Below are 125556 nucleotides of genomic sequence, written 5' to 3'. Positions count from 1 at the left end.
TCGAGGGTCGAGATCGATCATGGCGACCGCATTCTCCGTTGGCCGCACATCTCTTCTTCGGGGAGACCTTCCTCGTCCAGGCATCTTACGCTTGGGTGATCGACTGCCAATCACCTTCTGACGAGTGGGTTCCATTCTCAGGCTCTCTGCGTAGCACTTCCTTGCAATCTTCTGATCCACATGAATCGTCAAGATGTCGCCCAATAGGTGGCATCCTTGGCCGTGGCCACATAATTGACCTGGTGCACCGTGCGCAAATGCTTCTTCTTGGCGTTGTTTGAGCTATCTCCTTCAGCAAATCCACCAACTATGGTGTTTATCACTTTGCGACCCCTCCTTCGGTCATCCTTTGGAGGGTCGTCCCTCCTCGTGCGTCGTTCCTGTCGCTAATCGTCCCCCCTCGCCCTTAGGGGTGTGTGGTCTTTTTTCCTTAATGTTTCTTCCCTACGCAGGGAACACCTCATAGTGCGACAACCTTGTACGAAGCGACGCAAGTGCCCGACCTGTATCAGCTTTTCTATCTTGTCTTTCAGGGCCTGACACTCCTTGGTTGAATGACCGGTATTCTGATGATACCGACATTTCTTGATGCGGTCAGCATTATCGGCACTTAGGGCCCTTTTGGGTGGTGGCATCAGTTATGCGCTAAGGGCTTCTTGCAGAATTTTCCTTCGATTGGCATTGAGGGGTGTATACCGTAAGAACCGGGGGTCACGATTATCCCGCCTGGGGTCTCCTCGTCCAGACCCAGACTTCCCTTGCCGCTCCTTATCATCCTTTTTCTCACCACTTGGCTCTGCCCGAGCCTGGTTTCTGAATTCGTGCAACTCTTTCAGTTGCATGAACTTAGCGACTCGGCGCATAAGTTCATCCAAGCTTGCAACAGGTTGCATGCACAAGCTATCTACAAAAGGACCCGGTCGGAGGGTCGTGAGCATGTGGTGCATCGCCACATCAGGACTGAAATTTCGTATGCTCATAGTGACCTTCCCGAACCACTCAATGAATTTCCTCAACGATTCTCCCTTCTCTTGGCGGATGCTGACCAGGGCGATGAACGTCAGGTGATGGGGCTGACTGGTAGCGAATTGGACGTCGAACTTAGCCACCAGCGTCTCGAAATTGTTAATAGAATTAGGAGGGGACTTCGTGAACCAACTCAACGCACCTCCTTTCAGAGAAGTGGGAAAGACCCGACATAGGACCGCATCATCAAAGACTCATGTGAGTGGTATCCGCATCCATGTGCTCATTCGGGTCGGTCGTTCCATCGTAACGGTCCCTGTTGAACCCCTTCCACTTGTCCGGTAGGGGGGCTTCCATGACAAAGTCAGTGAAAGGGTGGCGAGGACTGGTCATTGCAATTCCGGTTTTGTTCAACGACTTGTTGGGGTGAGACTCACCATCCATCTCCAAGGTAAGGACCTTGTTCTTTGGTTCCCTCTCGGTCTGAGGACCGACAATAGTGGCGAAAGACCTACCGACCTGATTGGTCGGGTCCACAGACGATCCTCCCTCTACAAGCTTCTTCATTTCCTGGTTCTCTTTTCTGAGGTTCTTGATCTTATCCTCATTTCTCTTGGTGGTTTCTTCATGCGTTCTCTTCATCTCGACTAACTCTCTCTGCAAAGCCATCTGCATTGCCGCTTGATCCGCCTCTGACATCCTCTCGCTTGCCATGCTTCGGGTTAATACCATCTACCAATGTTTCTTCACACCTATCCTCTCGGCCTCACGGTGGGCACCAATTGTTCTCGAACGGGTGTTGGGGCCTAGAGAACGATTGCCTTGCTCCTCCACTGGGTCGGTCGTTGCCTCTCTTAGCTTTTTGCTTCTCATTCCTCCTCTCGGTCGTCTGTAGCACAGGCTGGGATGGTACCTGTAGAAGGCACTTCGACGATCAAATCAGTAAGGGTATCGACACTCGGTTGTCAGAGTACTGTAGATCATGACGTACCTGATTCTTGAAATCTGCACTATTTATATTACCTTTATGAGCCTTTGTTGGTGGGCTGGATTAGGAGGTTGGTTCCTTTTTAGGGTTGTGCTAAACAACTTTTAACTATGGATTAACCTTGCTGACTTGGTCAACCCATGGCTCGTCGTTATGGTCGATCGGCCACATGTCGTCGCATAACCTTTTATCGTGGTCAAGTGGTCAGATGGTTCAGGATTCTGACCGAATCAGTGAGTCGTCCGGTCGTGCCAGTACTCTGAAAATATTTTAGAAAAAATAATTCACAAGTTATTTTTAGGGGAGTAAACAGTCTTTTCCGAAAATGGTGGGATGCAGGGAGAATTTTATTGGGAGCCCAGGGATAGAAATTACTATGGTATGTTGAGTCACATGCTTAATTGAAATTCCAGACGAACCACATAATGAAGGAGAAGGCAGAAGAAAGAAGAAACGGATTTCTTATGGGCACTATTGAAGACCCCATCTAAATTTCAAATCAAATTTCATGCGTCTAACAAATATGTATGTATGCCACTGTCTTCAAATGTAGTTGCTAAACAAGCTATACGAAATTTGTAACTGTTATTTTATTATCTAATCTTGGATTGGATGTTGCTCTGCATCTATTCGAAACAATTTTACCTCTTAAATTAAATAATTTGACAATATCATAAGGGAAGTACTATTTACAGATTTCTTGGAAAAGTTTTTAATATTAGGCAACTACAATCAAAGTTGCTTAAAGGCAGTGAATTACAAATTCTAATTTATTTATTTCACTAATCTTCTGAAATTAAAAAAGTTCCTTAACTTTACTAAATAAGCAGCGGCATTGAAATTACTATTTGAAGTTGAGAAGATCAGAAAATTATTCTTTCAACTTATTGTTTACAACCTTAAAGAAACATCAACAAATGACAACTTTTTTTTCTTTCATTAATATGATATAATTTGATACTGGCTAAAATTTAAGGAAAAAACATATTTGATGTCCACAATCTCGCATCATGTTGAGGAGGGTTTTTCGGACTCAAATTGTAATGAATTGTGTGTGAGTGTGTATGGGTACGTGTTTGTTAAAGATATAAAAAAAAGCTCACACATATATTGTGTTTAAAGGTAATTTATATAATTCACAATAATTCCTTCTTATTATATAACATTTTTAAAATGTATTATTTAAATTATTTAAAAGTTTTTTATTTATTTATAGAAGAAATAGTTTGTTTTGTTTTATGTAATCGTGTTTTAAAACTTTATCTTTGAAATGTTGAAAAGATTTATAGCATTGAAATACATTCTATAAATTCCAACGTGCTTAATTAAACATTATTCACAAATAATAACTATTAGCGAAGCAAATATTTTAGTATTTATAAAGAAAAACTTAATGATTATTATCTTGTCTTAAAATATATTATCTTTTCTACATAAAAAAATTATATATATATATATATATATATATATATATATAAATAATGATTGCCAATAATTTTTCATTATTATTATCTGTATAGTTAATTGATAGTATTTTTAAATATATTTTATGCGTAAATATGTATTGTGGATTTCTATTTTTTTTTTCTTTGCAATAATGTCGAAGAATTCTCATATTCAACAAGTTATATTTATCTTGATTTTATTAAGGCAATAAGTAGTTTGATTTATTAAGATAATATCATACTTAAATTTATTAAGATAATAAGTGACTTTGATCACCTTAAAATTATTAAAGTAATAGGTTATTTAACATTGAAAGTTTGATTGTCATACATGTGTTACGAGTATAGTTTACAATGGTTCAAGATTTTATGCGAGGCTCTTGGCATCATTGATTAAAGGTTGAAGGGTTTATCTTGCTATACAACCTTTATGTTACCTCATTCATTCTCTTTAGACTAAGTGACTATGTACTCTTAAAGAAATTGGGTCAATATACACAATGATGCTAAATAAACTAAATGCTCAATTCCTATATATTTCAGAAAACAAACTTAATTAAATAATATATTCAAACTAATTTCTAATAAATCCAACTTCGTGGATCATCTTAAGAAATACACAACCTGATTTTTTTTTATTATGAAATTAAGACTACTGCAGTTTAAATAGGTAGTTACCTTGATCACATAATAAGTTTAATAGAGATAAATTTTAAATAAAATAAATAATAAAAAGTTACTAAACTAACACGCATTCCAGAAATTACCAAGAAATATGGCCAAAGGTTTAAATGTACTGGTATAGTAAAATCCACCCTTATTATGAATATTATTATTATTTAAATAGGAAAGTTAATAAAAACAGTAAAGAAGAGAAAGAGAGTACATAAAAGATAATTCGCATTAAGAAAAACACATTAGAAATTGAAGAGAATTTTTGAGAAAGTTTGTAAGTGATTTGGGGAATATAATAAATTTAAAAGAAATTATAAAATAATAAAGTTATAAAATGATCAAATTATGCTTATTATTATATATTCATTTTATGATTAAATAATAAATATTATTATTATTATTATTGTTTTTATCGAAAATGAATTCGGAAAGTGTAACTTCACGAGGACAAAGTGTTTATCTGGGAACGAGTTTTCAGCTGGTCTCCAATTAGATGGGAAAGTTCAGCTAAAAAGACTCTCTCGTGCTTAAGTTAGTATAAGCATAAAAATGATAAGTTTTCAATTAAGAGTATGAGGAAGATAGATTATACTTGTACTTCCTACTTCTTGCTGGAGAGTGGGTATTTATAAATTGATTGGTGGTATCCAATGAGTGAATTGTCATGAGTCATTTGAAGTAGCCGCTTATCATTTCAGGCTCATTGATTAGACTGTTTTATTCATGACAATAAAGACTTACTTAGGGAAGATATGTAGTTGCTCCGAACTCTTTGACATTCTCGACCTTAAGGTGGGTAGGTACAATTACTATTTTTTTTTTTAAATTTTATTATTATTATTGTTTATTATTTATATTATTTTATGTCTATAAGTATCTTATTATTATTAGTATTTTATAAATTTATTATATGTTTATTTTTTTATTAATATATCATTATTATTTTATATAATTGTATATTCTTATTTTAATTATAATAAGTATTTATGTTGTATTATATTATATTATATAATTAATTATATTTATTTCATTATAGTAAAATTATAAATATTATTCAATTAGTAATAGGAATTAATTATATAAAAAATACTATATATATTTAAATTAATGATTATATAATAAAATATTTATTATATAATTAATTATTATTTCCATAATCGATTGGATGATAAATATCATAATCAATTATGTAGTACATATTTTATTATATATACTTATATAACTGATTATAAGTTCTGCTTTTACTTAATTAAATTTCTTTTTTTTTTCTAGATTTTTGCAATTATAGAAAGAAAATTAATCACAAAAATTTAGTCTCACTTCTATTTTTTTTTTTCTATGCTTTCTTCACTTTTCTCTCTTTGCAAATCCGTGGAAACAAAATAGTTTCACCCTTTAATTAAATTTATTATGAGAATGTTTTCCATGAGCTAGCTCGTTTACCCATTGGATCAAATTTGTCCTTTTAATTTCTTACTTTTATTTTTATAAAGTTCCAATATAAATTTATTATACATATATAATAAAGTAAAAAAATAGTTTTATATTTATTTTTTAATATTTTATTATTTCATTAAGCCATTACACTAATTTATCATAAACTAAACTGAGTTAGATTTTAATCTTTACAAAATTATCTAACTTGTTTTATGTTTTATTAATATGCCTAAGATGATTGATAGTACAAGACTTGTATTCAATAAATTTATTTTATATATTTATTATATTTCTTGTTGAGTGTGTGTAATGAACAAGAAAAGATAAATATATAACTTTTTTTATCAAAATAAATAAATAATGAGTATTTTAGGATTTTTCAACATTTTTACAATAGACATAAAAAATAAGAAAACCAATAAAAGTGGTGTGTACCACCCACCTTTTAGCTAACATTCTCCCATCCCAACTAAATGTATGATACTGGTTTTATAATCACGGGAAATTTAACTGCACAGTGTTACTTATTTCTTAAATTGAAAAATGAATTATTTTTTAAAATTAAAAATTTGATATATTCGGCAAAAAGGTATTAATTGTTAATTTATATAAAAAAGATAATTAATTAAATTAAATTTGAACTAATTTATAGGAGATGTTTCTAAATTTAATTGGCATGTATAATATGAATTACAAAGAAAAATAGATAAAAGTACCAAGCAAGTGTGAATATAAAAGAAATAAATATAAATCATATACAAATAAGTAAATCAAACATACAGCAATAAAAAAAGACATATAAACGACAGTTAGAAAATATATAAATACAATTTTCAAATCGTTGTTATTTGAGATGATATTATAAATAAATCATTTATAACGACGGTCAGAATCGTCATTATAAATGAATTATAAGGATACATGTAACTAACCATCTCACTCTAGTTAGTAAATAACTAAATTTAAAAAAAAATATTTTTAAAGATGGTTCCAAACCATCGTTATAAGTGTATCACTTTTTTTTAAAAAAAATAGGATTTTTAAAGACGGTTCCAAATGTTTTTTTTCTTAAAGATTTTTAGATATGTGATTTTTTTTAAAATATTTTATTTGATATATATAGACCTTAAATTTGCATAAAATATTCAATTTTCAGAAAATAAAAACATTTAAGATCATAATTTAAATATGAAAAATACATACAACAAATTATAATATTCTACAAAAAGTTTTGCTAATATATGAATTTTTTTTATGTCATTCTAATAATTTATCTATCGTAAGGTGTTATATATGGTTACAAAATACTTTGATCATGTTGTCCTCACTTACTCCAATGCTTCCGAATGTAGCGGCCGTTGGTCATTGAAAAACTGTGACATTTGATCTTTTTTTGAATTAGTGCAGGAATAATAAATCCTGAATTTTAAAGTGTTTTTTGTATTGAGGTATTACCTGATCCCAACTTCTATAAATTTCAGCTCGCACAATAGTCGACATTCACTGCATAACATAATAATCGCACTCATAACTTTCAGATTGCCTGTTGCGCATGTGAAAATAAATGAATGAATGAGACACATTAAAGTGAGTGAACAAATATACTTTAAATACCTTAAGATACATCAAAGTGAGTCTTTTTGCGTTTGTACTTCCCCTCCCACTTAAAATGTTATATCCAGAGTAAGCACTAAAATAATAAGATTTCATGTTCGAATACATAACATTATATAATGTATAAGTAATAATAAATTTTAAATGAAATTGTCGTACCTATCTATAATATGTTTAAAATAGGTAAGGGGTTTCTTATGCAAGGAGCAAAACCATGCAGCGGTATGATCTTGAACAAATATGATCAATATATAACAAATCAGTTAGTTTATCTTATTTCAATAATTTAGTATAACTTATTTAATAAATATGGATTAACTCATGGATATATGGAGCAAAATAAATTCGTTTTCCTCTATTCTTTAAGGCAGTGGTGGATTAACTCATCAATATTGTGACGTAAAAGTTGAGTTTTCCAATATGGCAACCTCCAATTATGTTTAATACCATATTCAGGAATATTTTGTTGTTCTTGTAATTCAGTGCAAACTGGTAAGTGTGCAACCCTATACCAAATGTCAAGACTAGACAAACGTGGAGGAGGGGGATCAGTCTCAACAAACTTCTTCTTGAATGCCTTTTTATTCTTCCTAAATTGATGATCAGGTGAAAGAAACTGACGATGACAGTCAAAAAAGGATATCTTATGGCTATGACTAAGATAAAAAGCCTTTGTTCTTTCCATGCATATAGGGAAAGAAAGTCTACCAGAAGTCATCCAACCCGATAACATGCCATAAGCTGGAAAGTCATTAATTGTCCACATCAAAGCAACTTTCATCATAAAATTTTGCCTTAGTGACACGTCATAAGTCAATATCCCTTCAGTCCACAAGGTGCATAAGTCATCTATAAGTGGTTGCAAGAACACATCAATCTTATGCTTTGGATTTGAAGGACCTGGAACTAAGATTGTCAAAAACATAAACTCTCTCTTCATGCACATGGAAGGCGGAAGGTTGTATGGGGTTAGGATAACTGGCCAACAAGAATAACTTTTTCCATATTGACCAAAAAGATTAAACCCATCTGCACATAAACCTAATCTGACATTTCTTGGGTCTTGACTAAAATCTGGATGCATTCTATCAAAATGCTTCCAAGCTTCTCCATCAGATGGATGAGACAAAATAGACGGGTCCCTTTGATTCTCACTATGCCATCTCATGTGAGGTGCAGTTGCCATTGAAGAGTATAACCTTTTAAGTCTAGGAATGATGGGAAAGTACCACATTTTCTTAACAACAATTTTCTTTTCAACATAGGTTTCTGCCAATTAAAAATGTAATTAGAACTAACCTTTGTGACCCAATTTGTGGCACAAGACAGATTTCCTATGTAGCATATATAGAAAGAAACGAAATTAAACTTCAGGGTGCAACCTATCCTGAGCTGATTATCTAGTTACCAAGCGTCCTACATATTTTTCAAACTCGTACTTTAACAATTATGCAACAGTAAAAAAATTAAACTTAATGCAAAACATAAATAGTTGAGGTCATTGACCAGCCATCCCACATAAATAGAAAATTCCTGCATTCAATCAGTATTAAGACAAATATTGTTAATTATCCAAGTCCTGTGGACATTCCTGCCAGAGAAAACTAGATATGTAAATGTCCTCAATTAGGCTAACTAAGAAACAAGCAATGGAAACCAGAAACAATCAGATGTTACATCTAATGATAGAGTCAACTTGTAAAATTAAGGAACTAAATAGAAAAGTATAAAAAGCCTGCTTCAAGAAGGAGTCCAATAAAGGACAGCCAATAACACTTAAAACAGGAAACTGCAAACCTTAATCTTTTCAAGATAGGTATTGAGCTCACAGCCAATGCTATCCCTCGTCGAGCTATTTTCAGAAGAAAAAAGTTGCTCTTCACCTGAAGCCTCGCCAACCAAAGCTTGTTGCAGAAATATACAACAATTATGTAAAATACAACAATAGACCAAATTCATCAAAAGTGGGAAGAAGCACCACTCCACTACATTACAACTAAGCCATTTCCCCCTCCAACCAAAATGAGCTTTATTTTAAAATGAATGAGAAAAAACTAATAAACCATCTGAACATAACCTCATATGTATACCAGTCAACTCCTCCACTATATTTATCATTGTTTCATCCAACAACCAAAGATATTAGAACACTTTTGAATCAAAATTATTCAAAACGTTACAAAGATCACATTTTCACACATCATAACTTTATTCCCTCAAAACATAAGGTCCTTGTCAAAAATTAATTCAGATAAATTCTAAACACAGGTGAATCGTATATTTTTCAAATTTTCAATTCCTCCTATCAACATAGGTGAAGTCCTTTAGATGAAGAATCCAGTGATATTGACGATCTCTTCCTTGATGAGCTTCAAAGCCCATGAACAAAAGATGAACAAAAGTACAACAATGGAGGAGCAATCATTTAAAGCTACAAATACTCATCCAAACAATTTTAAAGAACATATGGAGGTAGAGGTAAATACTTGCAGACCTTCGTTCGCGCCTCTGTTCACGCCTCTGCTCACACCTCTGCTCGCCTCCGTTCGCGTCTCTGTTCGCCTCCGCTCGCGCCTCCGTTCGCACCTCTGTTCATCTCCGTTTGCGGCGACGCCTTCCACCTGCAGCTTCCTCCTCCTTCTCCAATGGTTCTTCAATGCCCTAAAAGCCAACACCAATTCTCTACTGAAACTTGAAGAAGAATAAGAAAACTTTTTAAAAATAATAATAATAATATTCAAGAATTTATGACACACAAATTCAGTTTTTTAAATAAATTTGAATTTGAATTTTTCATATATAATTTCAAATTTCAGTTTTATAAATTAACAAAAATAATTAAAAAAATTGATTAAAAGTAGTAAGTTGTGTATGAAAAATAAAATTAATTTTATAAATATAAATTATTAATTTTACAATAAGTTTTAATAAATTAATTTAACTTTGTTTATGTGACATAAATAATAAAGGAGAAATTACAGTGTCGGAAGGGGAATTTAGGATATACCCTACTGCCATTTAAGTTAAGAAAATTTCCTTGTATATTTAATACAAACTATTATATTTAATCATATATTTCTAATTTTATTTTTAATATACTTATACTTTTATATAAGTATATTGGTATTACTAATTTATAGATACTAATAAAATACTAACTAAATTTAAAATAATATTATAAATATATTGATTAATTAATGGCAGTTTATACTTATTAATTTATTAATGTATATTTGATCATATACCCAACATATTAATGAACCTAAATTAATAATTATGAATAATATTAATTAATAGTGTTAAATAATATATATATATATATATATATTAATGTTGAAATTATATAGTATTAACGATCACAAAACGGATGAGAAGTATATAATATTAAGATCACAAAAACTGATGAGTCCAATTTTGACAATATATGTAAAAATGAAATATGGGTTATCGAAATTACGTGGAATAAAAAAATTATAATGCTGAAATAAAAAGATGTTTTAATATCTAATTATTTTCTAAACACCTGTTTTTTTAATAATAAGATATTAAATTAGATTATTGTAAATTTTGAAAATAATAAAGTAAAATATTTGGTATGATGTGAAGGCACATAATGTCGAAACGGTAAGAAGACAAATTTGTAATTTTATTAATAATAATTTTTTGTTATCTAATTTTATTCATAATTTTTATTTGAGTTGATATTTTAAAAATAATATAACATTAATTTTATTTAAATTTAAGAAATTACAAATTTATGATCACTCATGAATATATAAAGTGTTATCCTTGTATATTTTTTTAAAATAAAAATGAATTATTATTATTAGTAGTAATAAAATAAATAATTATATTTAGCGACCAAAAGAATTTAGTGGCTAAAAAATATATTTATTTGGTGGCTAAAAACTAAATAAATTTGGTGACTGATTCTGTGGCAAAAATAAACAATTATATTTAGCGACCAAAGAAAAATCGGTGGCTAAATAATAAACATTTTCGGTGACTAATTCGGTGGCAAAAAATAAACAATAATATTTAGCAACCGAATTAAAATCGGTGGCTAAAAAAGAAACATAATCGATGGCTAATGCAATCGCAAATATATTTTTCCAATTTATTCAAAACAGCCACCACTTTAGCGACCAGTTATTTTGTCACTCTCAACTTCGATCGCAGATTTGACACTACAAATATTCGGTTACAAATTACGACCACTTATTTTCGGTCGCTGAATTCGATGACTAAATTGTTATTTTCTTGTAGTGAGTATAGGTAAGATGCTATAGGATGTGAAACATAAAAAAACATAATTAAAAGTTAGTCCATGCGGATTAGATGTGGAATAAATTGAGTGCAGCTTAAAGAATGTTTTACCCAGTGATACACTTAGTTCTTTGGTCAAAGTTGGAAGTACAAATGTAGGCATAAACCAAGTGAAACATTTGAACAAGCTGATTCAAAGAAGTTTAAAGAGTCAAGGATATTGTTTTTTTCCTCTGCTAGCAACAACAATGAAAAACTCCCATATACAGATATACAACAAAAAAAACCACCAAAGACTATGGAATATGCTTTGAAGGGAATGTCCCTTATGTGAGAATATTTTAAAGCTTTTAGTAAAACCATATAGGTAGTCAGAGGTTATCTACATATATTTTAGGACGTAGTTAAAGGACATGATTATGATTTTTTTAAGCTTTCACACCCTTCTTTATACTGGTTGGAACAGTTCAAATATTCTCTTGATTTATATATATTTTTTATTATTGATAAAAAATAAAATTTTAAATTATTTTAAATTTTATAAAATATTATAAATTATTGATTTTTTCAATAAGAATTTTTAAGTAAAGGGTCACATAATAGGAATTAGAGGGAATTACTTTACTAAGAGTTATTAATTAGATATTAGTTTATGTATAATGTAATGATGCACATTTACTTACATTTTATATGACATGTTATTCTTTAAAATAAAATATTTAGATAAGTTACCAAATAATTTTTTATTTGCATACAAATTTATAAATTTAATCTATTTATAAGACATTTCAATTCAATAATTAACTGGTTAATTTTATATTATAAAAAATAGTCTTAAATGATATAAGTAAAATGTACTTTGACGTAAATGTAAAAAAAAAAAATATGTACATGTATATATGTGTATAAATTAATGATAAGAGAATACATGATGCAAGATTTTATTTCTCAAAAGCTCAAATGCAGTGTGCACGCATGAGATCTTGTCACTGGAAACTCTAACACTCATATCTTATACCATGCGCTCAATATTACCCACTATATATAATTAGATAAAAATATTGTTAAATGAAACAAAAATGAAAATTCAAATTTGGAGAGTTTAAATAACAATAGATTAGCATTCAACAAATTGGAATGAAGAACTAGTTCTTTTCTTCTTATCTTGAAGGAATACTCAACATGGTTTTTTTTTATCAATAAAAATAAATAAAATACTAGAGGTGTTCCAAAACTTTTACACTATTATCCAACATATATTTGTGTACAAGACTGCACAACAAACAAAACAATATTTCATTAATATCGTAGTACAAAATATCTATTACCTGTTTTTACATTTGAGTGATCATACATCTCATCAATAAACAATAAAACCAAAACATTTATCAATCTGTCCAAATATAAAAACAACCTTCTTCATGAAAGGTCTCAACAATTCAGAAAGAAATGCATCCCATTATAGGTATATTTCATTTGTTCCATAGGTACTTGCTATTGGAACTTAACAGGAAAAAAAAAATCATATAACTTTGTCAATCTAATAAAAATAGAATTAGGCTTGTATGTTTGATATGATTAACTTAAAGATTGAATACATGTGATACGACTTAAACACCAATCGGAGTAAGAAAAGAATTTTTGAAAATTTTGTATTTATCTATGTTTTTATGTGTGTACCATCATGAATACTTATTGGTGATATATGGTATATGATTATTAAAGATGATATTATTTCTGAATCCAAATATCTTTATATCTTAACTATCCATACAATTTTTAAAATACTATTTTTCTCTTTGTTAAAATCTTTAAACTCAACCACAAAAATGTAACATAGCTATGTCATGATGTACTGAAACTAAATCCAAAATTCCATATTTTCATAGTTATATTACATGTAAAAAAATTAAATAATATGTATTCCTGTCTCTTGTCATGACACATTTAATCCTTTAGAGTATGATATTTCTACATAGAAGGTTATGCATAGTTGCATTTTTATCATGAAACACTCTCCAACAAAAACTCAACATGCACTATAAAATCTTAATATCATCATACTTTTTTTTTTTCACAGCACCATATGAAAGGGTGAAGTTATTACATGATCTGATATTTCTTTGTCTGAATCAAATAAAAGTTTAACTCATGGTTAGCTTCAACATTAATTGAGATTGATTATTCATATTTTGTTTCTATTTAAAAAAGAGAAAAAGAATGGATAAAATTTGGTAAGTGTTGTCCATGGATAATAAATTTAGAAGAGAGTAAGATATGAACGGAGTAAAGATTTGTATTGATTTAGAATTGGTAGTTGAGTAACTCGAAAAGCCAATTATGTTAATAATAAATGAATCAATGGTTGTCTTTAACAAAATAAAATAATAGAATGTTGTTATCATAAGTAGGACAGGTGAGAGTGGTCCAAAGTAGGAGAATTTGAAATATTATCATGCTCCACCCATCCATCAAAGTCTTTGAGTAGTTCTAAGTCATCTTCTCTTAGGGTTTACATCAACCAAAGTAAAAGTGCCAACCACTCAGTTTATGGGGGGACCATTTTAATGGCTTCCTACAAATGCAACACAAAAGAAATGTAGTATCTCAACATAACACAGAGCCATGTTGGGAAGAGGAAAAAAAAAAAAAAAAGAAGTAATTTTTCTATCGCATCCATCATTCATTGCATTGATTGGTCTTAACATTCATTTTCACTCGCATAGTTAAACAAGTGCTAATTGTTCCAACGGAAACAAAAAAAAAAATGAACTAATGGCACACTTTGTAAGTTTTATTTGACTCAAGACATCATTACACTGTCCAAGGTGAAAATTGGAGAAGGGATAAACTTTTCCCTGCCATAGAAACAGTGTTTGGGGACAAAAACAAATTTATATTAAACAAATAATGACTTCCTCTTCAATCTACCCTTCTATTTGGTGTTCAAGGCACATCAAAATTTAAAAATAGTGATTGGGAGTCATGTCTAATCTCCCAGACAAACGGGGTGGAACAACTTTTAACAAAGCGAGAAGGTATGAACCTGATTGGGAAACCAAACATGTTAAGATGTATTGATTTTGATAAAGTTTGTTTTGATTTGGACATCCTGTATTGTTCATTTTTGGTTCTATTTCTTTGGTAGGTCAGACCAAGTGGAAAACACAACTTTTTCTCAAAGGGATTTTCTTTTTCTTGTTTTTCAATTTTTTTTTCTTCATTTTTAATTAGCTTCTTTAAAAAATATTTTATACTTATTATACCAACTAAAACGGAAAACATGTATATTAGGGTAAACAGAATAATAAAAACAGATTTGATAGCAACCAAAACCCAAATAAATTATTACGAATTACATATTGGAGTAAAAAACATATCTTAAAATAATATGACTTGATATTATATAGAAAAATGTAATTCACTTTTAATCTAAAAAAGTTTTACATAAACCACATGACAATTAAACTATTAAAATAACAGGTAATTAATAATTAATACCTAAAACGCAATACAATTTTTGTGTCTAGAATACCCAGTTGCCCAATAAAATTTATGTGAATGGTTAATTTCTTGAAATTTCTTCTTAAACTTTACATTATTTTGGTCAATATTATTGTAAAAATTTGACATCATTTACATAGGATCCAGAATCTTGCTCCTGACTGTGCACCTGGACTACTTGGATAAATAGAAAATCCTAAAGTATATTCATCTGAGACTTGTCTAGGGACTTTTAAGCAATCATAAAGTTTGCATGGAGGGTGTAATTTGATGGAGCATACTTAACTTGACCATGTCCTTCATCTCCAACACCTTATATTCACTCACAAATCAAACTTTTTATTATAAAAAACCTTATCATCGTGTTCATGTTGTGGTCGCATTCAACCACACCCTCATACAACACGTTCTAAGGTTTTGTTAGTAGAAAGGGTCTTGACGGAGAGAACAAGGTGTGCCTAGACAAATATGACAAGCAATACAAGAATATATAAGACAAAACCATATAGGCCACTCATTCTAATCAATCCTAAATGTTCACGTGACTCAATTTACCATTCATTATGCCCTAGAAAATACCTTTGTGAGCAACACCTTGTCCACCCCACCACCACCATGACCCTATCTTCCCCAATTGTCATCGTATTTTACTGAACACAGCTTCCCCAGTTGTCCTATATGCTTAACTCATCCGCCAAGAACTTTTTCTTAACTGTAGATTCATATTCTTTTATTTTTTGTCTGAGTAAAATTTCAAAAAGACTTGTAACACCTTAACATCTCATCTCTTCTCTTCTATCTCTTTTCTTTCCACTTCATTCCATTTACTTATTTTGTCTAATTTCTTCATTTTGAAAAAGGGATGATGTTTTAAACAACTTGCCACCTATCATCCTTGCCCAGTTGACCAAAGGGAGGCCAAATCCCCTTTACAACTAAGACAAATTAATAGAAGCTAATATCCATTTTCAAATTAGTTTAGTCAGAAAACGAATTTTTATTTAACAAATTGGTTTATATTGAACACTTTATCACTATATGTGTCCCTATTCAAAGAAAAATACAAACGGTACGATCATTTAGTTGAAGAACGAGAGATATACTCAAAGAAGAAAAAAAAAAATAGATTAAAGTTTTAAATTTAAAAGCATTCTTGTTGAAATATTCAAGAGAAGTGGTTATGACATAAAGCTTCCGCTAAATTAGTAATTTCATAATCCCATATGTATGACCATTTGCTTATCAAAAGATCACTAAAATTCATATTTAACTAATACTGTAGACAGCCAAAAATAAAATAAAAACAGCAGTAATGAGGTCTATGGAATGATTATTATCCAATTCAAATATTCACATATGATGACTTCTAATAATTAGATGATGATATAAAAATACTACATTAGAAATGGATACACTTTTTCCTCATTTGAAACTGTTCTGATTTAGAACAATGTCACAAAAATGACCAAAATAATACATAACAGACTTACATACTTCCTTCCTTTGCCGCTATAATAGCTTGCATGTGTATGCAAATTTCACAGCAGAAGGTAGTGAAAGATAAAAATACATGAAGTAAAATAACTTATACAAAATTACATTCATACTTTTTCTTGTCCCAAATAATCTAGTCCACTACTTATCTCTTTGACGATGTCTTCAAGATAGGACTTTTTATAGGGTCTGGATTAGCTACTCAACACAAGAATTCGCCTTAATCCGGATGTGAAAAAACATTTGTTTAACATAAACAGTCGTACCAGCAATATATAACAAAATGTAAAACCCCATAATATAAAAGCAAATCCAGCATATTAAGTAACCAGAATCTTCAGAACCTGCTTTCAAAAATTATAGTTAAAATCAGTTAAATAAGTAGCTGAGAAAAAGCAATGGCTAGATGTAAATACAGAATCAGACCTAAAGAAAAAGAGTGTTCCTCTGGCTCAGCATCACAGCTTTCGACCTCAACCTCGTCTTAGAATAGATTTCAGTATTTGATGCAGCTAAGAACTTGAACCAACATAGCATTGCGGTCACAACAAGAAACATGCCTTCTATATATGCTGCATAAACTATGACTCTACAGCATCGCATAACACTCATACAGACCAACTTTAAGACCAAAGTAATATGCAGCTAGGGTTTTGAAATAATGCCAATGTAAACGCAATCAATGAAATGGAGACTTAAATGACACTAGCAATATTCATCCTTGGGTTCTAGGAACCCTAATTAAGTAAAGATAAGGTGCAATCTGCAGCCATGAAATTAAAAGTTAGGTCCACAAGACACAGTGAAACAGTTGCGTGAAAGAAGTAGCAAGACAAAAGAAAAAGACAAAGCAAGAAAAAGGAAAAATTTAATAACGCACGCCTGCCAGAACAGAAACTCAGAAAAAGGAATATACGATGCAAACAGTGATTTTCTCTTGCTCTATCTATCTACCTTTTGCTTTTAAGCCTTGTGTGTCTTTCAGATGTTGAAGAATCTACTGGGTCCCCAAACAGGAAGGAGTGAGGCTGTCACAGCATGACCTAGTCAGGGTTAGCACTCTTCTGCTCTCTCTAACCAAAGCTAGATCATGCTGGCAGCTTCACTTTTTCCTTTGCGAACTTCTAATCCCAACTGTGTGTATGTAACGGCTCAACTCCACTCTCTGCGGGTGCATATATGAGAAACACTTAAAAGAAGAGATAAAAACATCACAATACTCTTCTGGAACCACAAAAAGATATATAGACCACCACCTAAAAGGACTGATTTGATGACACACTTGCATATACAAAAGCAAGTGGACACAACAAAAATTCTGAAGAGTATAGATGAATGAGAAGAAGTTAACTTGATGCATTAACTAAGTTATATAGCAAGATAGTTAGAGTAGGAGGGTAGAGGAGGAAAAGGGTTGGAAAAACTTAGATTCAGAGGTAGAAAGAAAAAGGAAGAAGGTGCATGGTATGTGGATACCATTTACACACTTGTAAGAAGGAAGGATGATTCTAAGTGGGGCTGGAGGGTGAAGGCTGAAAGGAAAACAAGAGTAGAATATATAGAGTGGAGAAAGGAATGGGAGAGATGAGAGATTTATGGTAGGTAGATAGAAAATAAAAAGAGAGGAGGGTTTAATAAATATCATAAAGACATATCCCACCTTGTCTAACAGTGAATTAAAGGAAGGTTCATACATGTACAGTAGAGTAAAGAAGAGGGAATTCAAAGGCTCACAGCTAAGAAGGCTAAAAAGGAAGAAGGAGCAGACTCATGATGTTTGATGAGGAGTTGTCTTAGCTAGCTATATAGGGTCAGAGATGAGAGTGTAGCTACCTAGGGCCAAATGGCAGGGGATCCTTTCTCTACTTTCATAGTTTCAATTCATGTATCCATGAATAACCATCTTTTCAAGAAAAATTATATATGAAGACCTAAAATGTAAATCACATTCAGCAAAAAAATTATAGTAATAAGGAGAGAGATAAAAAGAAGTTTATATTATTTATATACTTAAAATAAATATTTATATTAAAACAATAATTTTACAAATTTTGAAAAATATTCAAATTCGTGCAAAATTAATTTCTAAAAGTAAAAAAATATAAAATAATTTCATATATAGTTTAACTCTTTAAAATATATTAATATTGTCATTTAAATAATACAATACTTTAAATTTTGAATTTAAATAAATAAATTAAATTATAATATTAATTTTATCACGTTCAAATAAATAAATATTAAGTTCACTTTACCTCACACTTTCAAGAAGTATTTAAGTATTAATCTTTATAGTTAAAAACCAAATTAATTGAATGAAATCATTCAAAAAGGAGTCGTTAGAATTTTTTTGTGAACTTTTTACAAAAATTGAAAGGAAATGAATTTTGTATAGATTTCTTTTGTCGGTTTCGTAGAATCTGGCTCTGATAGGCTGTAATAGTGAATATTTTGTTTAAAATTTAGATGAATTTGAAACCGTTAGTCTAAATATTGACATTTTATTTATAATTAAAATAAGAAAAAAAAATATTAAGTGTGTGGTAAAGAGGTGAGAAAAAGAGAGGAAGGAAGTGTTGGTCTCACAGCGAGAGGGACAAAAAGTGACAGGGCCTACAATTATTGGGTTTCGGAGCAAAAGAAAAAGAAGGGACTTCTTTACAATACAATTTCCATGCGTATGTTCCTATTTCTTCTCTCTCTCTTTCTCTCTGTGTGCTGTGTTCATTGCACAAGCACAACATCATCCTAAACTCGTCAATTCAATGTTACTTCTCAGTTCCCAGCCATCAACAATAAACAACACATCCATTTCCTCTTCTACCCTCATCCTTAGGGTCAACCACCCTTCCTTATGCTGTTTTTTTCTTTCAAAACATAACACAGATAAATATATTTAATTTACCATCCATATAAAAACATCACCCATGCATTCATATTGCACACATATTTATAAAAATTCTGAAGTTTTATAGTATCACATGTTGTCATATTTTAAAGATTGTGTTGTCCTTACTTGTATTACCTTTACTTATTATTAACAAAATAAAAAAAAACACAGTAGTTGTGTTGTTATCTGTCTATATGTAATAAAAAAAAAAACAGTTACGAGATTAAAATAAAATTATACAAAAATGGTGTATATAAAACCGATATGAAAAAGTAGAATTGTCTGTATTATATATATTATTTAAATATTTGGAGAGATTATATGTGAGGAGTAGAAAAGATGCATTGATGTAACAAGATATGGATGATTGATTATTTATCGGTAATTGGTTAGAGTGTATTCCTCTGATGATTCTCAGTGACCCTTTGCATGCGTTGTAAAGGTTAGTGATTTTTTGTGACAGCTAAGTTCTGTAGTGTCTGATTCAGGCTAAGTTGTTAGTGTAGCCTGCTTCCTAGCCCTGTAACATATGGACAATCCAATTAATTTTATTAAGCTTCAATAAATTATTAAATCTCACACATCATCACGAGATGTAAAACTATATATAATATTTATTTTTTATTTATTTCTCATTACAGAAAGATTCCAACCATCTTTAATCTCACAAGCACGTTTCAGTAACACCGCAGAAGCACATTGCATCGATAGTCCCAGTAATAATGAGACCAACAACAAAATTTTAATAGTAGCTTGTTACTTAAATCCACCATGTTCCATTTTTACCAAGATTCGATCCATAATTATTTTTTTAAAATATTTATATGTCCTTTGATTTTCTTAATTATTAAAATTGGATAGGTCAAAATGGTAATGTAAATTAAGAATGATATCTTTTAATTAAACTTCTGTTATATTTTTACTGGAAAAGCTCTGTGTGTTATGATTGTAGTAATAATTATATTAGAAATATATATAGTCATAACTGTAAGGATATAATTTGTCAGAAGAAACAAAATGTTATTATGATTTATAATATCTCTTGTACAAATGCTTGGCCTAATTTTTTGCATCATGTCACATGTAATTTTACAGTCATCATCTAGCCAAGTAATATGAAGTAGTTTTTTTTATCATTTATCGTAGGTTCTATTTGTAAGTAGCCTTCAAAATCTATAAGAAGAACACGCCAAGTAATAAAGTTACGTACTTTTAAAAAAAGGACATTGCACACTAATTAGAAAAATGCTCAAAATTGTTACACTTTATTTAGAATCCTTTAACACACATAAAAAACAGTTAACTCAATTTCTAATATTTAATTGTCATAATGTATCCTTATACATAGAGAACTGGGTAGAAACATTATAATGTTACTGTGTCAATACTTAAATGAAGAATCAATGATATATTATGGAAGGTACAAAGATAATTGAAAAGAATAAAAAAATGAGAAGGGTTCTATTATGATTCATTATATGTAACCCTATACTCGGTTGTAAGCAAATGATTTGCTGAAGAGACGTCGAATGTATACCACTTGTGATATGCTTGTTGCAGCAAACAAGACATACTCCAAGATTGTGTAGAGGACCACACGTTTTCTGGTGCTTTCGTTTGCTGCAATTACAAAATTAATGCAGTAAATTAGTTAAACAATTACAATCACCTACATGCATCAAATTAAATTTTGCTGGATTTTGTCTTCAAATCAAATAAAGATGTCTAAAAGTTGTTTAAATAGAACCCTAATATTAATTAAAGCTCATAAGATGAAACTTCTTACCTACTCTGATTAGAAAATTTGATTGAAATATTTTCTCACCATGAAAATGTTACCATCAACACAGTTGATTCAACTTTCTGATAACCTTTGTCAGATATGACAAAATTAGTAACTATTAACTATCGAGATTAACTTACTGTGTCGATGTCTAGTATCACGTGCTTTCAAGTACTTCTGTTCTATTATAATAGACTCCAGTGCTTCTCTCAACTCAGCAATCTTCACATTAACGGGGTCCAAATGTTCTGAACCCAAAAGCAAAAGCAAAACTGAGTCAAATATTGAATCAGAAACATACATATATATCCATGCATGCTAATAATAATACTTATTTTTAAACAGTGCTGGTAAAATACTTCAAATTACAATGAGTTGAGATATTTGAGTCAGTTCAACCTTGCAATTACAACATGACATGGGAACTTATTTGAGTCTAGAAACAGGTTGGTACTGACCATCTTTGGCTAAGTCATGTTCGTTTGGAATGTGACCAACATGAATGTAGAAAGACACAGTTTCTGGTGTTGAAGCAGGGTTTTGAAAGCAAAACTTATATATTCCATGTAATGCTGCTTTGAATTGAAATTTGTCCCCCGATGTTCCTTTCAAAGAGTACACCAAACTCCCTCCTGGAGATGTCACCTGCATAATGTGTTACAATGAGAGAAACCACCACATTATGCATCTACATATACAAGTCTTCAGAGACATCTAATTTGTTGGCACATTATTGAAACTATAAAAACTGGAAGCATATAGCTAGCTTACACTGAAATCGATTCCTGGATGGTCGGAGTTCCAAAAAATATCATAGTCAATGACTACAAAATTCCCAGAAACAGTGTCACCATCATGTAGAACATGTTCAGAGACGCATTCAACGTCATATAAACTGATCGAGAGAGCACAGCCATGACAAATAATGAAACCAAGGAAAGAGATCACAACAGTGTAAATCTTTGAAAACCAACCCATTTTTTCACTATTCTTTGAGTGAATTATGCATCTAGTTGTGTTTCTTGATGCCTTTAATTTTGGTTAAGTCGTTTAACGGGTCATTACTTCTACCTATAGAGTCGCGTTTCTCATCTATATATACATATATCTATTTATAAAATGAACTTTATGAAAGTGAGGTTGACCACACATTTAAATCACGGAATATAATAACGGAAGTCCATTTTTAGATATTTTATGAAATATACTTATGATTTAACTGCTCTTATTATTTTGTGCATTTTTTTTTATTTTTTTATAAAAAAAATAATTTTAAAAATACTTCAATCCTTATACATCACATTCTAATCTATTACTATTTACTTTTACTTAGTTAATTTAATAAAACATTATAATGCATTTTACACTTTTGGCCTTTGAATTTCAACAAGGTTTTTTTTTTCTTTCTAGTTACTCTTTTCACCTAATAGACAACCCAAGACACCCTGCTAAATTTTCTCCTTAGTTTTCAATTTTTCTAAATTTTATCACTCATTTTTTTTCTCTCACACATTTCAGTAGATTTTTTTTACAGTCTTATTGATAACAAAACTATACTGCTTTTCCCAAACAAAATTTTGGTAAAATATTTTATAATAATACAGAGCACATTGATACTCAGTAACATATTGGTAAATGTTAAAAATTTGAACAATATAATGTAAAAGATGTGTGGAAAAAAGTTAGAAGGTAAGATTTACAAAATATTAATGACAATAATTGAGTGGTAAAATATTCTTATATATATATATATAAAAGAAATTTATGAGATTTTTTTATTTATTTCCAAAACAATGAAAAGAGTTTATTTTATATTACATTTTCCCGGGAATATAAATTATAATTATCAAATTGTCCTTATTTATTATTATTTTATTTTTTTTATTTTTTTTATAAAAGAATGCATCATTAGGAATAAATTTAGATGTTCTCAAAATTATAATAGAACTTATTAATATTTATGTAGGCCCAGTTAATTTAAACTTTCGGACTAATTTTAGTTTTTTTCTTATAATTTCCTAAGTGAGTATTTTTGATTCCTCAACTTTCATTGAGATACCCAACAACACTACATTTGCACACAATCCATACGCACTAAACACTGTATGAACCATTGAGCTTGTTGCACGGTAGTAGCAACGGAGAGGAAGATGACTGCGTAGAGAGAAGGACCCGTCACTGGAGGAGAAGTGGAAATCCTATGTGGGCCAAGGAAATGTTATAAAGGGGCTCAAGGAAAAGTTCAAACTTTTGAAAGCGAACTTAAAAACTTGGAATAGGGAAGATTTTGAGAATCTGAACTCTATCAAGAAATCCATCTTGCAGGATATTGAGAACCTTGACTGCCAAGATAGCCACGGATCACCAGTGGAGAGTGAAAGGCATCTTAGAACTGACCTGGTAAGGAGGCTTTGGGAGACTGATGCAAAGATTGAATCTCTATACCGGCAAAAGGCTAGACCCAACTAGCTCAAATATGGTGACATTTGTTCTAGGTTCTTCCACTCATCTCTAAGGTGGAGGAGACTAAGGAACGAAGTGAAGGGTGTTGAGGTTGGAGGTATTTGGTGTGAGGAACCTAGTACGGTCCGTCTTGAAGCAAAGAAATTGTTTGAAACCAGATTCAATGCAACAAAAGACTTTGGAGTTAGACTTGACGCGATTGAGTCTAAATCTTTATCAACAGAAGCAAGTTTGCATTTGATTGAGGCCTTTAGTGAGGAAGAAGTTAAGGAAGTTGTATGGTACTGTGAGGGATCAAAAAGCCTAGGCTCGGACGGGTTCAATGTTAACTTCATTAAGAAGAGTTGGAATAGCCTTAAAGCTGATTTTATAGCAGCGTTGAAGGCCTTCCATGAAACAGACTTTATCCTGAAGGGGTGTAATGCGTCATTCATAACATTAGTGCCTAAAGTAAGGGACCCTTGTAAGCTTGATCAGTTTAGACCAATCTCGTTAGTGGGTGCCATTTACAAAGTAATATCAAAAGTGTTGGCTGGTAGAATAAACAAAGTGTTACCTGCTATTATAGATGGAAGTCAATTAGCTTTTATAAAGGATAGAGGCCTGGCAGATAGTGTACTTTTGGAAAATGAGGTGGTTGAGGACATCAGAAGGAAGGGGAAAAGCGGTCTGTGTCTGAAGGTAGATTTTGAAAAAGCATATGATTTAGTTAGATGGGATTTCTTGTATGATATGCTTAGTAGGTTGGGTTTCAATAACACATGGATAAAATGGATTAGAGGATGCAAGGAGTTAGCCACAGTATCGGTGCTAGTCAACGGGAGTCCCACAGAGGAATTTAAACCATCAAGAGGGTTGAGGCAGGGAGATCCCTTAGCACCATTTCTATTCATTGTGGTGGTTGAAGGCCTTGCTGGACTTGTAAGACAACCAGTGAAAGCTAAACTCTTGTCCGGGGTTAAGATTGGAAGTAAGGAGGTAGATGTGACTTTTCTTCAATTTGCAGATGACACTCTCTTCTTCTGTGAGGAATCATGGAGTAATGTGGTTGTCATGAAGTCCATCTTTAGGGGCTTCGAGCTAGCCTCAGGCTTGAAGATAAACTTTCATAAATCAAACCTAGTAGGGGTTAATTTTCAAAGCAATAATCTTCTTTGCTACTCGAAGTTGTTGAACTGCAATCAGATGGGAACACCGTTCAAATGCTTGGGTCTTGAAGTGGGAGGAAATCCAAGGAAGAAGTTGTTCTGGGATCTTGTGCTAAGTAAAATAAGAACAAGGCTAAGTGTGTGGAAGGGGAGGTTCTTATCAATGGCAGGAAGGAAATGTGTAATTAAATTTGTATTCACTGCAATACCTCTTTTCTATTTGTCAGTTTTCAAAGCACCAGAGTCTGTTTATAAAAGTATTATAAGTATCCAAAGGAGGTTCCTGTGGGGGTGGGGTAAGGACAAAGTTCGATATCATGGGTAAGCTGGGAAGAATTATGTAAACCGAAAGATGAGGGAGGGCTGGGGTTCAAAGACATCAAAAAGTTCAACTTTGCCCTTATAGCCAAATGGAAATGGTGGTTTATCTTTCAAGAGAAAGGGAAGTGGAAGGAGGTGTTAGAATCAAAGTATGGGGCGAAGCTAGAATGCCCCCGTATATTAGTGAAAAACCAGTCGTGGTGGTGGAGAGACCTAGTAAAGGTGTGTAGGGAGAGAGGTGGAGATGGATGGTTCCATGAAGAGGTACGATGGAAACTAGGTAGAGGAGATAAGGTTAGATTCTGGGAGGATGCGTGGATTGGTGACTTAAGCCTTAAATCTTCGCTTCAGAGACTGTTTTCTTTGTCGACAAACCAGGAGCAAAGGGTCGAAGATGTAGGGGTGTGGGAAGGCTCGGTTTGGAAGTGGAGGTTAGGGTGGAGACATAATAGATTTGAGTGGGAATCTGAGCTGGAAGCAAATATAATTGAATGCATAGTAAGGGCTAATGTAATGAAAAACACGAATGATATCAGAGTGTGGGGGGTGGAGGAATTGGAGAATTACTCTGTCAATTCAGCATATAAGTGCCTAACTAAACAAGCCAGAGGTACACATCATGCTGCTTTTGAGTATCTTTGGAAAGCTAAAGCGTTTCCTAATTTGTTGACAACATCCTGGAGGGCATGTCTAAATAGAATCCCAACAAGGGAGAGTCTAAGTAGAAGAGGTGTACAGATGAATTCAATAGTATGTGTGATGTGTCAAGCTAAGGAGGAATCATGCCAACATCTATTCATAGAATGCAAATATGCACAACATGTTTGGTCCTTATGCCTCAAATGGTTAAGTATCCTTTTTGTTCAACACAACGACCTAAAGGACCATTTTGTGAGTTTCCATATAGCTCAAGCCGGTGGTAAGCAAAATCTAGTCCTGAAAGGTGTTTGGGCTGCTATTATAAAGTGTATTTAGGATAAGAGAAACTCTATTCTGTTTAAGCAAGGAGTAGTAGATGATGTTGAAATTTTTCAGATGGCTCAGCTCAATTCGTGGTTGTGGATGAAGCATAGGGCATATTTTTCCATTTACTCTTTTGTGGACTGGATACTTAACCCGTATATATGTATAAAAAGTATTAAGTAGTTGGGTGTGATGTCAAGGAAGATTCTGAGGATGTGGTTTGTTTAGAGGTCTTGTGTATGAAGGTGAGGGGAGTTGGGAACAGGTTAAGAGATGTTTGGAGTTTGCTTGTTGCTGTGCTGATTGGTATAAGTGTATGCCATATCAGTAGAATAGGTATGCTGATTGGAGAGGTATTCTGGTTGTAGATGAAGATGACCATGATCTGGCGCTGGAATCTGTTGTTGACAGATAGTTAGGTGTTGTTTTGAGTTGCTGAATGTTGATGTGGGGTGGTATCTCCTGCTGGTTTGTGGTAGTCAGATGTAGAGTCTTTATAGAACAAAAGTTGTGGCTGCTCTATTTGTATTGAGAGTCATAAAATGTGTATCATTTGGTGTTGTTGGGCTGTAAATGTTGGGTGCCATATGAAGAAACATTTGATGCTGTTCATAGATACAATAGTATTCAATGGCTCTGTCTAAGAGGCGGGGTTTGATTAGGAGGCTCTGTTAGTTGATGTAATTGATCAATCCAGTAGTGGAAAAGTGAAGCCCAATCTGATTTGCAAACATAATCCTAAAAGGCAGAGGTATGGGGAGCGTTGATGCACTCTTTGAAAGTATATGTAGTTCTAGCAGCTGTTGGAACCTATACCTTGGTCTGGTTCTGTTAGGGACAACCACAGAATTCTAAGGCATCAGTGTTGCGCCATAGTCTGCTTTAGGTGTTATAAGGGTGGTGGTTGGTGTCATGATGGATAATTTGTTTAGCTGTTATGTTCTCTTTGTTTGTGTAGGAAGAAAAGGTGTTTTTGTTATGCATTCCCCATAAATCGTCAGAAACACCTAAGACCCTAAAGCAACGACACTAAAGTTTAGAGATGATTTTAGTCTTTATCAAGTTAGGTGTGATGGTGCAAGGGAGTAAGAGTATCAGTTTTAAAGGTGTAGGTACATGCATCTCTGGAGTATTTGTGGTGTGGTCAAGTGCTAAGCCACTTGTAAGCTTGCTGGTCTACAAAGATCAAAGTGGAATGCTATTACGGAGGGTATGCAAGGGAAACACTACAAAAAAACTTGTACAATGCGGCGGTTTTAATATGGCGGTTATTAATAACCGCCACAATCTGCCGTATAATACGACATTTTAGTAACCGCCACAATGATCCTTTAGAATATGGCATTTTTAACCGCCATAATTATCCTCCAAAATAAAATTCCCGCGTTTGCTTTCCCTCCTATACCATTCCTCTTTATTTTCATTTAAAAAAAAAATAAAAAATTTGTTAAAAATTAATTTTGTTTTGGACCAGCCATGTCTCCCACTCTTTGGACCAGCCTTGTCTCCCACTTTGGAAACCAACTTCTTCTCCCTCGTGTCTTCATGAAACCAGCAGCATTTTGTCTTCCTCTTCTTTGGAAACCAACATTGTCTCCCACTTTGGAAACCGTCTTGTAGTGTCTTCATGAAACCAGCACCGTTTTCTGTTCTCCTTCTCCGCTAACGCAACCTTCACGACCCACGAAACCCTCAGGCGAGCTTCACGAAACCCTCTGTCCGCCATTGCCGCTCCGCTCAAGGTTGTTCCACTGACCTTCTAGAAACCCTGAGTTCGCCATTGCCGCCTTCGCGCCAGGTTTTTCAGGTCTGTGCTCACGAAACCCTAAACCTCTGTCTTGGGAGTGTATTGTTTGAAATTGTTATAGGTTAAAATCGTTAGCAGATTTGGGATTCGTTGGTGGAAGGAATGCTCATTATCTCTCAATGAGATCTTTTTCTTCTTTAGAAACCAATAACTTCGTTGGTTTGGATTTTGTGGTTCTGTTCAGCACAAGGATCTCTTAATTCACTTTGAGAGTTTCCATATCACTCATTTGAGAGTTAAACAGAGCAGGTGCTGGCTGAAGGTGCTGCTCCAAGGGTGATCGGGTTTGCTAGGTGGCTTCCAGGTAACTCTGATGCCAGACTTGGAGCTAGAAGCCGATTGGAGGTGTAAAAGGGAGGTTTGAAGTTGCTTGATGTTAGACAAAGAATGCTGGTGTGGTTTGTGCAGGTCAAGGTAGAGTGGCGGTAGCAGCATTTGCAAGAAGCTTTAATTATGAGGTTTTGTGTGTGGAGCAGAGCAAGTGGTATGCACGATCACCTTGGGAGCTACATGGAGAAAGGATCTTGAATTTGGTTGCAGAAATTCTGTTTTAATAATTCAATTTGTTGGTGTGTATACGTTGGAATGTAGAAGTACACAAATCAAATTGTGGTCTGCTGCTGGAATGTAGAATATAGAAGAATGGAAACAAAATGGAAGTATGGTTGAAAGAATGGTAGCAAGGGTGTAGAGCGTTTGTGTTGGGTATGCAGATGAAATAAGGAATGGAACATTGTTAATGAACCCTGCAGGTGGCCATGTAAGGTATATTGGATGTCAACAACCGTTGCTGGTTCATGCTGGGTCATGGAAGATGAAGAATGTGAAGTCACTACATATCAGTAAACTAGCGTGTGGAAGGGAGGTTCGACTTTGGATTCAAATTCTTAGACGCTGCCACCATCATTTTTATTATACTTGGTTTTACTGCACAAGTAACATAATGAGTGCTGAATTGTGGTATTGAGGGGACCTTAAACAATAGTTTCTTTAGACCATATGTGTAGGTTTTTGGGTTGGTAATGATCGGGGTAAAAGGAAGAGGCCCGTAATATTCCTGTGGAAGAATCAATCAGTTTTATGCTTTGATAAAAGTATATGCCCATCAAATGCTCCATCAAATAAATTTATGAATAAACTAGATGTAAACAACTTGGAAGCAATGACTTTTTTTCTGTGCATGTGATAAGTTGCTTCACGAGAATTTGGTTAAACAGTGACAGTGATCCATTGGTTTTTTTTGTGTTGGGTTTGGTCCCAAAGCAGTATAGGAACATGAAGGGAACATGAATGTGAGTTATGGATTATTGATTGGATCCTTTAAGATAGAATTTGGGTGAAGAAAAGCTAAGAAAGTGGGAAAATAGGACAAATGAGAAGCCATGCATGGTCCTAACTAAGTGGCTTGCTTTCCACGATGAAAAGCTAAGAAAGTGGGACAATAGGATAAATGAGAAGCCATGCATGGTCCTAACTAAGTGGCTTGCAGCGTAATTGGGATTAGATAAGATGCTGCAGCGTAATTGGGATTGGAGCTTCAAATTTGGTCTTTAGATAAGATGAATAAACAACATTGAACAAAAAAACATTTACGTTACAAAAAGTATTTTATTTGGATCAATTGACACCATTGAACTCTATAAAATGAATTATCTCAACTTGTTCTTGTATGTCTGCATTGTTTAAAAATTATATCTTAAAGGTTATTTTTATGTATTTTTCAATGTGTAACGTGTTATTTTTTTTTTGTTTTCTTGCAGGTCTATTTTATTTCTTACACCATACTGTTCCCGGATAATATTGCAAATTCAGGTTCAACCCCAGGAATTTATTACAGGTTTAGCCATTTATTTTTATTCTACTTAAGCATGAGTCGGTTTTTATATGAATGGTTAACTACAAAAAGCAAGGGTTCATGTCTTACTTCAACTTTTATTATATATTAGCCTTTACAGACTTAGTTTCATTAATTTGAAGATGACCTGCACGTACTTAAATTTTGATTGCATTGTGTTAGCTTATAGAATGATAATGGTTATTTATAATGGTTATTTGATAATGATTATTTATAGAATGATTAAGAAATTCATAGAGACAACAATTGATCCAAACCAAACTTGCAAATTGGTTTGGATCTAACTTTATATTCAACCATCCAGATCTGTTTTGAAGCGTATAGATTGGTTGTATAATTAAAATTTTGTTTGTGTGACCCATAAAATTTACCAAAAGCTAGTTTGGTAAATGTAGGTTCTGATTAACTATTTTATGTAGTTAACACATTTATGTAAGTAATTTTTTGTTATGGTGTTTTGTTTTGTAGTCATGCCAATTGATAAAAGTTGGATTTCTAAACCACGAAACACCATTGAATATGCAAATGGTTTGAATGAATTTTTGGAATTTGCATTTGGACATGCTAATGGTCTTGTCATAAAGTGTCCGTGTTCAAAGTGTGGTTTCAATAAGTGGCAAACAAGGGATGTAGTTCAAGAACACTTAACATGTAGCACTTTTCCTCAAAACTACCAAACTTGGTATATGCACGGTGAAGGACTAAGTGGAAATGAGTCTGTGGTTGTTCCAAGTGCGCATGTCATTGAAGATGTCATAGAATCTCATAATCCAATGGAAGACATGTTGAACGATGCATTTGGGTTTGTGGGGCACCACGATGATCACATTGATGAGGGTACTCAAGATGATGGTGTACAAGATGATATGTTGCATGGTGAAGGAAATACAAACTTTGATGCGTTGTTGAAGGACAATAATGAACCACTATATGAAGGTTGTACCAAGTATTCAAAGTTATCATTCATGTTGAAGTTGTATCATATCAAATGCATGTGTAGAATGAGTGATAAAGTAATGACCATGATTCTAAACTTGCTAAAAGACGCATTTGAACATGCTAAGTTTCCTAACTCATTTTATGAGGCCAAGAATGTGATTAACAAACTTGGTCTTAATTATGTCAAAATACCAGCTTGTCCAAAAGATTGCATGCTATATTGGGGTGAAGAGAATGAAAGCTTAGAAGAATGTAAACGGTGCAAAACGTCTAAGTGGAAAGATAAAGATAAGAAACAATATGCAAAGATCTTGCGTTACTTTCCATTGAAGTCAAGATTGCAACGATTGTTTATGAGTTCTAAGACAACTGAATCTATGACATGGCATGCATAAGAGGATAACCAGGATGGGTTGATGAGGCATCCTAGAGATTCCGAGGCTTGGAAAGCATTTGATGTATTACATCCAGAATTTGCAAATGATCCTCGAAATGTACGACTGGGCTTAGCTAGTGATGGCTTCAACCCTTTTGGAACCATGAGTACAAGCTATAGTATATGGCCAGTAGTCCTCATCCCATACAATCGTCCTCCTTGGGAGTGTATGAAGCAAACCTCTTTTATCCTATCCATGATAATTCCTGGAAAACAAATGACAGGAAACGACATTGATGTATACTTACAACCACTCATAAAAGAATTAAAGGAGCTTTGGTTCGATGGAGTGCAAACTTTTGATTATTCGAAAAAAGAAATGTTTACATTGCGAGCGGCTTTGTTGTGGACAATTAGTGACTTCCCTGGCCTAGGCAATTTATCTGGATGGAACACGCACACTGGTCTTGCTTGCCCAACTTGTAACTTTGACACTGAGTCTTCTTTGCTGTATAGGGGCAAATACAGCTTTATGGGACACCGTCGATTTTTACATAAAGAACATAGATTCAGATTGAGTCGTTCTCTTTTTGACGGAAGAACTGAACTAAGGGAAGCACCAGAACATTTGTCAGGGTCAGACATATTTAAACAAGTTGAGGGTATCAATGTTACATTTGGAAAACCATTAGAACCTACGGATACAAGTAAAAGGGGTCGGGGAAAGAATGTTCTTGAAGTTGTTGGAGCAGAACAATGGAAAAAGAGAAGTATATTTTTTGATCTTCCTTATTGGGAGACGAACTTGTTACACCATTGTCTAGATGTCATGCATATTGAAAAAAATGTTTGTGACAATGTTTTGTATACATTACTCAATGACCCTAAGAAATCAAAAGATAATTTAAAAGCCCGAAAGGTACTTAAAGAAATGGGTACAAGGAATGAACTTTGGCCAGATGAAAGAGGAAGATTTCGGCCAAGTGTGTTTTCATTGTCAAAACCAAAGAAAAAAACGTTTTTACAAACACTGAAAGATGTGAAAATGCCAGATGGATACTCGAGTAATATTTCAAGGTGTATTGATTTGAAAGCTGGAAAGATTTTTGGCCTCAAGAGTCATGATTGTCATATTCTTATGGAACATTTACAACCCATTGCCATACGTAATGTTTTACCAAACAATGTGACTGGAGTGATAGTAGAACTATGTTCATTTTTTCGATAATTATGTGGCAAAAGTTTAAGCCAAACCGAACTTGATAAACTTCAGTCCCGCATCATTGAAACTCTTTGCCACATGGAAATGTTGTTCCCTCCTACCTTTTTTACAGTTATGGTGCACTTAACTTGTCACTTAGTTGGTGAGGCCAAACTTGGAGGCCCGGTTCATTATCGTTGGATGTATCCCATAGAAAGGTAAATGTTTTTGGCACACATAGATTTTGAAGTTTTTTTAAGCTTCATATTTGATTATCCTAATTGAAAAATTATTTTATAGGTATTTGGGACATTTAAAATCATATGTTCGAAACAAGGCACAACCTGAAGGTTCCATTGCCGAAGGATACCTAGCTGAAGAGGTTCTGACCTTTACCTCTGAATATATGGAAGGGGTTGAGACAAGAAGTAATAGGCCTTCACGTGTGGATGATTCTTGTAATACAAATATGCCACAATTGAGTACCATTTTCCCACCAATTGGTAGAGTAGTAAGTGCCTCTTCAACTTTTGAGTTGTCAACCATGCAAAGAACTCAAGCACATCGATATGTGTTATTTAATTGCCCTGAAGTTACCCCTTTCATTCAGTGAGTGTTAACACAACTATAAATTTAATTATATTCAAAATGTGTCCTTAATGGAATCATTAGTAACACATTGGTTATGATTATTTTCTTAGGGAATTTAAAAGTCATTTGCGAAGGAGGTCTAGAGGGAGAAGAATTTCAAATATAGAGATAGAAAGGATTGTTAATAAGGATTTCATGAATTGGTTTCCTCAAAGGGTACGTAGAAACTGTTTTTATAATTGTTTTATTATAGTTTGTAACATATGTTCACACATTCAATCCTTATTTTTGTAGATTAATAACCCAGACATTTCAAGTACAGTGTCAAATGATCTTAAGTATCTATCTCAAGGTCCGACTCCACATGCTAGAAGATTTTCTGCCTTCAATGTAAATGGATTCAAGTTTAGGACCGAAAGTCGAGAACATGGGTTAAAAACCCAAAACAGTGGAGTTTACTTAACTTCATCAACATCATGTGTTGCAAGTATGGCTGATCAAAACATTAGGGAAGCGGATTTGGCATACTATGGAAAATTAGAAGATATAATTGAGCTTAATTACTATGGTCGTTTTAAAGTGACATTGTTCAAATGTAAATGGGCTGACACCACAAGAGATAAGGGGCTTAGAAAGGATCCGTGGGGTTTTACTTCTATTAATTTTTCAAGATTAATTCACATGGGAGATCGTGAGGAGCATGATCCATATATTGAAGCTTCACAAGCTGAAATGGTATATTATGTTAATGATGAAGTTAACAAGGATTGGAAAATTGTCGTCCACTTGAAACCACGAGACTTGTATGATATGGGAGAAGGAGATAATGAAGTTTGTGAACTGGAACCATGTCCACAACAAGATTTAAACCATTTTTTCAGCGAGTCTGAACATTTGCCATTGTTTAGGGATGATGAAGATGATGAATTATTAAACGAGGACAACAATGATCACGAACTTCATGAAAATGACTCAATGTCAGAGTAATAATAAGCTTGGTTTGTTAATAAAACTGCACATGTATGGTTATTGTTAGTGGCACATCTATTTGATTATGTACTTTGATATGCATTGTTATATCTTGTTTTTGTATTTTATTCTTTCCTTTTTATGTGCAGATATGCCTAAGCCTAAGAGGATTAAGAACTTGCTTAAGGCAATTGGTGGACATAGTTCAGACACATCTGTGAGGAACTATGTTCAACCTAATGACACGCCTCAAACTACACGTCAACAAATAACTAAATCTGGTCAACCACATATTGGATCTCCATTACCACAAGCATCTGGACATACACCACCACAAATCTCAAAATCTGCACAACCACGAGATTTACAACCTACTTTTCAATCAGCAGCACTACCACAAACTGAGTCTACTCAACCACCAATCTCACAATCTGCACAACCTGAAGGCACATCTGAGTATGCACAACCACACACATCTGACTCTGCACTACCACATACATCTGAGTCTACACTGCCACATACATCCGAGTCTACACAACCACATACCCCTCAATCTGCACAACCGCATACATTAGAATCTGAAGCAGAAAGGGTGGCACCAAAAAAAGGCAGACATTCAAACCACTATTGGTTTGTTGATACTATAGGTAAACATATGTTAATTTTGTTGTTGTGTTTTTCTTTTTCATTTAATTACTTTCATTGCAGATACCTTAATGTATTATACTTTATAGATGAGCACGGAGTTACTCAGAAAACGAAGCTCAAGGTTAGGGATGCTCATAATTTGCCCATTGGAATACGTGTGGTTGTCAACTATGATGATATCTTTCAACCCATTGGAGAAGCATGTGGTTTGCTTGCTGGAGTTTGTGGACAGCTAGCAACAAATCATATATTGTTGCCTATAAGTTTTGAAAGTTGGTCATCTGTGCCTGATACTTACAAGGATACTATATGGGAAAGTGCACTGAAGGTAATTGACCCTACATTCAATAAAACATTAAATATGTACATTCTTATTTCAGTTTTTGAATATATATGTGGACTAACAATTGTATTATTTCAAGAGTCGTTTTTGCTTCATGGTAAATGAAGATCTCGCTAAGAGAGATGTTATGTTCAAAATTGGCAAATTGTGGAGGGAGTATAGATGCAAGCTCTGGAATGAATTCTATGACCCAGTGTTAAGCAGAAATGACTTGATAAAGAATGTTCCAGATGGTCTTAACATGGAGCAGTGGGCTATATTTGTGGATTATCGTCTCAAGCCTTCCACAGTGGTACATACTTTTCATTTCATATATTTCTCACTCAACTTGATTTTAAATTTGCAAAAACTGATTTCATTTTATTGTGTAGAAACTGTGTAACAGGAATAGAGAGATAAGAAAGAAACAAACTATTCCTCACACTGGTGCAGCTATGGCATTGTCAAGAAGGAGGGATAATCTGGTATATTTACATATATGTAGCTTTGTGAATTTGGCATATATTTTGATTTATAATATATTATGTATTTTTGTAATTATATTATCCTTTTTGGAATGTATAGAAAATTGAGACTGGTAGGAACATTGGCCGAGCTGAGATGTGGAAGATCACACACAAGAGGAAGAATGACACGTATGTTAATGATGAAGCTATGGAGATTGGGGTAACTTCTAATTATATCAGTTTTGAACCTCTCATTTTCTTCTTTATGTTGAACAGAGTAATTGTTTTTTGTATATACTATTTTTGAGACATACTATTTTGGATTTGGATATTGTTTTGGACTATTTTGGACTATTTTAGATACTTTCTTAGACTGTTTTGGGTTATTTTGGACACTGTCTTGGACTGTTTTAGGAACATATTGTCTCTACCATGGGTATATATTGTTTTGGACTGTTTTGGATTGTTTTGGGAACATATTGTCTCTATCATGGCTATATATTGTTTTGGACTATTTTGGATTGTTTTGAGCTATTTTGGATACTGTCTTGAATTGTTTTCGATTGTTTTGGGAACACTTTGTCTCTACCATGAGTATATATTGTTTTGGACTGTTTTGAATTGTTTTGGGCTATTTTGGATACTGTCTTGAACTGTTTTGGATTGTTTTGGGAACATATTGTCTCTATCATGACTATATATTGTTTTGGACTATTTTGGACTGTTTTGAGCTATTTTGGATACTGTCTTGAATTGTTTTCGATTGTTTTGGGAACACTTTGTCTCTACCATGAGTATATATTGTTTTGGACTGTTTTGAATTGTTTTGGGCTATTTTGGATACTGTCTTGAACTGTTTTGGATTGTTTTGGGAACATATTGTCTCTATCATGGCTATATATTGTTTTGGACTATTTTGGACTGTTTTGAGCTATTTTGGATACTGTCTTGAATTGTTTTCGATTGTTTTGGGAACACTTTGTCTCTACCATGAGTATATATTGTTTTGGACTGTTTTGAATTGTTTTGGGCTATTTTGGATACTGTCTTGAATTGTTTTGGATTGTTTTGGGAACATATTGTCTCTATCATGGCTATATATTGTTTTGGACTATTTTGGATTGTTTTGGCCTATTTTGGATACTTCCTTGGACTGTTTTGGACACTGTTTTGGGAACATATTGTCTTTACCATGGGTATATATTGTTTTGGACTGTTTTGGATTGTTTTGGGCTATTTTGGATATTGTCTTGGACTGTTTTAGACTGTTTTGGGAACATATTGTCTCTACCATGGGTATATATTGTTTTGGACTGTTTTGGATTGTTTTGGGCTATTTTGGATACTGTCTTGGACTATTTTGGACTGTTTTGGGAAGACGAACATTAAAGTTGGTTGCTTCCATTTTTATGTAGGATAAAATTGATGAGTTAATGCTGGAAAATCCAGAAACTGCATCACATATATCTCCAAATGATCCTGTTGGTGTCATTTTTGGAAAGGAGCATCCAGGGAGGGTCAGAGGACTTTCATATGGAGCTTGTCCTAACCTTGCTTTCAGGAAATCCACAACAAGGGTAAGTAATATGAATAATGGTTCCTCTAGTGGTGGGTCTTCAACAAATGTTGAAGAAAAGGTAGAAAAGATGGCAACTGAACTTGCAGTTGTAAGGAGCCAAATGCATACTATGCTAGCCTACATTGCTTCTAGACCAGACGTGCCGGAACATTTTGCTGCAATGGCCGCAAATTTGGTACAAGCATCTATTAATGAGGTATAAATTACTATACTTAAAATTTTATTATAATATTGTTTTCATTTATTTTTTAAAAATTGTCAATTAATTTTAAACATATTTTAACTTATTCCAGGCACCGGATGTTGCTAGTGGTGCTCCATCACCAAACCAGAATATAAGATCAAGTGGAGGGAGTAAGACAAATTAGGATTGAGAATTTACTTGTAATATGTTTAGAAAATGAAACAATTTACATTTTGACAATTTAATTTACTTGTTGTTTGGATTAGTTTGACATTATCAACTTTGTTATTTCATTGAATGAATGAACTCATCTTTTGATTATTATATTTCTCAATTTTAAATATATTATGAAATTAGTTTATGTTATAACTTAATTATGTATATTATGAAACATAATATCAAATTAATTAATATTATAAAATCAAATTATAAAATAGAATTAACTAAATTATTATAAATATTAAAAATAAAATTAAAGTTTAATTATAATATCAAATTAAATAATATTATGAAATCAAATTATAAAATAGAATTAAATAAATTATTATAAATATTAAAAATAAAATTAAATATTTAATATTCGAATTATGACAGTTATAAAGTGTATTATAAATGTCATACTATACTGTATTAAGTGGCGGTTAAATCTGCCACAATTTACGTAAGAATTGGTTTACCCAGTTTTAAAATTACGACATTTATAACTGACGCCAATTGCACGCTTAAAACCGCCACATTATACAATGCATACTATGGCGTCTGCTACAACGGTTCTCATTTGACCGCCACATTAAACTTTGTGGCGGCAAGAATTCTGGCGGTACGCAATACCGCCACTGACATATAATGCGGCGGTTAAAAACGCCAGTTTTTATGAAAATAACCGCTGCATTATACACGTTTTTTTGTAGTGAAAGCTGTAACCTGAAGCTTGTATGGTGTGTTGTTATGAATGTTGTTATGTTACTATGTAGGATTGTATGCTGGAGTGGAATACCGATTGGGAACACAAGAGCCTCGGTTGTGAACAACCATGGACTGTTTGGTAAAGGTTTGGAATGCTAGAGATGGTTATAGATGGACACGGAGCAGCTGAAGGTTTGTTCGGGTTGAAGATCCAGTTCTTGAGTTGTTTTCCTTAATGGAGTCTGCAGTTGTTCAATCTCCATAGTAACTAACTCTCTGTCCCCTCAGTTGCAATGTCTTTATGATGAAATTATGATGGCAAAGGTGTCAATTATCTACCTCTTGCAGATATGAAATCTGGTCCCTGCAGGCCATCACAACTTTCATAGCTTGTTGAAGCATGTTAAGGTTTTTCTAATGCGTCAATGCCATGAAGGCCTCTGTCTTTGTTGTTATATGGGGCGGTGCTATGGTGTTGTCAAGGGGAGTCTCGGTGGTCAGTGTGGTTAAGTTGATATATTTATATAGTCCTGGTTTTTCTCTGCAGGATCGGTGGGTTTGGTGCCTCTTGTGGTTGTTTTTCTCTCTATTAGCTACCTCCTGGGATATGACTCCCCTTTGGTTTTCAAGGAAAGATTGGTGGTAGGATAGTTTTCTAGTGTTGTTACAGTTTGGTCTTGTTAAAATCCTTTAGAGCTGAGGGGAGTCATGATGCTCAATTGCTAAAGGTGTTTTAAAGAGCTACACAGAAGGCCTTGATGCTTGGAATAAGAAGGAAGATTAAGAAATCATAGGTATGCGGTTTGGGTTTGTTCTGGTGCTTGATGCTAGTTGCTGCAGTACTTATTAGATAAGTTTATAATTGTGTGGCAGCGTCTGTCTCTTGTAAGCATCATTTTATTTGTTTTAGGAATATGCGGAGCAATGTGCAATGCATCCCAGTGATGCTTTTTGAAGTTATTGGGGTACAAGATAGGAATTGTGGGTAAGTTTGCTTCTGTCCAAAGTTTCTTTTAGCTTGAGCCAAAGTAACCCCTTGTGTTGTCTATATTTTTTGGAGGGTTACATTGGTGGTGTTGGGTCATGTATAAGGGTTGGGATACCCCTAAAGTATCCCTTTTAATTTATTTATTCATTGTCGATAAAAAAAACTGGAGGAGAAGTGAGCACCATTGCCACTGTTGCAAAAAAAAATCACTACACCATTGTCACTGTTGCAACTCACTACACCATCACCACTTCCATTCAAAATGCACACGCAACACAACACTCCTCTGTAGCATTTCAAATAAGATAAGGGTTTCAAAACGTACACCACAGTAACACAACACTCCTTTATAGCATTTGAAAAAAAATAAGGGCAATGTTGGGTTTTAAAATTTATATTGGGTACATGTTTTAAATGATATGGTGCAGGGAGAAACTGCCCAAAAGGAAACAGGATTTTTTTGGGCCAGCCCATTTTTGATTTAACCTAAAAAGTAAAAACAAATAAAATAAAAATGATGCAGCACAAAATCAAAACAAATAAAAAAAAAATCTTCAACCACACACAAACGAAAAAGGCAACTGCAAACAATTGTTGCACCTGATTCTCCTTTCATAAAAAAAGAGAATACACGCACACTCACTCCATAAACTCCACCACACACACATAAGGGCATTCACCCTCACTATTATTTGAGAAAAAAGGAATTACAGATTTTTCTCTCATTTTTCTTTTTCACTTCTCCTCCACCGTCTACCCTTCCTCCTTATCACTCTCCACCACCATGCTCTCAACGTCACAACCATCATCCACAACAATCATTGATTATAGAACCACACCTTCAACGCCGCTGGCGACGCAACCAAAAGCCTTCGCTCTTTCAACACCTGCCTCATTTAGGACCTGCAAACCAGTGGGCACGTTCCTTGCTCTCTGTTAGGTCCTACGTTTTTTCTTTTTGTTACTATTTGTTCGTTTCGTAGTTTCATTTCGTTCTTTGTTGTCAGTAAGAGAACAAGTTTTGGCGTATGGACGATGTTGTTCTCCATATATTTCAGTGTTAAATTGATGAGAACGCAACTTGTTCTCCTAATGTATTTCTGTGTGATTGTGTTGGATGTATGAAGTCCACTGCCTCATTTGCAGTCTCTGGTTTGATCTACATGCAGCAATGTGGTTGGGAGTTGCGGGTTGCTATCAACATGTTTAATAGTTTTTACTGTGACTATATTCTTGATAAACATATATGAAGGTGCAGTTTGGGTGCACCTATGCACGTACCAGTTTCTGTGTTTCAACTTGTGTGTTTTCTTTTGCCGTCTCTTCTTTATTTACATGAATAACAGTTCCTTTTTTTTTCTCAGTTTTTGTGAGTGCAGTTGAGCATAGGGTATGTACCGTGCTCGTACAAGGTTGCCAATGAGCCCTATTGTTATCTCCAATCTTGTGTTTTGTTAGGGTTTTATTTAATTCATCTTAGTATTTATGAATAGGGTCTTGTAGTTTTTCTTTTGTTTTTTGTTGAATCTATGGAACTTAATAAGCGCTTGTGTCTTATTGTGGCACATGGTGCCAATCTTGAAAAGGGGAGTCAGGTCCACGCTTTTGCTTAAATTGGTGAATTAAAACTCCCATGCACTTAGAATTGAGGAATCACACAAGATCCACATATAACATATGGGGTCCACGGTTTAATATTTTGTTTTTTCTTTACCCAATCATGTGCAAGTTTGTGGGACCACTTATTTTTACAAAGGGTGATGTTAACACCATACACATAAAGATACATACACTTCTCATACCAATAATTTAATATTTTAATTATTTTTTAATTAAAAATATTATTATAATAGTTTGTAAAGTGTATGTATTTAACTCTTTTTTTTATGTTAAAGAAATATTTTCCTTTTACAAAATGTTCTTCTTTGCAATTCACGTGGGACCTCTAGTTTAGTACGTGTGAGAGCTACTTTTTTATTTTATTTTGTTTTTTCACCATGTGTATTCCAGATTATGGGCCTTTATTCATAGGCCTCTCTTTTTGTTATTTCCACCACCATTCTACTATTTTTTTAATTTAGTTCCATTTCGTATGCACCTACTTGTATGACATAATTGTGTAGCATACACTACCTCTTATATTAAAAGTCTTTTAGGTATATCTATGACCACATGTACCATTTTATACTTAGCTCTTATTTTAAAATGCGTCCTTTAATAAATAAAATAATTTTTGTTCAACGTTTATACGTTCAAAAAAATGTTAAACATCCATATGATCGCACATGACATTGGATATTTAATAAAAATTATTGTTTGAGTATTCATATGATATATACATCATCTTTTACTTAATATCCTTTTTCGATAAAAATATTCATGCAAATATTTTATAATATTGGTATATAGTTTACATTGTGTCTGTTTACTGTATGATCTAAAAAAATATTAAACATAGTTGTTTGCATTTGCATTGTCTAACACTTCTGTAAATTATAGAAAAATATAATTCTTAAAAAATTTAAAATATCAACACTAACAAATAATTTTGACCTTTTACAAATTACGTTATTCCATAAGAGTAGTGTCAACCTTGGGTTCACTTTTTCAAAAAATATATTTTTGATCTTTAAAATTATGTAATCCCTAATTTTTAATTTTTAATAAAAATACCTAGCAGCAAATTCAATTCTTGTCGGGCCCAAAACAACAACTTTAAAAAAAATCTTTGTTTTTTACATGCATTTTTGGGGGAAAATAAACATATTAAAAAACCACATTCGTTTGCACATTTAACTAAAGGATGCATAAGTTAATTGTGCAATTGTGGGTGTAGTGTTGGTTTATGTAAAATTCAATGTATAGTCAAAATTAAATATGAGATCAGAGTGTTTGTCGTCAATAAAAAAATAATATTTATAAAATTGATATGGAGGAATTGATAGCTTAAAAAAATCTTTTGTCTCATGATTGTCAAAAGAAAGACATGGAGGTGGAAAGAGATCACTTCACTTGTGTGTTTCCCTCTCATTGTATTGCAAATCTTGAAAATATAGTTTTGCAAATCTTTAAAATATTGTTGAGAAGTAAAGTTAGAAATATATTAGTAAAGCTCGGACTCTCAATATTTAGAAAATGTAATTAGTTAATATAATAAATATATTCTGTCTTTTAAGTGAATGATGAGTTTAAGACCAACTAAATAAAATTAACAAAAAAAATTATCTTCAGGAAAAATAATTAAAAAATATTAATAATAATTATATAATTTAAATTTTAGTCAAATAATAATTAAAATACAATAATATAAACATCGTATTATTGTTGACCTAGTGTTAGTTAGATTTTCCAGAGGTTGCAGTTGAAGATCAATCTTCTGCAAAGAATTCAATTCTAAAATAGGAAGAAGCCACTGAATCGAAGAGCTAATTGCTTCGCTCCAGTTTTTTCTTGTGAAATTTAATTTACTAAAAGTATCCTTCTTATACAGTGATACTACAAATTTTGTCTATTTATATCTCTCTATTATTCGGTTGGGTGATTCCTTTGGTGAAGTATTTATTTCTCTTCTTCGAAATTTGGTTAATAAGTTTGAAATGGGTTTTCTTGTCTTTCGAGATCAAGAACCAATAATTAATCTAAAAAGTTCTAACGTTCGTGTTGGGGAAGTGTGTGTATTTTGTCTACATAGTTCATATAATGTAAACTAGGGTGAAAAAGAAGTGAACAACAGTGGTTGATTACTATTCCTTATTTTTGTCCCCATTTGGTAAAACGCTGCACCTTCTGTTTTCATCGCTTTGTCAGTCTGAAAATAACCGTGGAAAATCCTCCACCACGTTCTCCCTACTGCGATGCTGTGATGTCATTTTGATAATTCACTTCAGATACCTTCTTGTTTACTAATGTTTCTCTTAGTAATTAGGCACATAACAAAGCTATTCAAACTTTGCAATTGAGTGAAAATTATCTTTAATGTTATCGATTTTGGAATTAATATAATAATGATATAGGATAGAGATGAAATTACTCTGATGTAGTATTGAAAGATTTCCTCCCAGTTGCTTATGCTGTCATCTCTGCAACCTGCTGTAACCTCAATGTAGTTAAACCCTATCAGGAATTTAATGGCTCTCAATAGTCATCATTTGGTGGAGGAAGCAATACTACATAATCTTCTGCTTTCTCCTACCTTAGTTTTTTATCTGATGTTGTAACTCTTTTTTAGATCTTTTCGGTAACTTTGTTCTGTGTATATATATAATTTACCTTATAATCTTCTGCTTTCTCCTACCTTAGTTTTTTATCTGATGTTGTAACTCTTTTTTAGATCTTTTCTGTAACTTTGTTCTGTGTATTACTTATATATAATTTACCTTTTTACCAAATATTAGATCACTCAATATCTTTAGACAGTAATGTTTTACAAATCTCATACTAAAGTTCATTTTACATTGGTTATATTTATATACAAAGTTTATATTAATATAAATTATTTGATACATGGTATATATATATATAGATCAAACTCAACATAATGTGTACCTTTTAAATATAATACAATATCAATTATTTGATCACTTTGTTATTCTTATTCATTTTTAATAAAACTTATAGTAGAGAATCCCGATAATGCATCAAATTATAAAACTTATAAGTTTCACACAATTCACTTTTTTAAATAAATTATTTATGATGTAGACTTTAGTTATATTTATATGGGTGAAATTTTATTGTTCTTCAGATATGATACATATAAATCAAATTTATTATTTTGGTATGTCAAAATGTTTTATAAATATTTTTCTCTCTTATAACCCACTTCTCTATCCTTTAGTTAAATATGTAATGGAATTATAAAATATAAGGAATAAAGATTTTGATATTACAACGTAAATTTGAGGTGGGAATATTAACACTTATAAAAAAAGGATTTAGATTAATTTTCTTCTAGTAATCTCAATCGGAGGATTTTTTTTACACATTTTTTTTTTTACATTATTTAGAAATGATAAAAAGTAAATTATAAATATTTTTCTCTTTTTACCCACCAACATACTTTTTTCAACCAAAAGATTACGACGCTACAGTACTTTAAATATTTCAGGCACATAGTTAACTAAAATTATGCAACTCCTGATTGAATCACACAAACCAACCAAACTTGAGAAAAACAAAAAAACTGACATTAAACTTTACAAAATGAATTCAGATACTTCACACTGTGAAATCGAACACACACTACTACTAATAGTTCAGAGAATCTATATGTTCATTTAGTTCTTATAAAGCTATCTAACCATAAAACATGATTAGTAAAGACAGAGGCTGATAGAATGCTTCTCATATGTGCCACATCTGAATGGAAAGACTTGTTTTATTTAAGCCTTAATATGCATGTCATCTCATATTCTATTCATTTTAGCTTCTCTTCTGCCATTTTGTGCTTCATTATGTTTCCTTTTGAACACCTAACCTTACCGTTTATGACATTCTCCTTATACATGTCCTTTTCAATTTGCATTCAAATTCTTAGTGTTATTCTGACCAAGCAAGCTGTTTATGCTTTCTTGTATATCAGCTGATTTATACAATTTTGAACCGTGGTGTTGCCTTTTTTCTGAGAGGGACAGATTACCTCAATTTATACTTTGACAATGGCATATTTTCTTTTTCAGTTTTCTCTATCATGTCATCATTTCAGTGCATGAATCTTTGCACTGGTTGCTCTGCATGTGTATCTGAGACTTTAGTCTCTCTTTCGTACATGAGAGAGAATATGCATTTGCATCGTAAGATTTTCGTAGTCCTCAGCCAAATACACCGTTATATATACACTGTATCAACCAAACTAATCAAATTGGAAAAGGAAAAAAAGCCAATCAAAGTTTAATACATTAGATATTCAATTCCCAGGGTAGTTACATTACATGCACGACTTGGAAGTGTTTGGAGATGAAAACATTCCTTTTTTCTTTGTCACGTTGGGTAAGTTAATTTAATAATGTATTGCGTATGTTATAGCACATGTGCAAAGATGAAAGTTCAGGTAAAATACAAGATGGTTAGTGGAGTGAACTTTATGGATGAATTGGCCCACCAGGTATCTCTGAAGAACAAATTGATGCAAATTTGAAATTGGAAGCTTTTCTTTGTCTGCCCCGTACTTTTCTGTTTCACTGTTAACAGTTGAGTAATATCACTGATGCATACAATGTTGTACAAAGTAAGTCAATTGGATGCACGATATCCGATTAATGCATTGAGTTGAATGTAACTTAGACAGATTCAAATTTGTCTAAGACACAAATTTGAACTGTTCGGACTTAGCTAAACTAGTTCATTGTGCCAAACTGATGGACCCTCGCTGCAAATGAAGCTTTTTTCGTTGAAATTCTTGATGTTTAACCAGAAATGAGGTAGACCAAGAAAAACAAAATGTGAGGGACAAATATAATGTCTGATTTCATGCCAGGAATAGATCGGTGACCTCACAGACCTGCATTAGTTTGGCAAGCGGAACAAAATACTTGTAGTAAAACAGGTTAATTATGAACCTTTAAGAAGAACGCTAACTACACTCCTTCTGACACACTTTTTCTAAAGCATTTTTTATAACTCACTGAAATATGTTGAAAATCATCAATTTTTGTTGGTGCTACTTCTAAATCAAGCGAAGGAGTCGTTAAATGAGAGGTGAGAATCATCAAGATTGGTGATTTCAAGAAATAATAATGTAGAAATTGTTGCAAACATTCCTCTGGTTGTCTACAACAGTTGTATTAAGTTTGATAACAATTATCTTCTGTAACTAATACATGTGATATGACCTTAAGAAATGATTGTTCTACTCAGTGAATTGAATAGAAAAGAAGTTTTGGATGTATTTGAAGATTAGTGTCTAAAGGTGCAGGACAAAAATATCACCATCGGAGCTACTACTACTACTACCTGATAGTGGCATTTCATGACAACTTGTGTTTCTGTCATATCTGTGGAGTGGATGGGATATGCATTGGAAGGAAGAAGCACACGGAAAATAAAGTATGGGAATGGTCATTATTAGGATTAGAAAAGAAAGGGAAATAAAATAGGGATAGTTGAATGAGATTTGATAGTGGAAGATGACATATGCAAGAAGAAGAAGGGGGAAGAAAAAGAAGAGGCTTTTGGTTTGTCTCTTTGTGGCGCAGAGGGATATGAAAAGAGGCAGTTTTTTTTAGCAGGCAAATGGGATGTATTGTACCTTAACCCTGCAACTTATAACTATCCTTTCTAAAAGCTTGGATTGATAGATAGATAGATATACCATAAAACCAAACTCCATCATCTCCTTTCGTTAATCCCCATGCTCTTTTCCCTTCCTCTCTTCCACTGAACATACTGAATTTTAATCACTACAAACTTTTTTCATTCTTTTTGTTACTCCAGGTTAATGCATCCAGCGTGAAACCGTTACTTTAAAGCTTTTTTTTAAGATTCTTTTGAGTTTTCTTAGTTATGTCCAACTTTCTCTTCATTTGCAAAATAGAACTCCATTTTGAGGATATTTTCAAAGATCAGCTAAGCAAAACTAGACATCCAATTAAGTGCCATTGACAATGTGGTGATCCTCTGGGAAATTATAAAAAGCAAATTTTGATAGTTTTTGGTTAAGTTGATAACTTACTGGTTCATGCAAAACATAGCAAATGCGTTTGTAAAGAGTTGCTCATCAAAGGCTGCGATGTGGGGATGTGCACAGAATTTGATAAAGGGCACACACACACACACGAAAGATGGCTGGGAATTGTGATTCAGAACTTTCAATTCAAAGCTCCATTGAGTAACCGTTGACATTTTATCTTTCCCTTTATTTATTTTTTCCTCTTCTTTTTCTTTTTTCCTTTTAATTGAGTACCCCCTATGCGTCATGGACCACCTTCACACTCTGCACAAATACACATACATATCTAGACTCTCACCTTAACTAGTTTACCTTTCCACTCACGCTTATAAATTAATGCAGGTTTTATTTGGATCCTCTTTACAAAAGGCTCCAGTTCTTCGAAACTCTCCATTTTTTTCCCTAAAGAAAAAGCAACGAGGAAAAGAATTTCTAGGAGTTTGGCTAATAATTAATACGTGCCACTATTTCCCAATTTAGCTAAGTTTGTTAAGGATTTTGCATCTCTCTACATTTTCCACCCCTAAATTAGTTCTGAAGACCCATATGTTTTTATCATATGCAATGGATGGTCATCATAACTTCTGTTTTTTTAACTAGATAGTCATATTTTAGTCGAATAAGAACATTCTAGTTAAAATATATATTCGAAACTCGAACTCAAAACTCTGAAATAGTTCTGTTAATTGGTTGGATGAAGAGCACGTCCTAAAAAACTCACGGGCGAGGATTTGAATTTTGCACAGATAACACAGCATGGCATAGATGAGTTGTTTTGCTCCTTATAATGATTCACAAAAGTAACTTTGTGAACTTCAAATCATAATGGCCAGCATGACCCTTATCGAGACAAATCTTCTTACATGGCGTAGACAGAGACAAAAGATGTGGATACGAACCTCTGGCATCCAAAACACCATCACTTTTTTAACATAAGCTGGACAATCTTCATTATTGCACCCAAATTAGTAACAAAAGTAATGTTTAAAAACCATAATCACAAGCTTCTGTACGAGAGCATCGTACTGCCAATTCTTCTCCAAACAATTGGATGAAAAAAATCTCACCATATATCATAATCATTACTGGGTTGAAATTCCACTTGGACAGCCTCGACCTAACACGATGAATGTGATAAAAGTAAGAAAAGAGAGATGAAATATGAAGGTAAATAAGACTGAGAAAATAAATAGATAGATGGCATTTTTCCAACAAAATCGAATGTAAGGAAAGAAGATCCATCATGTGATAATCTCCTCCATCCTCCTGCAATTGTCTTTCAATAATTGTCTTACTATTATTAACACAATATTACTCCATTCAAACTCAATCTATATTGAACTTCCAACTTCCAAACAAAAGATGTAACGTCCCTTCTGCAATTTCAGTGTAAAGTACTTACCCGTGATACCATGCCAGAAGTGCAAATAGTTACGTGGGTTATTGTCTACTCACTAATCTTGTCCGCAGAAAATTAAATTCATATTTATACTTTTAAAGAAAATCACATACAATTTTTATGATTACTGTTACTGATTATCTTTTATGCTCTAGCTGAAGATTATTTGTCTTGATTAGAACAACTATAAAAAAAAAAATTGCTGACTAATTAATATATTTGTGAACCTACACCGATCTATCTTCTTTTTAAAAATTACTTTTAAAATATATTTGAAGAAAATTATAGATATAACTTACTAAAATATTCGTTCTAAAAGAATGGATTTATGATTTCCCCTTATTGCCAAAAACCAGTTGAAACATTTAAACCGTACAATCAATTATTTCCTTAATTAATAACTACTTTCTTCAAAAATATTCTATAATTTGTTTGCTATCCTAAGACTAATTTAACACGCATTCCAATACCTCTATATTTACTTTATAATCCTTGGAGTTAAAACTATACAATGACAGCATTTTTTTTAACTTTTTTTGTTTAAAGCTGAGTTAAATCAGATTTAAAAAATCTTGAATATTTAACATCGTGCAAATCTGATTCAACTTATTTTAAATCATATTTGGGTAATAATATACACGATATTGTAAGTAAGTCTATCAGTGATTGTTTTCATTAAAAAAACTACAGTTCTTACCATTAAACAGTATATTCAATAAAGGGTCACTAGGATCAACACGACAACATGATAGATCAAAACACTTTGAAGAAAAATACAAATTGATTCAAATCATTGTTTGACAACAAATCTGGTCAATATTGTATAGGTCACGATTTTTTAAAACATCTGAATCGAACTAATCTACATGATTAATAACATTTTTTTATAACGCTTTAGAATTTAGGTCCTTTAGGCTTTAAATTAGTATGTCGAATTTGTTTTCATCTTTTAGTCAATTCATTAATCACATCATACAAAAAAATAGATAAAATTGTCCTTTTTTTTAAAAGAAAAATAATGTCTTTTGTTAAACACTTGTATTAACAAATGATAGATGTTCATGATTTAGTTTATATTTTTTAATTTAGTGGGTCATGAACAATGGTTGATTTAAAATCAATGTAGGGCTACAACCTTGGTAACAAAAGAGTTAAATCGTATAACAAATGCAGGGTTTTCACTGTTAATCTCAAAGTCAATGATACAAAATATATTTCATTATTGTCTTCTTTGTTGAAGCTCGACAAACAAATTTGTCTCCCAATAACCGTGACCAATCTTAATTTGTGCTCTGTATTCCTTATCCCATGCATGATCTTCCACTTTCAGTCACTGAAATTCTTCATATTATGTATTCAATCTTCTTTCTTTTATATATATACACATATACACAATCAATCAAATAGGAGTACATATAGATATATAAATAGTGTAAAGAAGAGAAAATGACATAAAGTCTCTAACATAAGTACTATCCCGACATAAGTGACATGCTCATCTGCCTCATCTACTCTCCATCATTACTGTTTCATTTTCAACGGTCTGTCAATAAAACAAGTACTAAAAATATAAAGGAATTATTATTTATATGACAAGATTTATGATAAAAAGAATGAAACATAAGATAGTTGATTATGTGACGAACTTTTAAATTTCTTTGCTTACAACTTTTGTTAATGATGTGATAGAAAGGAATTGAAGAAAGTTATTATTGTAATGAATGAGTTGTTATTTATAGGAATAAAACAACTTAATGTAAAATATTGTAACCATATAACTCATTTTCTTTTTCTTAGGTATACAAGTGTAAGAAAAGAAACATAAAAACAATAAAGAGAGAAAATTTGATAAATATAATTATATATATATATATATATATATATATATCAAGTCTCACTCTTTTTTTTCACATTTTTTGATTTTATACGTCAGAGTATTAACGTATCTCGAGTCTCATTCATTTCTTTCATATCCCTTTTCTATTGCGGACCGATGCTCCCATTCTCACTTTTTTTTTTTTTTTTCTCTTTCCTCTTTTCTGTAAATACGTACTCTCATATCTTCTTTCTATATTCTTAACATGTATTGTGTTTTTGTATATAGGGTTCAGAATCGATTCACGAGTATGACAACCGTTGGAGAACTCAAAACTCAATGCATTGAAACACAACCAGTAAGTGTGTATTGGGAAACCTTATTAGAAAGTGAAACCTAAAATTCTAGAGTAAGCAATAGTGTTGGAATGACGGCAAAACACTTTCTTCTTCTTTTTATTTTTTACCAATCTTCAATTAATTTGTTTTTTTAAATTTTTAATAGTTTGATATAAAATACATAATTGTATCGGATTAATCCATAGTTGTCATCATCAAGCGCATTAAGTTTGTCATATTTAAACTTAATGTACTTACATCTCAAAACATCAAAGTATAAAATATTAAGGAATAAAAACAAATCCTCATAAGTAATTTATCACTTTTGGAAGCTTTTATAATTATGAAAAATATATATTTTGAAATAATGTTATACCTTTTTACTTAGGATAACTAACATAGTATTGATCACTTATTTATTTGATTTTATTAAAAAAATTAACTATATTAAATGTTGATTTTTAATAGTTTTGAAACAGTGCTATGCTTGTTTTTTTATCTGCATGCTTGGCTGAGGTTACATCAGTAGATCATTTTGACCCTAGTTCACATTTTTTGCATTTTAATTTGTTTAATGCTCATGTTCAGGTAAATGTTGTTTGGGATAGTGTTTGGATTGCAATTGTTAGTGAAATTTGGAAGCACAAGAATAAACATATTTTCAAAGGTAGAATAATTGATCATTCGGAAATGCTCATCTTGGCTCAAATAAAAGTTTGGTCGTGAGTAACATCTAAATCTGTTTTAGCTCGCTTTACTTATTGGTGTTTTGATCCTTTGACATGTATGTTTTCGATTAAGTGAGATTCTGTAAGGTTTCTTCCTTTGGTTGAGTTGTTTGTTTTGTTTTAATTTTGCAGGGTTTAAGTTGTTTGGAAGAGGTATGGTGGAAATAATTGTGTTATGTCATGTATAAGAGTTGTATTACCCCTAAAGTGGTTTATATTTATTCATTTTGTACTTGTTGATAAAAAGAATAAATACTGATTTTAAAAAATTAAAAAAAAATATTAGTTACCATTTTTCAAATGTATTTATTTCTTTCTAATCTCTAATTCTGTTCTTACTATAAATAATAATAATAATAATAATAACAACTTTTGTTTTTAAAATTTCACTTCAAATTATCGTTAAAATTATCAAAATAACTAAATAACACATAAAAAATATTATAAACATAATATCACAATTTTATAATATTGAAAAATAAAATAAAACTTAAATTTTAAAAGTTTTTAACATAAATAAATATAAATAATAAAAAAATGTAAATAAGAAGGAAATAGAAGTGAAGTAGAAGAAATCTTACATGTATCTATCTATATGATATCCTATATTAAAAAGAGGATAGGTATCCTTTAATTATATATAATTAAGATTGAATAATATTTAATAAGGATTCATATTTGGTCCCAATTACTTAATTCCACGATAATACAGGTAATTAGCAAAGGGAGGTGAAAATGAAAGTAGGTAAAGGATGAAAAGGTGTGGAGATAAAGATATGACATAGGTAGCGATAACAACAAAAGACTTAACAGTAATTTTATTGCATTGGCTTGCATGTGACATTTTGGCTGTTGCATACTGACAAAGAGGGCCAGGCCACCATCAACTCAAACACATACATGCACGAACACAGACGACACACTCTGTCACTACTTTTCCAATATATCATCCACGTAACAGTACCAGGCCACTAAAGTTCATCAAACATAATTCTGATTAACATGTTGAACTAAAACAAACTTCATTCATTCTACTTCTTCCTCAACTGTCAGAAACAGATTTTATATTTGATTATGCACGCAGCCAAATTTAACTATGAAAGCGCCAAGTTTATTAAGAAAAACTGAACTAAACCATGCTGAGTTGATTTAAATTGAGAGAACACAATCAAAACAAAAGTCCCGAAGTCTAAAAGGAGGTTGAAAAAAAACGTACAAGGTGTTAAACCAAAACAGATCGATGATCGACGATTAAAGAGTCAAGGGTAAACTGTGTTGCCTATTTTACCCTCGTGACATAGAATTATTTTATTGTCTGTGTCAACAATTCCCCCACGTCTCGGGGGCAGTGGTTGTCTCAAGGAAACCGAAGCCTTGTTGGGGCTTGAGAAGCGTGTGGTGGTGATGCTGACGGAGCGGTTGTAGGTACTCCACATTCCCTGCGAACGACAGCATATCCTTCACGTTCGTGCTAACGTCAACCGCGGCTCCGTCAACTCCGCCGTTAGCTTCTCCCGTGAGTCCGAGGAAGTCCCTAGTTAGACGGTCACTCTTGAGACTCCGACCGGGGAACCCTCTCACGTAGTCCGGCACCACCACCGGGTCGAGTTGACTCACTGTTCCGAACTCGCCCGCGCCGAGCTGAGTCACGTGACCCATTGCGCGCTGAGGCCCAGCAGCAGCAGGGCTTGGGCCCGTCATGGCAGCGGCTCCGACGGTTGCAGCCTTTTGAAGCAGCGCAGTGGCTGACATGTATGCTGACGTGGCAGCAATGGAGGCTTGTGAGGGCACGTGGAGGTTCCTGAAAGGTGAGATTATCATGCCCTTGTTGGGGTGTTGCTGCTCTTGTTGTTGGAGAAGTGAAGAGAGGGTGGGGTTGTGGAAAGTTTGAGATTCTGGCTTGATGTGGAGGGAAGTGGCGATGTTACTAGGGTTAGGGTTTTCTTGAGACGAATCCCATTGGTTGAAACTGGTCATATGGTGGTTTTGGAAGTTCTGTTGTTGGGTTTGGAAGAGAAAGAGGGATTGGAATGGGTTTGTCGTGGTGGTGGCTGCAACGGCTAATTGGTTTGCTGATAGTCTTGCACTTTCTTCCGCCAATGCATCACAGAATGCCCTATGAGTTATGAAGCTGTCCTTCCTGCAGTTTCACATCATAAAACATGAAAACGCGTATTATGCTCACAACCCAATAACAAGATCAGTGTATTTTATTAATTTAGAGTTAGTTAAGCTATTATTATAACATATGTTACTTAGCAACATTGAATTAGTATTTATCAGAGTGAGCTAAGGTTGCTATGCTGCATTAACATAAAAGCATTAGAAAAATATAGAAACCGGTGAATGAAAGGCGTGAATTAGTAGGAGAACTGTTGCATTATTGGATTTGGAAGTGAGGAATGTGACTGTGAATGGTGGTGTCTATTTTAAGTTAACATTAACAAGGCTTTCTGAAAGAGTTACATTAACAAGTAAAAGAATACTGGGTGCATTTTATTTTAGGACATCTATTACGACGTCTTTGGAGTATGGAGTACTGTGTCCCGTTTGCAAAAAAGTTGTTGGATATCATGCATGGGAGAACGAGTCCACAGGAATGAAGTGTCAAAAGCTTGGACCAAAGGAGATACTATGTCGTCATTTGGTCAAAACTAAAGTAGGAGAGAGAAATGATTATATACTGACGGACACACGCTTATGCTTCGGTGAATGATGAAATAAATACATACACAAAGTATAGTTATAAGTATATATTGGCTCATAGTGCTGATGGTTATTGCTTGTTAGTGATGCATATATTGTTTTGATGTTTTTGAGCCTTTGGAAACTAGTTCTCATGCAATGCAAGACACAAAAATATGGAATTGAAGTCGATCCCATGTGTATATTATTCACTGATGAAGCAAGGATAAAGAAAGCAACTTGGCATATCTGATAATTTTGCAGATTTATCAGATTTCACAATGATGAAAATTGAGAGAAACAATGCACAGCATTCTCAATAAAACAAAATTAAGAGAAGGGGAAAGTCAGAAATCATCACCAATTGTGTCTTTCATATTGTTTGTTTAGTAGACAGAAATAAATCTTCACATCATTTTCTGAGTATGCAGCCACTTGCACACGCGCAAATGTACATAAAGAGGGAAAGAGAGATTACAAATATTCTAGAAGACAATAGAGCACTATCTGACACACTGAAAATTTTGTATAGTCTAAAAACTAAACTTTTCTATGGAGATAATAATGCGTAATATATCATCATTATCATGCCCTTCATGTATGTGCATGCATCACATTTTTTTTTTGAAAAATAATTATTAAAGGTTCAAAATTGCTGTTGAGTCACAGACTATACAGTAGACAAAACAGAAGATACGTGAATTGTGCTTTTTTTGGTCATTGCCACATAATCATTTGGCAGTTTTAGGATTCAGAGATGAGTAAGGTTTAATCTCTATTGAAATAGAAGCATGCTGTCCCACTTTCGTGCTACCTGTGAATGCCATTCTTATATTCCATGGTGAGTGCTTTCTCGTGTAAAACCAAAGATCCACTGGGAAATAAAAACATTAAAGATTTGCCTTCTGTATATTATGAAACATGTTTTTTTTAAATGTGTGATTGTATGTAGACTAATTAGTGACAAAGAAAATGGATGCCAATCCCATCAAAATTTATGAAGTCAATGAAGGAAGGGATAGACTGGATCGATTTCAATTTAAGTAAAAGATGAATACCATGATCGTTTTAAACTGTCAGAGAAATAGGATAAATGTGATTAATAGCATTTTGATTATTACCTGGAAAAAAGGGTTCCACAGTCACATCTATATTCTCTTGTACCACAGGTTTTTGAGTGAGCTTTCCAATCTGATTGAACCGCATATATCTTTGAGCACTTTTCACATTTCCACTTCTTCTCTCCATGCTTTCTGCAGTAGTGTTTCTTGATTCCTGTAAGATCCCCCAGGGCCCTAGATGGGTTGTGGTGAACGCATGAAGGTTCAGGGCAAACGTAGGCTTTCTTTTTTACCTCTTTACTGTTCCTTTGCTTCAGCTTCCAGGGGAGGTTATGTCCCCTCCTATGAAGCTGCAGGTTCTGATCTCTCTGGAAACCCTTGTGACAGATCTCACAAACAAATCTATTGGTGGCCAAAAGGGTCTTCGGAGATAAGGCTATCACTTCAGCATCTGGGTCTGAAACACACACTTACCATCATCAATTAATATTAATTTAAACTGATCATCTGAAGGATATGCAATATATGTTCAAAAGTTTTGTTATGCTAAAGAGTTGAGATGAGTTGAGTCTTGACTCACCACGGTCTCCTAGCTCAAAAAACTTATTTACAAAGTATAGACAGATCACTTACCAAAACAAGTTTTCAAATTGACAAAAAAACTCATACTCGCCTTCTTATGAAATGAGTCTTTGTCTTTGCCTACCACACCAACCTTGTTGGTAGATATGCATGGTACAGGTTTCAAAGAACTCGATTATTATAATTATGAATTGATAACGAAGTGTACCTGGATTTCCAGGAAGGCTTCTCTTTTTCTTGATCTTTTGGGGTTGCTGTTGAGGAGAAACGTTAGAGAGGCCTTGACTGAGTCCTCCCAGGTCCTGAACATTTGTACCAGAAGAAACACTGGCATCCCCGGACAAAGAAGTTGAATTGGAAATAGCCGTGGGGAACATATTGGCTTTGAAGAAAACCTCCAACAGGGTGGGAGTGTGAAAAAGAAGAAAAGCGAGATACGATGTTATATTCTCTTGTCTTGGTTTATTTGTTGGTTTTCGAAATCCTAGCTATTTGCTATATTGGTTCCACAAGAAGCCACTTTTGCACCTCGGAACAGACCAAGAAGATGATAAGCCAGCTGAGGTACAAGTGCAAAAATTGTTAAACTTATTGAGGAGGGAGCATGGTAGTGAGGTGGCAGAGAGAGATGAAGAAAGAGAAAGGAATATAAAATTGATTCTCTTTGAGGTAAAAAGAAAGGTAAATTAATCTCGTGAAGAGAGGATATATGATGATAGTGGTGGTGGTGGTGGTGTGGGGGTGGTGGGTTATTTTCCAAGTCGCTATCTATCTAAGCCATGGATTGCTTGTCTGAGCAACTCTGCACAACTATTTCAGACACATCTCTCTCTTTTCTCTCTCTTTGTAAGTGTGGAATTGATCAAGAGAATCCAGCATGCAATCAAAAGCAGAAGATATTTAATTTCCTAATACAATCTCAATTCCCAAATAGGACTTGGCATCTTTCTTCTTTTCTTTTGAAAAAAAGACACTATTTGGGTTCACAAGCTACAAAAGAGAGGGGAGAGAAGTATAAGTTGTATTATGTGTCTGGATATTGTAAATAATAGAGACGGGAAGAAAGGGTGATGATGACAGTGGCAGACTATGGAGGGAGCTCACAAAATGTAAAACCCATCCAAAATCATTTATTTGAGTTTTTACATAAAAATATAAATTAACAAAAACTTTGGTGGAAGTGCATATATATAGAGAGAGAGTTAGAGATGGATGATAGAGTGGCACTGCAGCAGCGCAAATACTGGAAAGTATCTTCACCCATGTCATTATATATTTTCTTTTTTTCTCTTGTAAAAATTATAATATTTATCTGAAATTATAGTTAAGTAATCACCATTTTCAAATAATCTTCATTCACCATATAATAAAAAAAGAGGTCTCAGTTTTGACCTATTATAAGGAGAGAGCATGTATAAATATGGAATGAAATAGAATGGGAAAAGTTATCATCACACTATTTAAATTGACCTTTTTATTAATGATGTTGTATATGCCTTGTAATACTTTCTCACATTCTATTATTTATTGTATTTTATTAAGAATAAAGGAGAGATGAAAATTCACCTTTTTCTTGTTAAAGAAGGGATGGGAAAAGTAACGGAGGAATATTATTCTGATTAAGGTTGATTTGAGTAGGGCTGTGACGTGGGCACTTTCTGGCTTTTGTTTTGTTACCCTAATAAATAACTAGTAAGACACCCAAATCCAAAAACACCTTCAGAATAAGGGAATGATTATAAAAAAGGTATACATATATTGATATTTTGGATAAAAAGAGTGGAAAATGATTTAATGTGCAAGACATAACCCCACAACTTAAATGATCTGCCCATTATCATTCTCATAGTACATGTCTAGCATCAAAAAAGGATTAAACTATAGTGCTTATTAGTTACAGTTATAGATTAATCTTGAGTTGTTGTCACGTGTTAAATATTGATGATGAACAATAATTGAGAAGTGATGAAGATAGCTAGTTTTCTGGGTCATTCGTACACTTTCCCTAAAACTATGATTTTGCTGGTGGAATTTAACAGAAAATAATTGTTCTTAAGAATTCAACGTCCCTCTGATTTTGTGTGTAGAGAAAGTGGTGAAGCGAGGAAAACCCACTAACGAAATCGAATTTGGAAATGTCCCTTTTCTTTTACTACATACTTCTTTTGGATCTCTCTTTATTCGAAACCCATATCTAAAGCTATGGAAAGGATGGGAAATAAATTGGCCATTTTACCCATTTGGCACACTAAATTGAATAAGGTTCTTACTTTATTTTAAGGGTTATAGATGAGCAACCATGCCCAAAAACCATTCCTTCCATGAACCAAACCTTATGCGTGTAGGAAATAGGACCCATCACGAATTAGACCTCTGCGACCATGCATATCCAGTTTCAGATTTGTTCTTGTATTTATCCTTTGGAATCCTATGTGGGTTCTTTTTATCCAAGCTTTTCGAATCTCCAGGAATTTCTATTATGTTTCATTTCATTTATCTCTTTAGTTTATTTCTTTCTTCGAGGCATCGCGAGATGATGCTTATGCTTGCTTAAAGGATTTACTTTAATTACTACCATCATCACTCATTTTCTCATCTCCTTTACCATTAATTCATTCAATAACTTTTTCCTAATACACTCACAATATACATGCACTATAAAACATTTTTTTTCTTAATATGAATCACTATTTAGTATATACAAAATGTTACTTAATGTAACACATCCTTAGACATATTTAGTTGTTTATCTTAACTTTATACATTTTATTTTGACATAAATTTACATATTTTACAACTTGAAATCGTTAAAGCGAATATTTAACTTTATATTTTCTAAATTTTTTTACAATTAAACTTATTAATTCTTTAAAGGTTTTTTTTATTAATTTATCTTATTTAAAACATAATTTTTTTTAAACAGTGTTGCTTGTATAAGCAACAATTTTGTTACATAGTTTACTTCATTGGTAAAATTTATTAAACAACAACACTATATAATTTCTAAGCAAACTTTACAAATAAATCTAATAAAGATTATCTTATAGTGTTTATATTAATATGTAACACTACAAGAAAATCATAAAATAGAAACCAATTTTTAGATACCAAAATAATTAGTTGCAATAGTAACTAAATTAGATACCATTTTAGAAACTAAAAAAAATGGTTTCTAAATTAGTTTTTATTATTGTTAAGTAGTTTCTAAATTGGTATCTAATTAGCAACCAAGGTTTTAGAGACCAAATTTAGAAACTAAATAATTGGTAGTTAAAACCTTGGTTGTTAATTAGATACCAATTTAGAAACTATCTAATAATAATAGAAACTAATTTAGAAACCAATTTTTTTTTAGTTTATAAAATGGTATCTAATTTAATTACTATTGCAACTAATTATTTTAATTTCTAAAAATTGATTTTTATTTCATGATTTTTTTGTAGTGTTTTAGACAACATAGTGTGTATTAAAAAAAAAAAAAACTACTAGACCTAGAAGGTTGGTGGTATGATTTTGTAAATGCTTATTTATATATTCATCAACTATCACATAAGCTATGATTGTTTGTGACATCATCTACACATATAGAAGTGTTTTTATGTTTGGCTACAGCGTTGCTTAGTTAGGGTAGGAGTATGTGTTTTGGAAAGATGTCAATTTTTTGGTTGATTTATGGAAATTACGATTGTCTTTTTGAAGTATCTTTTAAATTTAAATAATTTAATTAATTTATTATTGATATAAAAAATTATATATTAACAAATATAATGTAACCTATTTTTTTTCTATTGATATAAATGGAATTTTATTTTGATTTTGATTTTGTTAGGAGTGAAGTTTAAACTCAATTTAAAAATAATTAGATAATTTTTTTATTAATAAAAAATAATAAATAAATATGAATTATTAAAGGTGATCCAACCCTTATTTAGAAAATAAGAAAAAGAAAATAGAATTTCACTCTCCAATTAAAAAAAAACATTAAAAATATTTCATCACAATTAGCAAAATACTTAGATCATTAATATTCGTATTCAACCTTGTAGAGGGTATACAACCCTTGAATTGATCCATTAAGTATCTACAAAACATATGATTTCTCATTAAACTCAATTTAAACATGTTACACGAGACGACCCAAAAATAAAGAATAATTTACCTAACTCGTTAGTTTATCTTCTTTTTTTGACTAGTAATATGAGCCCTTTCAGAGTAGGTAGGGTGAGTTACATTAAGTTCTCCCAAAAATCTTGCAGGAAATTGAGAAATTGACATGTAAGTTAGTTAATTTAATTTGTTGAGAACTCTGAATACTGGCTTCAAGATAATGATGGCTCATGGCCATTTATTTTGACTACTCAACTTAGATCCTAATTTCAGATGGGCCCTAACTTTTATCGTTTTTTGCAGAAAGTTCCTGCTTTTAATCACTCTATAACAAGGTACCCAGATAAATATATTTTCTTTTTTTTCTTAAAAAACTTCGGTTAAGATGGTGGAATTAATGCGTAAATAAATTGGTGTAAAGTTATTTTATTTTCATTAAAAATCTTGAATTAGAGAATATTATAGTATAATAATGTATACTCTTGAAGTAAAAGTAAAAATTAAAATTATAGTGTTACATTGATGAGGCAAGTCAACCCATCAAAGTTATAGCATACATAGTCAATTCTACGAAACTGTGTGAAGCTTGTTAACTTATTTCTTATACAAAATAAAATAGAAGGGAATTTGCAGTTGAATATAAACGCATTAATTCATTCCAAATCAACGTTTAGTTCACATATGCAAAGTGACACGACACACACACATGCATGGAAAAACATATATTGACGAGAAGTGAAAATTACTCCATCGCGAAAGCATCCAAATAAATAATGTGATGTTTTTGGAAGACTAAAAGAGTGGAGTGAATCCTAATTAATTAGGATTACTTTTGCTCTGAAATCCAAGTCAAGTCACTGAAAAGATGTTAGACCCTACTTGCACCTTAATAATTGAGATATCAATGTTACTGCTGAGTTTCATCTTAATTAAATTCTCTAATAGATATATAAACCATACCTTAATTAATAATTGAGAAAGGTAATATTGGACTATCTAATTTTCCACATATATGCCTAGCTACCAAACTACTGAAAACCAGTGGAGATCTCCTCCACAAGAAACAACTAAATAGATTATAAATTCTACAGTCATATTTATTTTATAATTAATAAGAACCAAATTAAATTAAAATTAATTTATACATATACTCATTCTATTTGATGTTTTTAAATTAATTTTATCTATCAATTTTAAATAAAATGGTCCCAAGTGATACGAAAATACTTATACAAAATATATATTTTTCCTTATATACTCCATATTTATTTATTCTTTCTATTATTAATAAAAAATACAAAATATGTATTAACATTAAAAAATATGTAACCCATCATCTTAAAATCTTAATGTGTTATTTTTTCAATATTTAAATTGAATATGTTTTGGAGATGTATTAACAATGTAGGTTCTTCTATTTCTATAAGAGTTGAATGTACTTTAACGCTCCAACAAATTTTTGGTTTATTAGATTCAATTCTTACAGTTTTTTTATTTATTTTAGGAGTATCTGTTAGTAGAGCTGATTTTTGTTGTTTGAGAGTGACACATGTCTTTACTGTTTTTTTTATAGAAGTTAGAAACCCCTTAAACGCTCTAATTAATTTATTCATCTTTGTTATAAAAAAATAGGGTTCAGTCAAACTAAAACAAGTTAATTTAAATTAAATTGAATAAATTTTGATTTAGCTCATTTAGCTAACAATTAAAATAATTTGGTTTATATATTTATGGGTTCACTCTCCTTTGTAAAAAATTTGAAAAATTAAAAATATAGAATTTTATGTATATGAAATGGATTATATATATATATTATAATTTTTAATATGATCATATCCCTTACATTCTAAAGTGGTTGAAGTCAAAACTTGAAGTTAAGTCATCATTTTTTTTACCAACAATAAACAATAAATAAATATGAATTACTTAAGGGGTAACTCAACCCTTATATAAAAGAAAAAAAAAGAAAAAAGAATCTCATGTTCCAATTTAAACCAAGCTCCCAACATAAACTACCAACTAACCCTTATCCCAATCAAAACACAACCACAGGAATCCACCAATGACAACAACCAGAGTGTACCAACACAACAAATTCCAAGAAGCAAAAACAAAAACAAACCACCAAGCATAAATTGCCAACAAATAAAAGAACTTATAAAACCTCTTTACAAAGAACAGACTAGTTGTAGAACCCATTAACTCAACAAAAAAAACAAAGGTAATCATACCCTTACTCCACTAGAAGGACATACTCCTAAAGATCATTCTACAAAACACATAATGTATTCCTTCTTAAACAAGTAGTTAGAGATACAAACCAAAATAAAGGAGACAAATTTATTTCACAATTTTCATACATACTAGGGGTTCCAAGCACCAATCATAATAAGAAAATTCTACATATTTTTCTTTACTGGTCATCCAAGCCTAGGTTTTCCTTTAAGCCACCGTAAACACCTCTGATGGTCAACTTTCCCATTATTAAAAACACATTTATTCTGATGTTTCCAGATTTCACCTACAATTGCAATCCACACCACTCCCCAGATTCTGGAAATCGGGCCATTAACCTTCAAACCCAGGTAAGTAAAAAGGGCTTTCATGACATCTAAATTAAGGACAAAGGCATACCTCAAAAGTTGAACAGAACTAATACCCTCCCCTGTTGGTTTGTTTGGCAAACTGGCATTAGGTTGGGGCTACTTGATTTAGAGTAGTTTGGAAGGCTTTAGAGTAGTTTGATTGGTTTTGTGTTGGTTGGTTGTTCTGATATGCTGCACAAGTGTTGGATCACCCCTAAAGTGATCCATATTTATTTATTTTTTCTTGCTAATAAAAAAAAAACTAATACCCTCCCCTCCTACCTTACTCTTATAGAGTAATTCACTTTAAGCCCAGAGGCAAGCTCAAAACACATCAGAGTGGCCTTAACCGTCAACACACTCTGCAAATTTGCTTTACAAAAAAATAACATATCATCCACAAATTACAACATACTCACTTTGGTTTTCCTTTCTCCAATCTCGATGCTATCTAACATGCTCTTCTCTTCTACCTGTCTTACCATTCCAGCTAGACTCTCCGCAACAAAGAGAAAGATAAACGACATCAAAGGATTACCTTTTCTCAAACCCTTCTCCAGGATAAACTCATTCGTTGAACTATCATTCACCAAAATTGAAGACGTTTCTAATCAATTTTTAATCCAACCAATCCACTTATTACAGAAACGTAACCTTCCTAACATATTATAAATAAAATCTCACCTCCCTAAGTCATAAGTCTTTTCATAATCCATTTTGAAGTAAACATAACTTTCCTTCTTTCTATTTATATCCTCAATCGACTCATTAGCCACCCACACACTATCCAAAAGGCCCCTTCCTTTAAGGAAAGCTAACTACCTTTGATCAATAACCTTATTCATAACCTTTTTCAGCCTTGAGGACAAAAATTTAGTCACAATCTTAAACATACACCCAACCAATGAGATAAGTCTGAACCCATTTAGTTGTTGTGGGTTCTCGCACTTTGGAACTAAAGTAATAAAGGAAGCGTCCACCCCTTTTGGCCACCTCCCTCCTTCCTCAATTTTTTTATTGCACCTATACATCGCCTTTTAGCTCCTCGTAACAAAATTTAATAAAACCAAAGTTAAACTTGTCTAGCCTTAAACTCTTACTATTGTCACAGTTCCACACCACCTCCTTGATCTCTTCCTCTAATATTCTACCCATCAACAAAGCATTATCCACACACGAAATAGTGTTAAAAGACACATTATCCAACCTAAGGTGTACCCGTTGTTTAGCTCTAAAACTATCCATGAAGAACTCTTTCACCCTTTCTTTAATAATAGGTGGGTCCTTACACCACTGACCATTTACCCTAAGGCCATTAAGTCCACTAAGAGTAAGAGATCTTCTCTGCTTAATCATTACATGGTAGAACTTTGTATTCAAATCTTCCTGCTTAACAAATTAAACCTAGCTTTTTGCATTGCTAAAGCCTCTTTCTTAAGTGTATTCCTACTCAATTAAGCTAAAATAGTCTTCCTCTCTTCACGTCCTTCATCACTTAAATCGCTCTCATCGTCTTTCCCATCAAGCTTGGACAACCTCCTTTCTAGACACTCACCAAGATGATTCAAGTTTCCAAAAACTTCTTTATTCCATATCTTGATGTTAGATTTAAGTCTTTTCAACTTTTCTTTCATAACAAACAACCCATTACCCAAAATTTCATAGTTGTTCCACTTACATCTAATAAAATCTCTAAACCTACCATCTTTCTGTCAAATTTCAAGACTCCTAAACGATTTTGGACCCCAGTCAATACAACTTTCAGAATTAGGACACAATAATCTAACACCGATCTACCTAAGGAATATTGCTTACAATCTGGCCACTTTACTAACCAATCAGGAGAAAATAAAATTCTATCTATCCTGCTTTTGACAATCATGTTCGATTTATACCAAATTTTCTACCTACCAACAGAATATCAACCAACCCTGTATCTTCAAAAAACTTATTAAAGCACCGAACCTCCCTGTTATAATGAACATTAGAACATTGTCTTCTTCTCTTCCCTACATACGAAATAGAGTTAAAGTCATCAACCACACACCAAGCTTTTATTGTTGTATTCCTTCTAACTTCATTAATCTCATCCCACACATCTTTCTTTTCACTGAAAGAGCCAAAGCAATTACCCACCAATCTTCCGCACTCCCTCAATAATAGTAAAACTCCCTTACATTCCTAAATCTCGTCAATTCAAATGCATTCTTTTTTCCACATAGTTAATAAACTTCCCCAATTATTTACCACACTATTTTCAATCCAACCAATATCGCTAGAACCCTATGACTGGTAACCTCTTTCCTTACTAACTTTCTCACATTTTGTCTCTTGAATACATACAAAACACACATCTTCCTTTCGAACAAGATTACTTAAATATTTTTTTTTACATTACCACCTAGCCTTCTAATATTCATATTAATTATCTTCATTATCAAAAGCACCAACCTCTCCTTTTAAGACCTCCTTCCTAACAGAATTTAATTCCAATGCTGGAATAGAGTTTACTGCATCTTCATCACCACTCATACACGTAAAACCTAATTCTTTTCCTAACTTCCAAATTCTAGCCGCTCCATATATTATATTTTAAGTCAAAATAATCTATTACAATTTTTCACAGCACTATCAGAGATACAATTATTGAAAGAATTAGATTTGAATCTTAATTTTGTGCCTCCATTTGTCTCCTCAGATAATCCTCATCTAGTACATCCCGACACCCTTGAGCCACCACAACGGGAGACACCTTCATGACTTAGTGTTGCAACCGCCGTCACAGAAGCCAACTGTCACCGCCACTCCACCACATCACCTTCAGTAGAGTCCCCGCTGGCAGTAGAATCCACTCCAGCGCCGTCGCCACCTCCAATTCCGACGCCGTCAGCATCCTATATCGAACAATTCATTCATTATAAGCTGTTACCCTTTGTGGCGGGTTAATCCAAATATCATAATGGCTAACTTTTAAGAGAGTAAGGCAATCCACAATATTGTGTTAGACTTAAACATGGGAAAGATTGCATAGTGAGGCTTCAAAGATATTGGGAAGTATAGTTAGTAAGATTTGATGTGATGATAAGATCAGTGTGAAGAGTGTAATGCAATATTATTGGAGTAATGTGTATTAGAAATAAATCTGTATTGGAAGAACTTCGTGAATGATGAAAAGAACCTGTGATGAGAATGATGCAGAGATGAAGGGTAGATAAACCCTAAAAGGGTTGAAAGGTTCTGACCAGAGAAAGAGGGAAAAAAACGTAAACGTTATTATGAAATTGAATTGAGGAGAGAATTCACAATTACAAAAAGTTACCATCAGTAAAGTAAAAACTCACTAAATCTAAGATACATGGTGACAGAAAATAAAAGAAGGCCCAAGGCCCCAAGGCCCAAACAGCCCAAAATAATAATAAAATATACTAACTAACACCCCCCCTCAAGCTGGGAATAGATATTTTGCATTCCCAGCTTGGACTTGAGAGCAGTAAAGGTGGAAGCAGCCAGTGGTTTAGTGAGGATGTCAGCAGTTTGCATGGAGGAAGTGATTGGAAGCAACTTGAGAAGACCAACATTAATTTTCTCGCGGACAATATGACAGTCAATCTCTATGTGCTTCGTCCGCTCATGAAAAACCTGATTTGAGGCAATATGAATTGCTGAATGATTGTCACAGAATAAAATTGCAGGTTCAATGTAGGAGATACCAAGATCCTTAAGAATGTAAGTCAGCCACTGAATTTCACAAGTGGTTGCTGCAAGAGCTCTATACTCAGCTTCTGAAGAACTTCTTGAGATAGTAGGTTGTTTCTTGGACTTCCATGATATAAGAGACTCACCCAAGAAAATGGCAAAGCCAGTAACAGATTTTCTGGTTTCAGAACATGTGGCCCAATCAGAATCACTGTAGCCGCGAAGCTGGTTGTTACTGTTCTTGTGGAGAAAAATGCCCGAGCCAGGATTACCCTTAAGGTACCTTAGGATGCGAAAAACAGCTTGTTGATGGTGCTTTGTAGGAGAAGAGACGAACTGACTTAAGTTGTTGACACTGAAGGCTATGTTAGGCCGCGTGTTGGTGAGATAGATCAACCGTCCAATAAGTTGACGGTAGGTAGATGATTCTTCTTCATTGAGTTGAACGTTGTCCGTGGAAGAAAGGCGAGAGGAATGAGACATGGGTGTAGGCATGGGGGCACAATCCAGCATTCCCGTTTCATGAAGAAGATCTAGAGTGTACTTTCTTTGACTGATATGTAAACCAGATTTGTTGCGAGCCACTTCCAGTCCTAAGAAATATGTGAGATCCCCTAAATTTTTAATTCTGAATTGTTGATCCAGCAACTTAGTGATATGAGCGATTTCCTCAGCATCGTTTCCAGCAAGTACAATATCATCCACATACACAAGAAGAGCAGTGAGTTTAGTATGAGTGCGTTTTAAAAATAATGAATGATCAGCAAATGACAATGTGTAATTATGTGAAAGCAAGAAATTAGATAATTTGGCATACCATTGTCGGCTAGCTTGACAAAGACCATAGAGAGATCTTTGGAGTTTGCAAACATGGTTTGATGAGGGTAGAGTGAGACCGGGTGGTGGCTGCATATACACTTCCTCAAGGAGATCTCCATGTAAAAATGCGTTATTGACATCGAGTTGCTTGAGAATCCAATCATTGGAAGCAGCAACAGCAAGTAGTAGACGCAATGTTGTCAATTTTGCAACAGGGGCAAAAGTATCTATGAAGTCAAGGCCTTCTAACTGTGTGTACCATTTGGCAACTAAGCGTGCCTTGTACCGGTCAATAGACCCGTCTGATTTGTGCTTTATCTTGTAAACCCAACGACAGCCAATAGCCGTCTTCCCAAGCGAAAGTGTGGTAATCTGCCAAGTGTGATTGGCATCAAGTGCAATCAACTCCTCTTGCATAGCTTGTTTCCAGCAGGCATGTTTTGAAGCTTCCTTGTAACTGTGAGGCTCCGAATGGGAAGAGATAGAAAGAACAGTGCATTTAAAAGCAGGAGATAAAGATTTATAAGAAACAAAATTATTAATGGGATATTTAGTACTTACACTGTTTGTGGTGGTCAAATCAGTTTGAAAATCTGCAAGGTATGCTGGTGCCTTTCTTTGTCTATTTGATCTCCTCAATGGTATGTTCAGATCATCAATTTGTGTATCATCTAGGGTCTCTTCATTTTGGTTAGGATTCATGTCCACATCAATTTGTGCAGTACCCATAGTCTCATGAGGATGACAATCATTTTGAAAAATAATATCACAGCTTGAATCATAATTGTGAGGAATAGGCAAAGAAAGGTTGTTGGAATTCATACAGGAATCTTTGTTCAAATGATATGGAAAATGATTTTCATAAAAGGTAATATTCCTTGATACCTCAATACTATGATTTTTAAGATTTAGAAAAATATATCCCTTTGTGTTGGAAGAAAAACCGAGAAAGATACCATGCACAGAACGATCATCAAGTTTCTTTCTATGTGTAGTGAGCGTGCTAGAGTAACACAAACATCCAAACACGCGTAAAGAAGAAAGATCATATGGTCTACCATTCAATTTTTCGTAGGGTGCAATGTTGTGCAACAAAGGAGTAGGAGTGCAATTGATTAAAAAGACAGCATGTTGTACAGCAAAATTCCAGAATAAATGAGGTAAATTTGCTTGAAAAAGCAAGGCACGGGTAACATTTAAAATGTGTTGATGTTTTCTTTCAACAATACCATTTTGTTCAGGTGTTTCTACACATGTGGTTTGATGAACAATGCCTTTAGAAGAAAAGAAGTTTTTCATGGCAAATTCAGCACCATTGTCAGTGCGAATAGTTTTAACCGTAGTTTTAAACTGATTTTCAACGTAAGCAATGAAATTAACAATATGATTTCTAACTTCAGATTTTGTGTGTAAAGAAATAACCCAAGTAAAACGAGAAAAATCATCCACAATGGTTAAAAAATATCTAAAACCGTGCATTGAAATGACAGAACAAGGACCCCAAATGTCCATATGCAGTAATTCAAAGATGCTAGCAGTATAAGATTTACTTAAAGTAAAAGGGAGTTTCTTTTGTTTGGCACGATGACATACATCACATACATGCGATTTTTCAGCAGGAATATAAGAGTATTTAGTTCTCAAAACATTTAATCTTTCATCTGAAAGATGCCCCATTCTATAGTGCCACAGATTAATGTCTTTGACAGTACAATTGAAAGAATGAGCAATAGTGTGTGTAGCAGTATTACGAAAAAAAGAAGATTCAAAAGCATACAAGCCAGCTTTGACACTAACTATACCAATCCTCTCTTTGGTTGTATTGTCCTGTATCATACAATTATTGGAGGAGAAAATTAAACTGCAGTTCATATTTAAAGAAAGTTTAGAAGTAGATACAAGATTAAAGGAAAGCTGAGGAACATATAAGACATCAATAAGGTAAAATTTGTGATTAAAAATCACAGTTCCAGAATATTTTGCAAACACATGATGGCCATTAGGTAGACTAATAGAAATAGGTTTAATGCTTTTGTATGAAGTAAATTCAGATAAAGAAAAACACACATGATCAGTTGCTCCTGAATCTAGAATCTAATAATTTCTACCATGCTGTAAATTATTTAAGGTAAGAATGTTACCAGTTGGAGACCTCTCTGCCATTTTGTGATTGGTGTCTGCAGTGAACGAGCCCACCTGATTTACTTGAATATTGGCTGCAGTGTTATTATTGGTGCTTTGTCTAAACAAATCTGACAAAACTTGATATTGCACTGCTGTGAGGTGATATTCCCCTTTTTCCTGTTCTTTTTGGCAAGGCTCAGAAAGCACATCATCAGATATAACAATATTATTAACCTGATTGGTTTTACTACCATAAAACTTGTATCCAGGAGGATACCCGTGTTTCTTGTAACAAGTTTCTATGGTGTGACCATTTCTTCCACAGTGGGTACATATTTTCTTATTCCCATTATTTTTGAAGGACTTATTTTCTTGATTAGGAAACCCAACCTTCCGAAAACAAACGTTCTCTGTATGGCCATTTTTACCACAAAAGGTGCATATCACAGAAGAAGAGATACGATTAGAATTAGCACTATTAATATTTGAGACAGAAAAGTTGCTGGCCAGTTGACGTTCTTGTTGCACCACAAGAGAAAAAAATTTTGTTATAGGAGGTATAGGCTCCATAAGAAGTACATGAGATTTTATGTTATGATATTGTTCATTTAACCCCCTTAGAAACTGCATGGCCTGGTCTTCACATTTTCTTTGGTTGATAAGAGAAGTAAAAGCAACAGAGCAAGAGCATTTTGTCTCACAAATGCATACAGGATTAGGTCTAAAGTTTTCTAGTTCATCCCAAATTATTCTCAGCTTAGTGAAATAGTCAGTTACAGTCAATTCACCTTGATGTAAAGAAGCAACTCCCAGTTGTAAATCTGAAATTCTAGATAAATCCCCCTGAGAATATCTACTCTTCAAATCATTCCATATATCTAAAGTTATATCCATCCATACGATGCTTTGTCTAATGGGAATAGAGACAGAATGGACTAACCACGAGACGACCATATTGTTGCATCTGTGCCAAGCCGAGTAAGTGGGATGGTTCTTGAGCAGACATGGGCACGTGCCAAGAACAAACTCCACCTTATTTTTCGCGCTCAACGCCGTTATAATCGACTTACTCCAAGAGTGATGGTTTGTAGAGTCCAACGCCGACGAGACCAAAGGGACGGCAGGGTTCTCACTGGGATGGAGATAAAGGCAATTGTTCATCAAGTTCAATTGTTCCACTGATTGATTCGTTGCATTCGGCTGAGACAATTGCACTGTGGTTCCTTCAGTTCCAGCGGTTCCAGCCATATCTGAAAGAGAAACAAAAAAATTCAAGATTTGGAACAAGAAACCGTGAAAAACGAAATTCATAGAAGAAGACGAAATTCAGAGTGCACAGCAGAGCTCTTCAAAGAAGAGCTCTGATACCATATTAGAAATAAATCCTCTGTCTTGATTATGCGGAAGAACTTCGTGAATGATGAAAAGAACCTGTGATGAGAATGATGCAGAGATGAAGGGAAGATAAACCCTAAAAGGGTTGAAAGGTTCTGACCAGAGAAAGAGGGAAAAAAACGTAAACGCTATTATGAAATTGAATTGAGGAGAGAATTCACAATTACAAAAAGTTACCATCAGTAAAGTAAAAACTCACTAAATCTAAGATACATGGTGACAGAAAATAAAAGAAGGCCCAAGGCCCCAAGGCCCAAACAGCCCAAAATAATAATAAAATAGACTAACTAACGTGTTGGAGATCCCACATCGACTAGAGATTAGAGCCTTTCATTGTATATAAGTGGGTGCAAACCTCAAATCCTTTGAGCCGGTTTTATGGGGTTGAGTTAGGTTTAAAGTCCACTCTTACGTAATATGGTATCAGAGCCATTTCAAGCCTATCCTAGCGAGTGTTTGTGTTGGGCCTATCGTGCCACCCGCTATCGGGCCGCTATCGGACCACCCCATAATATATAGCACCACGCACGAGTTGGCAGTCTCGGCGTGAGGGGGGTGTGTTGGAGATCCTACATCGACTAGAGATTAGAGCCTTTCATTGTATATAAGTGGGTGCAAACCTCAATCCTATGAGCCGGTTTTATGGGGTTGAGTTAGGCTTAAAGTCCATTTCATAATACTCACGCCGAGACTGCCAACTCGTGCGTGGGACTATATATTTTGGGTGGTCCGATAGCGGCCCGATAACGGGTGGCACGATAGGCCCAACACAAACACTCGCTAAGATAGGCTCGAAATGGCTCTGATACCATATTACAAAGTGGACTTTAAGCCTAACTCAACCCCATAAAACCGGCTCATAGGATTGAGGTTTACACCCACTTATATACAATGAAAGGCTCTAATCTCTAGTCGATGTGGGATCTCCAACAGCAATATTGTGGAGAGAAAGAGAGAGAATTTTGATAAGTGGAAAGGAATAGTTGATCTCTATGCGGGCCATACATTATTCACGGGTTCCTCTATTTCAAGATTCCCGCATCATCCATCTTATATCATCAAATTTTCTACCTCCATTATTCCCTAAGGATACTGCATCCCCAACCACTAATATTTTAAATTACATTCACACACCACTATTATTCTCATAGAAGTTGTACAAACTTTCAAACAAAATCTCATAGTTAACTTGGTTTTAGAATAATGTTGAATTACTTCACTTACAAAACAATTTCATTCAAAGTCCATCGAATCATATAATTAGGCATTTAAAAGCCTTTGCAAGTGCCTCATACATTTTACTCATTTATCATATGAACATCATCATCTCCTTCAGTGGAAATGAAACCAAAGAAAGAGAATAATTGGAGATTTTTAAATATGAACTTCATTCTAATTGGAGAGAATAGTCAACTGAGTCAACGACCAATTAGCATCAGTAATGAAGTGGATGGGCTAGCCAAGTGGGCTTTACAAATCTAGGCCCATACAATCATCTTAAGGGAAAAAACAGGTAACACGGTTTCACAATTAATTCAAGGGAACTGTTATAGCTCGTGATTCTTGTGCTTGAAACTGGTAGAATAAAATTAGCTTGTAAAATAAATAGATTTTTTTTATCTTATTTCCAAAGTTCATAAACGGATCATTATGTGATTCCGTCAAACTTTTTTAATATTAAACTAAAACTATCTTTTATATTGTTAAACTAAAACTTATTAAAAGTAAAATATATAAACATTAAACTTGTTTAAATAATAAGAATATGATAGCATTTAAATTATTTGCCTCTATGCTCAATAGTCAATATTAATAATAATATTTAATATTTATATTTTTAAAAAAATTCCATTATAAATACAAGTTTCCTTATATTGAATCCTGCAATTGAATGTGTTTTTTTTTCTCTCACATGTTTTAATGTGATGAAATAATGTTGAGATTCTACTTTTTACTCCCACCACTATGTCTTTCTTATAATATGTACATTTGATACTTAATTTTTCATGAAGATATTGAACAGATTGAAAAAAAAATCCACACAATCGAAGAAAGATTTCTAGTCCTTTTAGTTGGCTTTTCAAACTCATCATTAGGTTCATCTATGTTAATCTTATTAGATGAAATATTTTTATCTACCTCCACATCAATATTTTCATTGACATATGCTACCAATCAAGTTTTAAAAGTGCTCATAGTTCAATAATTAAAACTGAATAATAATTAAACTAGTAATTAACGTGTCATAAAACTTATTATTTATAATAAAATATTTTCATTTGAAAAATAGTCAAAATTAATGTTCCATATGTCTTTGGTGTATCATGTATCATTATTATTAAATCCATAATCCAAGTTAAAGATATGCTTAAATTATTAAGTATAATCAATTATAACACATGAAATTAATGTTTTGTTGGATAATGCGATCATAGATCTTCAGTAGATAATTTTTTTTATAGGAAACTTTATTTGAAGTTTTTTAATACACATAAATAATAACTTAAAATTGTGAGTATATAAAAATATTTCAAAAATAATAATATTAATGTCAAGTTATACCAAAGTGTTTGATGATAATCTAAATGATTTGCATAATTAAGTAAATAGACATATAATTATATAAGAAGCAATATATAATTATATACAAAAACATTAGAGTTGAGTTAAACTCTTACCGTCTTTTACCACACCATTATAAGAAAATCAATAAATAAAAACTAATTTTAGAAAAAAATAATTAGTTACTATATTAATTAAATTAAATACTATTTTAAAACTTAAAAAAAATATTCGTATCTAAATTAATTCATATTATTAATAAATAGTTTCTAAATTTTTGTCCAATTAGCTATCATGATTTTCTAAATTTTTGTCCAATTAGCTATCATGATTTTAGCTACCAACTTTAGAATTTAAATAATTGGTAGCTAAAATTTTAGTAGCTAATTAGATATCAATTTATAAACTATTTATCAATAATATAAACTAATTTATATATCAATAATTTTTTTATTCTATAAAATAATATTTAATTTAGTTAATATAACAACTAATTATTTTTTTTCTCTAAAATTGTTTTCTATTTAATGATTTTCTAGTTGTGAAAATAAAAATACCGTATAAATATCTAAAAATTAATCAAATTCTACAATTTAAAATTTAATTCTTGTATCCGAAACAAATAAGACACATATAAAAATACCACCGAATTAGGTTCCAATTTCTCAAAAAGTTTAACTAATCTATTTCTTCATTTTTTTTATGCCGAAGAATGAATAAAATTAAAGGGGTATTTAAATACATTTACATATATTATTAAAAAAATAACCCAAGAGCTTACTAGTAATATTTATTATATTATAGTTTTATAATTATTTTATCACATCAATCCAATTATATATACTTCCCTACCATCTTGCAATTAAATTTACTCACTTTCTCGTACAATCAAACAACTTCACATTCTCATTATTTCCTTCCCTTTCCAACCCCAGCACATCCAAATAAAGCATAAATGACATGTTTTTTTTCTAAAAATTAATTATTGATCTTAAAATACAAGAAAATAACATTAGGTGTATATTTAAAAAAAACAATTATCGTCTTCCATTTTTATGCACAGGTATGAGATGAAAATTAACAATATACAACAAATAATTAAGCAATAACAGTCCAAATAATTTGTGTAGAAATGGATGGATGATCTATAGTTTCACAACTGGTTCGATCTAATAAGAATCCCGCAGTAGGGGACCGTAAGGGTTGCTATGTAGTATGGTAACAGAGATGAGATTTATCAGTCAACAATGAGATCACAACAGATGCATATATTTAAGATGCATGCAAAATTTTCACAACAGAGACATTGAAGGGATTTTGTAAGACAACAGCAAATTGAGCTAATTATATAAGAACAAATGCATTTCTATTCCATTGTTTGTCAGTGATACAAAACTGACACATTTGAGCAAGTTCAAGATGTAGGTGCAACACTTGATTCAAGATTAGTTTAAGCAGTTGGATGATTGAATTGTGAAGGCCATTTTGACATAGTTAGTCAGTGGATTGTAAAACAAAGGCAAGGGGTGTTTACATAGGATGCGAGACATACTATCAATCAACAACAAATATGCACCAGAAACTCCTATGATGGTACTCATTTTATGATGTGAAAATCTCACCACATGGTGCGAGAATAGCTTAATACCTGGACTTGGATGAAAAAATTAGGCAATGTACATAGGTAAAGAGGCACATTTCTTCTGATGTACATACACTGTTGTGTTTCCCTTGATTCTCTGTGTTGGTATTTGACTTCTACTTAGTCAGTTGTTTACTGTTTTGTGGAAAAGAAGAAAAGGGAGTGAGGGAAAGACTAATACACTATGGGCTCACAGTACTCATGGAAGCTTCATCCCTATATTCAGCAGACAGTCAGATGGATAACAGAGAGTGGAAGACACAAGAGAGCTTAGTATAATAGCAAATCAAGAAATGACCAACTAATCAGTGTGAAAGCTTATGGCAAAAGAACTTCGAATACATGTCTTGTATCTAATGTTCTCGTTTTTTTCTTAGTGGATGGACTCTTTTTTTTGTATAACTTTCGCTAGTGTTTATTGTACTGATTTGACAGGTTATGCAGAGAATTGTACATATGAAAGAATAAAATAAATATACATAAGAACTAATTTAATAAGAGCCCAAATTAATGGGTGTGTATAAAGTAATAAAGTGGTGCAGAAAGAAAGATCCAAATAAGATATAAGTCCAATAACAAAACCCTATAAATAGAATATCAAGGCAAGAGATAAGTAAGGATAAATTTTATCTGATGAGCATAAAACTATTTCTGATTTTGGCATTGGAGCACCTTGTAAGTACACACACTCATCTGTGAAGAGAAGAAGTCGAGAGTCCTACCTAGAGAGAAGCCGAGAGTTATACCTGGAGAGAAGCCGAGAGCCCTACCTGGAGAGAAGCCGAAAGCCCAGCCTGGAGAGAAGCCCAAAACCTAAAGATCAGTGGAAGAATGTGATATTGTCAACTTACTTGAGTGTTATCCTTGTTGTAAGAACATTTATGTTTGACTTATATTAGATTTATTATTCGAACAATTTAGTTCTTTGGATTAATGTTTATTTAAATTATATGATCCATACGGGTATATGTACTATGATATTTTTTTTTTAAATTACTATCTATAATTCTTTTCTACCGAATTGAATATCTCTTAAATACTTCATATTATTTTTTATTACAGAGTTAAAATATCTCTTAAATATTTCATACTATTTTTTATTATTCATAAAAAAGATCGAGACACTTACACCAAAAGCTAAACATACTAGTAATCTTAAAACTACAAACATATTAGAACGCATGCTCTTGTGTAAGGGAAAACCAGATTGTGTCTCTCGACTTCTCTATATATATTTTTCAGCAATTCAAACTAGGGATGACAAAGCGGGGCGGGCCGTGCGGGCCTACCCACGGCCCGCTGGTAAAAAAAGCGGGGCGGGCTGACCTTTTCAACCCGCATTAGCCCGCCCCGCATTAGCCCGTAGTCCGCGTGGGCCAGCAGCGGGGCGGGGCGGGCTGGCCCGCTAACCCACAAGAAAAAAAATTGGATGAAAGTTTTTCTAAGGCGACATCCAATGTTATTGAAATGGAAGAATATCAATAATGTTTATGTTTAATGTTTTTGAATTAATGTTTATGTTTATGTTTTAATGTTTTGGAATTAGGTATTTTTAATGTTTTGGAAGTGGAAGAATAATGATATTTGATATTTATCTTAATGTTTAATGTTTTGATGTTTGAAAAGGAAGAATTTTTTTTTTAGGTTTGATAGTAACAAATATATAGGTTTAATTTGACAATTTTTTAAGAACAAAATGTAAAAAAAAAAAAAAACGCTGACTGGCCCGCAAACCTGCGGGTCAACTCTTATGCGGGGCGGATCGGGAATTCTAGCCCACAATAACTTTGAGGGGCGGGTTGGCCCGTTCCGCATTTTTGCGGGCTAAGCGCGGGACAGGCCAATGCGGGGCGGGCTGACCCGCTTTGCCACCCCTAATTCAAACACCATAATCCAAAACAACCCACCTCAAATCCGAATAAAGTAATGATGTATAAAAGAGTTTGGAAAATGATAGTTTCACCAGGTGTTCTGTGCAATTCTTAATGTGATGAATTTAAAATATATATATATATAATAAAGAATAAATTTATAATTGAATGATATAAAAAATATTAAAATAATAGTATAGAGAGTTGTAATGTAGTTGTATAAAATATTAAGGTTGTCAATGTATCATTACTCAAAGAGTTATATATCACTACAAGAAAATTATTAAATAGAAACCAATTTTAGAGACCAAAATAATTAGTTGTTATAGTGACTAAGTTATAAACCATTTTATAGACTAAAAAAATTTTGGTTTCTAAATTACTTTCTATTATTAATAAATAGTTTCTAAATTGGTATCTAATTAGTTACCAAAGTTTTAATTACCAATTATTTAGATTCTAAATTTGATAGTAAAAAACTTTGGTCGTTAATTAGATACCAATTTAAAAACTATTTAGCAATAATAGAAACTAATTTAAAAATCAAATTTTTTTTAATCTCTAAAATAGTTTCTAATTTAGTCAATATAACAACTAATTATTTTTTTAGTTTCTAATTTAGTCAATATAACAACTAATTATTTTTTGTTTTTAAAATTGGTTTCTATTAAATAATAATAATTTTCTTGTAGCATATAAAAAACAGTGATGACCTAACAAATATTAAACAAATATTTTTTAATGATGACCTAACATGAAAGAAATGGGATGGAAAAGAGATAAAAACAGTGAGGAAAGTGGTGTAGAGAAACACAAAAATATATTCATAATACAAAATAAAAGAGATTCATTTATAGAGATTAAAAAATTAATTAAATATTTTTTTTTCTTGTGAGTAATTACAACATGCCCTTTTTGGGAGGTGGGTTGGATTGGAGCCTACTAAAATTTGGGCTTTCTTTCTTATGAAAAAGGCAGAATTAATGGGTTGAATTCTAAGGAATTTCCAATATCTTTTCTTGGTTCTTTTGTGATGGCCTAAGTAGAAAGAAATACGTTTTTCTTTTGATTTTTTTATAATGTTGTTCACAAATTATGTGGTTTTCTTTTGTCTCTGCCAGGCATGTACTTGTTCGACCCAAATGCAGAACAAAAACGACAAGAAAAGCAATCTTGAACACATACACGAAGATATAGCATCAAAAACGAAAAGCCACGTGCTTTCATACGAGTCGAAGCATAAATATATGTAATATCATCTAGTTTAGGTAAATGTTTGCATCGTTATGTGATTCCTCGGTTGTATGAATTGTGTCATTCGAACGTGTGAACCAGTCCATTCAGTATCATTACTACGTACTAACGAATCCACCACTACAGAAAATTGTGTGGTATTCATAGTAGTACAAGCCTAGATATTCATACATGTTCTTATAATATGGTCCAGTTTTTATTCTCAATTTATTTAATTCTTCTGTCACATATCACTCTGATCCACTGTTCTGCACTCTGCATATTCAATTTTCTCCACAAATGGAGAACATCATGAATACTTTACATTTTTAGTTTTATTCTCCCAGAGGGATCCAATTTCAGTGCGCAAAATTTAGATGGAGTGAGAATAATGTCAGTTTTTTTTTTATTAAAAAGTTTACTCCGTTTTTATTAAAATGGAGTTATTTAAACAAAATTAAATATTGATTAGTCATGACAACGTGTCATGACTTTAATATGAATAAACTGTATAACAATGATATAATTTTTATTATATCATACAAATCGTATTAGACACAAGTTTAATGTTAATATAAATTCGTGACAATCTAACATAATTTTGATTAATAATTTTTTTTATTAAAAGTAAAGTTATATAAATGTAACATGATTTATGTGTAAATTCATGTTTTTATTTTATTTATATAGTATTTTAAATAAAAAATATTAATATATAATATTAATTAATATAAATAGTAGATAAATTTGGTGTAAAAGTATTATTTTCATAATTGAAGAAAAAAGATAATTTTAATAAAATTATAAAGATAATAAAATGTGTTTAGAAAAATTGTTATGAAGAGGGTGATTACATTCAACATACAAATTAGAAATAGGTTTTAGTTTTATGGAGTTATATGCAATAATTTTTGTTTGTTAATTTATGTTGCATTTTATCATAAAATAAAGGTATAAATATATAGGTAAAAAAATATATGAGGAAATTAATAAGAAAAGTTGGAACTAAATTTTATTATGAAGTTTGTCTCTGTGAACAACTGTTACGTCACATTTACTTTCATAATATCAACATTTTTTTGGAATTAGATCATCCATTTGGTTACTTCTTATTTGTGTCAATAAATTATCGGATTAGGTACCAAATTTTGACTTATATAAGTAGACTAATAATCTTCATTTTGGGTCTCTTGCATCGATAATGACGGAGATACTGATGATGATCAATTTCCAACTCCACCTCCGTCCAACGCTCACCCTCCATAGAGACCTCAAAGACCAATAAGAAGACCACCTTGTGACATATTTTCTCATAGGATGCTGATATGTTGACAGTAAAAACATACCGTTCACATTTCAATAAATTAATATTTTATTCATTTTTATTTTTTATTTTACTTTTTAATTCAAAATATTATTCTATTATTATAAGTGTTTGTTAAAAAAAAAAAAATTCCCATAAATAAACTACAATGCAAATCTTTCTTTCATTTTATATTTTGTAATGAATTTTACTACTTTATCTATTTATAATAAATCTCTTCTTATCATCATTTCTAAAACATATCCTATCTACTCCTACTTATTTTCAAAATGCACAATTTTTTTTCACAATTACAATTTTTCTACATAAAATTAGTAACCCTAAATATGAAACACTATACAATATTAAACAATATTCTTTATAAAACAAAACTCCTACATACTTATAAAAATAAACAAATCAAATTATTACATAACTTATTACCATTCAATACACAATTTCAATTTATTTAAATTAGAATTAAATAATTAATTAAATATTACTATTTACACCAAATTTATCTACTATCTACATTAACTATAAGATTATATATATTTTATATTTTATATTCATGAATGTAAATAAAATAAAAATATATTTATAAAGAAATTATATTTTTTTTTATAAAAAACTTTTATGTTAGACATAGCTACTTGACATATCAATTAAAAAAACATATTAAAAAAACAAAATTTTACTAAAAAAAAATCATTAATAAAACCGTGTTAAATTGCCAAAATTGCCACAAGTTCATCTTTAAAATTAAAGTGGTGTTACCTTCAACTTAACTATGATATAACAAAAAATTATATCACCATCATACGACTTCTTCGTATTAAAGTAGACACATATACAATATTAACTCTAATCCATATTTTTTTTTAAATAATCGCATTTAAGTAAAAATAATATAAAATTGATCCACTTTAAATAAAAAAACCATAATATCAACAGCCAGTCATCAAAATTTCACCAAAGAATAATAACAATGCTGATTAGAAAGGAAAAAGGTTGACGACAGTGAGTTTTTTTATATTGCTATCTAATCATAATCATAAACCTTAATATACAGTAAATTTCTTGGTTTTTTTAATAAATATTCTAAACATTACCTCTGTCATAATTGTTTACTGGTTAATAATGTAAATTTTTAATAGTATCAGTGCATGGGAAGTTCTTTCATATATATTAATTATGTGGTATTGAACACCTTATAAGAGAATAATATGAGAAGATATGTAATTAGAGTTTACTTTGCTAAAAATTTCTTGCTCATTTTTGAAAGAAAGAACAAGTAACTTATTTATAAACTAAAATTCATTTATACCTAAGTTAAAAATCAGTTTTTTAAAATGTTAATATGAAAAAAACTTCATGAATTAACTTATCTATAAAATAACTTTAATTTATAGATAGTTTTTTTAAAAAAAATTATTAAGACATATTCTTAATAAGATTCTATCACATGTCACTGGCACATTTCTAATAATACCAATAGGTATTTTTTAATTAGAGATTGCAATTTTGCATTTTTATCTGTTAAAATTTAGTTTACTTTAAAGAAATAAATCCTTTTTACAAAATCATCAATCTTCTTCGTAATTGCTAATTTGAGTCACGCATTACATAAGCATCTCAAACTTTTAAAAGTAATTTGAAGTATATATACAATTTTCTAAAATATATGTTCAATTTATCATGTTTAAAATATATTTTTATAAAGGACAATGGTATAAAAGGATAAAATTATATCAACTTTCACAAATACATCTCATTCTTATTAATTTAATACCATGTGTTATGATTAATTCTAAATCATATATAATGGAATATTTGTTGAAGAGTTCAACTAGACTAGACTATTAGACCGTTTGATGACAAGGAGTATAAAATAAAATTGTCTACTAGAGATTGTGTAGGAGTGTGACAAACCATTTAATATAGTTTTTTAATAATTTCTTTTATTCTCTTGATTTAGATTTTATATATAGATAACCTTATATGTATAAACAATTTCTAGTGTTAATATAACAACCTACTTAAGTGTTAATGCAAATGGGTAAGATAAACAATGTATAAAAAGAAAGACTTATAAATTTATTGTCTTAAACTTTTGGATTGAAGATAATATTATATCTCTTATAGATGACTTAGTTCAGGACTCAATTGAATTGAATGTAAAAAATGTATGGTTATACATAAATACTCAGTAACCTACTTAACATTATACATAATTTCCATTACTCCCGCCACATATAATCATCATCAAAATCCGTTGCCCATGTTAATAGAAGACAACCCACGTTATATGCTCTAAAAATTAATGGCTAACCATTATGAATGAGGCAATGGCTTACATTACAACTTTTAAAAATGATATCAAAAGGTAAAATAATGCATGTTAACTAACCAGCCTATACTCCTATTCACATTTCAACTTTTGCATGTTAATTTTGTAAGCGTTTGTAATGCATTCTAGATTGATAAATATATATATATATATATATATATATATATATATATATACTTTTCTTTGTAACATCTATTGTTAACTAAAATCTTATATTTCCTTTAAGGATGCAACTTTTTTTTTTAAGTGAACAACCCACTTCAGATAGTAAACTGAGTAATTCCATCCTCGTATATTAATTTTGTCATTAACGATTGAATTTCTAGTTTTATCCTAACTTTAAAAGAAGCAACTCTTTACAATAATCAACCTGAGTCAGTTTACTATATATAGTTGTTGGAATGAAATATGACTCAACAAATAGTAAATTATATATAAAAGTGTAATGTTAGCATTTGACATGTGTTAACCTCTCAATGACTATACTGAAACAGAAAGAGGGAAAAAACGTTGCATTCTAAGGTTACTAATTGACATTTGGAGCCCTGTGATTGAGTAACCTAGCAGGAGTAAAGAGGAGACTGGGACAAGAATCTGAAGGTTTGCCGATACATCAACTAGAGCTAAACATTATCATTTTTCACTATTTGATTATGCCCTAGACTCTCGACACGTTTCGCCTTGAGACATGAGAGAGAGCCCCACATATATGGTGTTTGTTTCTTTGTTTTTAAGGTTTAAACGTGAACGGAATCTTGAAAGCATGAAGATACCTAACAAAATTGTCCATATTGTAACATCATGAAATTCGTCGTGTGGCCTCGTTTTATTTCTAGCCACATGACCAAGCCCACGCAATGAAAAAGTATAGGAAGGGGAAAAAATCAAACCGACAAGGTTAACCACCAACTGGATCTTGGTTCAAAAGCAACAATCAGTTATGATTCTTGGAGATCAGCTACTTCGTATCCATTCTACAGCTTCTGAATAATCTACAATTGTTCAGGTAATATTATCAAAACAACAAAGATGCAAACACTAGCTGGTTTGCTATACATGCATTACAAAGTGGGGTTTCAGTGGTTAAAAAGAAGAAAAAACATAAAACTGAACCTTGAGTAAATAACGTTCACTACCACAGATTCTTGTCCAATCAACAGCTGCAACTTACCTAATCAAACATAGAGATCGAAAAGTGAGAAAATTTGAGGTTCTACCAAGTGCTACAAAAGGACATGATCATATAATGGGGGTTAGAAACACCAAAAAGTAAATCATTTCCAGATATATCCTGCCAAATGGGATGCCCTCCACCATATGAGTGCTTCCTATTAATCAAAACTCACTACTTGAACCTAGTGAGCCCATTCAAGTTTACTGATCATGACTCTATGTGGTTCATCTAGGACTTGACCCTAAGTAACCAAAGCGATTGGCTAACACATTGACATCTTCTTCCTCATCTTGGTCTGGTGAAGTTGGAATATGTAATTCACCCTCAAAACCCTCACTGAACAGTTCTTCCCAAAAACCTTCATCGAGCTCTTTCTCCAATCTCTCTTGTGATTCTAGTGCCTCAGGCTCTTCTTCTTGTTCCCTTTTTCCCCTACCATAACCTTGCATCTCCAAAGCCAGAACTTCCAACTCTGAGACTCCAAATCCATATTCCCCAAACACTTGGGACTCCACTTTAACACTGCTTATTCCTTCCCTTCCAATGCTTGATTCTCCAACCCCTCTTGGTCCTTGCTCAATTGGTCTTCTCCTCTTCTTTGAGATGGCCTCTTCAAGCTCCTTCCTCTTCTCTTTCTGCTGGAGTAGCTGCTGGATGAAGGTGGGGTTCTTCAAAGCTCTAGCCAAGAAGGCCATCATCTGTTGCTGCTTAATTTCTGTCCCTCGTAGCCTCTCCTCCATTTCCTCAAGGTGTGATCTGGTATTCAGCTGCTGCTGTCTCAGCTTCACAAGCTCCATCATTAACACGTGCTTGTCACGCTTCAAACGATCAACCTCCTCATCAAGTCCAAAATGGCCAACTTCAACACAGTGACCTTGTCCTTGTTGAGTAGAAGGCTGAGAAGGTTGCTTTCTTCTCCTTATGTTTGCCAAAAGGTGCCTGTGCCCTCTCAGGAATCCTTCGTTTGCAAACTCCCACTTATCGGGATCAATTTTTCTAAAGCCCTATGAAATTTAACCCCATATTTAGTACCCAAAATCAACATACTCAATAAATTGAAACCATAACTGCTGTAGTTATTATGATAGAAAATGATCAAATTGAGAGAGCTTGATTCCAAACTGTACCACTACGGCAGGCCACAGCAGGAATAAATGAGAGAGGAGAATAGAGAGATCTAGAAATCTAGAAAGAAACCCACTAGGCTACATGTGACTTTGAATATTTAAATACTACAGTACCATATAATAAATTTTGTAGTCAGTTTTAATAATAAAAAAATATGAAAACTTACCGCTGTGACTAAGAAGAAACAAAATTTAAAATTATAGAACAGTGAAATTATATTCCACTACAAAAAGCTAGAAGAAAAAAAAGAGATTGTTACTTAATTGGATTATTACTTATCTATTCAGTATACAGTTTCATAGATATTTCTTGTACAGTTTTCCAATGAGAATTGGAAATTTTACTCAGTTAATTCGCATACAAGAAGTTTTCATCAAATATAGAAACACAATTCTAAAAAGAGAACACCATGAAAACACTATTGAAACTGCACTTGAAGTTTTGTGGAACGTTAATCCATCAATCAAACTGGAAGAAACGTCAATCCCATAAAAGTGGAAGAAACGTTAATCCCATAAAAGTGGAAGGAAACGAGTGAAGAAGATTGTGGTAAACAGAAGACTTACGTAAGTGTTTAGTTGCCGTACAAAACTGGAGAAATTGTTGTGCTTGAAGTATCGAGGGAGAAGGTCTCTGGAGAAAGCGTGAGGATCCCAAACCACAAAGCTGGCACCGCCTCTGCTCCATGAAACTATGTGGCTAGTGGTGGGGTTCTCCACTGCATCATAAGTCTTGGTCAGAAATGGGGGTGGCCCTACTTCGTGAAGCCTCTCCATTGGCCTCGGAAGAGGAACCATTGTTGACTCATCAGCTCCTGTTTGAGACGTTGGTGATGATGGTGGTGGCGATTCCGAGTACTCTTCTTTCACAGGGTACAAATAGTTCATTTTGAAAAATAAACAAATTCGATTTGTTAAAGTCCCTATATGTTAATTCAATTCGCTCTTGGCTTCAAGTTAATGTTTGTTAGGTTTGTTGACATGTAGAAACTAAGGATGAATTTGACATGAAGCAGAGTAGAAAAATAGGAGTGAAAAATACATGGAAACAGAGGAGAATGAAAGAAGCAAATAAAGAAGAAGAAGAAGAAGAAGAAGAGAGAAAGCGGATATAGTGCAGCAGCGTAATCCGAGTGTAACTGAAATTGAGGGAAAGGGGTTTGTTTGAGTTAGAAAGGAGAGAAAAGTGAAGGTTTGGAGTTTGGTTTGTGAAGCAAGAATGCAGAGGACTCTGTTTCCTTGTTTGGAAAGTCGTTTGAGCAGTTAAAAACAGGATAGTGTTTGTTTGTGATAACACATACATACCTATCTAGGAAGAAAGGTGATGAAGTGTTTTGAGGGTTTATGTAGGGAGAGAGAGATTAAGAGTGGAGAAAATATATTATATATGAAATTAAATAAAAGGAGATTTAATTAGAAGATTCTAGAGTTGTTGTTGGAAGCAATAGGGTTTGTTTTATTCACCATTTTCCGGAAATAGCAAGTGGACGAGAGAGGGAGAGAGAGAAAGTGGGTGGGAAAGTTCTGGAAGTTACAGAGGGAAGCAGAAGAGCGTGGTGGTGGGGATGTCTGGTTTTTTAATGCTGCGGGATTCACAAGTTGGCATTGAAAGAGTGGTTTTCATTGGAATATTGATATTTTTATAATATATGATCCTAACATATGTGAGAACCCACTTGGTTGGTTCATTAAAACTACAAGCTTCAAAACCACAAACAACTTATGGAAAGGATTTTGCGAAGCAGATGGATCAAAAAACACCTTATTTCTTTCTTGTCAGAACTAAATTTTAGTGTTAAAATTTTTTATTGGTCCCAGGGAGGTAAGCTTAACTCTGCCACTAAATCCGACAAAAAACCTTTGCTTAGTATTTCCGTACATAAAAATCTAATGTCACCTCACTGCTTACTTTTTGTGTGGCAAAATTTTTTCTCAACAATAAAACCTTGTTTACATGGTCATATGTATAAATTAGAAAATAAACAATTGTGTATAGTGTTACACTGATGTCGACTTTTACATTTCAATTATGAATATGTTTGTTTTAGAAAAAATCATTTATGAGAGGGTTTCGATGCAGAAAAACCACTCCAAGAATAAACAAATTTAGTTTTTCACATATACTGTCATCCTAGTTATCCATTTAAAAATAAATAATTTTATATACTATAACATTTGTAACAGTCGATCACATGTTTATTGTTTAATTCTCTTTTCAACTCCCTTTCTATTGGTTGACCAGAGAAAAAAGGTAAAATATAAAAAAAGTTAATCTAAATATGTAAGGATGGAATAAAAAAAAAATTGTTCGGCTAAGAAAAATATAATAGAAATAACCAATGTCTCGCTCTTTTTTATTTCTCTTTTTTTTCTTTTTCCAAACTTATTCTCTTTTTCTTCTACCGAAAAAATCTTAATTAATTTAATACATTTTTCTCAATATTAAATTTTATGACTAATGTTAATAATATAAGATTTTTTTTTTACTTTTAAGAAATATTACTTTAAAAATATAAAAATTATTTTTTTAAATAAATGGCGTTTGAATTTTTGTTTTGATCATTATTAAGTTATCTTTTACAATTTATATGAACTTTTTTTTATTTCTCTTATAATCTTATTTTTTATATTTATTTATGAAATATGGATAAGAATGGTATCAATTCAGTTTATTTTGACTCGATTCAAGTGCTACTTGTTAAAAGTAAGATAGATTAGGCTGATCCATCTAGGTTATAATGGTTGAAATTAGTAATTCATCTCATTATATGATTCGTCAATTTTTAATACTTTTTTTTAAATATTTTCTCTTTCTTTTTTTTACAACTTTATTGTTTTCGACCTATTTATTTGATTGGAGTCCTTTATATCATTTTTTTGAACAATAAAAATGTAAGTGTTTTTGCAAGGGCCTAGAAACAATCTTCTTTCTTCTAAGGCTGTTGACTTCTCGGTGCAAGCTCTCAGTCTGGGCTTTCGGCTTAGACTTGGATATGACCTTTAGACTCTCACTTCTCTGGGCTAGGTCAACTACATCTCTCGGTTCTTGGTCTCGATCTCCTCTCACAGATGGGTGTGTACCTGAAAGATGCTCTAATGCCAAAGTCATAATTGGTACTAGTTAATTTAAATTCATCCCTTACCTCTTGGGTTGATCACCTATTTATAGCACTTTCTTATTGGGCTTAAAACCTAGTTGGACTTTTACTCTTTGCACCCAATCTTCTTTAAACACACCCTTTATGTTTTGAGTTCTTTAGATGGACATTGCCACAATAACTATTTATTTATTTATTATTTATTTAATTTTTACCTTTCGGTCAACTTTTCGATTTTCCAATCGGTCAACCTCTCGGCCGTAGATAATACCGTAGGAAACAACAATGAAATTGAATCAAACTTTAATATTTTAATCAAACAAGGTTTAATGTCTAACAAAACAAAATAAATATCAATAATATTTTAATAAATCAAATAATCTATAAAGAAATTAATGTAAATAAAGTTTCATATAAAATATTAACAATCACAAATTTTAATTCTAAAAGCATGATACCCCTTCTCAAAAAGTACCAAAAATATTGACAAGTTAGGCGGGTCAAACCAATGTGGGTTGACGAATTCAAAAGTTAACTCACCGCATAAATGAAGATGAATAGCTATACTCGATTTAATTTGTGATCGATAAATTTAAATCTAGTAAATAATTCAATAATCAATTGAATGAAGTTGAAAGAGTGAAATTAACAAACAGAATGATTCTTTCATTACTCAATCCTAACTTTAAAGACTTATAAATTCACAATTTCTTTTTCAACCATTTATATCAAGAGTCTTCACATTCAAATAATAAGAATAACGATTATAATATTATAATAAAATTATTAAATAAAAATAAATTTTAAAAATAAGAAATAATTAATTATTATATGAATTAAATTAAATACTATTTTAAAGACTAAAAAAATATTAATATATAAATTAATTTTTATTATTGATAAATAATTTTTAAATTAGTATCTTATTAATGTTTTAATTATAAATTTTAAATAATTTATACTAAAATTTTGGTATTAATAGTAATAATAAAATATTAATACTACTATTTATACTAATATTAATATCAATATATAATAATAATAATAATTTTAATGGTATAAGTAATAATAATATTAGTGACTACAGCTTTTATAATTGTGATAATAATTTAAATCAATTTTGATCAGATCCTAAAATTGTTTCAGAAAATTAAATTAGAACCATGTGGCACAGGACTTCTGTTTTTTTTTTTTTGTAATTGATGTTTTTATGTTATAAGAAATTTTGTATTATTTTTATAAGGATGAAAAGAAGTGGTGTGAGAGAAGATGTTGTAGAGACAAAAAGCGAAAAACAAAAGGCAGAATGTTGAGATGGATAAAGCAAAATATTCGCCCACGGAGTTGGAAAGCAGAAAGCACATTAAGAAGAAGAAAGGTAAAGATAATATTTAATTAATAAAAGAGTGTTAATTAATGAATTTATTGAGAAGCAAAGTAGTGTGTGACACGCCACTAAAACCACACACACTTTCTCCATATCAATTCCCTCGATCTTAGTGGCTCACTGAGTGAGTGAATCAGCCATGCAGATCCAGCCCATGCTTGCACACCACAAATCCAGAACCTTCCTCACCACCAAAACCTCCAACCTGTATTTTTATATGCATATCCTTCTTCACTATAATAATATATTTGATTCTCTGTGACCCATTCAAAAACGAACTTGTTTCGTTTAGAGCGCAATGCTTCTCCCTTCTTACTCCTATTTTATATTCTTCAGATGCTGGGTGTGCACAGATTATCCTAGTGGCACGTAGCATTATAAATTATTTATACTTCAAATCAACCCAATGAATCTTCTACAATGTTCTCGAATGTACTATTTTTCTATCTTATTTTAAGTTTTTGGCAGACGAATTATTGGTCTCTTCCTCCCACCTTGAAACGATGGTTTCTGTACTTTTTTTCTTTTCTTTTTTCAACCGACCTTAATGGTTACACCCAAATTCTTACAAGGATATTTTGTTTCTCCTTTAAGAAAACCCCTGTTGAATCCATTATTTTAAAGTGTGGATCAAACCAATCCTAGGTTTTCAATTTCAACCCAAAATATCAGTTCTTGGTCGGAAAATATCAGTTACTTGTTCATCCATAAATAACTTGTTATAAAATATACCAATTATTCCTCTTTACATATACATATGCCAACTTTTTAATAATTTTTTATTTAATAAAACTTTTTTTTTTCATTTCTCTCACCACCTTATGTAATTTTTTGATTTTCTGAGTTTATATATTTGAAACATTAATATTTTATTTAGCGTAAAAACAACTAGCTTTTATGATTAAAATATCAAATAAAATAAATGTCATGTACTGCACATATTTTATGTTGGAGATCCACGTCGATTAGAGATTAGAGTCTTTCATACCTCATTAAGTCAGTTTTATTAAGTTGAGTTAAGCTTAAAGCTCACTTCTTAACATGATATCAGAGTCATTTTGAGTTTATCCTAACGAGTATTTATCAGACCACCCATAGCATATATCTCCACGCACGGTAGCCTCGACGTGAGGGGTGTGTTGGAGATCCCATATCGGCTAGAGATTAGAACCCACTTCTTAACATGTTAGCTAGATCATTATTATTATTATTTGTTTATTTATTTTATTATTATGTATTTGATGTTTTATTTATGTGTATTTGAACTACAAAAGTTTGATGACTCCAAATTAAATTGTACTTTGTTTTCTTTATTAGTCAGATTATTTGTGCCTAAAATAGATCTGCTCAAATTTACCACCATCTCTAGTTGGTCGTAACAGCAGAATCAAGAAACAGAACATAGGTATATGAAACTCAGCACCCGTAATCCCATATATGAAAAAAATAAATAAAGAACTAATATCTAGATATCTTAAAAGACGAAAAGTACCTATAATACTAAAAATATACACAAGTTGTGAAATTTAAGGATTAAAATATTTACATTTTCAAAGTGAGTCTTTGAGTTTAAATATTATAAGTAAAAAATATAATTGACCAAGTTATATATATGAAGTATTTTTTTTTTTAAAGAATTATGTATTTTATAATAATAATATAATTAACAAAAAAGAACATAGTCAAAATATGCAACTAGTTAATGACAATTTGGTGACACACCACCAACACTCTACTCCAATCTATATCCTTGGATTGTGAGAGTGAGTCAGCCATGCAGAAAATCCAGTTCCCACAATCATATCTTCAACTTGCATTTTTTTAATCTTATTAAGCCACTCACTCACAATATCACCCCTTTTAACACATTATTATATTATAATATATGCATCCTCTCACCTTCTTGGATACATGTTACTTTCTTACAATTAAAAAAAGAAGGAAGCTATGGTTCTTAGTTCTTGTTCTTCAACTATGTCAGGATTATTATACTGTGAATTTGATGTGGATGAAATATCATCACGACACGTAGCAAGAAAAATCTATTCAATATTATGGAAACAAATCTGGTGAAACTTCTAGAAACTACTAGATCTTGTATCACTAGACTTGTTGTTTTTAATTTGGTACACTTATTATTAGTGGCTCTTTTTTGTTTGGTACATTGTTGGTGGTCTTTTCTTTCTGCCTCCTTTTGAAAGGATGGTTTCTGTTTTTTTTTTTTCACTTTCCCAACATGTTCGCGACCTTAAAGAGACAAGTAGCTTATATTATGGAATTAAAAGTTAAGAAAGTCGTCACCATAATTTTTAATTAAATTTATAATAAATAGCATATGTAGAGTCATTGTTTATCTTTTTATACTCCATCATTAAACTTTATCATATTATTTACATAATTTTTTTCGTGAAAATATGTCACATCAAAGCATGTTCATATAAAAAAATTATAGCCTTTTTTTTAAATTAAAAGTATTTTATAAATTGGAACAAATCAACTAATTAATATTCCTAAATTTACTTTTAAGACATGTATTCATCATTGATTTTTCATTTTTTTATAAAATTAACGTAAATGTTACCTTTTACATTTCGTTTAAATTATCTTTACTTCTTTTATTTATTTAGTTAGTTAAAATAAATTTTTATCTTATGAAATAAATAACCAATTATTTAAATTGGTTATTAATTTTATACTACTTGATTTGAATAATTTATATATTATTTTATTGATAAATATATTATGTATTATTTGTAATTATTATCATGAACCACAACAAAATCAATAAACAGCAACCACCTTCTGTGTGATAAATTTATTAGTGATGCAAAAAGGTCTATTTACGATACTAAATTTACAACGTTTTTAATGCTAAACATTGTCCATCAAAATGTGGTGGTATTTTTTAAATTAAAACGAGTATAAAATGACGATTATAGGTGAAACCGCCATTTTTGACCAAGCAACTTTGGTATAAAATGGAGGTTTTACCTAAGAACCATTGTTTTAGAGTCATTTTTATTATCCTAATTTGAAGCGCGTCACTTATGCTTTCGTTTTTCGTTTGTCTTTGTTTACACTTTGTCTTACTCTCGTGCTCTCTGCTTCTTCTTCATCTCCGTTGAGACATTCACTCATTATAAGTTATTTCTCCTTAACATTCACTCATTCCATTCTCCTCCATTGCTTATTGGTTTCTCTCCTCCATTGGTGAAAGTTTTCTTTGTTGTCATTACTGTTTCATTGGCTACCACAATTGTTTTCATTGGTTTTGTGGTGTCACCACTTGTTTCTTTGCCGCTGCTAGCCGTCGTTGCCCTTCACCATCGTTCTACCTTCACGCACAAGGTTGGTGGTGTTTTTAATTTTTTTTTTAATATCTTTTTAGTGTTATTAATTTGTATATTTTGTATTTATTATAATTTATAATTATTTTTAATTTATATTTATATTATGTTAGTTGTTAATAGAATTATTAAATTGTTAGATTGTAAATAGATTTATATTATTTAGTATTTATAATTAATTTAATGATTTTTAATTTGTATATTTAGTATTTATTATAATTTATATTTATTATTAATTTATAAAATGTTAGTTGTTAGGTTATAATAGAATAATCGTTTTGGTATTGAGTCCGGGGGTGTTCGACCCTCGACAATTGATATGTGTTGGTATTGAGTCTGAGGGTGTTCAACCCTCGACAATTTATACATGTTGGTATTGAGTTCGGGGGTGTTCGACCCTCGACAAACGTGAGATTTCACATTCATTAATGAACACCTGAATGACCATTACAAAACATAATGGACCGAGATTGGATTAACTTTGTTCGTATAAGTGATGAGTACGAAAGAAGAGTAGAAAAATTTATACAATTTGCACAACATAACGCCAACAATAGTGGTCAAGATGGAGTATAGTTTAGGTGTTCGTGCGTTAATTGTTTGAACGGAAGGAGATTGGATGTTAACAAAATCAGGGAGCACCTTCTATGTGATGAGTTTCTACGATCTTATACAACATGGATATGGCATGGTGAATTATTAAATTTACCAAGTGTTTCCATATTCGAAGAATATGTGGGGTCTACCATGGATGATGCAGTACATGGTGAAGTACATGATGATCGATTTGAGGACATGATTTGTGATATTGAAGCTGTTGCAGAAGCGCATGGATACGGAAGTATGTCAAGCGATCAAATAACTTTACACGGTTGTTGGTGGTGTTAAGATTGGTGACTTTGAACACATTAAATGGATGGACTGATAAAAGCGTCACGAAATTGCTTCAGTTGTTGAAGGATGCTTCCAGAGGGAAATACTCTACCTAATCGTAATTATGAGGCCAAAAAGATTCTATGTCCGATGGGTTTGGAGTATAAAAAGATACATGCATGTCCTAATGATTGTATATTATACAGGAAAGATTTTGAATTGTTGAAAAATTATTCGAGGTGTGGGTTATCACGTTATAAGTTGAAACAAAAAAATGATGATACTATTGAAGAGATAGAAAAACATGAACCCCCAATGAAGGTTATATGTGGTATCTTCCCATCATTCCAAGGATGAAAGGAAATGTGATGGCATGTATCGACATCCAGCTGATTCTATTCAATGGAATAAATTTGATAACGAGTTTCCAGAGTTTGGTAAAGAGTAAAGAAATATCCGACTTGGTTTAGCTACAACCAAAATGAATCTGTATGGTAATATGAGTATGAATCACAATTCATGGCTTATTTTACTAGTTATTACAACTTACCTCATGGATTGTGCATAAAGCGAAAATACATGATGTTATCTATGATGATATCCGGTCCAAGACAACCAGGAAATGACATATATGTTTATCTAAGTCCCCTAATTGAAGATTTGAAGTTAATGTGGGATCAGGGTGTTGAAGTATTTGACGAATTTGTTAATGAAACTTTCAAGATGCATGCCATGTTATTTTGCATCATCAATGACTTTTCGGCATATAGTAACTTATCAGGGTATAGTGTTAAGGGTCATAAAGCATATCCAATATGTGAAGAAGACACCGCTTCTCAACAATTGAAACATGGAAGGAAGACATGTTGATGTCTAAATCATGTTGATGTAGAGTTTCATCCAAATTTCAAAAGGATGAATAATCATCAATATTAATTTGAATTAATTTTCTTATTTTGTTTCTTCTTAACTAATTTTAAATTAGTCATAACAAAAACAACATCACTGATCGCGCTTTACTTTAATCCATTATTCTATGTATAAACAAATGAAAAGGCAAATATAATAATCAATAAGTTGACTAATAATTTTATATATATATATATATATATATATATCACTAATATTAACTTACTATCTTATAAGAATTCAAATTACACTCACATTCAAAGGAGTTACATGTCAAAATCAATACATGAATGACAATGTTTTGTAGTTCTTAATGCTTATTACCATAAAACTCCAACCAATCTATTGAATTCTTTATTAAATGGATTAACAACAACTAAACTATTTTTCTTGTTTTCTGAAATCATCAATTTGAATATCAATCAAAATTTGTTCATCCTCATCCTACACTATCCTTGTTAGACATGCATTAAACCTTGTTTCACTTCCAATTCAACTTTAAATCCAAGGTGAAAATGTATTTGAGAATTAAGAAAATAGGCCTACAACATGCAAATGTCTATGAAGTTGTTTGTCCCACCTTTCATTAATGATTTTTCATAGAGAAAAATAACTAATCAAAATATATTACATTGAGTTATTTTTTTTAGCTTCCAAATTACTAACTTAATAAATAAATATATAGAGTTAGATTGGATACCTTTTCTTTGACAACATTGAAAGTCTTTTGTATCTTCTTTTTAGTTTGATCCATTACTTCCTAGATGAACCTTGTGGTTGGTTTTTTATTCTAATCAACCATCACTTCAATTAAAGACAATGCACCATATAAACAATTTATGATATTATGCAAAAAATCATTATTCAAAATCACACCACCTTTTAGGTAGTTTTTTATCCTTCTTTTATAAATCCTATTAGATGTCCATTAATTGCTAGTACAAGTTCTAATTAAAACTCATTTGTTCTCATGAATGCACCCTAAGGTTAATTAAGATGTTCCAATGCAAGTTATACCCTCTCTCACCAAAAAATATTCTTTTCATGAACTGTTATAGTAGAGAAATTAGAGAAGTTCTTGAATAGATAAAAGTTCTATTTTTTTACCTTATGGAATTTTCTCCTCATGAATTGGGACCTTCTTCTCATAACCCTCCAACATTAAATATAATGTGCAACACAAGGTGTTAAAAAATAATTTTCCTCTTTGCCATCAACATTTCACCAACAACTTTATAGTTTGTTACATTATTTGTCAACTTGAACAACATTGTCCCTCACTGCTTCATCAATGTTATTCATCATCTTAAAAAAATTCAACATTTTAGATATAACATGTGTGTCTATGGACATCAGAAACATGGTTCCTTTAGGTCATTCACTAGGAAGTTTCTTATTGTTATTTTCTTATCTGGCATACTCGTGCATCCTGCTTTCTTTCATTCATCTTTATGTGCTTGTAAAAGCGAATGATGTATTTTTCACTTCCTTCTTCAAATATTTGACTATAATCTCATGATTGGATGGAAGTTTAAATTCAAGGTCATGTCTTAAAACTAAACCAAACGTAACATTAAATTCTTTACTCTTTGCCATATTGAAATGTATAACATTATTGTGGGAAAATCCATTGATTGTTTGACATGCGTCCTCTGTCATACTTCTTAAACATGGTGTTGATGGTGGCTTGTGTGCTAATTACTCTTTTCTTAAAATATTTGTAGGAGTAATGTCATTGTCAAATGTTTGAATGTTTTTTTTCTTTTCTTACATGTTTCTGCATTTTCCTCCTCCTTATTAGTGATTGATTTCTTGATTGAATTTTATTGCAAAGCAAAAACAATTTCACTCATTCCTTCTCCACTTCATTGACAACACCCATACAAGCTCCAACATCCTTTTGAGTACTAGCTAAATGATGCTTCAACGGATAAACTCTCATTTTTATTAACTTTTGACAATATTTGCATTGAAGTTCCCTAACACCCCACCAATTGAAATACAATGTTTTCAACCTATATCACTCTTATTTCCTACAGCATTGTCGGGAGCCATGGGTACAAAGGAGTTTGAAGTTGGATTTGAAATTATTTTAATGATAGGAGAAAAAATTCTAAAGGGATAAGTAATATTTGGCAATAATGCAGTTTTGTTTATTGTAAAAGAAGAGTAGAGTGGTGTAGTGCAGTGGTAATAAACAAAGAGGGAGAAAGATAGAATGAAATGAAAGTGAGGGAAAGAGATATAAAATAGCTAAAGGGAGAACATAAGTCTATTTTTTTGTAAAGGGTGAACGACAGTTGTGACATATTTTGGAAAAGGGAGAGTGATTCATGACATCTTTTAACTAAGGAAGAGAGATAATCACAACTCACAATAGTTTTTAGGCAATAGTTTGTGTGGGGGTAACATGATGTTTTTAGGCAATGGGGTGAGTTGGGTTAAGTAATCGAGCTTTGAAGGAAAAAAAAACTAGACTTATGTTTTGGTTTATAAAATTGGGTCATGCAACCCAACATAAAAAAATAACCTAGAAATAGAGAAATATAGGTGTTGCAAGGTGTATCACGAGATTTGTCACGAGGAGTATCGTACGAGCAAGAACCATTGCAAGAGGCACCACCATAAGGAACATTGAGGTTGCAAGAGCAATTGCTCCGAGGCTCACGAGAAACGCAACTCGTGGGAGTTGTGATATACAACCACAATCCGATACGATCGACTAAAATCACAACTTTGAAGTAACACAAGATTAAAGAGAGAAAAAAAATCATGAATACATGCAATTTTATGTTCGGATTTTGACTATCTTGGGTGTGACAAACTAATGACTATTATAATAAATAGAAGTTTTCTATTTTTATTACACTTGAATAAATATATCAAGATAACTTACACTATGTTGAATTTTGAAAGGTAAGAAAATCAAACAAAAAAACTTGAGACTCACATAGGTCATGCTTGTTAGTAAAGCTTTTATATTAGTTTTTTCTATGTTTCAAAGTAAACAAAAGTAAAAGGATAAAAATAGTTTGTCCTTAAAGGAGAATTCATTTTTATGGATTAACAATATTTCATGCATATTACTACTACTACTACTGGTTAAAGACCATGTGACATTGCAGTAAATAAATATTTTTTGCCTTGCACACCATTTTAACCAAGAAACAAATGGGAGATAAACAACACATTTGACAATCATAATATACCCCCAAAAAAATCAAGATTAACAATTACAAAATTGGGACTACTCCCCCGGGGCTAAAAAAATGGTAATAGTTGACAGGTTCATTACTATAGACAGGATACCAATAAGAACAATAATTTAACTATACTTTCTATGTTACAAATTTGATTTTCATGACTAAGCTGATCAAATGGTGGTCATCACTATGATGTGCATTCCTCAAGGCATATACTGTAACTTTTTCAGTGCAGCCATATTTTGAATGTGCAATTGATTCCATCTACCATTTGATCATGATTTGGACTCACGGCTCGTGTCTATTGACTCGACTATGAAGTTCCAACATTTCTTGGTGGTTTGGGTCCACTGAGAGGGCAGCACGACAATCTCTTAGAGCACCTAAGACGTCCTCTTTGTGTTCATGAAAAGCTGCACGTAGATGCAAAAGGTGCAAATCAGCTTTAAATGCGATTGCTCTCGAGAGTTCGGCTATGGCCTCCTCTTCCTTGTGATTGTCCATCAATACTGCAACCACAAATACCAAAACACTTCAGCACTACTGGGCTATCAGCAATCGAACTATTTCACAATAAAATATGGCAGCCCCAACAATGACAACAATAATGGAAATATCTAATATTTGGAAACTTTAAGATAACCACTGAAGGTATGAATCTTTATAACATCAGAATAACCAACATTCAACATGGTAGGAAATTCTTTAAAACTGAAATCACTGTTTTAACAAAAATGTTAGCAGGGCACTCTTCAACATATTCTTTCAAATACACTTTATCACTGGCAAAAAAACGTTTAACATGGATCCTAAAACATACCACTTAAACAGTTTGGAAGCTAAGCCATCAAAGATAGACAATGAAGATGACAGACATTCCATGCTTGACTCTATACCACTTAGTACGCACCCAATAGCACGTAATTATTCACAGCACATGCATGGTTGCATTCATCTACTCTAGCAGAAAAGGTCCAGATGTTGCATATTTACAATACTTAGGTAAAACACTGACCTGCAGCCCGATATCTATAAGGATACACCCGAAGAGGATCTAATCTAGTGACCATCTCCAAATCTGTCTTTGCTTGTTCACGATCACAATACTCAGACCTCTTCTCATAAGCCGATGCATTGTTTTTTGCTTTCTTGATAAGTTCTGCCATTTCCATATAAGCAGCAGTCTTGTCATTTTTTAGGCAATGAACACGTGCAAGACCATGATGAGCTCGGGTATGTCGGATTTTAAGGGCATTGATATAACAATCAGCAGCCAAGTCCAATTTACCGCAGTCAACATAAACACTTCCAAGATTGTTCAGTGCCTGGAAAATTAAATGGAATTATAAGTCTTTAAACAACGAATTAATTATGTACAAAGTTGCAGAAACACATTGATATTACAAGTTGTAAGAGTATAATAGACGAAAACTTTGAGTTCAGCAAAAACAAAAGAGCTTCATAGTTCTTACACGTGACTTCCACAGACTAGCAAAAACTTACAACCACCGTAGTACAAGAATGTACAAATCCAGAAATTAGAACGCAGAGGGAATGGGGTAAATAAGCATTTTCATTTGAAAGCCATGATAAATAGTTCATCAATACAATGTTTTGATATTCCTTGTTTGTAGCTGATACATTCTGTATATAGAATAGGAAAGAGATTATATGCTTACTATGTTGGGTGTGGCGAGTCCCTAAAACTAATTAAATTGTGTACATTGTAATTATAATTCGTGAGGATTAGAAATTTCTCTCTAGTCATTCACATAGAAAAACTCTTATTTAAATTGATAAAAGAGCTTGCAAGTTTTGGGCCTGAATATCTTGTACTTCCAGCCACCATCAAGTTTGGAGCTCCTGTTCAAACAACTTCTTGTCAAAGTGAAGCACAGTGCCTATGAAAGTCCCAACCTGCCATCCCTCTGAGCCCTCTTGCTAGATACCACCGTGCGCCTCCATATGAAGCCTCAGAACATGCACCACCTCCCATTGTCCATTGATCTGCTACAGAAATTTGATGCATCTGAATCTTCCCAGATGAGCTTCATCTATTTTGCCTTCCCGAGCATCCCCACTATAACACGAGAAACTACAACAACAGTAACAACAAAGCCTTATTCTAGGAAGTAAGGCATCTGATGTCATTTGGCTGAAGGAAGACCAAATCTCAAGAGACATTTTTCACAGTAAAATTCTTTGTAACAATTTCCTCCAATATCCTTCTTGGTAGTTTTCCCTTTTTCACAGGATTAAAAAACACACAATCTACTCTCTTAGTTGGTGCTTACAGTGTCTTGTATGTACATGTCCAAACCACCATAATTAACACGCATCTATCTTAACATTCTCAATTTTTTATACTCCTGCATTTTTCTCTTGTCCCTTTAAAGCCCATCATTCGTTACCATAGACTATAGACAAATGGACAGCCGCAAAACTTATTTTTGAGCTTGGTAAGCATATTGTGATTACAAATAACAACTTTCGATATTTTTCTCCATTTTAGCATCTTACTTGTATCATGTGTGGCATCCACATTAATTTCCTCATCGTTTTGTAAAATTAATCTCATATATTTAAATTATAGAATGAGAAACTAAATTGTAAAATTTACTTAAACTGGTGTTCTATTTTTTATGTGTGGCTTTAGTATTGTACCTGTGTTACTATTTTTAATTCCCAAGACATACTTAGAATCAATATTATTCTCTTCAAGATTTTCCAAAGATGTTTGATAAAATTACTTGGTGTCAAAGAACCCGCTGACTTAAAAGCCAACTTTGAAAGTGTTCAATGACAATCAAAATATTCAGATAGTGAACTGTCCAAGAAGCACTTTCCTATCAAGGATGGAGACAGACCACGATTGAAAATGGAGACAGACCACGATTGAAGAGATGGCAGTCTTGGATTCCAATCTTACATTCTGTTCTTGGCACTTCTGGAGAAAACTACAGTTGGTTGTCAATGGGACTTCATTGTCATCATGAGTCCTAACAGAAAGATGGAGGGAACATTTTTAATTTTCCATCCTTCTTGAACAACAATCCCTTTCCTGGACTTGTCTTCAAATATTGAAAGATTCTATTCACAGTCTATAAGTGTCATTCTCTTGGATCATGCATGAACTACCTGACTACACTCACAACACAAGCTATGTTTGGTCAGGTGTGAGCTAAGTAAATGAGCTTCCCTACAAGCCTTTGATATTGACCCTTATTTACTGCAAAGCTATCTTCATCGATCCTAATTATATGGTTATTTTCTATAGGAACTATAGTGGCCTTGCGATCAATTTTACTTGTATCTTTGAGAAGATTTAGATTAGAACATATTTTCTTTAGGAGATAAAAATGGTTTTTTTCCAATAGACAACTTGTATCTCAAGACCTTAATTTTTTAGATCCTTCATCTCAAACTGAGTAACAAGCTTCTCTTTCAAGATCAATTTCTCATGTTCATCATCCTGCAATAATCATGTTATCTACATAGACCACGATATGAGTAAGTTTCTCTGCTAACGAATGTTTGATAAATAGAGTATGGTCAAATTGACTCTACCGATACCCTCAAGGAAATCATAGTTTGAATAAGTCTCGTTAACCAAGCATGGGAAACTACTTGAGTCTATACAAGGTTTTCTTCCGCCTACATATTTTATTCCTTAAAACTAAGTGGAATCTCCATGTACACTTTTGCCTTTAGACGTCCGTGCAAAAAGGGACTTTTAACATCAAACTGTTGCAACTCCAAGAAAAATGTGTTGCTAATGCAAGAATGATTCTGATAGCATTCATATTTGCTATTAGAGCAAATGTCTCCTCATAATCAACACTAAATGTTTGAATACATCCTTTTGTAACTAACCTTGCTTTGTAACGATCCAATGTGTTATCAGACCAATATTTCACTATGTAAACCCACTTGCATCCCACAACCTTTCTATCTCGTGGCCTGTCAACAACCTCCTAAGTTTGACTATTTTACAGCGCACACATCTCTTCATTTATAGCTTGAACCCAATAATTATCTTGTAATCCCTCTTGAACTTATGTAGGGATTCTAATTGCATTCATATCTTTTGTTATCAATGGCTATCGCATCGCAAGAACAACAAGGAAGCCTTTTTGTGTGATGACTTAAAGGAGGAGGTTCACATGAAGCAATCACCTGAATTTGTTGTTGATGGAGAGTTGGCTTTGGTTTCTTTACCACACACACATCTTAATACCTAGAAAGGGTGAATATATGAAAATATAGGCAAACAAACATTACACCAAAAAAAGGACACATAGACATTGTAGCTTATGCAAACGTAAATTGATTAGATCTTGGTTAATTCAATTGTAAACCAATGCATTATAAAGAGCTCTGCACCCCTAGAATAATTATTGCAATATCTCTTTTAGTATCCTACAATATCTTAGATGTAGTAATTACAAAGATTGATAATATCTCCTCATAACTCAACATCAACTATCAACTCTGGGATATTATGTTTTTATTGATAGTAATCTCCTCTCATGGAAAAGCCAAAAACATGTTATGGTTGCACAATCACGTGTAGAATAAGAATATTATGATGTGGCTCTCACTACATATGAATTTGTTTTGTTGAAACAAATACTTCAAGAATTGAAGTTTTGGAATAGACCCATGAAACATTAGTGACAACAAAAACCACCATTGAACTTTGCCTTTAGTCAAACTATCATAAGGAAAACAAACATAAAAACATACTACTATTTCATTCGTGAGAAGATTTCTTCTAAAGAAATCAACACCTCCATTGTGAATTTAAATGATCAACTAGATATATATTTTCACTAAACTTCTCCAAAGTCAATATGTTAACAAACATGTGTAAAAGCTGCATATGACAGATATGCTTCAATTTTAGGGGCAGCATTTATATCTCTAGCAAATAGTATAGGAATAATGTTAATATAATAATACCGTTCTACAAATTGGAAGTCTATTTTTAACATACACATGTCATAAGCCATCGAGTAGTGTTAGGATGTATAATGAGGGCTGAAGAATAACAGTTGTTGGTCAGTTAGTCTATTAGTTACCTAGACTGATTAGTTAGTTAGAAGGGTTGGTTAGATCAATAGGAAAAATCAGATTAGGGAGATTCATTCTGTGAATTTGATGGTTTGTGTGTGAAAGGAGAAATCCTATGTAAAGAAAAAGCCCTTGCAGGAGAGACCCCACTCCTAATCTTAGTTTTTGAAGACACCCCGCATGAAGACCTAATGGGTGTCAAAGCCACTACGATCAAGGAGAAGCTGGTTGTTGAAAGACTAGTCCAATCAAAGACCAGAAAGCGCACAAAATGTATATTGGTTTCAGACTCCAATATCGGGTGTCATGCAACACTTGGTTAGTCAATTCAAGGTCAGACCCTGTTGAGGCAAGCCATGACACATCTGGCCCCAACACAAAATTCAGACAAAGGAGTGCTAATGCATAATCAAAGTGGGATTCAGTTGATAGTTAAGTCCACTGGAAGTCTTTTGGCAAACATATGAAAAAGAGGTATTGCTAGAATGTATAAAGAGGACTGTATACGAGCAGCTGATGGCCAATTAGTCCATCAGTTAGTTACAAAGGAAAAATCAGATTAGGGGGATTTGTCAAGTAAATATGAAAGTTTGTGTGTTAAAGGAGAAATCCTTTACGAAGGGGAAAGCCTCCATGAGACCTCTCTCCTGTTCTCAATCACTCAACAAAATTGTTCATTTTTCTCATTCGTTTCTATTAATTTTCAATTTATTTTCCTAGATTCTAACAAGCAGTAAATAATTTTGTAGAAGTAGCAGAATATAACCATACCTGACCTTTCCGCAGATTATCTGAAGGACACTTTAATGCATCTTCCAGAAGTGAGATAACAATAGGTGAACATGATGGATCTATGCTAGAGTCAGCCAATGCATAGGCCTTCAGGAAAAATGCCTCAAAAGATCTTTTGATACTAATAGACTCTTCCGCTTTCCGGAGTCCTTCTTCATAATGACCTGTATCATATAAGATCCACCCCTCATATACAAGTCGTTCATGCTCACTTGATGCATGTTGCCGAGCTAACTGTAAACTTCGCATAGCAGCCTCAGGACAGTTCAACCTAAGTCAAATAAATACATCAGATTTATAGAGGCATCATATCAAACTCAGTCAGTATTCAGACAGATATAGGTCCCGAAGCCAGAGAATCTTCCTTTCCAGACACAATTTCACAGGGATAAATTGTATTTCAAAGTAAAATATAATGTTCTATGGATATTTCGTCCTTAGTGGCTGAATTTATTATCACAGATGTACAACTTCTAAAAAACAGATTTCCATGTGCAAGTAACCAGCAGATCAAAAGTAGCTAGCACTGACATGTTCTTAGTTATGAAATTTACAATATGATTCAATATTGTGAACATAAAACACCAAGTACCATGTTAGATTCCTAATAGACATGACAGTGAGTTAAGTTCAAGGCTTGAAAAATTAATGACAGTTACAAATACCAAAACATTTTGTTTGGGAGCAGGGGAGGGGGTTATGTGGAGATTTGCACCTACTATGATCTCTAGCAACACTAAATCTTTGACCACTGACTCACTCCCAGAGGCTTCCAAAAGTTCATAACATACCTTAGGAGAAGCAATGACTGTCTGAAGTACAGAATACCTTTTGCTGCATCAGATTCAAGCATCTGGTATATAACAGACAGAGACCCAATATCATCAACTGCAGACCAACAGTCATATAACCGAGCCCAACAATCAGCAGTTGTCCAACGTTCAACATGCTCACGCACAAGAGTGCAGAGTTGGGATGCAGCAACACGTCCCTCAAACATTCTATAATCTGAACGTAAAGTAAGAATTGTTTGAACATCACATAGAGCTGCTTTGTAGTCCTCAAGAGTTAGATGAATAAAAAATCTTATTTCTAAGCATTCTAGTGAAAGTTTGAACCCAAGAATCCTATTGATTTCTGCTAGTGCAGCCTGAGCATTCTGCGTCCTCATCAAAGAGGCAGCTCTGTACATGTAAGGATATGCAAGTGTAGGATCCAAATTACTTGCTTTCTCAAGGTCATCCCACCTTTTGTCACTGTCACAGTATAATGACCTTTCCTGATACATCCATCCAAGTGGAGTAACAGATGAAATGACTGAGCTGAACTGCTCATAAGATAAAAGCTTGTCACCCTTTATAAACTCCAGTCTAGCTAAACCTGCCACAGAATATATATGGCCTGCTTTTACAGCCCCTTCAAAAAGAAGACGTGCTTCATCATATTCTTTCCTTAAGAGTCTTACACATCCCAACTGATGTAAAGCTAGCAGTCTCTGTTTATCATTCTCAGCAAATTCAACTAACCGTTCCAGGATATGAGCTGTTTTGTCCGAACTAGAATTAAGGTTCATAGAAACTTCACTTAAGAAACAGAAAAGTGCAAATATACCTGGCCCAACCATGACTGCTAACTGCTGCTTATTAGCATGAACAAATATCTCCACTACCCGACTGTCATTCAAACAGTTACGAAGATCACGCAAAAGGACTTGCAAACAGGATGCAGCAAGGACAGTTGAATTCTCATCAAGAGCATATTCCATGAGCTCTACAGCATCTTCTTTGGAGGAAACCAAGGATGCAAGTCTTCTATCACAAGCATCTTTAAGTCTTTCACAACAATACTTATTTGCAAAAACTAATATCTCCAATAAAAGATTTGGAGGGACCTCAATTAAACTGTCAGTCAAACTGAAATTACTTATTGCCTTCATACCTAGTGGAGAGATATTATTTTCAGACAAATCTATAGACTCAGCGCGTGATTCGCTGAAATACCCCTTTAGCATAGCATGAAATGGTGCCGAAAGTTCAGAAATTTTTTGTCTATCACAAACTATCTCTTCATCGCCAATTTTAAAAGTAACATTTTGAGAAATGCGGTTCTCCTTGGTCATTCTTCCCACAGAACTTACATTTACATCAAATGGAAGATGAGATGCTATATCTACAGGCGCAAACTCCTTCGCACATTTACCACAATTGGCAAGCAAGTCGGCTATTAGTTCTTCCTCTTGCTTCTCATATTTCAACCATGCCCCAAATATAATCTTCTCATGAAGAGTGTTGGCTCTCTGCCAGGCTCCCTGAAGACTTCTACGCATCAGTTTAACTTCCCCAAGGCCCCTAAAGACCTGGTACTGTAACAAAAACAGATTCGACCGCTCTTGTGGAGGACAAGACTCAAGCTCTTCATGGATTTGAGCTAAAACTTCCACATAATCAGCAGGCTTATAGAAAGGTAGTACAGCTGGCTGAGGGACCTTGACCAGAGATTCTCTAAAGCAAATGAAAGCAAACAAAATCACACCCCAATCCCACGAAAAAATCAAAACACCTAATTAAATTGGCAGAAAAACAAATCTTCAATTGAAATAAAGGACCGGTTCAGAGAGAGAAAACTCACATCGAGGCAGAGGAAGGATGCGATGACAACTTGGGAAGTTTCCCTCTTTCAATTTGAAGCCAAGATTGAGGATTCAAAGCATTTGGGTGCGTCTCTTTACAGGATTCTGCAGGGAAGAAACTCCTCATGGGGCATAAGAGACGAAACAACTCCCGGATCTCCACAACAGCACCACACCCTTCCACTTCAAAAACCAAACTTTACGAATTGGGGACACATTCCATTGCCAACAAACACAGCAATCAATCTCAAGCTAAAGATTTGGTGCACCCAACCAACAAGCAATAATATAAAACAAAAGCTAAAACGAAATTTAAATTGACTTAATTTAATTATTCTAATAGGCTTAGTCTCTTGAGTTCAGCATAAAACAAAGCATGCCCCATAGTTTCTGGCTAGGAAAGATCGCAAGCAGAAAAATGCAACTCACCGAATCAGCTCGGAAAATGCAACAAATGAATTGATAGAGAGAACTCAACTATGAACTGAATCTGCAGAGGAAAATCAAATTGGAAATTGGTTACTGTAACTAACTCTTTTTTGTGCCTTTTCTTTTTAGTGATAGGGAAAGTATCTCACTTTCCTTACCTTGGAGACAGACCATACAAATTAAGTTTTTCTTTTAAATTGAAATTTAAAACCTTTACTTTATTTTCGGAAAATGCTTCCACTTGAAATTGAAAGCCTTTTGCCTGCGGAGTTGAAAGTTGAAACTGTTACACCAGAGTTCAAATTCTTTTAATTATTTTCCATGAAGTTTTAAATTTTAACGTATTTTTCTAAATATAAACAAATTAAGTCAAAGAAACAGTAACATGAAAAGATATTATTGGAACCAAAACATTTTTTTCTATTGAAATTTAAAAGATAAACGCATGTGGAAAATCATAATATTTTATTTCATTACTTTTAGTAATCTAGAAATAATATATTAAAGATTTTCTATAAATTTTGTGGACCTTTTGATTTCTCAAGAATGTGAATAGTACGAAATAATTTTTGATAGGATAGAACTTTGGATGTGGTTGGTTTGAAAGTGCATAATTGCATATGACAAATTTATATATAATTAATCATTGCCCTTTTACAAAAGAAAACTAATTATTATTGCGAAAATAGTTTACTATCTTTCTTTTATGCTAAAATTTCTGCTGCGGTTGGAAAGCACAACATTTTATTCGTGAAATATTTTTTATATTTTATTTTCATTTTCATTAATCACTCATATTATATATGTTTTTCTTTTAGATTTTTTTAATTACAAAAAATGATGTAGTTTTTTTCTATTTAAAATAGCGTTATCTCAATTAAGAAGGATAGAAAATGATAACGTGCAAAAGATGAACACCAACCACATAATTAGTCCAGCAGATAAAGAATAAGAAAAAAGCGATCTATTTGATCGGAATTGACACTTCTGCGTCAAACTAGGTTTTTCTTTTCTCAAAGTGCAATTTTAATTCAAATATTCGTAAATGGATAAATTACTTTTTTATTTTAGAATTGGATAAATAATATGTGTACCATTAAATTTTAAAAATGTCAATTAAGAATATAATTTTTTAAAATTTTAAAATAAAAACTCACTTTGGACACGTCTCTTAAATGATGTGTCTGTATTGGATACCGACATTCGTAACACACGTATCGGTAAAATATTTAATTTAAAATTTATTAAAAATTTTACAATTTTAGCATGATTCTAACACAATTTTAAAAATGAAAAATATATTAATTTTTTAAAATTTTAAAAATTTACTGTATTAATTTTTATTATGATTATAAATAAGTAGCAAATTATTTTGAACCAGACATAAATTTTTATTATAAATTTATATAATTAATAATTATATAATATATAATTTGTGTTCTCGTGTTCTATATTTTAGAGATTATACGTATTTTTTATCTATATTTTTAAGTTTAAAAATAATTTCAGAAAGAAATCATAATTATAAAATACGAATTTAATTATAATGTAATTAAACTTGTACATCTAAATTGATTTTTTTTTTAAATTCTGTATATTTGAACTCGTATATCAAATATTACTAAAATCATTTAGTATGTATAACTTTAGTTCAGTAGTTTTTATTTTTTTATTTTGGAATATAATTAAAGTGTACTTCTAAAATATAATTTCTGAAAAATTTTGTATAATTGAACTTGTATATTAAATTGTACTGAAATCGTATTTAATATATATAATTTTAGTTTATTAATTTTTTTATTTTTTATTTTGAGAATATAATTAAACTTATACATTAAAATACGATTTCTGTAAAATTCTGTATAATTGAACTCGTATATTGACTCTAAAAATAAATCAGAAACCTAAAACTGATAACTTAAAACAAAATTTTAACTATAAACTCTAACAGAAACGTTAAATAAAAACTTTAACCAAAAAATTTAAACTGAAAATTATTCCAGTTAACACATACCTAATGATGACGAAGAAGAAAAAACAACAGCAGTTAAAGAACCTGTTACTACAATGTTCAAAAGAAAGCTATCACTGTTCTTGTTTTTTCTAAGGATTTCTTTCTTGCTAGTTGTCGTGCTCTTGGAAAGAAAATCCTTCTTGAAAAAACGATAGCTCTCCATAGAAGAAATGAGATTGTATTATGGAATTTAAAATTTTAGGTTTAGGGTTTAGGGTTGTATATTATAATATTAATAGTATATTTTAATTATCAGATTTTAAAGTATATTTACAACTAATAGTATTTTTAACTTACCAAATTATCATTCACGGACTCAATAAATATTTTTAAAATGCATAACTAATTTTTATAATTAATAGATTAGTTTGAAAGATATATATATATATATATAACTATCTTATAATTGTATCTAAAACAAATATCCTTCTTCATAGGGATTTTAATATATACATCAAAAGTTTTAAAAACAAACAGAGCATTTAAATTAAAACTATCACATCCTCCGGCTATTCACCTGCAGTACAACACGATCATCACAGATAAAGAAACAAACACAAACAAATAACAGGGTAAGCTAGTTATAACAAAATTTTCTATATAATTTAAATTTCAAATTAATACATAAAATTCATAAATTCTCATACAATTTCTCAAACATTTCACATAACCATCAAGTGTCTATCAACAATTTCACTATTCATCTTTCTCATGTCAGTCATCTACTGACTCACAACCCATAGACACTTGACTCTACTTCCGGAAGACTAGTGCGTTGACTTAGACTCAGAGATCTGCACATGTCATACTATCTCAACAATCCCTAGTCAATGCACATCCTAAACAATCTTAACACGGTATTTTCTTTCCTGAAAATACTATGTCTTGATTAAAATTCATATTCTGACTCTCACAATATCGAAATCACACAATCAAATCATACCAAAGTTAAAAATTTTCAAATCACACAACAATTCATTCACTAATCATATAAATATTTTAAACTTTTCTAAACAATTCAATTATATCTAAAAATTCACTTAAACACATAATTAAGTATATATGATTTCTAAATCAATCATCATCTAAAATCAAACAACCACTTTTCATCAAACATCTCATTTAAGTAATTCAACAAAATATTCAAAAACAATTCAACTTATTTATATTATCATTCAAACATTTTAAATTTTCAAACACAAACACTTTCAACAACTTATTCACCATAAAATCAATATAAAATATTCAGAATTAACCATTTCAATCAATATATTACTTTACTCTTCAAAAGAAACAATCCTGCAAGCAGAAATTTGAACTGGTGACCACGACACTCCCACATCCAGATCTTCTAACCTAGGGTTCTATATAAAATATAAAACTAGCTTCCCTTACCTGGACTTGAGCAGATGCTCAGTAAGAGCTCCAACCCACCAAAAGCTTAAGGATCATAAAGTCCTGATCACAAATCTAACTATATCACTAGGACCTTGATCTAACAGAGACTAATTCTGAAGATAAAAACCTCACATGCAAACTTAAACTAAAAGGCACCCTAACCAGATCAAAACTAACTCAAAGGAAAATGAGTCAAAAATGAACTTACCCTATCTAAGATTCTGATCGGGCAATCTCGTAGAGTTCACTGTCAGGAGTCTAATGGCAGACTCTGATCATCAAACTGATGAGCGAGCAAGTTAGAATCTTAGAGAGAAGGGAGAGGAAAGAAAAAATGAACAAAAATGAACTTACTCTATGAAAGATTCTGATCGGGCAGATCTTGCTGCCAGGAGTCTAATGGTGGACTCCGATCGTCAAACAGATGAGCGAGGAGGTCAGAATCTTAGAGAGAAAGGAGAGGAAATGAAAAGAAACTTTTAGAGAGATGGTGGTTACCTGAATAACTAATTTTCTATTTATATAGTTTTTTCACTTTAATAATAAAATATTCAAGTGTCATTTTAATTGTACCATTTCTACTCTAAGACTAATTTCCTCGATCCTTAAAATTTGAAACTTCATTATTCTTGCTACTTATTTCACCTGAAACTCAATAATTGGGTTTTTTTTAATCATAAATCATACTTTAGATGTAGTAGAGATTAAGACAAACTGAATTCATTAAATTATATTTTTGAGTAAATTTTTCGTTATTTTATTTTGAGTTAATAAATTAATATGTTATTTTAGGATTATATGTTTTACGTGTGAATCAAAATTTCTAAGTAAAGTTAAGATTTTTCTTCTTTGTTTTTTAATCTTTTTGCAACAAGAGCTAAGAGATGTTGACAACTTTGATTTATTTAAGAAAATTTAGATATTGAGTTGTGTTTGGAAGTTTGGAGTTGGATTGGAAGTGTAAAAATATATGAGATTTAAAGTTATGAAATGCATCCTTTTAGAAATTGGATACTATATATAAATTATAATGAATGCTTTTAAAATGACATGAGTTGAATGAATGACTTCATAGAAAGTTTATTGAGTTGAAATAGTAGTCTTGAGCTAGATTAATGATATTTAAGCTTTAAGTGTTCATCATAGAGTTTAACATTTTAAAAACATTCAAGTTGAATTGTTAGAATTTTTTAAAAATAATTGTTTAGTATATTTAAGTTGCTACATAATTTTGATTTATCATATATTTTTATTTAAGTCATTAAAAAAATATTGAATAACAATTAATTTTAAAGATAAAGAAAATAATTAGTTATTATAACGTTCATACTCAACTCAAGATCGGATACTTACAAATCTGGACCAAGTCGATTTGTGGTAGGAATGACCTAACCTTCTTTCTTGAGAGAGCCCATAATGAAGTGAGGGAACCACATTTTTTTTGTGTTACCATTATTAAAATCTCACAAAATTATCCTTGTTAATATGAACATGTATTTTGTCAAACAAATTTATTATACAAATTATATTTGCAAATATTTCTGAGTGCACAAATCCTGATTGCATTAAAATTATAGATTTTATCACAGATTATCCACAATTATATTGTGTGAATCATAGAATACTATGATTTTGATACATAAAGTTCATTATTAAGGTTAAACATGCCTCATTGAAACTTGGAAAGACCAATATCAAAGGTCCAAGTCCACACAAGATTATAAGAAGTAATTTGAACTCATATTTCACACAATACTAATTTAGAACCTCTCATTCCTTTGGAGTCAATTCTTGAACCTTTTAGGGAATCAATCCGAAGTCCATCTCAAAATTCAACCGATCTCATCTCAGTAAGAACAATTACTATATTAAATAATTTAGATATTAATTTATAAATAAAAAAAATTATTGTTATTTAAATTATTTCTATTATTAATAAAACAAAATTATAAAATAATTGTTAAATTAGTATAAAAAATTAACTATTATTTCCAATGAGAGATTTCGAGATGGAATAAAAAGAGCTCTTCTTTAATGAAAATATCGAATGTAAGAGTATTTGGAATTGTGTATGTTCGTAGAATTGTATCATTTTATAAATTTAAGTTTAGGCCTAAAACCGAGTTATCTTAATAATTCTTCATTCCAAAACATAAAAAGCAGGTTGTTAATAGGTTATTAGATTAAATGTACTGTGAGATCGTACCATTACTAAAATTAGTTTTAGTTATTAACAAATTTAAATTTTAAATTAGTAGATAATAGTTAAATTATATTTATGTTTGTATAAAAATCTTTGTTAAATTATTTGTATATAAAAGCAAAAATTAAATATACAATTATATGAAGGAAAATGCTAACTAATTTTCTTAAGTACTTGTTAAGAAACTAAAATGATACGTATATTTAAATTCGTAAAAATATATTATAATAATGTTTTAACCATTTTTTGTTAAGCGAATGATTAACAGCACCATAGAACTGAAAAACAAAGAACATAAGCAGACGAAGAAGACACAGTATCGACAGAGAAAACTAAAGTGTCATAAGACTGTATAAAAAGTTGCAGAGTGTGAGAATGCATTAAAGGGGTGAAAATAAAACGTAGTCGGCAAGAATGACGTGGGAAGGTGGTAGAGTGGAGTAGGAGAAAATGCTAGAGGGTGCATGCACCGTATACGACACACAGACACGTGTCATCCTTTCCTCACTTCAAGGGTAAGAATCTGGTTCTTCATAGTATAAAACGAAACACATAACCAACGCACACACGTCTACAAAGCCTTTTTTGCTGAGAAACAAAGAAAAGGAAAGAAAAATGTTTATGAAAAGAGACGTTGAAAGCGGTGGTGGAAGCGAGAGACCCCTCTACCCCTCCATGCTCGAGAATCCTCAACTGCGTTGGTCCTTCATACGCAAGGTTTACTCCATCCTCACCTTCCAATTGCTTCTCACCATCGCCGTCGCTGCCGTCGTTGTCTTCGTCCGCCCCATCCCCCACTTCATCGTTTCCACCACCCCAGGCCTTGTTATCTATATTATCCTCATCTTCGTTCCTTTTATCAGTACGTCCTTCCATTCTATCTATTCCTCCATCTATGCCTTCAATCTTTTCTTTTATTTCTTACACACAAATTCTAATTTCTAACTCGCTGCATTGTTAATAATAATGTTACAGCGCTGTGCCCTCTTTACTATTACCACCAGAAACACCCTCTCAATTACTTCCTTCTCTTGATTTTTACCGTTACCTTGGCCTTTTCCGTTGGATTGACTTGCGCCTTTACTAGCGGTAATGTCTCCCAATTCTCTCGTTTTAAATCGGTGATTATTTGCTTTTGTCATTTATGATTTGTGTTACATTGTTTGGTTTCACTGTGGGTGAATTCGTTGATAAAAATATGTGCGTTAAAATTGAATGACAAAAGGTTGTTTCTTTTGTTGTGGTTGTGGGGTGTAATTATTCAAAATGTTTGGATTCCGAATAGGATATATAAGAAAGAGGTAAAAATAATTATGCAGAGTTACCTAAATTGCTAACTTTTTTTATTGGGATAATTGAATTGATTTTTAATCGATGGAAGCGCTTAGAATTTGAGTATAGATTAATGTGAAACGCGTATTTACAGTAGAATGTGTGTTTTTCTTGGAAAGTGCGAGTATTGGTTAGCATTTGTTTTAATTTAAGATTTAGAACCGTTCAAACTGTGTGTGGTTCGCTCTGGTTACATGTCCGTTAGTTACTTGGTATTTGTATTATTCTACCTACTGATAGCATTTCATAGTTTAGGCATAGAAAAAATAATATATTCTCCATTTTTATTATTTTCTTAAGATGGAAACTTTATTAAGATAAAAATAGCAAGAACATCATTAGTTTAGCATCAGAAAACTATAACTTATTTAACAAAAGTAAAAGACAGAAATACTAACGAGTTGCAGGTCCATTAGCCTCCCTCAGTAAGCAGCAGAGTGAAATTTTGGAAGCCAGCGTTAAATTTCAGTAGTCCTTGACAACAGGATTTAATTCTGGATTCCCTTCATCTTTTAGCACTCAATTAAACAACCATTCGATACTCAGTTTCCACTACTAAGAAATTGTGCTGGCAAATTGATTTCCCATCTTAAAGCAAACATTTTCAATCATGGCAGGGAGTTGAATATGTTTTTAAAATGACAAACTTCAATAACAACACTACTTCAGTGACCACACATCATCCTTTTAAATGAAAATAAAATATGAGAATTTATTGTTATTTCTTCTGGCAGTGAGTCAGTGACACGCTAGCATTTCTTTCTGTCTCTTGTAAAGAACATTTTCAGTGCGAATTTGCAATTATTTTCTAAGGTGTCTGGAAACTGGATACAGGGAAAATTATTCTGGAGTCTGTGATATTGACTACAGTGGTGGTGTTCAGCCTGACTCTCTACACCTTTTTTGCCGCAAGGAGAGGCCATGATTTCAACTTTTTGGGCCCATTCTTGTTTGGAGCATTGCTAGTTCTTATTGTATTTTCCCTGATACAGGTATTTTGGTATTATGAAGTCTTTATATTTGGGGGTGTTTCTTCTTGTATTGCATAAGTTTTTGCATATCTCCCTTGCATTCTGAAATGGGTTTTCTGCCGCAAAAGTCCACATCATACCAGAAAAATCTATTCCAGAATGAGAGGGAGGTGTTAAAATTTTTTACAAAGGTACAGAAAGAAAAGTCTTCAAGTCTTCTTCTTGATATGCATGTATGTATCTACAATTGGGCTAACAGGCCCTCTTATGGCTAAGGGATTCCGATACAGTGTTTTGTTCATTTCCTTGCAGATTTTGATCCCATTGGGTAGGTTTTCTTTGATGATTTATGGGTGCCTGGCATCACTTATATTTTGTGGCTACATCATATATGACACAGACAACCTAATAAAGAGGTTCACCTACGATCAGTACATATGGGCTTCGGTCTCCTTGTATTTAGACGTCATCAACCTCTTCCTTTCTCTGCTTACAGTCTTTAGAGCTGCTGCTAACTAAGGAGATAATTTAGAAGCATATATTCCTTGCCTAGGTACATGTGTTTGCTTTAAGGAACTATATAGTTATGCCAAAAGATAGTTCTTATCAAGAATTCCATGTGAGTGTCACGCTGCTGGTAACCTGTTGATTAAAAGATGGAATTTTGCCCTTAAATGTAAATATACATTTACCATCTTCGTACCTTTCTTCTTTTTGGCTCTCAGTTAACAGCTATATGCTTTAAAGATTTATCCAAACTTTATTGTGAATATTAGGTGATAACCAATAAGTAGTACGGTACTTGGTTTTTTTGTTCAAATACTTTGCCTTATTTAATGTTCACAAACTCTCTATCCAAAAGTCAAAATTAGCTCTATTTCAGAGGCAATTAAGATACAGAGTGTAGAAATCCTAGCAATTTTCTTCACTGTTGGCTGCACACTATTGTATTGTATTGCATCTTTGGATATTCCACCCAAAGTTCACACACATCTTATTGTTGTGAACTAATTAATTATCCAAAGCCAAAATCCACCTACTTTTCAGAATAGTAAGGTAAGAAGGAGATCAAACTCTTGACTATATATCTAGTCAGGAAAAAATTATCACAAAACTTATGTTGGATGAAAACACGTGAAGCGTTTTATATTTATAAGCTATCCATGACAACGTATGGCAACATTGGAGCGATTCTTGACTCTAGGGACTTGACACATGCATTATCGCTGGGGTGAAAAAACAATTCCTACGATTTTTACATTTTTAGACAGTAAAAAATATTCTCTTGTGGAAATCACTTAGTCCATTTGAGTCTTGCCGATGATGATTGTTTGAGGCTAAACACATGCAAATTACATCTCAATACATACTTAGTTTGAATCGAGTTCAATAGTCAGCGATAGCTAGCGACTCTGTTGGTAGTATTAAGATGACAAATTCAATTCCCATATCTGTTTTGTCTTTGTGCTACAATGGAGAGTAGCCTCGAAACCCCTTGTGTCCAGATGTCATATTCTCTTTGATTTCGACACTCAAACTCCACAATCCCCCTTTGGTCTGTCTTCAATCCAAAGTATCGTCGCTTTTCACCATCATCAAACAGATGTCTCCCTGGCCATGCTGGTAAATCCGTGCAAATATCTAGCACAACATCTGCATAATTTAGAGGACAAGTTATGAGCTATTGTTTATGGCTGCCTCTGTGCCAGCAAAACAAAGTTCTAATCTAATGGCTGCTCTGTGCTTACTCTTTTTCTTTTTGGTAATTGTTCCTGCCACATGTCTGCTTTTCATTTTCAGCATTACCTGAAATGTTTGCAAGCCTTGTAATTGTGATTGAATGGACTTTAAGCCAACTCCATACGGCAAATTCTTAAAAGGAAACTTACCTGGCCGGTTCGATGTATATAGACAGACACTATTTTCCAGTGAAGATCACCTACATTTGCACCAAAATGGAGTTTACTCTTTTTTGCAAATGAGAGAGAGAAAGACTGAGTTAGTGCTAACAGCACATTGGTGATTGATGTTACCTTTACGGGTGCGCTTGAGCAATTCACTGCCCTTGGCAATAAGCTCTTGGCTGCAGGCACCTAGAAAATTTTCTCCATTGAAAACTTCCCCGCTATCACTGGTGCTGGTGTTGCTAGTATTGCTATTATTACTTTTACCACATAGTCCAATCCCCCCTATGCCTCGCTCTAGTGGTGTCACTGTGGCTATATTCCATACCTCCTTCAAAGCTCTTGCTTTCAAGGTTGCTGCTCCTCGTAGAGCTGCACATGAAAGACATAAAATACATAAGCTGTCAATATAAAGAAGCCAAAAGATGCACATCAGACACATTCTATATCCTTACGGTACCAAGAGACTAATTAACAAAGAAAACTCCGGTTAATACTTGACATCTGAGACAGCTTAGTTAGTCATTTTTTATGGTTAAGCCCCCACAACATATTGCTAAGATCTTTCAAATGCATTTTGGTGTGTATATCAACTTTAGTAAAGTAGAACCTAATGGCCTTCATAATTTCTTGTTCTGAAAAATAGATAAGAAATAGATGCTTAATGAGTGCAAAAGCTCTACCTGTGGCAGCTGCAGCTGTAAGAGTAGTAATATCATCATGAGAACGGACATTCACAGCAGAGCTGACCACAGAAGCAAGGTGGTCACGCTCGGCCCCCATAGCTTCTGCAGCCTCTACACATTGTGCAGCAACTAATGTGGCTGCGGAAGCAACTGCCATGTCAGTCTTTGCCATCTTCTCATCCTTGCTGGGAGCAGACGAGCCTGCTGTTGCAGCCGCAATAGCTGCAACGGCAGCAGCCACTGCAGCCACTGAAATAGTGGCATGCAGCTGAGCAGTATGGGTCCTGGTTTCTTCTTTCTTCTTCTCTCTTCGGTCCTTTAACCATCTTCCAACAGTTTTAGGTCCCGAGCATGCTGTGCCGTTGCCAATAGTTGCACTGGCTCGTCCACCATTGAATAAAGGGTGAATGGAATTATTTGCCCGAAAAAACTGCATACACATTGATAAGGATAACCATTAACCATGAGCGTTGCCTGGTGTTTTACATGGTAAAAACACATTACCTATGAGTAATTTCAAACTAAACTTGTTTTGATTTCCTCTTTTAAGAAAGAAAAAACATGTAAGCCTGTCATGTTGTACTTGTGTTGATATAAAATTACAGAGATGTTTCCGCTTTCATTTCAAAGTTACATATCATAGGACTGCTGACAACATTCTCGGCTGTCCCTCGAGTCACTGGCACACGACTTTTCCTCCCCACATTATGTTAGTTTTCATGGATTAGTTTCAGAAGTACAGAAAAACAAAACAAAATCATTGGTACGATAATACATCCTGTATAGTATCTCCAACTTAAATACAAACAAAACAAGACTCTTTTCCTTTGTTCTGGCCAAATCAAAATCAGCTTGCCTTCTAAGGCTAAAAGGTAAAATTGTTTGCGTGAATGTATAGAGAAAGGGTCACTGTGCTGGCTATCTCTTTGTCCTGTTGTGAGGAAAACATCCGGCAAGTCCACACACAACTTTAATCAGTGATTTTCGTCATTTGACATTTCAGCACTAAGCATTTTGCCTGTTTCAAAATGTTAAAGGTCATTGAGCATGACCCTCATTAATTCATCTTCACTGCTCTAGTTCCCATTTTTTCCCTTTCTTTCCACTCCATTTTCCGTGCAGAGTGTGGGAAAATAAAGTTGATCCAAAGTCATTCACTCTCCCCTCAAGCAACAAGCACCAAGTTCCAACGAATTATTTTTGTGAACAGAGGCCTACCTTTCTTCCATGCATCCACACACACATACCGTAGGAGCTATACATAAGCTATATGCGGCATGAATCACCACCTATAGGGGGACACAGATGGGCCCCTCAATTCTGTTTTTGCAAAATCTTTTACATTTTTTATTATTCCCTTTGGGTGGCTTTTAAGAAGAGAATCTTCTCCCATGTCTTGTATTCTAAGACTAATCAGAGAAGACAAGACAAATGCTGTATTCTCCATATTGAAAAAACAAATTAACTTACTAAAAAAGAAAAATGGATAAACAAAAGTGAGAGTTTCCTCAAAGTTAAATCAAACAAATGCACCCTGTGAGAGTTGAAGCAACTCGCTCCTCCGGGTCCACTCACCCCACTTGAAAACCAAAGAAAAGGGAAAGAGAGTTGAGCGAGATAATACCTTAACAACGTCATCAAACTCATCTGAAGGCGAAATCGGAGGGCTATCTGTTCCGGTTAAGGAACCACCGCCATTCAAAGGCTCGCTGCTATGAGATAATCTACCCGACGTTAACGGAGACACTTCCTGTGACACAGCCAACAACAATAAAACAACTTCAAAACCGACACCAACATTAAAAACAATGTATATATATATTCAGACAGAACAACTTAGAAACTTTCTTAAAACGCTTTACAGCACCTCTCTTGTGGACTGTGACATAATGCGTTCAAGGACAAGCTGAGAGGTGGCTGAGGAAGCAAAAGAGAACTGATTCTTAGACATGGTGGAGAAATCTTCAGAGAGAAAGCTGTTGTTGGGAACAGTTTCTTCAGGAATGGAAGTGTTTGTATTAGGCATGCAAGAAGAGGAGAGAGATGAGTGGTGATGTGAAAGAGCTTTGGAGACCTCAAGAGCAGAGGCACTCCATGAGCGTGACAGAAACTCCATGGGCACTCGAGGACTCTCCGGCAGAGGGGTCGGAACGAACTCCGACCGGCGACAGTTAATGGTGCACTTTGGCTCCATTTGAAAGATGGAAAGTAGTGTTATTGTGTTTTTGGGGAGTGTTGAACTGTTTGTTGAAGCGGTGACAGCATGAAGGTTCACATGTTTATATAGTAACAGCAATGGAGAATGTTGAAATGGTAATGAAGCTCGCAATCACGTGTCAGCAAGTGATAAAGTAGGCCAAGGAATGGTCAAAACTCAGCATGTCAAGTACTTTTTGTCGTCACCATTAGTGCCTAATTATCATCATATACCACTCACTTTACTGTGTCAAACAAACAATCTTTCCAAATCTCACTGTTTTTCTCCTCCTTTGCAAATAATACACTACTTCTAATTCTACAATAGACTTGCTTATTTTATTTTTTTATCATACAACATCTTTAACTCTATAGAGCCATACAATTTTTTATTATATTAATAGTTTTTATCATACCATTATTTTTATTTTTTTAAGATATTTTAATATTTATCTTTTTCATTTTTATTCAACAGATTACGTATTATCATCATCATCATCATCATCATCATGGCTTATTTCTTTTTTTTTTTCCTTCTCAAATTATACACACTTCAGAAAATGAAAAAAAAAAATGTAAGTAATATTTATACTTTAGGAAACCACAATGTACACTCTTATTTAAATAATTAGAAAAACAATTAAGTTCACTAACAATATTTACTTTATATTCAAATACACATTTCGTCACATAATAGTCCAATCAGTGTAAATTGTTTTTAATGAAGTAACTAAAGATGTTAAATTTTGAATATTTAAAATTTAACTAACCTACATGTTGATAAATGTTAGAATTATTTAACTAGACATGTTTAAAAGTAATCATCCCTAAAATGTTACTTAGAAGTATAAACGTGAGAAATGGATAGTGAAATAAAATCATATTTGAGTATTCAAATTGAAAATCAGGTGTGAGCATTACATTAAACTATTAAAAGATATAATTTTGACCAAATATTACTAACAGTTGATTATGTGTAATAAAAATATATTTATTAGATACTGAATTGAATAGTTTTAATTAATCTAGTTTACGCTATACTTTTTAGTATTTTTTTTTTTTATAGTTTGGTATATAAGTTAATAAGATTACATACTCTTAATATTTAAATATTAAATATTTTTAACATCAAATTTTTTTTTATTACTTAATATATTTTAATCATTATTGTGTGATCATGGACCGACCCTAAAGTCTAGGTGAGAGGCTGTGTGGTCATGGACCGATCCTGAAGCCTTTTTGGCTTATGCTAGAGGCTGAGGAACTGTGTGATCATGCACCGACCCTAAAGCCTCTTGTGTTGGCCGACCCTAAAGCCTCTTTGACTTACGCTAGAGGCTGAGGGGTTGTGTGGTAAGGAGTCGATTCAGTTAATTACCTTGAATGATTGGTGCTGATGAGATTACCGTTACAGAACCTGTGTAATGAGCAGTTAAGTAATCAAAGAAGTTACAAAGAAGAGGAGGAGGCGAGAAGGCGCCAGGGAGAGTTATATGAGGGAGGGGAGACCAACTGAAAAAAAGGGGAGAAGAACATAAGAAATAGAGTGTTGAACAATCTTGATGTTCTAAGTCAAGGGTTATTTTGTCTTGGCTAGAACATTTGGTGCCCACCGTGGGGCAGGTAAAATTTTCCTGTGCCACTATAAAACATCGATAAAAATGAGCGATTTGAGGATAGAAGATAATGGAACGGTGTCTGATGCGACTCAAGTATTGATGGACACGAGGGAAACTCTAAGGAAACGAAACGACGAACAGGCGGAGGAATTTAGAAGAGTCCAGGAGGAGATGAGAAGGGAAAGCATACAAGCAAGGGAAAGGTTGGAAGAATCACTAAGAGTTCAGGATCGTTTACAGAGAAGGAATGAAGAACTTGAACACTATATGGATCAACAGTTGATAGTCCAATTGGAAGAAGGGAATGATGTTGATCAGGATTTTCAACCCTTTTCAGAAGAAATCCTGAGAGAGCAGATCCCAACGGGTTATCTTTTCCCAAAATAAGTGTGTTTGCGGGAAAGCAAGACCCAGGAGCCCATTTGAAAGTCTTTAGAACCCAGATTTGATATGTGGAGGGACAAACGCCCTGAGGTGTAAGATGTTCGCAGGTACGCTGGTAGGAACGAAGCTGGATTGGTTTAGCAGTTTACCGGAAAAGTCAATAACTTTGTTCGAAGTATTCTTGAGATCATTTATATCTCATTTTTCGACAAACAAAGCGAAACCTTTGGAGGTAGTAGATTTATTTGAATTAAAGCAAGCAAAGAAAGAGTTTATAAAGCAATTCTTGTGTCGATTCAGCGAGGTGATGGTACAGATTCCTCAGCCGAATTAATGATTGTTCGTGGAAGCCTTTTTAAGGGGTCTGCGGTCAGGATCGTTCGGAGAATCTTTGATTGAAAGGAGGTCGGACAATACGGCAGCAATAAAATTTTATGTTTTGAACTTATGATGGTGTTATGTTATGAAGTTATGTGTTTTACATAAAAATTTGTGATGATGTTATGTTTTGAAATTGATGTTCTGATATAAAGTTTACATAAGATCTATTATGACATGATCATGTTATTTTGAAGAGATATAAATGATGTGATTTGATATGATAGATTATTTAATACAACTGTATATGGTCAGTGGAGAGATATGTTAAGAAGGTCATGCACTACATGATGAAATCCCTGCAGTATAACTGGAAGGGATTCCGACCACGAGTCGGGCGAAGATCAATAATTAAGAAGGTCATGCACTGCATGATGAAATCACTGCAGTATAACTGGAAGGGATTCTGACCACGAGTCGGGTGAAGATCAATAATTAAGAAGGCCATGCACTGCATGTTGAAATCCCTGCAGTATAACTGAAAGGGATTCTGACCACGAGTCGGGCGTAGATCAATAGTTAAGAAGGTCATGCACTGCATGATGAAATCCCTGCAGTATAACTGGAAGGGATTCCGACCACGAGTCAGGTGAAGATTAATAATTAAGAAGGTCATGCACTGTATGATGAAATTCTCGTAGTATAACTGGAAGGGATTCTGACCACGAGTCGGACGAAGATCAATAATTAAGAAGGCCATGCACTACATGATGAAATTCATGCAGTATAACTGGAAGGGATTCCAACCATGAGTCAGGTGAAGATCAATTAAGAAGGCCATGCACTGCATGATGAAATCTCTACAGTATAATTGGAAGGGATTCCGGCCATGAGTCGGGTGAAGATCAATTAAGAAGGTCATGCATTGTATGACGAAATTCCTTTTTGTAAAACTGAGAGGAATTCCAACCATGTTTGAATAATTCGTCAATTAAGAAGACAAGGCACAACATGTGAAATTCCATCAAAATAAAAGAAATGTAACCTTGTTGGGAAGAAGTAAGAAAGACAATGCATGATGGGTGAACGAGAGCAAACAAATCAGAATATGAAGGTATAAGTTAAAGGCAACAGAAGCAGTAATTACATAAAGAGTGTGCGAATGATTACAGACCAACAGTTTGAAAGGTCAAACACAAAAGGCAAAAAGAGGAATAAGACACGACATTGAGATTACTCTTCCATATCTTCCCATCAATAACTATTTTGAACGGGTAAATATCCCGAAATTGTTCTAAAGCAACACTGAAACCATCCACAAACCCGCGAACAATTTCATCCTTCGCAGCTTCAAGGGCGATGTCGAGCGTTTGAACTTTGGTTTGGAGCAGGCTTTCAGAAGCAGAAAATTCTTTGCGTTTTTTAGCAAGTTCAGATAAAGCTTATTATAGTTTAAAATGAAGGTCATCTTTCTCCAAAGAAATGTTTGTCAATTGGTTCTCAAGATGAGTATGTGTGGCCTTCACCGATGCCACATCATCCTCAAGTTAACGCTTTTGAGAGTCCAAAAGGCTAGCTTGGCTCTGATGACTTTGCGCCAACTTATTCAGGTAATTCAGGAAGTCTGCCCAAAAGGAAAGTACAGGGAACGACAGTGATTTGTGTTTCAGTACTGTTAAGGCTTGAGCATGATGAAAATCTTCAACTCGGTCAGGAGTAGTGAAAATGGAAAACTCATGAAGAATATCGTGTTTGGCCCAAGGGTAGAGAGAATGATAACTCATATTAAGAATGAAAGAAGCAGGGAAGAAGAGGAACAATTGAAGTGTTAGGAGAAGCAAGGAAGAGTGTGGGGCACGTTGTTTGAAACCACGTGGAGGAAAGAGGACTTGTTTTCATTTAATGCAGATGGGACGAGCAATAATAAGATGTGTTAATCGAGGAAGGATTATCGAGGTGTTCGTCTAGAGGCATCAATAACATCAGACACAATGTTGCTTTTTGTGAGATAGGGAAACTCTTAGGGGACCTTTGTTAGCCTCTTTGGCTTACGCCAGAGGTTGAGGGGTTGTGTGGTCATGGGCCGACCCTAAAGCCTCTTGTGTGGTCATGGACCGACCCTAAAGTCTCTTTGGCATACGCCAGAGGCTGAGGGGCTGTGTGGTCATGGACCTATCCTGAAGCCTCTTTGGCTTACGCCAGAGGTTGAGGAGCTGTGTGGTCATAGGCCGACCCTGAAGCCCCTTGTGTGGGCCGATCCTAAAGCCTCTTTGGCTTATGCCAAAGGCTGAGGGGCTGTGTGGTGAGGAGTCGATCCAGTTAATTACCTTGAATGATTGGTGTTGAGGAGATTACCGTTACAGAACTTGTGTAATGGGCAGTTAAGTAATCAAAGAATTTACAAAGAAGAGGAGGAGGCGAGAAGGCGCCAAAGAGAGCTATATGAGGGAGGGGAGACCGACAGAGAAAAGAGAAAAAGAACATAAGAACTAGAGTGTTGAACAATCTTATTGTTCTAGGTCAAGGTTATTTTGTCTTGACTAGAACAATTATAAAATGAATAATTTTTTATTTTTTTTTATATTTATAAAAAAATATTATTTTCAAACTCTAAAATAAAATGGTTAAAATTAGTTTATATTCATTTATAGTTAATGAGTAAAAAAAAAAAGTTAAGCCACTTAACAAAATAACATTATTAACATTATTAGTATCTGATAAAATACTAATATGTGATATTCCTCAAAGATTTAAAAATCCAAAATAAAGGATTTTACTTATCCAGAAATAAATATTACAGAAAAAAATTGTGATTTTGAATTTTTTATAAAAATAAAATACAAATTTACAGAGACTACAATTAAAATATACTTAAGGATTAAAAGTGTGATTTCAAATTTAGAAGAATAAAAAAAAGATAAATAAAAAATATCATTTAACATAAATTAAAAATATTTAAATTTATTTTTATGTACTTAACTTATACACTTGATGGTGGAGAATTTTTTAATAAAATATTGTTTATGACAAATGTGAAAGCCCTTGAATTATATTTATAACAAAAGTTTATAGGCGAGATTGTAAAGTTTCTTGCTAAAATATGGTATAAAATGTCGTTACAAAATAATCAATAAATTTAAATATTTTAATTTTTATAATTATAATACTCTCAAACTTCACCCAAATATAAATTATTTTCTGGTTTCAAATATATTTTATCTTCTGACTCATTAGATTAATTTATTATGTGATATCTTCTCCACTAAATTTTTTAAAATATACAATTAAGGTATATATTTTCTGCTGGTTTATTTGTAATTTGATTTCACCATGCAATGCCCAGGTGATATTAGTTGTAGTTTGATTTAGTACTTTGTGCTTTTCTGCAGTAGAGTAGGTTATTCACATCTTTATATTTAATACTTTTATGATTTCATTATAATTGATTTCATCAGAGAGATGATTCAGATGCTTCTTTTCTATCAGTGTTGACAGCATAGTATGATGGAGCCATTAGTGACTGATTATAGTGACAATACATTTGAGAAGTTTGTTTGAGAGTATATATATATGATGTCATGTCATGTCATATCATAGATGAAGAGAAGGGAATCTGATATAATTTATTTACCTTACTCGCCTCCCAAAGGATTGATGAAGAAATGTGAGTTGAGTTGAGTTGAAAGGAAACATAATTATGGGAAGAGACAAAAAGATAATGCGAGACAGTCGAATGACATAGGCCACGTTTGGAGGCAGGATCACATAATTCTATCTACCTTAACCAAACTAGTTTAATACTTCAATCTATTGCTTTTAAGATTCTTCAATTCCTAAAGAGATTCATTCATGGTATTTTTGGTACTATTTAAGTATTTAACTGCAAAATGTTGATTGATAGGAAAGAACCTAATCGACTAATAATACATGTTTAATTCACTTTGGACCTAGTCTTCGTATCCTTTCAATTTTATATAGGTTTTTATTTACATTATATTTATATCTATTGTTTTGTAAATTCACTAAATTCATCCTTATTCATTTTCACTCTTATTCTTATTTTGATGTTTCGTCACCTATTTGTTTTTCTTTTTTGTGACATTTTGTCTTGTCTATTGTTGTTCGGGACCTAAACTCCTCCTATCCTTTCATTTTCATACTAATATTATCTATAGTTGAGATGTTTGTTGTTTTATAAAATGATTAAATATTTCATTACCCATTTTCACCTTCATTCTTGGTTTTTCTCTCCCATTGGACTGTTATGGATTACTAGATATATTCTAAACATGTTAAAGGGCATAAACACCGATCTAAATATTAAAAAGACAATGTAGGATTTTTATTGGTTATCCAAGAAAATCTTATTCATAAGTCTTATAATTCTTAAATACAATTTTATTTTTCTACTTCTAAATATTCCAGATAATGACTACCCACATGCACATACTTGGTTACCTTTCTTTTTTTAGGTCTAGAATATTGAACTAGTGAACATGTTGAACAAGTTGGTTATGATGTGTTATTTTAACACATATCCATATATTACACATATTATATATTCTACTTGCTACTTGACAAGAAAAGAACAAATGAGATGATGTCTCATAAGTTAGACCGCACTTAAGACACATTTTATTACCAAGATTGACTCCCATATGACATAAATTATCCCTAGTGACCACTTTATTCAAAAAAAAAAAAACTCTCCATTCAAAAATTTGAGTTGACAATGTAGTTTTAATCTTCCAAAACTAGCTATAAAACATGTCATCATGTCCATTATCACTCTTTTATAGCTCTTGAATGAGCATCTAAACCTATGGTTGATCCCATTCGAACCACCATCTTATCCACTCCAAGCACTATTCTCATGCATTACCTTTCCATCTTCCCAATTCTCTCACCTTTGCATTTTTTAACATAAAGTTTTTGTATAATCTCATTATTTGTGTATTAATTCCATTTCACCCATTAATCTATCCTCCCAAACTTTATCTTAGTTTCATTTCTTAACTTCCATGTGGTATTTTCTTCATACCAACTTGTTGTCTTCCCTTTCGCACATACTATTATTAGATCCCTCTACCACCATTGAGTCATGTTTTCAAAGATTAGTTACCTCTAAGCTCTTACTTGATCCATGCTTTGATTCTAAAATATCTCTCAACATGCCATGAATATCTATTTGTATTCTTCATTTCTTTTTTTTTAAAAGGGTGTAATTGAACCGGTTCAAATCCTTCATTAGATTGTCTTTTTCTTTTCAATTACAAATATTCTTCCATTTTATGAAAAAAAAATTGTCATCATTTTCCCGCTTCTATATAATTGTATTTTCCTCAATTCCTTTCCCACTTTCAGAGAAATTTTAACAAAAATGAAAAATAATATAGTGAGAGAGCATTAATGATAGATTTTATCAAACATATTATCCCTTAAAAATGTTAAGTTCCTTCATCTCCATCATACTAGTCTTTTCTTAAATTTTCTCATCATTGGTTCCCAAAACTTATTATTCCTAGAATTTCCTCCAATTTTCATCCCCAATTTTTTGCAGTGGCGGTGATCTCACTCCTTCCTCGTTCAATCCTTCATATGTGAGACGATTTCTTGGTGTGGTGCGCGATCTTTGCACGAGATTTTGGCATGCACTCTTGTCCTCTCCATCAATCCCTCCGATATGAGGTTGTTTTTAGGTTTGGATTGAGTCAATAGCCAAACACTCATCCTCCTTAT

At 32.7% G+C, this 125556-nt stretch overlaps 8 protein-coding genes and 3 long non-coding RNA genes across 21 annotated transcripts; 3 read left to right on the top strand and 8 right to left on the bottom strand.

Annotated features, from left to right (window-relative positions):
• Positions 1 to 6692: 6692 nt before the first annotated feature.
• Positions 6693 to 7054, bottom strand: LOC137814245 (uncharacterized). The gene is made up of 2 exons (XR_011081623.2): positions 6967 to 7054; positions 6693 to 6884 (listed from the first exon to the last, which is right to left on the bottom strand). It is a non-coding gene; the product is annotated as an uncharacterized LOC137814245 (long non-coding RNA).
• Positions 7055 to 7116: 62 nt separating this feature from the next.
• Positions 7117 to 9801, bottom strand: LOC150029653 (uncharacterized). The gene is made up of 3 exons (XR_016521420.1): positions 8923 to 9801; positions 8425 to 8541; positions 7117 to 7201 (listed from the first exon to the last, which is right to left on the bottom strand). It is a non-coding gene; the product is annotated as an uncharacterized LOC150029653 (long non-coding RNA).
• A 6493-nt stretch (positions 9802 to 16294) lies between these two features.
• Positions 16295 to 18164, bottom strand: LOC137814244 (uncharacterized). Of its 3 annotated transcripts, none has more exons than XR_016521417.1 (4): positions 17646 to 18164; positions 17344 to 17554; positions 16816 to 16908; positions 16295 to 16733 (listed from the first exon to the last, which is right to left on the bottom strand). It is a non-coding gene; the product is annotated as an uncharacterized LOC137814244 (long non-coding RNA). The 3 variants fall into 3 exon arrangements; XR_016521418.1 differs by having other exon boundaries at positions 18050 to 18164; XR_011081622.2 differs by lacking the exons at positions 17344 to 17554; positions 17646 to 18164 and having other exon boundaries at positions 16816 to 16953.
• Positions 18165 to 20563: 2399 nt separating this feature from the next.
• LOC137816187 (transmembrane emp24 domain-containing protein p24beta3) lies at positions 20564 to 22107 on the bottom strand. Its single transcript, XM_068619271.1, has 4 exons — positions 21834 to 22107; positions 21521 to 21707; positions 21203 to 21310; positions 20564 to 20899 (listed from the first exon to the last, which is right to left on the bottom strand). The coding sequence occupies exons 1-4, from the start codon at positions 22038 to 22040 to the stop codon at positions 20766 to 20768; spliced, it is 636 nt and encodes a 211-aa protein (XP_068475372.1). The 5' UTR covers positions 22041 to 22107; the 3' UTR covers positions 20564 to 20765.
• An 8087-nt stretch (positions 22108 to 30194) lies between these two features.
• On the top strand, positions 30195 to 33713 carry LOC150029652 (uncharacterized). The gene is made up of 4 exons (XM_090296864.1): positions 30195 to 32353; positions 32436 to 32744; positions 32837 to 32942; positions 33021 to 33713. Exons 1-4 carry the CDS (start codon positions 32235 to 32237, stop codon positions 33711 to 33713), a joined length of 1227 nt encoding a protein of 408 aa, XP_090152990.1. The 5' UTR covers positions 30195 to 32234.
• A 1100-nt stretch (positions 33714 to 34813) lies between these two features.
• LOC137816042 (uncharacterized) lies at positions 34814 to 37079 on the top strand. The gene is made up of 4 exons (XM_090296863.1): positions 34814 to 34978; positions 35058 to 35150; positions 36548 to 36907; positions 37005 to 37079. Exons 1-4 carry the CDS (start codon positions 34814 to 34816, stop codon positions 37077 to 37079), a joined length of 693 nt encoding a protein of 230 aa, XP_090152989.1.
• Positions 37080 to 51825: 14746 nt separating this feature from the next.
• Positions 51826 to 56225, bottom strand: LOC137814240 (protein indeterminate-domain 12). Its single transcript, XM_068616850.1, has 3 exons — positions 55273 to 56225; positions 54543 to 54939; positions 51826 to 52876 (listed from the first exon to the last, which is right to left on the bottom strand). The coding sequence occupies exons 1-3, from the start codon at positions 55439 to 55441 to the stop codon at positions 52057 to 52059; spliced, it is 1386 nt and encodes a 461-aa protein (XP_068472951.1). The 5' UTR covers positions 55442 to 56225; the 3' UTR covers positions 51826 to 52056.
• A 24935-nt stretch (positions 56226 to 81160) lies between these two features.
• Positions 81161 to 84419, bottom strand: LOC137814239 (heat stress transcription factor A-7a). 3 transcript variants are annotated; one of them, XR_016521399.1, is made up of 3 exons: positions 83620 to 84419; positions 81865 to 82929; positions 81161 to 81743 (listed from the first exon to the last, which is right to left on the bottom strand). XR_016521399.1 is itself a non-coding variant. In XM_090303199.1 (2 exons), exons 1-2 carry the CDS (start codon positions 83938 to 83940, stop codon positions 82150 to 82152), a joined length of 1101 nt encoding a protein of 366 aa, XP_090159325.1. In that variant the 5' UTR covers positions 83941 to 84419; the 3' UTR covers positions 81650 to 82149. The 3 variants fall into 3 exon arrangements, 1 of the variants encoding a protein (XP_090159325.1); XR_016521400.1 differs by having other exon boundaries at positions 81865 to 81922; positions 83620 to 83753; XM_090303199.1 differs by having other exon boundaries at positions 81650 to 82929.
• An 11426-nt stretch (positions 84420 to 95845) lies between these two features.
• LOC137814243 (ETO1-like protein 1) lies at positions 95846 to 105071 on the bottom strand. 7 transcript variants are annotated; one of them, XR_011081621.2, is made up of 6 exons: positions 104793 to 104982; positions 104363 to 104546; positions 102526 to 104235; positions 101719 to 102005; positions 96885 to 97194; positions 95846 to 96378 (listed from the first exon to the last, which is right to left on the bottom strand). XR_011081621.2 is itself a non-coding variant. In XM_068616854.2 (6 exons), exons 2-6 carry the CDS (start codon positions 104488 to 104490, stop codon positions 96158 to 96160), a joined length of 2661 nt encoding a protein of 886 aa, XP_068472955.2. In that variant the 5' UTR covers positions 104491 to 104560; positions 104793 to 105071; the 3' UTR covers positions 95846 to 96157. The 7 variants fall into 7 exon arrangements, 5 of the variants coding, with proteins under 5 accessions (XP_068472955.2, XP_068472956.2, XP_090159355.1 ...); XR_011081620.2 differs by having other exon boundaries at positions 104363 to 104560; positions 104793 to 104980; XM_068616854.2 differs by having other exon boundaries at positions 101714 to 102005; positions 104363 to 104560; positions 104793 to 105071.
• Positions 105072 to 110964: 5893 nt separating this feature from the next.
• Positions 110965 to 113468, top strand: LOC137814242 (protein LIFEGUARD 4). The gene is made up of 4 exons (XM_068616853.2): positions 110965 to 111269; positions 111383 to 111496; positions 112574 to 112731; positions 113023 to 113468. The coding sequence occupies exons 1-4, from the start codon at positions 111023 to 111025 to the stop codon at positions 113227 to 113229; spliced, it is 726 nt and encodes a 241-aa protein (XP_068472954.1). The 5' UTR covers positions 110965 to 111022; the 3' UTR covers positions 113230 to 113468.
• A 522-nt stretch (positions 113469 to 113990) lies between these two features.
• On the bottom strand, positions 113991 to 117620 carry LOC137814241 (VAN3-binding protein). Its single transcript, XM_068616851.2, has 7 exons — positions 117168 to 117620; positions 116925 to 117050; positions 115298 to 115730; positions 114744 to 114986; positions 114600 to 114649; positions 114459 to 114516; positions 113991 to 114363 (listed from the first exon to the last, which is right to left on the bottom strand). Exons 1-7 carry the CDS (start codon positions 117492 to 117494, stop codon positions 114149 to 114151), a joined length of 1452 nt encoding a protein of 483 aa, XP_068472952.1. The 5' UTR covers positions 117495 to 117620; the 3' UTR covers positions 113991 to 114148.
• Positions 117621 to 125556: the final 7936 nt, after the last annotated feature.

This window comes from Phaseolus vulgaris, chromosome 1, assembly GCF_051622355.1.
Source record: "Phaseolus vulgaris cultivar YP4 chromosome 1, ASM5162235v1, whole genome shotgun sequence".
Lineage (NCBI taxonomy): Eukaryota > Viridiplantae > Streptophyta > Magnoliopsida > Fabales > Fabaceae > Phaseolus > Phaseolus vulgaris.
The sequence above is the reverse complement of the archived record's forward strand: the minus strand, read 5'-3'. Positions and strand labels throughout refer to the sequence as shown.

Coding starts and splice junctions, on each gene's coding strand:
- LOC137816187 (XM_068619271.1), bottom strand. CDS start 22,040: ATGGGTTGGTTTTCAAAGATTTACACTGTTGTGATCTCTTTCCTTGGT. Junction 21,708..21,833: donor ATCCAGGAATCGATTTCAGT/GTAAGCTAGCTA, acceptor CACATTATGCAG/GTGACATCTCCAGGAGGGAG. Junction 21,311..21,520: donor ACATGACTTAGCCAAAGATG/GTCAGTACCAAC, acceptor TTTTGGGTTCAG/AACATTTGGACCCCGTTAAT.
- LOC150029652 (XM_090296864.1), top strand. CDS start 32,235: ATGGAAATGTTGTTCCCTCCTACCTTTTTTACAGTTATGGTGCACTTA. Junction 32,354..32,435: donor TGGATGTATCCCATAGAAAG/GTAAATGTTTTT, acceptor ATTATTTTATAG/GTATTTGGGACATTTAAAAT. Junction 32,745..32,836: donor GAAGTTACCCCTTTCATTCA/GTGAGTGTTAAC, acceptor TTATTTTCTTAG/GGAATTTAAAAGTCATTTGC.
- LOC137816042 (XM_090296863.1), top strand. CDS start 34,814: ATGTTCAAAATTGGCAAATTGTGGAGGGAGTATAGATGCAAGCTCTGG. Junction 34,979..35,057: donor GTCTCAAGCCTTCCACAGTG/GTACATACTTTT, acceptor TTTATTGTGTAG/AAACTGTGTAACAGGAATAG. Junction 36,908..37,004: donor TACAAGCATCTATTAATGAG/GTATAAATTACT, acceptor AACTTATTCCAG/GCACCGGATGTTGCTAGTGG.
- LOC137814240 (XM_068616850.1), bottom strand. CDS start 55,441: ATGTTCCCCACGGCTATTTCCAATTCAACTTCTTTGTCCGGGGATGCC. Junction 54,940..55,272: donor AAGCCTTCCTGGAAATCCAG/GTACACTTCGTT, acceptor TGTGTGTTTCAG/ACCCAGATGCTGAAGTGATA. Junction 52,877..54,542: donor TGTGGAACCCTTTTTTCCAG/GTAATAATCAAA, acceptor GTGAAACTGCAG/GAAGGACAGCTTCATAACTC.
- LOC137814239 (XM_090303199.1), bottom strand. CDS start 83,940: ATGAACTATTTGTACCCTGTGAAAGAAGAGTACTCGGAATCGCCACCA. Junction 82,930..83,619: donor TACGGCAACTAAACACTTAC/GTAAGTCTTCTG, acceptor TAAATTTCATAG/GGCTTTAGAAAAATTGATCC.
- LOC137814243 (XM_090303229.1), bottom strand. CDS start 104,966: ATGGTCTGTCTCCAAGGTAAGGAAAGTGAGATACTTTCCCTATCACTA. Junction 102,006..102,525: donor CAGTCATTGCTTCTCCTAAG/GTATGTTATGAA, acceptor TATTTGACTTAG/GTTGAACTGTCCTGAGGCTG. Junction 96,379..96,884: donor TTATAGATATCGGGCTGCAG/GTCAGTGTTTTA, acceptor TTGTGGTTGCAG/TATTGATGGACAATCACAAG.
- LOC137814242 (XM_068616853.2), top strand. CDS start 111,023: ATGTTTATGAAAAGAGACGTTGAAAGCGGTGGTGGAAGCGAGAGACCC. Junction 111,270..111,382: donor CATCTTCGTTCCTTTTATCA/GTACGTCCTTCC, acceptor ATAATGTTACAG/CGCTGTGCCCTCTTTACTAT. Junction 112,732..113,022: donor TTGTATTTTCCCTGATACAG/GTATTTTGGTAT, acceptor ATTTCCTTGCAG/ATTTTGATCCCATTGGGTAG.
- LOC137814241 (XM_068616851.2), bottom strand. CDS start 117,494: ATGGAGCCAAAGTGCACCATTAACTGTCGCCGGTCGGAGTTCGTTCCG. Junction 114,650..114,743: donor GCTCAAGCGCACCCGTAAAG/GTAACATCAATC, acceptor GTGCAAATGTAG/GTGATCTTCACTGGAAAATA. Junction 114,364..114,458: donor AATTACCAAAAAGAAAAAGA/GTAAGCACAGAG, acceptor TAAATTATGCAG/ATGTTGTGCTAGATATTTGC.